General features: G+C 42.3%; 1 protein-coding gene across 1 annotated transcript; it reads left to right on the top strand.

Moving 5' to 3' along the window:
- The first annotated feature begins 33,929 nt into the window (after positions 1-33,929).
- On the top strand, positions 33,930-140,367 carry LOC147911889 (NHS-like protein 2). The gene is made up of 4 exons (XM_087426428.1): positions 33,930-33,934; positions 38,785-39,206; positions 130,703-130,771; positions 140,342-140,367. Exons 1-4 carry the CDS (start codon positions 33,930-33,932, stop codon positions 140,365-140,367), a joined length of 522 nt encoding a protein of 173 aa, XP_087282554.1.
- The last annotated feature ends 3,764 nt before the right edge of the window (positions 140,368-144,131 follow it).

Below are 144,131 nucleotides of genomic sequence, written 5' to 3'. Positions count from 1 at the left end.
CGCAGAAGGGGTTTGCCAGCCTCTATTCCACAACGAGACTTAGGACCCCATAGGAAAATGGGCACAGGCGGCCCGCCGTCAACCATCAGGGGCCGGCATACTGTTTCCGTAAAGAGAGCAAATGTCGTATTTAAGGCTGCACGGTCTCTGTCGCACCTGCTAGATTACGATCCGTGATCAAATGGGGCTGTGTTGTGTGCTCTGGGGACTCTATTGGCAAGCTGGTTTGATGGGCAGGCTGGGGTTTGTCCCCGTCCCTCAGCCCCTTCTCCACTCCGAGTCAGTTCAAACAAGGGGGAATCCCAATGGATAGTGCTCACCCCAAAAGACACTCACCATCACTGGTCCTAGAGATGTGAAATAAATACACAAATCTTTTTTCACCCGCCCAGTTTGCAACTATCCAAGAGCTTCACCATTCCAAGGGTGGAAGACGTCATGAGCAAACCCCTGCTTTTGACCACTGCTGGGAATTCTGCCATTTGTTTATAGTTTCAAAAAACAAACCTTTATTGAATGTTCACCACGTGCTAGGTACTGTTCTAAGACCTGGGACTATATCAGTCAACAAGACAAAGTTCCTGCTCTAAAGGAGGTTACATTTTTGTCATAGGCTTATCAGCAGTATTTTCCAAATCTTCAAATATGTTCATTCCTTTGTTCTTGGAGATTGCTTTCTGAGATCCTGCTCCAACCTTATTGGTTGCTTAAGGGTGCTGCATTGATCTAGAACATTCCTTTTCCAAGACTGTAAGTGGGATCTTCTTTTTATGGAACACACTTTCTTCAGTTTACTACAATGTTTTTGATGAGACACATCTTCCAGGAACTTTCTGAGAAGAGGTATATGGGAGATGATTTCTTTTGAAACTTTGCATGAGCAGTTTGTCTTTATCTAAGACTTAATCGATAACTTGATATATAATTTCAGGCTGGAAATTTTCACTAAGGATTTTAAAGGCATTGATCCACTGTTTTTTACCTTTCAATGTCACTTTTGAGAAATCTGGCATTATTTTGAATGCTATTATGTTTCCAAGTCTTTTATATGTGACCTATTAAAAGTTTTTTTAATATATTTGAAATTATTGTAGTAAAATGATCTTTTTTTGCTTTTCAGTACCATGAATTCTAACACACGGATAAATTCATGTAACCATCACCACAGTCAGGATACAAAACAATTTCATTACCCCCCAAATCTCCCTCATTCTGCCCCTTTGTAGTCAAACTACCTCCCCCATCTGAACCTCTGAGAACCAGTGATCTCTTTCCCTTCCCTATAGTTTTACCTTTTCCAGAATATTATACAAACGTACTCATACAGTATGTAACTTTTTAAGACTGGCTTCTTTCATTTAGCATAATGCATTTGTGATTCATCCAAGTTGTGTATATATCAATTGTACCTTCATTTTTATTTCTAAGTAATGTTCTAATGCATGGATGTAGCAGAGCTTGTTTATTCATTTATCTATTGAAGGGCATCTTGATTGCTTTCAGTTTTTAGTGATTATAAATAGGATTGCTATGAACATTCTTGCATTCATGTATTTTTTTAAACATAAGTTTTCATTTATCTAGAGCAAGCACCCAGGAATTGGATTGTTGGGTCTTATGGTAATTGTATGTTCACCTTTATAAGAAATTGGCAAACTGTTTTCCAGAGTGACTGTACCATTCTGCATTCCCTCTATCAGTGTATGAGTGCACCATTTCCTTCAGATTTTCAGTAGCACTTGGTATTGTCAGTGTTTTCTTTCAGCTATTCTAATTGGTGTGTAGTGGTATCTCATTGTGGTTTTTGTGTTTGTATGTGTGTGAGGAAGATCAGCCCTGAGCTAACATCTGTGGTAATCGTCCTCTTTTTTGCTGAGGAAGACCGGCTCTGAGCTAACATCTATTGCCAATCCTCCTCCTTTTTTTCCCCCCGAAGCCCTAGTAGATAGTTGTATGTCATAGTTGCACATCCTTCTAGTTGCTGTATGTGGGACGTGGCCTCAGCATGGCCAGAGTAGCGGTGTGTCGGTGTGCACCCGGGCTCCGAACCCAGGCCACCAGTATCAGAGCGTGCGCACTTAACCACTAAGCCACGGGGCCAGCTCCACATTGTGGTTTTAATTTGCCTTTTCCTAATGGCTGATGATGTTGAACATCTTTTCATGTGCGTATTTGCCATCCTTAGATCCTCTTTGGTGAAGCGTCTGTTTAAGTTCTTTGCCCATTTTTCCATTGAGCTGTTCATTTTCTTATTTTTGTGTTTTGAGATTTTTTGTATATTCTGTATATTCTGCATCTTATTTGGATGTGTAATTTACAAATATTTCCTTACAATATATATTTGTCTTTTTATTCTCTGAACAGGGTCTTTCTCAGAATAAAAGTTTTTAATTTTGATGAAATCAATTTAACACTTTTTTTCCTTATGATTTCTTATAGTTCATGCTTTTGGTGTTGTCTAAAGCTTCTTCATCTATTTCCAGGTCATGAAGACTTTCTCCTACGTTTTCTTCTAAACGTAATATAGCTTTATATTTTACATTTAGATATATGACATATTTTGACTTAAGTTTTATATCAGGTGTGAGTTATAAGTTCAAATTATTATTATTATTTTTGCATATGGATACCTAAATGTTGCAGTGCCATTTTTGAAAAGACTATGCCTTATCCAAGGTATTTCTTTTTCACATATGTCAAAAATCAGTTGGCAGTACTATTTCTGGAATCTCTCTTCTGTTCTACTGATTTATATGTCTACGTCTTCACTAATATCACATTGTCTTAATTATTGTAGCTTTATAGTATGTTTTAAAAGCATGTAGTGTGATTCCTCCAATTATGTTCTTTTAAAAATTGTTTTAGTGATTCTAGTTACTTTGCCTTTCTATATAAATTTTAGAATCATCTTGTCTATATCTACAAAAAATCTTGCTGCTATTTTAATTGTATTATATTAAATCTATAGATTAGTTTGAGAAGAATTGATATCTTTACTTTGTTGGTTATGCCAATCCATTAGCATGGTATGTCTCTCCATTTTAATTAGGTCTTCTTGGATATCTTTCATCAGCATTTTGTGGTTCTCAGAATGTAGATCTTATATATAATTTGTTAGATTTGTCCCTAAATATTTCATGTTTTGGAAATATTGTAAATTATATTCATTTTTAAATTTTTGTTTTCCACTTGTACATTTATTGTATGTGGAAGTACAATTGATTTTTGTGTATTGATGCTGTATCCTGTGATCTTACTGAACTCATTTTTTGTTATAGAATTTTTTATAGATTTCATAGGATTTTCTATGTAGATAATCATGTTGCCTATGAATACAGACACTTTTATTTCTTCCTTTTCTATTAGAATGCCTTTTTAAAATTTTTTTTGAATTATTACACTAGCTAGGATTTCTAGTGTAATGTTGAATAGGAGTGGTAAGTATGGGCGTCCTTGCCTTGTTCTAGTTCTTAGGGGGAAAGCATTCAGTTTTTCACTATTAAGTATGATATTAGCTGTAGGTTTTTTGTAGATGCCCTTTATCAGATTGAGGAAGTTCTTTTCTATTCATAGTTTGCTGAGAGTTTTTATCTTGAGTGGATGCCAAAGGCTTTTTCTTCATCAATTGTCATGATAATGTGATTTTTCTTTTATAAACAGTTAATATAATGGATTTAATTGATTATTTTACAAATATTGAGCAAGCCTTGCATTGCTGGGATAAATTACACTTATTTGAGATATATTTTTCTTTATATACATTGTTGGATTTGATTTGCTAATATTTTGTTGAGGATTTTTGTGTCTATGCTGATGAGAGTTATTAGTCTGTAGTTTCTTGCTTGCTTCTTTTTTTATTGTCTTTGCTTGGTTTTGGTATCAGGGTAATGCTGGCCTCATAATAGGAGATGGGAACTGTTCTCTCCTGTTCTATTTTTGGGAGGATATTTTATAAAATTTATTTTAATTCTTTAAATGTATGGTAAAATTCACCAGTAAAACCATCTGGGCCTGTGGTTTTCTTTTTTTGGAAGGTATTTAACTATGAATTCAAGTTCTTTATAGGAGTATTCATGTTATCTATTTGATATTTGATGAGTTTTAGTAAGGTGAGATTTTCAAGATGATCTATTTCTTCTAAGTTGTTGAATTTATGTGCATTGAGTTATCTGTAGTACCGTATTTTTTTCCTATTTGATCAATATCAGTATATTTTCTGTATTCCTGGGATTTGGAAATATCCCAGTAAGGTGATTTTTTTGTGATGTGTATTTTGCTGTGTACTTAGTATATTCTTTCAGTCTCAAGATTTTGTGTGCTTCAATTCCAGGAAATTTTCTTGTCTACTTAGTCAATTCAAGCTGCTATAACAGAATGCCATAGACTGGGTGGCTTATAAATGAAACAAATTTATTTCTCACTGCTCTGGAGGCTAGAAAGTCCGAGATCAAGGCACCAGCAGATTTGGTATCTGGTGAGGGCCCACTTCTTGGTTCATAGACATCTTCTCACTGGGTCCTCACATGGCAGAAGAGGCAAGGGAGCTCACTGGGGTCTCTTTTATAAGGGCACTAATCCCATCCACAAGGGTTCCATCTTCATGACCTAATAACCTCCCAAAAGCCCCACCTCCAAATACTATCACATTGTGGATTAGGTTTTAACCTATGAATTTGGGAGGACACAAACATTCAGTGTATAGCATTGTCTTAATTTTTTCTCCCCAGCATTTTATTTTTTCTCTCCTTTTATAACTAGCTTTTCCATGCTGGAAAACCTTCCACATTTCACAGAGCCAAGAATACCATTCCTAGAGCTGCAGACTGGATTTTCTGGATTGATCATGAAATTTTCTTATCTTTTCTCGTCTATTATCCATCTCACTGTCCCCTTTCCATTGCTTCTGTGTTATTTCTGCAACTTTAGTTTTCAACCTTTCATTTGAAGTTTTTTGCTTTTTTGTTTTTAATCTCCATCCTCCTATTTTAGTTTCTAAAAGCTCTTTTTTTTTTTAGGAAGATTGGCCCTGAGCTAACATCCATCACCAATCTTCCTCTTTTTTTTTTTTTTGCTTGAGGAAGATTGTCCCTGAGCTAACATTTGTGTCAATCTTCCTCCACTTTGCGTGTGGGATGCCACCACAGCGTGGCCCAATGAGTGGTGTGTAGGTCCACACCCAGGACCCAAACCCGGGACACCAAGGCGGAGTGCATGAACCTAACCACTACACCACTGGGCCAGCCTCTCTACAAGCTCTTTTTATTCTATGTTTCTCTTTTAGAGCATGAATGCAGTATCTTCTCTCATTTCTCTCGGACATTAATTAGAGGTCTTGAGGTTTATGGTTTTTTTTAAAAAAAATGTTTTTCTGTTCCCCATATTCCCCGTGTTCCCTGTATCCATTTCCTCTGGATTCTGATTTTCTGTTCGTTTTGTTCTCTCTCATATTGGAGACCTTATTCAAATACCATAGGATCCCTGGAAGTCCATTAATATTACATTTTGAAACACTAAAATGCTGCCTGGAATCTGCATTTGTGTAAACAGTGTTTGATCACACACTCTTCCACCACACACTGCTAGTGATTTCAAATTTGGAGTACTCTTTTTTCTTTCTTTTATTTTTTAAACTTTTTATTGTGAAAAGTAATGTGCATAAGATGATCACCCAACTCAATGAATGATCATAAAGCAAACACCATTGTAACCACCACATAAATCAAGAAATAGAACATTGCCAGTACTTAGATGCTTCCTCTATGTCCCTTCTCAATCAGTTCACCTTCCCCTTTACCCCAAAGTAACAACTATCTTAACTTTTATGGTAATCACTTCCTTTTCTTTCTTTAGAGTCTTACCACCAGTAAGGAGCGTTCTTAAACATTAGAGCAATTTTTTCTCTTTTTTTTAACTTTACATACATGGAATCTTACTGTATATGTGATTGTGGGTCTGGTTGTGTGGTAGACAGAATGATGGCCCCTTAGATATTTCCACTTTCTAATCTGTGAAACTTGTGACAATGTTTGGTCACATGGCAAAGGTGAATTGAGGTAGCACATGGAATTAAGGTTGTTAATCAGCTGACTTTAAGATAGGGAGATTATTTGGGATTATCTGGGTGGGCCCAGTGTAATCACAAGTGTCCTTAAAAGTGGAAGAAGGAGGCAGAAGAGGGAGAACCAGAGAGATGGCAGCATGAGAAGGACTCAGTACATTTTTGACTTTGAAGATGGAGGAAGGGGGCTACAAGCCAAGGGATGCAGGCAGCCTCTAGAAGCTGGAAGTCAAGGAAATGTATTCTTCCGTAGAGCTTCCAGAAGGAACAAAACCCTGCCATCACCTTGATTTCAGCCCACTGAGACCTGTGTTGGACTTCTGATATCCAGAACTATAAAGCAATAAATTTGTACTAAGCTACTTAGTTTGTGGTAATTTGTTATGGCAGCAATAGGAAACTAATGCAAGTTGCTTTTTCTCAGCATTATATTTTTGAGATTTGTCCATGTTGTGATTGGTAGCTATAGTTTATTCACTTTCATTGCTCTACAGCAGAGGTAGGCAAACTATGGCCCACAGACCAAATCTGACCTGACGTCAGTTTTTCTATGGTCTTTGAATTAAGGACGATTTTTCCATTTTTAAGTGGTTTGAAAAAATTACAAGAAGATTAATATTTTGTGAAATACACATTTCAGTGTCCATAAATAAAGTTTTATTGAAACAAAATCACCCTCATTTGCTAATATATCATCTATGGATGCATTCATGCTACAATGGCAGAATTGAGTAGTTGCAACACAGACAATATGGCTTGAAAAGTCTAAATTATTTACTACCCTTTATGTAAAAAGGTAGCTGACCCTTGCTCAGTAGCCATGCTGTCCGATAATATTTTCTGTGATGACAGAAATGTTCTGTTTCTGTATTGTACAATCGGTAGCCACTAATGACATGAGGCTATCGAATACTTGAAATGTAGCTAATGTTACTGAGGAACTGGATTTTTAAACTTTGTTTTAATTAATTTAAATTTAAGGAGCCACATGTAGCTAGTGGCCACTGTTTTGGATACTGCAGCTCTAAAGTGTTCCATTGTATGAATATGCCATAATTTATTTACCCATTTTACTGTTGATGGGCATTTGGGTTGTTTCCAGTTTGTAAGTATTATGAATAAGCCTCTTATAACTCTTCTTGCATATGTCTTTGATTCCACACATCTGTGACCTTTTGTATATATGACTTTCTGAATATACCACAAACAGCATGTGAGAATTCCACTACTTCCACATCCTCACCAACTAGGCAGTGTCAGTATTTTTCATTTTAGCCATTCTGGTGGACATGTAGCTGTATCACATTGGAGTTTACCGTTGCATTTTCTGGTTCCTAATGAGGTTGAGAACTTTCTCATATATTAATTGTTTCAGTGCTAGGACCTAGAACACTTTAATTCCATGAACCATCCCTCCTGACTTGCATGTTATTGTTGTGCATTTTAACTTTCATCATATATTTAAACCCCACAAGACATTATTATTATTATCATCAGTAGTCTTTTTTTATTTCTCTCCTCCTCCCTTTATTTATCTTTTTCATTCCTTCCTGAATCTATGACTTCCCATCTAGAATCATTTTCCTTATGCCTCAAGAAAAACCTCTAGTATTTCTTTTAGTGATGGTTTACTTATGGTGAATTCTCTCAGGTTTTGTCTGTCTGAAAATGCCTTCTCAACTTAATTCTCTAAGGATATTTTTGCTGAGTATAGAATTGTAGATTGGCATTCATTGTTTTTTACCACTTGAGGATATTATTCCACTTTCTTCTGGCTTTTATTGTTTTTGTTGAGAAGTCAGCTATTTTACTATTTCTCCTTTGAAGTTAATCTTTTTTCCTCTGGATTTTTTTTTAATTAAAGAGTTTTAAAATCTGTTAAAATATACATAACATAAAATTTACTATCTTAGCCATTTTTAAGTGTACAGTTTGGTAGTGTTAAGTACATTCATATTGTTGTGCAACCAATCTCCAGAACTCTTTTCATCTTGCAAAACTGAAACTTTATACCTATTAAACCTTCCCCCTAAGCTCCTAGCAACCGCCCTTCTTCTTTCTGTCTCTATGAATGTGGCTATTCTAGGCACTACATAGTGTAATTATGCAGTATTTGTCTTTTTTAACTGACTTATTTCACTTAAGATAATGTCCTCAAGATTTACCCATGTTATAGCATGTGTCAGAATTTCCCTCCTTTTTAAGGCTGAATAATATTCCACTGTATAGATATAAAACATTTTCTTTATCTATTCATCCATCAATGGACACTTGGGTTGCTTCCAACTTTTGGCTATTGTAAATAGTGCTGCTATGAACATAGTTGTACAAATACCTCTTTAAGACCCTGCTCTCAATTCTTTTGAATATATACCCAGAAGTGGAATTGCCAGATCATATAGTAATTCTCTGTTTAATATTTTGATGAACTACCGTACTGTTTCTCTGGATGTTTTTAGGATTTTCTCTTTTCTTTTTGTTTTTAGCAGTTTCACTATAATGTGTCTAGATTTGTTTTTCTTTTAATTTATATTGCTAGAGGCTCATAGGGATTCTAGAATCTATGTCTGGATATCTTTTATCAATTTTAGAAATTTATTTCTACAACCACTGCTTCTGCTCCATCCTTTCTCCTTCTGGGAATCCAATTACACATATGTTAGACTTTCACACTGTATCTCTTTGTCTTTTACCCTTTCTTTTGTGTTTTTTATATTTATGTCTCTCTGAGATTCATTCTGGATATTATTCTAACCTATCATTGAGTTTACTAATTCTCTCTTCTGCTGTATTTGATCTGTTATTACATTTATCCACTGAGTTCTTAACTTTATAAATTGTAATTTTTAGTTATAGATTTTCCATTTGGTTCTTTTACCATAGTTTCCAGTTCTCTGACAATATTCTCAAGCTTCTCATTTATTTCTTGAATATATTAACATATAAAATATTTTTACATTTAATGGAATGGAACTACGTTTATGATACAGCGTTGAATGAAAAAAAGTGGGTTACAAAACCTTATATGTAACACACAGCTAACATCATACTCATGGTGAAATCTCAGAAGCTTTCCCCCTAAGATCAAGAACAAGATAAGAATGCCCATTTTCACCACTGCTATTTAACATTGTATTGTAAATTCGATCCAGGGCAATTAGGTGGAAGAATAAATAAAAAACATACAAATTGGAAAAGAAGTAAAACTAACTCTATTCCCAGATTATGTGGTCCTACATAAAGAAATCCCAAAGAATCTGCAAAACAACAAAGATGCAAGGTTCAAGATCAACACTCAAAAATAAGTTGTGTGTCATATATACCAGCAATGAAAAATCCAAAAGAGAAATTAAGGAAACAATTCCATTTACAATAGCACCCAATAGAATAAAATATCTAGGAATAAATTTAACCAAGGAGGTTAAAGACTTAAACACTGAAAACTACAAAACATTCCTGAAATAAACTAACTATGACTCAAACAAATGGAAATACATCCCATGTTCATGGCTTGGAAGACAATATTGTTAAGATGCCAACACTACCCAAAGCAATCTACAGATTGAATGCAATCTCTATCAAAATTCCAATGACATTTTTTGCAGAAATGGAAAAGTCAATCCTCAAATTAATATGGAATTGCAAGGGACTCCAAATAGCCAAAACAATCTTAGGAAAAGGAATAAAGTTGGAAGACTCACGCTTCTGATTTCAAAACTTACTACAAACCTCTAGTAATTAAAGCAATGTAGTCCTGGCATAAGGATAGACATATAGACAAATGGAATAGAATTGAGAGCCCAGATATAAACCAACACACATCTATGGCCAATTAATTTTCAACAAGGGTGTGAAGACCATTCACCAGGGAAAGAAGACTCTGTTTAACAAAGAGTGATGGGAAAACTGGATATTCAAATGCAAAAGAATGAAGTTTGACCCCTACCTCACACCATATACAGAAACTAACTCAAAATGGATCAAAGACCTAAATATAAGTACTAAAACCACAAAAATCTTAGAAGAAAACATAGCAGTCAGTCTTAATGACCTTAGATTTGACAATGCATAGAATACATGGGCAACAGAGAGTGATGTCAGCATCATGGCGAAGTGAAGCCTTCCTTTAGACTTTTCCCCTAAGATACAATGAAAAGGGCATTCATAAACCAACAGAGGACATTCGGACAACACAATAGACATCTGAGAGACCCACGCAGCCATATGTCTGAAGGTGGAGGTGCTGGACCCTCTGGGAGGAAGTGGAAGGAGGTAAGGATGTCTCCTTTCCCTCCCTGGCAGCAACCTAGGGTGCAGGACTGTGTACAGCACTTAGAGGCGAGGGGGGAGGGGCAGCTATCCACGGGAATGCCTTCACTCTCAGAGTTGCCTTCCAGCCATGGGAAAGCTCCACACAGAGGAGGCCAAGAAATTGTGGGGGTGTCTTCATCAAGCCAGCACCCCAAGAAAGCAGACAGCAAGGGAAGAGTGAGACTGACCCCAGGATCACACACAAAAAACAAAGAGCCCCTCCCCCTGCCTGGCACACCAGCTCAGCTGGTTGGCCAGAGCAAGGGACCCCCGCCAGAGTGCATGCACATATGTTCGTAAAGCAGCAGTGCAGGGCAATTGCAGATGGGCCCTGTCAGCATAGATTCCAAAGGACAGGCACAGATGCCAGAGATTGCAGTGGGCTCAGAATATACAGCTCCTGCCACCCCCAGTGGTGGAAGGTGGAATCTGTGACCAGGTATGTCCACTAAGTGAAGGCACAAATCCACCCCATCAAATAGTATGAAGAGGTATATCAATATTCCAAACCAGAAGGAAAATGACAAGCACCCAGAAATCAATCCTGAAGGCATAGAAATTTACAATCTAAATAACAGAGAATTCAAAATAGCTACCGTAAAAATGACTCAATGAGTTACAAGTAAATTCAGAAAGACAGTACAATGAGATCAGGAACAAAATTAATGAACAGAGGGATTTCTTCACAAAAGAGATTGAAACTATAAAGAAAAACCAATCAGAAATGTTGCAGATGAAAAACACAATGAATGAGATAAAGAAAAATCTGGAGTCCTTGAATAACAGAGTTGATATTATGGAGGACAGAATTAGCAACTTGGAGGACAGAAATATAGAAATGCTTCAGATGGAGCAGGAGAGAGAACTAAGACTAAAAAGAAATGAAGAAATTCTCTGAGAAATATCCGACTCAATTAGGAAATGCAACATAAGGATTATAGGTATTCCAGAAGGAGAAGAGAGGGAGAAAGGAGCAGAAAGCTTGTTCAAAGAAATAATAGCTAAGAACTTCCCAGATCTGGGGGAGGAGCTGGAATTACAAGTGAAAGAAGCTAATAGAACTCCTAATTACATCAGTGTAAAAAGACCTTCTCTAAGGCATATATTAGGAAAACTGGCAAAAATCAATGACAAAGAAAAAATATTAAGGGTAGCAAGGCAGAAGAAAATAACTTGCAAAGGAACCTCTATCAGGCTTTCAGTGGATTTCTCAGCAGAAAACTTATAGATGAGGAGCGAGGGGAATGATATGTTCAAAATTCTGAAAGACAAAAACTTTCAGCCAAGAATACTTTATCCAGTGAAAATATCCTTCAGATATGATGGAGAAATAAAAATTTTCCCAGATAAAAGCTGAGGGAGTTCATTGCCACAAGACTCCCCCTGCAAGAAATAATCAAGAAGGCTCTCATACCTGAAAAAAAAAAGAAAGAGTGTAAAAGGATTGAACAAGAAGATAAATGGGCAGACAAAGTCAGAAAATTGCAGCTCTCTATCAGAACAGGTTAGCAAACACTTAATTATAACATTAAAGATAAATGGAAGGAAAAAGGAAAATAATTATGATCTTGTCATTTTAACCACAAACTCACAACACAAAATGGAATAAGTTGTGACAACAATAATTTGGAAGGGGAAGAGGAAAGGCATGGAAATTGCTTGGACTAAGGAAATAAGAGGCTATCAGAAAATGGCCTATCTCATCGATGAGATCTTTTATGCAAACCTCACGGTAACCACTAAACAAAAAATCAGAACAAAGACACAAATGATAAATAAAGAGAAAACAAAAAACCATCATAGAGAACTACCAAACTGAATTGGCAGTCTGAAATACACAGGACGACAAACAAGGGAAATACAGAACAATGGGAAAACAAATGATGAAATGGCAGCATTAAGGCCTCACATATCAATAATCACTCTAAATGTAAATGGATTGAATTCTTCAATCAAAAGACACAGAGTGGCTGGATGGATTAAAAAACAAGACCCAACAATATGCTGCCTCCAGGAAACACATCTCAGCTTTAAAGACAACACAGGCTTGGAGTGAAGGAATGGAAGATGATACTCCAAGTTAATGGCAAACAAAAGAAAGCAGGTGTTGCCATACTTATATCAGACAAAGCAGACTTCAAGATAAAAAAGACAATGAGTGACAAAGAGGGGCAGTTTACAATGATAAAAGGGACGCTCCACCAAGAGGACATAACACTTATAAATATATATGCAACCAACACAGGAGCACCACAGTACATAAAGCAATTATTAACAAACCTAAAGGGAGAAATTGACAGCAACACAATAATAGTAGGGGACCTCAACACCCCATTTACTTCAATGGATAGTTCATCCAGACAGAAAGTCAAAAAGGAAATAGTGGAATTAAATGAAAAACTAGACCAGATGGATTTAATAGATATATATATAAAACACTCCATCCAAAAACAGCAGAATTCACATTCTTCTCAAATGCACATGAAACATTCTCAAAGATAGACCATGTGTTGGGAAACAAGGCAAGCCTCACTAAATTTAAGAAGACCGAAATCATATCAAGCATCTTTTCTGACCATAATGCTATGAAACTAGAAATCAACTACAAGAAAAAAGCTGTGAAAGCCACAAATATGTGAAGACTAAACAACATGCTACTGAACAACCAGTGGATCATTGAAGAAATTAAAGGAGAAATCAAAAAATATCTGGAGACAAATGAAAATGAAAATACAACATACCAACTCTTATGGGATGCAGCAAAAGCAGTTCTAAGAGGGAAATTCATAGCAATACAGGCCCAGCTATACAAACAAGAAAAATCTCAAATAAGCAATCTTAAACTACACATAGGGCTGGCCCCATGGATTAGCGGTTAAGCGCGTGCGCTCTGATACTGGCAGCCCGGGTTCAGATCTGGGTGCATGCCGATGCACCGCTTGTCCGGTCATGGTGAGGCAGCATCCCACCTACAGCAACTAGAGGGATATGCAACTATGACGTACAATTATCTATTGGGGCTTGGGGGAGAAAAGGGGGGGAAAAAAGGAGGAGGACTGGCAGTAGATGTTAGCTCAGGGCCAGTCTTCCTCAGCAAAAAGAGGAGGATTGGCATGGATGTTAGCTCAGAGCCGATCTTCCTCACACACATACAAAAAAAAAACTACACATAAAACAACTAGAAAAAGAAGAACAAATGAAGCCCAAAGTCAGCAGAAGGAGGGAAATAATAAAAATTAGAGCATAAATAAATGAAATTGAAGTCAAAGAAACAGTAGAAAGGATCAATGAAACTAAGAGCTGTTTCTTTGAGAAGATAAACAAAATTGACAAAATCTTAGCCAGACTCACTAAGAAAAAAAGAGAGAAGGCTCAAATAAATAAAATTAGAAATGAAAAAGGAGAAATTACAATGGAAACCACAGAAATACAAAGGATTATAAGAGAATACTATGAAAAACTATATGCAACAAATGGATAACCTAGAAAAAATGGATAAATTCTTAGAATCATACAACCTCCCAAAAGTTAATCAAAAAGAAGTAGAGAATCTAAATAGACCGATTATCATGTTCTCATGTTCACTACCCAAATATTAATTACAATCCATCGCCACACACATGTGCCTAATTATCCCTTTTGCCCTCCTCCCTCCCCCCTTCCCCTCTGGTAACCACCAATCCAATCTCTGTCTCTATGTGTTTGTTTGTTGTTGTTATTATCTACTACTTAATGAGTGAGATCATACAGTATTTGACCTTCTCTCTCTGACTTATTTCACTTTGCATAATACCCTCAATGTCCGTCCATGTTGTCATGATGTAATCCATGCAGAAATAGAAGTATAATGATGTACACCTGAAATTTATACAATGTTATAAACCAATGTTACTGCAATAAACAAAAAATTAATTAATTAATTAATTAAATAGACCAATCACAAGTAAAGAGATTGAGACAGTAATCAAAAACCTCCCAAAAAATAAAAGTTCAGGACGAGATAGCTTCTCTGGAGAATTCTACCAAACATTCAAAGAAGATTTAATACCTATCTTTATTAAACTATTCCAAAAAATTGAAGAAGACAGAACACTTCCTGACACATTTTATGAGGCCAACATCACCCTGATCCCAAAGCCAGACAAAGGCAACACAAAAATGGAAAATTATAGGCCAATATCACTGGTGAACATTGATGCAAAAATCTTGAACATAATATTGGCACACCGAATACAGCAATATACTAAAAGTATCATATACCATGATCAAATGGGTTTTATACCAGGGATGCAGGGATTGTTCAACATCCTCAAATCAATCAACGTGAGACACCACATTAACAAAATGAGGAATAAAAACCACACGATCATCTCAATACATGAAGAGAAAGCATCTGACAAGATCCAACATCTATTTATGATAAAATCTCTCAATAAAATGGGCATAGATGGAAAGTACCTCAACATAATAAAGGCCATATATGACAAACCCACAGCCAAAATCATACTCAACAGTGAAAAACTGAAAGCTATACCTCTGAGAACAGGAACAAGACAAGGATGCCCACTCTTGCCACTTTTATTCAACATAGTACTGGAGGTTTTGGCCAGAGCAATTAGGCAAGAAAAAGAAATAAAAAGGGTATCCAAACTGGCAACGAAGAAGTGAAACTCACTGTTCACAGATGACATGAATTTAGATATAGAAAACCCTAAAGAGTCCATCGGAAAACTATTAGAATTAATCAGTAAAGTCGCAGGGTACAAAATCAACTTACAAAAATCAGTTGCATTTCTATATTCTAATAACAAACTAGCAGAAATAGAACTCAAGAATACAATCCCATTTAGAATCGCAACAAAAAGAATAAAATATCTAGGAATAAATTTAACGAAGGAGGTATAAGACTTAGACACTGAAAACTATAAGACATTATTGAAAGAAATTGATGATGTTATAAAGAAATGGAAAGATAATCCATCCCATGGATTGGAAGAATAAACATAGTTAAAATGTCCATATTACTTAAAGCAATCTACAGATTCAATGCAATCCCAATCAGAATCCCAATGACATTGCTCATGGAAATAGAACAAAGAATTCTAAAATCATATGGGGCAACAAAAGACCCAGAATAGCTGAAGCAATCCAGAGAAAAAAGAACAAAGCTGCAGGCATCACAATCCCTGACTTCAAAATATACTACAAAGCTATAGTAATCAAAACAGCATGGTACTGGTACAAAAACAGACATACAGATCAATAGAACAGAATTGAAAGCCCAGAAAAAAAACCACATTTCTATGGACAGCTAATCTTCAACAAAGGAGCTAAGAACATACAATGGAGAAAGGAAAGTCTCTTCAATAAATGGTGCTGGGAAAACTGGACAGCCACATGCAAAAGAATGAAAGTAGACCATTATCTTGCCCCATACACAAAAATTAACTCAAAGTGGATTAAAGACTTAAATGTAAGACCTGAAACCATAAAAATCCAAGAAGAAAATATAGGCAGTACACTCTTTGACATCAGTCTTAGAAGTATCTTTTCAAATACCATGTCTACTCAGGCAAGGGAAACAAACAGAAAAATAAACAAATGGGACTTCATCAGACTAAAGAGTTTCTGCAAGGTGAAGGAAGCAAAGAACAAAATGAAAAGACAACCCACCAACTGGGAGAGAATATTTTCAAATCATATATCCAACAAGGGCTTAATCTCCAAAATATATAAAGAACTCACACAACTCAACAACAAAAAAAAACAAACAACCAGATCAAAAAATGGGCTGAGGATGTGAACAGACATTTTTCCAAAGAAGATATACAAATCACCAATAGGAACATGTAAAGATATTCAACATCACTAATCATCAGGGGAATGCAAATCAAAACTACACTGAGATATCACCTTACACCCGTTAGAATGGCTATAATCACCAAGACAAAAAACAACAAATGTTGGAGAGGATGTGGAGAGAAGGGAATCCTCATACACTACTGGTGAGAATGCAAACTGGTGCAGCCAGTACGGAAAACAGTATGGAGATTTCTGAAAAAATTAAAAATAGAAATACCATGTGACCCAGCTATCCCACTACAGGGTATTTATCCAAAGAACTTGAAATCAGCAATCCAAAGAAACCTATGCACCCCTATGTTCATTGCAGTTATTCACGATAGCCAAGACACAAAAGCAATCCAAGTGTCCTTCTATGGATGAATGGATAAAGAAGATGTGGTATATATATACAATGGAATACTAGTCAGCCATAAAGAAGGCAAAATTGTCTCATTTGCAACAACATGGATGGACCTTGAGGGTATTATATTAAGTGAAATAAGCCAGACAGAGAAAAACAAACACCACATGATTTCACTCATATGTGGAAGGTAAACTAACACATGGCCAAAAGAACCGATTATTGGTTACCAGAGGGGAAGGGTGTTGGGGGGTGGGCATAAGGGGTAAAAGGGCACATTTATATGGTGACTGACAAATAATAATGCACAACTGAAACTTTACAATGTTATAAACTATTATTAACTCGATAAAACAAGTATGACTACTCAGAGGACAGAAATAGAATGAATAATTTCCAAATCACTAGAGGGGATAAAATAGGAAATAAAGAAAATCTGACTAATTCAGTAGAAGGTTGAAAAGAAGGTAAAAAGGACGCAATGAGAAAAAATCATGGGGACAGAAAACACAATAAAAGAAGGTGATGGAAATATATCCAAATATGTCCATAAATGCAATAAATATAAACTGATTAAACTCACCACTTGAAAGACATAGACGCTCAGATTGGATGCATAGACGCAAGAAACAAACAAAATCCATTTCTATGTTCTTTTTGAGGACACACATCTAAAACAGAATGCTGCATTATCAACAAATAAATTGCAAGGAAAGAAGACAAAAAGGAAAGAGATGGATGGGAACCTATGGACTAAAAGAGACATAAAGATATATCAATCTATTATGTGTATGGATCTTATTTGGATCCTGGTTCAAACTGTAGAAAAAAAATATGACATTTTTTATATCACTGGAAATTTAAACACCAATGGGATATTTGACGATATTATGGAAGTATTATTAAGTTTTTAACCATGAGTCCTTATCTTTTGGGGATATAAACTGATCTATGTATGGTTAAATTATATGATGTCTGAAATTTTCTTCAAAATAATACTAAAAGAAATGAAACAAGATCAGTCATAAATTGATAAATGTTGACATGGATGATGGGTACATGGGGATTCATTGTATTATTTTCTCTACTTTTATATGTGTTTGAAATTTCCCATAATAAAATGTTAAAAAACAAAAAGAAAAAATATATGGGAAACAAAAGAAAAAATAAATTGGACTTCATCAAAATTAAAAGTTTTGTACATCAAAGGATATTATTAAGAAAGTGAAAAGATAACCTACAGAATGGGATAAAATATTTGCAGATCTTATATTCGATAAGAGTTTAATATCCAGAGTATGTAAAGAGCACCTACAACTCAACAGTAAAAAGACAAACAACCCTTATTAAAAATAGGCAAAGCATTTGAAAAGACACTACTCCAAAGAAGATATACAAATGGCCAGTAAGAACAAGAAAACATCATTAGTCATTAGGTAAATGCAAATCAAAACCACAATGAGATACCACTTCACACCTACCAGGATGGATATAATAGAAAAAAAGAACAGAAAATAACAAGTGTTGGCAAGGATGTTGTACATTGTTTGTGGGAATGTAAAATGGTGCAGCTGCTGTGAAAAACAGTCTAGTATTTCCTTAAATGGTTAAACACAGAGTTGCCACATGATGCAGCAATTCTACTCCTAGGTATATACCCAAAAGAAGTGAAAAAATGTATCAGATACTTTTACACCAATGTTCATTGCAGGATTATTCACAATAGCCAAAAGGTGGGAACAACCCATTAACAGATGAATGATAAACACAATGTTATATATAATATAATGGAATATTATTCAGCCAATAAAATGAATGAAGTTCTGTTACACACTACAACATGAATAAAGCTTGAAAACATTATGCTAAGTGACACAAGAGGACAAATGTTGTTTGACTCCACTTATCTGAAATGTCTAGAGTTGGCAAAGTCATATAGACAGAAAGTAAATTAGATGTACCTGGGACTTGGGAAAGGTAGAAATGGAGAGTTATTGCTTAATGATTACAGGGTTTTGTTTTAGATGATAAAGAAGTTTTGGGGGCTGGCCCCGTGGCTTAGCGGTTAAGTGAGCACTCTCCGCTGCTGGTAGCCGGGGTTCGGATCCTGGGCACGCACCGACGCACCACTTCTTTGGCCATGCTGAGGCCGCGTCCCACGTGCAGCAACTGGAAGGATGTGCAACTATGACATACAACTATCTACTGGGGCTTTGGGGAAAACAAAAAAAAGGAGGAGGAGGATTGGCAATAGATGTTATCTCAGAGCCAGTCTTCCTCAGCAAAAAGAGGAGGATTAGCACGGATGTTAGCTCAGGGCTGATCTTCCTCACAAAAAAAAAAGTTTTGGAAACAGATAGTGGTGATGGTTGTACAATATTTTGGATGTAATTAATTCCACTGAATTATACACTTAAAATCATTAAAATCACAAATATTGTGCTACATATATTTTACTATAATAAAAATAATTCCAAAAAATGGTCAATCAACCCAAAAGAAAAGAGAAAAAGAGGGAAAAAGAAACAAAGAAAAGACATAACAAATTGAAATCAGCTAGCAAGTTGATGGATTTTATTTCAAACATCAATAATCATGTTAAATGTGAGTGATCTAAACACACCAGTTAAAAGACAGAGATAGTCAGATTGGATTAAAAAAACAAGACCCAGCTATATGGTCTATAAGAAACCCATTTTAAATATAAATAAATTAATTAAAAGTAAAATGGGAGAAAGATATACCATTCAGATATTATCAAAAGAAATCTGGACTAGCTATATTAATTTCAGACAAAGCCAAGTTCAGAGCAATGAATATTTTCAAGGATAAAAAGGGACATTGCATAATAATAATGGTATCAATTTTCAAGAAGATATAAACATCTAAATGTATATGCACTTAACAAGAGAGCTTCAAAATACGTGAGGCAAAAATTCACAGAACTCAAAGGAGAAATAGACAAATCCACAATTATAGTTGGAGAATCCAGCATTCCTCTCTCAATAATTGATAGAACAAGTAAGCAGAAAATTAGTAAGGATATAGATAACATGAAGAACACTATTAATCAACTTGACTCAATTAACACTTATAGAACTCTCCACTCAACAACAGCACAATACAAATCTTAAGTGCACATGGAATAATCATGACGTTAGGCCATATTCTGGGCCATAAACAACACTTGACAAATTTAAAATAGTAGACATCATACAAATCAGACCACATTGGAGTTAAACTAAAAATCACTGCCAGAAAGATATCTGGAAAACCCCAAAATTTTTGGAATTTAAAAAGTATACTTCTAAATAATCCAGAGGTCAAAGGAAGTTCTCAAGTGAAATTAAATATTTTTAATTAAATAAAAATGAAAATATCAAATGAAACACACACATTGAAATTTGTGGGATGTAGCAAAAGCAGTGCTTAGCAGGAAATTTATGGTATTAAATATTATATTAGAAAAGAAGGTCTCAAATCATTAATTGAGAGCACATGCAGAGGAATTAATGTAATGATTGACCATGAAATTTAAGCTGGATAGGGAAGGAAGTGAGGACATGAAGGGAAGTGGGAGTAGTAGATTTAATGAGTGGAGCCAAAGTATTGTTAGGGTGGGAGAACAATAAGGAATGAGTGAGAAAGAAGAAAGTGTTAGTTGAAAAGTGGAATGCTTCAAATTGAAAAAAGAGAGGAATAGCAATTTTTAGTAATGATAAGGTCAATGGTATGGCCATGTGGGTTAGTGGCTAAAGTAGGGTGGAGAACAAGATATTTGGGGGAGAGAAGGTCAAGGAACTGAGAGGCCAGGCTATTAGAAAGATTATCTATGTAAATACTTAAATATCAAGAATTTTGACAGGAATAGTGCTGGAAAGAGTGACAAGTACTAAAATCTTCAAGAAATAAAGGTGAGTGACCTGGGGTCAGTGGTTGACTTCCCTGAGGACAGATAGTGGGTGATATAATCTGATGACATGAGATTCAAAGTTAGGGGTTGTTACTGAGGAGGGAGGGAGAATGTTTTGGAAGTGACAATGAGAAGGACACCTCCCCACCTCCACGCCTTGTGGTGCTAGAGGTGTGGGAAAGAAGACAGCACCATTTAAGAGGGTTTCAGGGAGAGTAAAGACTTTAGAGGAGAGTTTAATTTAATTTTAATTAAGGAAGAAGATGAAGGGAATATACAGAGAAGCAGTTACGGATATAGGGGAATTTGGTGATGACTGTCCACAAATTCCATGAAGCATAGTGGAAGGATTTCAGAAGTTGGGAGAGGAGGGATATGAAGTCATAAAAGCGATATACAGAGATGTCTGAGTACAGTCAAAGAGAGGGATGACTTGGGAGTCTTAAGGTGACTAACATAAACAGAAAAAAGCCATGATGAGATTATTCATGGTGGTTTCAAGACAAATAGTAATAATGAGGCCCTGGGGAGTGAGAGCTGGTGGTCTGTATCAGTCATGGTTCAGACAGATAAGCAGAACCAATGGGATATATATATATCATTGGCTTATGTGATTGTGAGATATATGTATATATACATATAATTGTTTTATGTGATCGGCTAAGAAAGTTCAAAATCTATAGGGCAGGCTGTCAAAAAGGGAAGATTGCAGGCAGGCTCAAACCCATGGGCACTTGCCAAAACTCTTGTCTACAGGCAGGCAGGAAAAGAAGATCATAAGCAGGATGGAACGCTATTGTCATATGGGTCAAAGGTATGGTCCACAGGTGGAAATTCTTCTCTCTCAGGGAAATCTCAGCCCTGCTTTTATGGCCTTCCAATGGATTCAGTCAGGTGCACCCAGATAATCCAGGATAAAACCCCTTACTTAAAGTCAACTTATTATGGACTTTAATCAAATCTACAAAATACCTTCAAATAAACACTTAACATTAGTGCTTGATAGAATAACTGGAAACTGTAGCCTAGCAAGGATGGCACATAAAACTGACCAACAAAGTCCACTCCTTGTCAATTTGGTACCCATAAACCATACTTAAACCATACTTAATCTTCCAATATACAATAACAAAGTCATACTTCTACCTATAATGATATGACTATCCTATGTACAACTGAAAACATACTATCCCTTTCCCCAGAAGAGGATGCAAAGTCTTTAGGTGATTTTTATTTTTCTCATTTGATATCCTTTAACTTAAATACTATAATATGTAACACAAGATTAACTATTATTAATACAGTTTATGTTAGATGATAAGGAAATAAGAGAGAGGAAAAAACCAAAAACATTTGGTAAATATATATGCAAGCACATTTGTAACGAAATTAGGAAGAAATATTTATAACTATTACAGTCCTCATTTCTGCACTGGTCATGTGGTCATAGCTGGTAATTACAGCTACATTTTTATTCTACCTATTTCGTATTCCCTTTGCCCTCAGCAAGCACCTCATCTGTTTGTGGTTCTTTTCCTAGTTGGGTGACTCAAACCTTCATTCCTGAAACGTCTGGACCACTAGCAGTCCTGCCAGAATTGGGTTTTTGTACTTTTTCTTTGACTTTAATCACAGGGCATGGGAGTACTAAGTACTTCAAATTGAGAAAAGAAAGGAATAGCAGTTTTTGGTAATGATAAGGTCAATGGTATGGTCAGGTGAGGTAGTGGCTAAAGTAGAGTAGAGATCCTAAGGAATCTCCTGTGTTCCAGACATAATCTTCCTTATCCCCATTGTGCAGTGGCAACCCATTTTCCCTTGGGTAATCATGATCAATCACCCCAGCCAGTTCAGTAACCCCCTTCTTTGCCTGTTGGTTCAGAGACATGAGGAGCCCAAAGTGGCCAGGTGGCAGTCTTAACTTCCAGTTCAATGAAATCATTGTTGTGTCTCCTGGTGGAAGCATTCCTCCTTTTGGAATGAAGAACTCTAAGGTCACAGGGACGGGAAGTAAAAATTTTGCTAGTGGCTCACTAGGGGTAATGGTGAGTAAAGCCATTCCCATTTCCACCTCTTGATTCCTGGGCCTGTGAATCCTGGCCATGGGTGAAATAGCACCATATATTGGATGCTAATTCAGAGCATATACAGCATCCTGGAGAACCTTTCCCAGCCCTGCAAGGTATTGTTGCCTGCTGGCACTGTAACTGGGTCTTCAAAATGCTGTTCCACCATTCTGTCAAGCCAGTTGCTTCAGAATGACAGGGAAGTGGTGAGACCAGGGAATTCCATGAGCATGGGCCCATGGACACACTTCAGTTCTGTGAAGTGAGTTCCTTGATCAGAAGCAATGCTGTGTGGAATACTGTGCTGGTGGATAAGGCATTCTGTAAGTCTATGGATGGTAATTTTGGCAGAAGCATTGCATACAGGGAAGGCAAATCCACATCCAGAAGAGTATGTATATATTCCAGTAAGAACAAAACCTGCCCCTTCCTTGATAGAAGTGACGCAATGTGATTAACCTGCCACTAGGTAGCTGGCTAATCACTCTGGGGAATGGTGCCCTATAAGGGATTCAGTGTTGGTCTCTGTTCCTGGCAGTTGGGGACTCAGTGGTTTATGTTGCTAAGCCCATGCATAACCTTCATCCCTGCCACCATGGCGACTTTGTTCCTGAGCCCATTGAGTAATGACAGGAATAGCTGGAGAAAGAGGCTAACTGGTATCCATAGAACAGGTCATCATAGCCACTTAATTATTAAATCCTCCTTTGCTGAGGTCATCCTTTGATGAGAATTCACATGGAACACAGATATCTTCACATTCTTTGCTCATTCAGTGAGTTCTAGCCACATACCTCTTCCCCAGATCCCCTTGTCACCAATTTTCTAATCAAGTTCCTTCCAAGTTCCTGATCATCCAGCCAAACCATTGGCCACAGCCCGTGAATTTGTATAGACTCTTACCTCTGGCCTTTTCTACTTTCCAAGCAAAATGAATATCCAGATATACTGTTCAAAGTTCTGTCTACTGGGAGGATTTCCCTTTACCACTGTCCTTCATGGATCTCCCAGAAAGAGGCTGTAGTGCTGCACCACATTCTGATGCCTCTTATTGTACAGAACCATCTGTAAACTAGGCCCAAGTTTTTTCTTCCTCATTCAGCTGGTTGTAGGTAACTCCCAATGAGACCATAGGTGTGGGCTGAGAGAGAGAAGGTAATGTAGAAAGAGTAGGGGCCATGGGCATTTGAGCCTCTTCCTCATACAACTTGAACTTTCAGGTACTCATATATATCACTTCTGATCTCAAACCCAATCTCATATATTTCACTTCCATTTGACAATGGAGTGCTAACTGTGCAAACTTTATGGCTTTGTGGGTCAGACAAGACCCAGTTCATGATGGGCAGCTCAAGCTACATGGTAACATGATGGCCCATGGTTAAACATTCAGGCTCTACTAAGGCCCAGTAGCAAGCCAAAAACTATTTTTCAAAACGAGAGCAGTTATCTGCAGAGGATGATAAGACTTTGTTCCCAAATTCTAAAGATCTGCACTGCGATTCACTTACAGGGGCCTGCCAAAGTTTCCAAGCAGCATCTCTTTCTACCACTGACACTTGACACACCATCAGATCTGCTGGAGCATATGGCCCAAGTGGCATGGCAGCCTGGACCTGTTGCAGGGCCTTCTCTTATTCTGGGTGTCACTCAAAACTAGCAGTGTTTTGGGCCACTTGATAAATGAACTGGAGTAGCACATCCAAAATCCACTTGAATTTTATTCCTCTTTTGATGGTAGTAGAGGCCAGATGCAATAACTTATCCTTTACCTTAGAAGAGACGTCTTGACATCCCCCAACCATGGACCCTTGGAAACTTCACTGAGGTGGAAGGCCTCTGAATGTTTGCGGGATTTATTTCCCATCTTCTGCTTCACAAATGTCTTACTAATTTGTTTAGAGTAGTTGCTACTTCCTGCTCACCAGGTCTAGTCAGGATAGTGTCATAAATGTTAGAGACCAGCAGGATATCCTCTGGAAGGGAAAAGCAATAAAGTCTCTTGTGGACATAGGGCTGGAGTGTTCATTTACCCCTGAGGTAAGACAGTGAAGGTGTATTGCTGGCCTTGCCAGCTTAAAGCAAACTCCTTCTGGTGGTCTTTACTAACAGGCATAGAGGAAAAAAACATTTACCAGAGCAACAGCTGCATACCAGGTACCAGGGGAGGTGGTAATTTGCTCAAGGAACAAAACCACATTTGGAAAAGCAGCTGCAATTGGAGTCACTACCTGATTAATTTTACTGTCATTCTCTAAGATCTAATTGTCTTTTGCGCAGGCCAAATAGGCGAGTTGAATGGGGATCTATTGGGAATTACCACCCCTAAATCTTTCACATTCTTCATGGTGGCATTAATCTCTGCAATTCTTCCAGGAATACAGTATTGCTTTTGGTTTACTCTTTTTGTAGATATACTGGCTTTTTGCAGTTATACTGGCTTCCACTTGGCCTTTTCTACCATAATAACCCTCATTCTGAAGGTCAGGAAACTAATGTGTAGATTCTTCCAGCTTTGGAATATGTCCACTCTAAGCATGCATTCTGAAAATGGAGTGGGTTTGGGAGCCGGGGGGCCCACTGTGAGATGGTCTTGATCTGAAACTCCGTTAACCACCCGACCTCCACCAGCCCCTAGTCTGACCCCTAGTCTACCATCACTGGAGAACCATAGTGATATTTTGGGTCACCAGGAATTAGTGTCAGTTCAGAGTTAGTATGCAGTAATTCCCCCAAAGTCTGATTATTTCCCTTTGTCCAATGCACAGTCATAGGTTTCTTACTAGAAACCTTCGAAATTCTTTGAAGAATTCTGGAACACACTCTTCACTCCTGCCTATAGTAATATGGAGGCTGGAGGAGGAACTGATTTACTCTTGAACTCTGCCAATGATGAGTTGATTAAGTAAAGTGTAGTGTTAGATTATATGTGTCAAGAACTGTGCAGGGTCTGAGATTTTACCTTACTTGCATGCTAACAAGTTAGCCTGCCATAGTTTCATAGACACTAGCAGAAGACATGAGACTCCTAGGTTACAGACAAAGAACTTTATTATAGTAATAGGAGTAGCCAGAGTATTAGCATTTTTTATGCTGGTTCCCTGAGCACCACATCCCATAGAGCAATGCAAAGAAGTCCATGTGTCACCTGCACATGCAGTAGGTAGCACTAGAGGAGAGGAACCCTAAGCTTAGGGAATCTGAATCTTTTATAATAGACAGGAAGTATGATTTCCCTTTATTCCAGAGAAAGACATTATCTTTATTATGCTGGACCATAAGTACACTGGATCTAGATACTTTCTGTATCCTCCAAGGCTGTTCACTATACAAATATCCTTTAAAAAGATAATCTGGAACAAAGGCAGTCAGTGCCTCTGCTTGTAAGATAAGCAGAAACACGAGAGAACCATGGAGAATTGTCTCCCAATAAGAAGGCTAGAACAGAAACTTGGATTGGGAGGTGAAGCTATTAGAGAGCCAGGGAAGAATCAGGATAGTAGCCCTGTGAAAGTGAAGGTAGAACTGAGTTTCAAGAAGGTGGGTGTGGTCATCATTGTCAAATGCTACTGAGAGGTGGCATATGATAAAGATGGAGAATAGGTTATTGAATTGGTTAACTGGTGACTGTTTTAGGCCAAGCCCTCTGAGAAACAGATATCAAGACAGTATTAGACATGTGAGAAATTTATTAGGGAAAATTCCCATGACAGAAAATGTGGAGGGAACTGGAGGTGGCTGGGAGGGCCATCAGTCCATGATTCTGGTCAATTCTCAGGAATTCTCGAGTTGTCAGGGAATCCTCAGCCAAAGTTGGCCATCACAGGGGTCTCATGTCTCCCAGGAATAGACCTGCCTTAGTATCCCTGCTGCACTTGGTCATTGACCCTTCCTCCTTCCTAACAGAACCTCACTTTGTACCAGTATCCACCTCACACCTAGCTCCAAGTGCCAATTAAAATATGTCAATTAGTGCATTCCCCTGGTGACAGATAATCATTTGGGGGTGGGCACCTGTGCAATGAAAATGAAGGGAAAGAATTCCATGGTTAGGGAGTGCTTTTCTTATTCTCTTACTCTGGATGTAAATAAAGAAGCCTATTGCCCCAACTCCTAAATGGCATCTAGCCTGGGCATAAAGCCAATATGCTGAGGATGGCAGAGCAGAGAAATAGAGAAAACCTGGTTTTTGGATGTTGTCATCAAGCATCTGACTTAACCACACTTAGTGCCTGTCCTTTATCTGGATTTCTTGTTTTATGAGATAATGAATATCATTATTGTTTAAGTGATTATGAGTTGGGTCTTTTATTGCTTACAGACAAAATATCCTAGGATACACAAGGCCAAGGCCAAGACCAACTTTGCTAGTGTTTCTTGAACGGGTTACTTAAACTCTCTGTGCCTCAGTTTCCTTATCCATAACAGGGAAAAGGCCAATATTCAGTTGGCTTTGATAGTGACTATAAATGAAATTTATTTCCTTTTGGAATAAGAAATGCTTTAGCTGTAGTTCAGTGATGGACAATATTTTGTTGTCTGGAATGAATGATCTTGCAATTGCATATAGTGATGTGATGCCATTTTTAATGTAAATATGGAAACTCATCTGGGATGTTTGGAGATTGTTCTCTAGGTAACTTTAGGAACTAGGCTTAGTAAGAAGTTGAGCAAATGTCCATTTTGATTGCTTGAGGTGATGATTCTGGGCTAGAGAGTTAGCAATAGCAGATTCCTACTTATTTAAGATACAGCTAAGATGATTGGGAAGTGGAACAACCCATACGAAAAGAAGCAAATGAGGGCTGGCACTGTTTATTGCCACAAGTTTGTATCCCAGTTTAATCCAATAAATTGCTTCCTCATTTATTGGCTGAGAAAAGGCTTGATAAAGAAGTTGAGATACCTGAATGTCAGGAAGCCTTTGATAAATTAAAAGCAATTTGGTAAGAGACAAGATTTAGACTATTCCTGATTATAATAAATTCTTTGTAACTACAGAAACTTTGAAGCAAGGACTTGAGGTTATATTGACCCAAGATGGAGAAGGGAGAAAAATATGTCCCTTCCAGACGTCAACATCATGGTGGAGTGAGTTGTTCCCTTAGTCTCTCTTCTTTAAGTTACAACTAAATGGACATTCACTAACCAGCAGAGGATTCCCTGCACAGAACAACAGGACTTCTGAGAGATCCACATAGCTATAGATCTGCAGGTGGGTAGACTGGATGCCTGGGAGGCAGTGGAACTAGGTGAGTACAACCCTCCACCCGCTGCTGGCAGTGAGCCAGGTCGTGGATCCTCACACAGCAGCCGGCATGAGTGTAAGAGGAGGCTAGGACTGCCTGGCCTGCATGAATGCTTTCAGAGTTGCAGCCTGGGAGCAGGAGCACCAGCCATGCCATGGTGGCCCAGCCAGTGGAAATGCTCTACAGTGAGTGGCAGAACCTCAGCCCCCATGAAGGTGCCCGCTCACTCAGAAGGCGCCACCACCCGAGGGCACAGCAGCTCATGGGACCCACCAAGTGGTGGCTCAGGCCCCACATAGGTGCCCCTCCCACCTAGCACACAGAAGCTCAGCCAGTCCTCTGCCAAGCACAGAGGCCCTGCCTATGGTGCCTGACCCAGCTGCCCAGTGCAGAGGCCCTGCCCACGAGAGTGAAACCTGCAGAGCAGCTGTGGTGAGCCCGCACAAATACAGAGTATCCCTATCTGCACAACTTCCAGCAGATGGGGTGGGATAAGAAAACACAGCTCCAGCCCCACCCCCATGGTGGCAGGTGGAATCTGTGACCTGATACTACCACAAATGAACCAGCAAAGGATCAATTCAGAAACACCATGAAGAACTACAGTAACACTTCAGAGAAGAAGGAAATGACTCACAGAAATTTACAAACTAAATGACAGAGAATTCAAAATAGTTGTCATAAAGAAACTCAATGAGTTACAAGAAAACTCAGAAAGACGGTTCAATGAGCTCAGGAATAAAATTAATAAGCAGAAGGAATACTTCACCAAAGAGACTGAAACTCTAAAAAAAAACAGAAGTTCTGGGTATGAAGAACACAATTAATGAGATAAAGAATAATCTAGAAACCATAAAAAATAGAGCTGATGTTATGGAGGACAGAATTGGTGAATTAGAGGACAGAAATATAGAAATGCTATAGGTAGAGGAGGAGAGAAAATGAAGATTTAAAAAAAATGAAGAAATTCTTTGAGAAATATCCAACTCAATTAGGAAAAGCAATATAAGGATTATAGGTATTCAGAGGGAGAAGAGAGGGAGAAAGGCACAAAGAGCTTGTTGAAAGAAATAATAGCTGAGAACTTCCCAAGCCTGAGGAAGGAACTGGACTTACAAGTACATGAAGCCAGTAGAACTCCTATTACATCAATGCAAAAAGACCTTCTCAAAAGCATATAATATTAAAACTGGCAAAAGTCAGTGACAAAGAAAAAATATTAAGGGCAGCAAGAGAGAAGAAAATAACCTACAAAGGAACCCCCATCAGGCTTTCAGTGGATTTCTCAGCAGACACTTTACAGGCTAGGAGAGAATGGAATGATATAGTCAAAATACTGAAAGACGAAAACTTTCAGCCAAGAATACTCTATCCAGTGAAACTATCCTTCAGATACAATGGAGAAATAAAAGCTTTCCCAGATAAACAAAAGCTGAGGGAGTTCATCACCACTAGACATCCCTTACAAGAAATGATGACGGAAGCCCTCCTACCTGAAACAAAAAGGCAAACGTTTACAAAGCTTTGAGCAAGGAGATAAATAGACAGATAAAATTAGAAAATTGCAGCTCTCTATCAGAACAGGTGAGCAAACACTTAATTATACCATAAAAGACAAAGGGAAGGAAATCATAAAAAGTAACTATAAACACTTCAATTTAGTCACAAACTCACAACAGAAAAAAGAATAATTTGTGACAACAATAACTCAGAAGGGGAAGAGGAAAGGGATGGCACCTGCTTAGGCTAATAGAGATAAGAGGCTATCAGAAAATGGACTATCTCATCTATGAGATCTTTTATACAAACCTCATGGTAACCACTAAACAAAGAATCAGAATAGAGCCACAAATCATAAATAAAAAGAAAACTATCACGGAAAACCACCAAACTGAAATGGCAGTCTGAAATATAAGGAAAGAGAAACAATGGTAATATAGAACAATTGGAAAACAAGAGATAAAATGGTAGTATTAAGCCGTCGTATATCAATAATCATTATAAATGTAAACTGATTGAACTCTCCAATCAAAAGACATAGAGTGGCTGGATGGATTAAAAAACAAGACCCAACAATATGCTGTCTCGAGGAAACATAGCTCAGGTTTAAAGACAAACATAGGCTCAGAGTGAAGGGATGGAAGATGATACTCCAAGCAAATGGCAAGCAAACGAAAAGAGGTGTTGCCATACTTATATCAGACAAAGCAGACTTCAAGATAAAAAAGACAATGAGAGACAAAGAGGGGCAGTATATAATGACAAAAGGGACATTCCACCGAAAGGAAATAACACTTATGAATATATATACACCTAACACAGTAGTACCAAAGTATATAAAGCAGCTACTAAAAGACCTAAAGGGAGAAATTGACAGCAACACAATAATAGTAGGGGACCTCAACACCCCATTTACATCAATGGATAGTTCATCCAGACAGAAAGTCAACAAGGAAACAGTGGCCTTAAATGAAACACTAGACCAGATGGACTTAATAAATATATATAGAACATTCCATCCAAAGACAGCAGAATACACATTCTTCGCAAGTGGACATGGATCATTCTCAAAGATAGACCATAAGTTGGGAAACAAGGCAAGCCTCACTAAATTTAAGAAGACTGAAATCATATCAAGCATCTTTTTTGACCACAATGCTATGAAACTAGAAATCAACCACAAGAAAAAAGCTGTGAAAGCCACAAATATGTGGAGACTAAACAGCATGTTACTGAACAACCACTGGATCAAGGAAGAAATCAAAAAATACCTGGACACAAATGAAAATGAAAATACAACATACCAACTCTTATGGGATGCAGCAAAAGCAGTTCTAAGAGGGAAATTTATAGCAATACCAGCCCAGCTTAACAAACAAGAAAAATATCAAGTAAGTAATCTTACACTACACCTGAAAGAAGTAGAAAAAGAAGAACAAAGCCCAAAGTCAGCAGAAGGAGGGAAATAATAAAAATTAGAGTATAAATAAATGAAATTGAAACCAAAGAAACAGTAGAAAGGATCAATGAAACTAAGAGCTGTTTCTTTGAGAAGATAAACAAAATTGACAAAATCTTAGCCAGACTCACTAAGAAAAAAGAGAGAAGGCTCCAATAAATAAAATTAGAAATGAAAGAGGAGAAACTACAATGGATACCACAGAAATACAAAGGATTATAAGAGAATACTATGAAAAACTATATGCCAACAAATGGATAACCTAGAAGAAATGGATAAATTCTTAGAATCATACATCCTCCCAAAACTGAATCAAGAAGAAATAGAGAATCTGAATAACAAGTTAAGAGTTTGAGACAGTAATCAAAAACCTCCCAAAAAACAAAAGTCCAGGACGAGATGGCTTCTCTGGAGAACTCTACCAATCAAAGAAAATTTAACACCTATCCTTCTCAAACTAGTCCAAAAAATTGAAGAAGATGGATCATTTCCTGACACATGTTATGAGGCCAACATCACGCTGATCCCAAAGCCAGACAAAGGCAACACAAAGAAGGAAAATTATAGGCCAATATTGCTGATGAACATTGATGCAAAAATCTTCAACAAAATATTGGCACACCAAATACAGAAATACATTAAAAGGATCATACACCGTGATCAGGTGGGATTTATATCAGGAAGCAGGGATGGTTAAACATCTGCAAACCACTCAATGTGATACATCACATTAACAAAATGAGAAATAAAAATCAAATGATCATCTCAATATATGCAGAGAAAGCATTTGACAAGATCCAACATCCATTTATGATAAAATCTCTCAATAAAATGGATATAGATGGAAAGTACCTCAACATAATAAAGGCCATATATGACAAACCCACAGCCAACATCATACTTAATGGCGAGAAACTGAAAGCCATCCCTCTGAGAACAGGAACAAGACAAGGGTGCCCACTCTCACCACTCCTATTCAACATAGTACTGGGGGTTTTGGCCAGAGCAATTAGGCAAGAAAAATAAATAAAAGGTATCCAAATTGGAAAGGAAAAAGAGAAACTCTTGCTGTTTGCACACGACATGATTCTATGTATAGAAAACCCTAAAGAATCCAGCAGAAAACTATTAGAATTAATCAACAACTATAGCAAAGTTGCAGGGTACAAAATCAACTTACAAAAATCAGTTGCATTTCTATACTCTAATAACAAACTAGCAGAAAGAGAAGTCAGGAATACAATCCCATTTACAATCGCAACAAAGAGAATAAAATATCTTGGAATAAATTTAACCAAGGAGGTGTAAGACCTATACACTGAAAACTATAAGACATTATTGAAAGAAATTGAAGAAAACATAAAGAAATGAACAGATAAACCACGCTCATGGATTGGAAGAATAAACATAGTTAAAATGTCCATGTTACCTAAAGCAACCTACAGATCCAATGCAATCCCAATCAGAATCTCAGTGACATTCTAAGCAGAAATAGAACAAAGAATCCTAAAATTTATATGGAACAACAAAAGACTCCGAATAGCCAAAGCAATCCTGAGAAAAAAGAACAAAGCTGTAGGCATTACAATCCCTGACTTCAAAAAATACTACGAAGCTACAGTAATCAAAACAGATACACAGATCAACAGAACAGAATTGAAAACCCAGAAATAAAACCACACATCTATGGACAACTAATCTTCGACAAAGGAGCTAAGAACATACAATGGAGAAAGGAAAATCTCTTCAATAAGTGGTGCTGGGAAAACTGGACAGCCACATGCAAAAGAATGAAAGTAGACAAAAATTAACTCAAAATGGATTAAAGACTTGAATGTAAGAACTGAAACCTTAAAACTCCTTGAAGAAAATATAGGCAGCACATCCTTTGACATTGGTCTTAGCAGTATATTTTCAAATACATGTCTACTCAGGCAAGGGAAACAAAATAAAATAAACAATTGGGACTACATAAGACTAAAAAGCTTCTTCAAGGCAAAGGAAACCATGAGCAAAATGAAAGGACAAACCACCAACTGTGAGAAAATATTTGCAAATCACATATCTGAGAAGGGGTTAATTGCCAAAATATATAAAGAACTCCTACAACTCAACAACAAAAAACAAACAACCTGATCAAAAAATGGGCCAAGGATATGAACAGACATTTTTCCAAAGAAGATATACAGATGGCCAATAGGTACATGAAGAGATGCTCAACATCACTAATTATTAGGGAAATGCAAATCAAAAACTACAATGAGATACCACCTTAACCTGTCACAATGGCTATAATTACCAAGACAAAAAATAACAAATGTTGGAGAGGATGTGGAGAAAAGGGAACACTCATACACTGCTGGTGGGAATGCAAACTGGTGCAGCCACTATGGAAAGAAGTATGGAGATTCCTCAAAAAATTAAAAATAGAAATACCATACAATCTAGCAACCCCCTACTGGGTATTTATCCAAAGAACATTAAACCAACAGAGATCTATGCGTCCCTATGTTCGTTGCAGCGTTATTCACAATAGCAAAGATGTGGAAGCAACCCAAGTACCCATCAACTGATGAATGGATAAAGAAGATATGTTATATATATATAATGGAATACTACTCAGCCACGAAAAAGACAAAATCGTGCCATTTGCAACAACATGGATGGACCTTGAGGGCACTATTTTAAGCAAAATAAGCCAGATAGAGAAAGACAAACGCCATATGATATCACTCATATATGGAAGATGTCAAACACGTGGATAAAGAGAACAGATTACTGGTTACCAGAGGGGAAGAGGGCTGGGGAGTGGGTGAAAGGGGTAAAGGGGCACATATATATGGTGATGGATAAAAATTAGACTGTTGGTGGTGAGCACAATGCAGTCTATATAAAAACTGATATATAATAATGTACACCTGAAACCACATAATGTTATAAACCAATATGACCTCAATAAAATAATTGGAAAAAAAAAGAAGTCCCTTCCTTTTTGTAATCAGGAAACTATTGTCTATACTGCTAATAACATTGCTTGAGTGTCTTTATGTGCCAAGCACAGTGCTAAGCACTTTACGTACATTACTCATGTTCTCCTCAAAACAATCCTACAAGGTAAGTGTTATCCCCATTTTTAGGGGTGATATTCAAAAATATTTAACAATCAGTATGGCGTAGGCCCTGATCAATCAGAATGGACACCTATGGACAATCAGTACAGCCATTGTCATGCACATCAATTGAATATTGGCCTTGTCCATTTTATAGATGAGGAAACTGAGGCACAGAGAGTCTAAGTAACTTGCCCAAGACACACAGCCAGCAATGGAGCTGGGGATTTGAACTTAGATCAGTGGATCTTCAAAGCCTGTGTTTGGCTATTACCACTACGCTGTGCTGCATAACTTCCTACTACAGAGGGAAGGCTGACCACATGTCTAACTATACTTGAGTGCTTGATAAAGCTGAAATGTTAGCTATTGAGGTTCAGTATTTTTCCCTAATTAATTCAAGGCCCTGACCTGTATAACAAGTCCTAATTTAATGTAGAGAGATGGACATGGTTATTACCTAATCCAGCCTTAACATCAAACACATAGAAGACATGTCGTCATGTGGTGGACATAGCCCTTGCTGGGGAGATTAAGGACTTTTACTTACTGCTTTAGGATTTTGTGGGGAGATAGGAGTTTACAGGGGAGGGGTGGTGGTTGTTAGGTCAAAAGTAGGATAGTCAGGGAGTTGCCCAATATAATTTCTCTTGAGTAAAGCAAGCATATTAAAATAAAATTACCCATTGAATGCAACAACATTTGAATGTTCCTAATTATAGTCTCATCCTAATAAGGTAGAAAGTAAGTGAGGGAAACATGATGGAGGGGTGGGGGACAGGAGACTGGTGGTGAGGGAGGAATCCACATATGACATGAGGATGGGGGACTGAAAAAGAATCTGTTCACATTCTGCTGAAATCTCCCGTAGTTTCTTTCAAACTATTGCCAAGTCTTTTCTCGCAGTTTCAGCCTGGACTCAGAGTCAGGGCCAAAGTTCAAACAACATCAAAGTTTATTTTTGAAATAAAGATTTATTTCCTCATGGAATTCTTGAAGGGTTTGCCCTGCGCCTGTGTGAAGCATTGAGTCTGGGCTGAAAGGAATTTATTTTAGGACCTTGAGCCATCTTCGGCTTACACACCTATTGCCCTGGAAGGTGATTGATAGCTGTGTAAGTTTCCAGTCCACCCCTGGAGGCCCAGCTCTGGGGAGCACCCCTCCCCACTCATAAGCCTCGCTACCTCAAGGGCAGAAATGCACTCTCCTCTCAAATCTGGTAGCACTGCTCTGCTCCCACTCTTTTCAGAGTATGGCATTGATTAGCATGAGTTTTGTTTGCATTGTTGATTGAATCCTGGGCTCTATTCTGATTGGAAAGCCAAGAGCCGCTAGTTGGCTTTCTTTGGGCTACTTTCTTTGGGCCTAAGGAGAGATAGTTTACTTGGGTTCTTAACTGCAGAGCCAAGCATTAATACCAAAAAGAGTAAATGACATTTTTAAAAAGTCAGCCTAGTATTTGCCAATTCTTGTTAATTTCTCTTGGTACAGACACTTAGAACCAGGGAATGACAGAATGTTAGAGTTGGGATTGAGGAGCAGCCTTTTCATCCCCCTACTGGCTATATATTTTTTTCATTCATAAGGAAAGCCTCTTTATTGAGTCTCATGGCAAGAGGGTGTGGGGTGGAATGTATATTCTTACAACTTAGAACAATTGATTGACTATGGAGGAATGTCAAGGAGAAAACTGGTATTGTTGCCTAGCTGCCAAGATGCTACTATTTGGGTATATTTGAGAGGTAGCAACATGGGGGCAGCTTTCTTGTTTCTCATCCTGAAATAAGACTGAGGGCTGTACTGGGAAGCTGGGTAGGTAGCATGAGGTTTGCTCATAAATTTTCATTTTGCGGCTGTGCAAATTGCCAGCTTGGAGGAAGATAAATGGCATATCCTATGTTACTTATTTATCCTTTCAAATTCAGTTTTTATTGAAATTCTAGGTTCTTAGCAGCAGTTAGGCAGGACAGGAGGTGGGAAGGAAAGCAGGGGCCTTGCTGTTCATGAGTGGTCAACTCTCCTGTTTCCCTTCCAACTCTCTGGCCACTCTTTCTTAGTCTCCACTTCCAGGCCAGACCCATATCTGATTCCACAGGTGGGCCCCAGCTTAGGCTCAGATTGCAATTCTGAGCACAGTGACAGATGAACTGCTACAGCCCTGGAGTCTGGGAGTTGGTGAGTGGGTAGGAAGCACTCAGTATTTTCAGGTCTAGCTTAGTTGTTAAGGGCCTCTCCTTTCTCCCCTTTGCACCTTCCCTCTCTCTCCTGAATGTGTAGTACGAAGGTTTATAGGCAAATCAAAGCAAATGTTTAATTCATGGAGCACTTTCTGGCTACTTGACCCTGGAGATGTGGGCGCAGGTAGGGCATAGCAGCCTTGCCCTCCACATTTGCCTCTTCCCACTGCTTCCAGATGAAAAGTTCTCAAGCATCTCCTTCCTTGCATCAGCCAGTGTTCTGCTCCAGAATCCACAGTGACTCTCTATTGACTCGTGGGTCAGGTTAAATCCGTTAGTAAGGCTCTTCAAATCAGGGTCTGCCTATAATTAAGCTTCATTCATCCATTCATCAACATACGTTTTCTGAGTACCTACTGCGTGCCAGTCGCTGGGTTTGGCACTGGGCATACAGCAGTGTGCAAGACAGACCTGGTTCCCCCCCATCATGGAGCTAACAGTCTAGTGAGACAATATTATTACTATTAAACAAAGATGATTATGTAGATGCTGTGCTGGAGGGTGACGTGGGAGCACAGGACAGAACCCTTCACTTTAGCCTCACCAGATAGCTTGGCTGGAGTATGGCACTTCTAGAACCCCAACTCTCCCTCCAAAGACCAGAGCCAGGCCCCTGTGCTTCTTCCCCAGAGTCTCTCTACATCCAGGCCTGCCTCTCACTCAAGGTCTCACCTTTCCTGTTGGGAAGAGACTGGACATAAGAAGGAAGGTGAAAACTTATATTCCCTTGACGTCTTCCACAGCACATGCAGTTCTGCTCTGGTCCTGGGAAGGGAGGAGGGGCTCTGTTCTGAGGTGGCCCCATTGCAAGTCCTTGATGTTTCCTTGACGAAAGCCAGGGCCAGCACATTGAAGAGGCTGGAGTGAGTGGAGTCGGCTGGGGGGGGAGGGCGCGGGGCCAATGCTGATTTGCTTGGAGTTGAGCTTGTTATTATAGAGCCCTGAAAGATTCATCAGCTTCAGGAATCGGAGTAGTGAGGGCAGATCAGACATTAGGCCAGTCTAGGCCTGCCGCCCTCAGGCAGCAAAGCTCTGCCCACACAGTCTCCTTCAATCTGCTCGTACCTCATTCTTTTTCTCCCAAACAGAGATCAGTCTAAACAGCCCATAGGTCAAGGAAAAGTATCCCTCAAGAGTCCAGCCAAGTCTCTACTTCCTGCCAGTCACTCTCTTGGCTCAGGGTTGAGTTTGCCAAATAGAGAATTTCAGGTCCTCATTCCGCAACTGGATTTTACAGATCAGAAAATGGGTTGTCTTTTGCCCATTTGTTTATTATTTTAATTAGAACCCAACTTTTCTAGTATCCATATTCCAATTTACTGAACAAGAGACAGCTATTTACTAAAAAGGATCATCAGATTACTCTTAACCAGTTGTAGAACCTTCTTGAATTGCTTAAAGGACAATTCTCTAAAGGAATAAATGATAACAGGCCACACTCAGGATCATTAGTGCAGACACATGTACTCTGTTCAAGGTGTTTTACTAATAGATTATAAGGGATTATAAGGATTGGAACATTCTAGGAGGAAAGATGAGAAGAGAATTACCAGAAAGAAGAAATGGAACCACACCAAAGTCAAAGAAGTGGGTTAGAGGAGAATCAGATGGGAGCTCAGTGTGTTGAAAATAAGTGTTCCAAGTGGAAACTCTCCAAGTGCACAGGGATATACACTCAGGCACTCTGGTTTTCTGAGGACGCCAGTGTCCCCCTCTCTTCTACCTTCTAGAATGGAAAGAAATCAGGACGCGACCACAGGGTTTACCAGTGCTGAAAGCACATCCCAGCTCCTGTACCACCTCCTCAGTGGGCATCCCTGGAGCCCAGTGCAGCCAGAGATGGAGCCCAGCTCAGCCGGCAGGCCCCGCCAGGAGGAGGTGGCTCTAGGCTCTCTTTTTGCATAAAGTATGGAGCAATGTCCTTCTATCCGAACTGAATCTTTTGCTCCAGAGAATGGATTTGTTTTCATTCATTCATTCCAGAGCCTTTACAGCAGTCCAGGCACTGTGGCACTCCCCAGAGACACTGCCCTCCTGAGCAGTAGAGTAAGATATTTGGTTCTTTCCCCCTCGTTTCCAAGTTCCTGGGCGCTAGACGGCTGTACTCACAGCCTAGTCTAACCCGTGCGTGGCACCGAGTAGATGTTTGGGGAAGGCAAGTTAGATGAATGAAGTCAAACTATTTGCTCAGTCTCAGCTGGTTACTCGCTGGTGTTGGCGCGGATGCGCTTTAATTTTTATTATTTATGAAGAAAAAGTTTAAGTTAAGAAAAACAAGACAGAAAACTTTATCAGTACTGGGACTCGAGCTCCGCAGGACGACGCTGGCACGCATACGGTACCGAATACCACACACACACCGCACTCACGCAGACATTCCTTCTTTCACGCTCCAGCTCTCTCTTTTCACTCCTACTTCCCTTTCCCTCCTCTCCAGGATCAAGCGTTTATCTGCGAATCTCTGACCGCAAAAAGAAAAAAAAAGAGGTGTGTGGGGGATCCCGAAGTAGCAGAGGGAGGGAAGAGGAGGTGGAGAAAGGCGGGGAGGAGGAGGAGGAGGAGCCCAGCGAACCAGAGTCAGAGGCACTGGTGGCTCCGGCGAGTGTGCAGCCCCGGGGGGAGCCGGCGCTCCAGGCTGGGAACCCGTCAGCCCGCCCACCCGCCCGGCGTCTTCAGGCGCCCGCCCGCTCGCCGGCCCGCGCCCAGGGGCCTGCTACACCCGGAGCTGGGGCCGCCGTTCAGGGGCGTTCGGGCTGGGGACACCGCTCTAGGCGAGCCGGCCGCGCTTTCAGGCTGGTCCCCCGCGCCCGCGCCCGGGATGCCGTTCTACAGGCACACGGTAGTGCCCCAGCGCCTGTGCCCGCACAACCCGCCGCAGCCGCTGACTGAGCTCCGCGACCTAAGCCACCTGGCCGCGCTCAGCCTGCTCCGGCAGCTCGCCGACCTCTGTGGCCACTCGCTGGCTCTGCTCGAGGACCTCGAGGGGCACCTGCTGGCCCTGGGGCGCCGCACCGACAGCTTGTTCCGGCGCACCGTTCGCCTCCGCCGCCGCCTTCCCTGCCGGCTGCTCGGTCCGGAGGATGACGAGGAAGAGCTAGGTAAACCGCGCCGGGGAGGCTCGCGCCCCGCGTCTACCCAGCCTCTGGGGGCGCCAGTAGGCGTCCGGCTCTGCGACCACCCCCTCTGCCATCCTCCCCGCCCCTCTTCTCCATTCCCCTCCGGGAGTGAGGGGTTCTCGTTTCCCTTCCTCCCACCCGCCGCTCTCCCGCTGGAACTTCCTGCTCCTGGACCCGGCCGCACCGTCTTGAGTGGCCCTGTGACCTCGGGGCTCCCTGCCGCGGAATTGGCGGCCGCCTCCTGGGGATCTTGGGGTGGAAAATGGGGGGACTCACAGGATCCCTGGGAGCCACTGGGTCCGGGACAGCTTCGGCGCCGCCCCCAGGCCCGAGGCGTTCCCATCTTCGCGGCGTCGGGAACCAAATGGCCGCGCCGCTGGCGTCATTGCTCCAGTCTAGGAGCTCGGCCACTTCGGAAAGCGCGCCCGAGCTGCCGGCCACCTACGCGGTCGCAGGAGCCTGGCGGCGGTGCTTACTGGCTTTAAACCTGTGCAGCTTCGCGCTGGAATGTGATCGCGACTCGCACTGAGACGAGTGTCTGAGCGCCCTGTCTCCTGCTTCTCCCCGCAAGTTCGGGCCGCTGCACCAGGAGTGGCCAGAGGGGCGTGCGGGGAAAGAGAGACTGCCCTGGCTTCGCTGACCCCCTACCCCTAGGGTCCTGCTGCACAGATTTGCTCGAGAGTACCAGTTAAAGCAGCTGTCATTAGTTTCGTGATTCCTTTAGGGATCAGCCATGACCAAGAAAGCCAGTGGTGCCCTGGCTGAGCACGCAGGACCCGTGAGAGAGTAGGAGGGCAATGCTAGCCCCCGGGTCCTTTACTATTTTGGACCCCAACACTTTGAATGGAGAATCCCCTCTCCATGGAAATGCAGTGATCTCTTACAATGTGGGACTTTTGCTGAAAGCAAGGAGACTGAATGTGCTGGAAATGCTGACCAAAGCTAGGGCATGCGGGGTACCAGGGCCAATTGGCACCACCAGAAAGTTAGGGGAGAGAAGGAGCAGTGTGGCCGGAAAGTGTCAGATGCAGGCAGAAGATGGCTACTGGCTCACTTTTGAGCACAAGGCTCTAACTGCCTTGGGAAAGAATTGCCTGGGTCAGCCCCTCTCCATTGCAGACCCCAGCTCACCACCACCCCTTCCAGTTAGACAAGAGTCAGAGGCCCTGGCACCCCTCTTCAAAAAGGTCTCTGACCTCTGAGGTAGATGGTGGAGGTCACTGGTAGAGAAAAATGAACTGGATCCTGTGGGAAAAGGAAGGTGGGAAACACAGATGACTGCCAGATGAATGTAGACATGGAACCAGGAATCTCTGCATGGCAGGGGACCAGGAAAGCTGGAGCCTTAGGTCTGGTTAGTTCTCAGTTAACAAAGAGGGTAAGAAGGTCATTGTTGACATTGTTGATTTTTTTTTTTTTTTTTTTGCTGGGGTCCCACTGACTACCAAGGATGAGCCTAGGAGAAATTTGATCAGTCAGCTTAGGGAGTAGTTTTCAAAATCCGCACACAGTTTGCAGAGAGCCACCTACTGGGGTCAGCAGGGTAAGTTAAGGACAGGGAGGAGGCTCTGCTTTTCCAACTTGTATTTTTCTGTCCACTGGAGATCCCTTTCCACGTGAGGGAAGGCACAGCATCACCAAGTTGCCTTGGGACCTAACCCTTTCCAGTGATCTGCTGGATTAGAAAAAGATGGCTTTATGCAATGGATGTCTATTAAAGGAAGGGAGCGATTCTTAGGATAAATTGCATTGGTTTGACTTCTTTGAAGTTTGCAAAAGCTGGGAGAGTGGCCATCTCTTATCTTTGGTGTGGTCACTTGCCTTTGAGGATGTTACGTGTCTCTCGGCTCAGAGGCACTGAGGGCCCTGCTGCATAAATGGAACACAGCTACCTTAATTTGGCAAAAAGGCCTGGCTTTTCATTTTCTGATCTAATGCCCTACCCTAGACTCCCCTTGAGATTCCCACTGCACACTTTTCTCTTCAGGTGTTTTGATTGCGTAGCACTTAAATTGGGCCTTCTCTGCAATGGTCTGAGCATAAGTGCCAAATGCAAAGAGAGTTGGGGAGCATAATCAGTGTGTCGCTTGGGCATAAGCTTCAAAAAGATGTTCAACAGGCTGTATATTATATTTTGACCCCCAATAAGTAGCCTTTTTTTCTTTTTACCACTGTCAGGTCTTGCCATTTTTTCCCTGTGCCTTTTCCTCCTAGCACTCCTACTCTTTTACTGACCATTTTGCTGGTGGTCAGTGCTCGCAGTCAGCATTTTACCCTATATATCCTCCATCTGGCTGGATTTCCCCCAAATTCTTCCTCTAGCTCTTTCTTTGACCATGGGGACAGGAAAGACCTGGGAAGAAGGGAGGAAGGTTTGGAAGCAACATGGCCAGAGTGAATGACACCTGACAGGCCAGCAGCTTGTAGCCTCCCTGCAGGGACAGCTTGGCTGCCATCTATGAACTGAGTAACAGACTGAGTAACAGCACGTCAGACTGGCCCATAGCCTTCAGGCTTGCGGAGATCAGACTACAGGCTGGGCTGGGGCCCTGGGAGGCATCAGGTGGAGGATAGGGGGAGGAGGAGAAGAAGGAGAGAGGAGGAGAAAGTTGATGCTAAAGGAGTCCAGGGTCCTCATCTACAAATCAGGGGTCATGCCCCCACCATCTTCAAGGTTACAAGGGTGGGACTGGCAACACCCTCTCCTCCACTGAAGGCTGTTCTTTGGTAACTTGAATCCTTTTGAGACTGCCTCAGAAGCTCTTGTAACTGGTATGGGGTGGGGGATAAGGATTGGAAGGAGAGGGTGTGCTACAGGACTGCACCAGGCTCCTCTGGTTGTGGATCTGTGGCTGTTGCCACACTGTTGGCATGGCCCTGCCTATAACTTGAGTTTTTCCTTGCATCTGGCTTTGAATGTGGTCTGTTTTATTGCATTTGTGTCTTGTACTCTGTGCTCTTCATCTCAAAAATGGCATGGTCAAAGCCAGTGGGAAATAGCTCCATGCCTGCCGCCACATGCTGAGTCAACCCAAGCTTTCCGATTCCTCCCTTGGAGATCTATTTAATGTTGTAGGTACTTTGATAATAATTACAAAAGCAATCAGGCCATTGGCCTAGGGGTATAATATCTCCTGTGCAAGCAAGGAAGTCACTGAAGCACTAGACATCTCTAGGTATGTTTAATAACACTGGGGAGCTATCATGTTACACTAGCCTGGGAACTTGCTGTGAGGAAAATGCTCTATTTCTTCTTGCAATTATTTTGGTTTGAACACAGCCAGTTGGGTGGATGGTAGAAACTCCCTCTTCATCTTTATGTAAAATTCCTGCCTCTTGATTTTCCAACTTTGTGGCAACTCTGGCTTCAAATCAGAAAGAACAGCTGGTTTATTTATGTTTAAATCATAATTCCAGTGTGAGGGGAGACTGTTGCAAATCTATACGGAGATGAAAAAATGAAAACAGCACCTCTAGACTGCAACCAGTTTACCATTAGATGAACTGTTGTAGACCCTGAATGTGACCATCATTGCTACTGAGGAGGGATATGGCTTGCTTGAGTCAGATGGAGCAGGGGGAACTTTGTGGACTTGGAACAGGCACTCTGTCAGGCTCACTTTGTCTCTGTCCTACCTATCATCCCCAGAGACCCTTGGGACACTGGCTTGACAGAATGGAGAGGGGGAGCAAGCCCATTTTCTTTTAAATACCGTGAAATTCCTGGTCTGCTTCACGGTATTTCCATGTGTTGAAAACATCGTCCCTGGAAATTTGGACACCAAAATGTCCACTAGAATTTCCTCCACTTCAGAAACACAAAATTTAATCTTCTCCCTTTTTAGACACTTGAACAGCTAAAGTGATAAAAACGTCAGGATGATGGAATAGTAGAGTAATAGGAGAAGATTCAAGTTATGGCTCTTGGGCTCAACTTTGACCCTTACGAAGTAGATTAGGTGTTAGGAGGAAAGTGGTGAATTTGCATCATCTGTCCCTGTACTTCTCTGGCTTGGGTAGAGTTGGTTTATACTATGTGGCACCAAAAATTCGGTCATTAACCATTATGGGCATCATAACACTTGACTACTGACGCCCATAAAAGGGAAGGGACTTGTCCAAAGGCACCCAGCTGGATCAAGACCTTCAGTAGCCCTAAATGCTGAAAAGAGTACAGTGCCTCTCCCTCTCCATATGTAATTCCAAATGAAAGCAATACTAAACCTTCAAATAAAATGCTATTTTTTGAAATTACTCAGAGCTCCACATGTATGTTGTAATTAAAATGACTTCTTCTTAGATTTTTTCATTCTCTCTTTTGTTCTCCTGTTGTTGGTGGCCTAAGTGTGTACTTAATCTACCTATTGGAGAATGTGGCAGTGGCTGGGTCACACAGCAGGTCAGTGGCAGGAAGCCTTGATCTGGAAGCCAGGCCTTCTGACGTCCAAGTCAGTGCTCTGTCCTCTGCAGTGATGCTAAGTTCAAAGTCAGTTGTTCACTGAGAGTCACTGCCCTGGCATTTTTTCTAGCTGGAACTTGTCCAAGATGAGGAATGACTCCTGCTACCTTTGGGAACTGAGGGATGCTCTAAAGAACAGGCCCCCTATGGTTTCTGCAGTTGGGACTTAGGGGGTGAGCTGGAGGTAGAGAGGAGGAAGGAGGTAAACCTTGCATTATGTAGAGAATAAATGTGAGGCACCAGGTTCCCTTTTTAATACAAAACATAGTCTCTAAGCTTTGAGTGAGAAATAGCTTTGGAAAAAAGAATCTTCAGGTGGAAAAGGTTGGCTGGGCTGGTGACCCTGGCACTGTCCTCTGAAGGTCACCTTTCCATTGGGGTCTTTCACTCATAATCCTTCTGTCATCTTTATTCCTGATATTCTCCCTTATAGCTTTTAATCCAATTGTAGACACTCATCACACACACCCACATCCATACTATTTTTTGTTACTATAGCAGAGCCTGGTTGGCATTTCCAAAGGCGCTTTTATTAAAAACCAAGGGGAATGAGAAAGTAAAAATTTTTGCCAAAAATGTATTTAGCATACACATTTCCAAAGTATGAATTCATTATTTTTCAAAGCTTAAGTAGCTTAACAGGCTTACTAGCTTTGCTGCTCTATATACCCTTTCTGAGCTCCTCAAATCACCTTTTACTCAAATCATTACTTTCTAGCCTTAAAGAGAAGGCACAACTTTGCCTGGACCCCATCTCCTTCCCCCCACCCCCTTATGCTGGATGCTAGAGACCCAGAGGTAAATAAGACCCAGTTTCTCCCTTCAAAGAGCTCCTAGTGTGCAGGGGTAGGGGACACTTTGCTTCCCACCACATTGGCACATGGTACCTGGGCATCAGGTCTTCTCCTTCTCTAGATGGGGGAGAGCTGATAACAAGAACCAAGATCCCAGTTCACACCCCAGAGGATTTTCCGTTCAGTCTGGTTTGGAGTCCAAGGATGGAATTTGGACTTTTAGAATCCCCTATGGCAGAAACAAAAATAAAAACCAAACAATAACAGAATGGTACTGTGAATTCAGCAATGCTTTTACATGAATTTGTAGATTTAACATTGATAACCTTATCTTCACACATAGGCAGAGTAGTGCTTATTCAGTAGATGGACAATGCTTGGCGGATCTGCAAACTCAGGGACTTCTTGTGATAACTCCATGGCCTTCTAGAGTCTTCTACCCTCAGTTGGGAACCACTGGCCTAATAACCTTCCTGGTTCAAGCTATCAGCTCTTCCCTGCTCCACAGAATTCCATGATTTCACTCAGATAAGCCCTCACTGAAGTTTTCAAGTTAGAGTGCACAGGATGGCAATATCTTATAGGACAAGGCTACATTAATAATGCCACAAACAGGAGGTGTGTTGACTAAGTGTTGGCACAAGTAGGCTTACAACAAGGTGCTTTGTGTGTGAGGCAGTGAGTCTGATTGCGCACAAGACCACTAGGCAACAGTCTTTTAACTTGGGAGGTGTGAACAATTGGACAGCTCTCTGTCCCTCCCTCCTCCCCGCCTTCCCTCCCTCCCTCTCTTTCTAAAATTTAAGCTGCTCAACAGAACATAAACACCTTGAGGGCCAAGATCTTTATCTGTTTTTACTGCTGATATCCAGCCCCTAATATAGTGCTTGGCACCTAATAGGCATTTAATAAATACTTATTAAGTTCAAGTCCTCCCTTCTTTCCAGCCATCACTCATTTATTGAGCACCTGACTCTGGGCCCAGCCCTGTGCTAATTTCTGGGGATATATAGCCAAGCTAGAATGCAGCTGACAGTCCAACGGGGAGAATATTGAATCATCTTACTGCTGTGGAGGCAAGCCTGGGAGTCAAGGGAAGGCAGATCAGGTGCACCTGACTCAGCCTGGAGGCTTGGAAAAGCTTCCAGGAGGATGTGATGTCTAAGTTCTAAAGGATGATATGGAGCTGGCCAGTTGAAGAAGGAGGGGGAGGGAATTCCTGGCTCAGGAAGTAGCCTGTGGAAGATTTTCTTGATCTACATTCAAGTTTTCATTATCCTTGGGCAGATGAGACCTGGGCGACCTTGGCCTCTCCCTGCTTTGCAGAGCCAGGTCCTGGGCCCCCCTAAGAAGTCCAGGCCAGGAGTGGCTCCAAGCCACAGTGAGAAAGAAAGGGAGAGAAAGCAAGAGTCTACCTGCCTGATGCCCTGGCTGTGTGTATCCAGTTGCACTCCAAAGCTAAATATATTATTCATGTCCCTGCTTTTTTGTGAGTGGGGACATTTGAGGTTTGACTGTATCTTTTATTTTATTTTTTCTTTCTAAATAGCATAGATTCTAAAGAATGTTTTGTAATTCATCTAGAGGAAAATCAGAAAAATATTGCTTTCTTTGGAAAATGGACTCAAAGAGGAGATGAGTTTAAAAAATGATTCAGCTGTTTTTATTTTAACTGAAATCATTTGCTTCTGAGAACAGTGTAATTAACTGCTTGGCAATTTACAGTCTGATTCCCAGTTTCTGCAAAATAGCCAAACTCGTATTATCCTCCCCAACTAGCAGGCCCTGAGGGATATGAGGTCTCCTTCATCAACAGGACTCAGGCTCGCTCTGCTCTTGCAGGAGACCATGTATCCCAGGTGTTAGCAATTCTGGCAGTGTTCTTATACATTCTTATCCCCCTTGACCCAGGCATTTCACTTCCAGGACCTTATGCTAAATGAATAATCAGATATTGTGGGAAAAATGTTCGAGGATACTCACTGCATCTTTTGGTTATTTATCTTAATCAAAAAATGAAAATAACTTAAACATTCAATAATAGAGGCATGGCTATATAAATTTTGACAGGTCTATATGATAGAATACTATACAGCTAAGAAAAATCCTGCTTGAAACAAATATGTAAGGAAACGTGGAAGTGCCCAAAATAATGCTAAGTGAGAAACCAGGCTATAAAATTGCATGTACAATATAATCCAAAATCACACACATATAAAAAAGAAACTGGAGGGGTATGTACCAAAATGTTAACAATGGTTATCTCAGAGTGATCACAATGATAACAAAGATAAGAAAGGTTATCTTTATGGGATTATGGCAGTGATTGTTCTTTTTTTCTTATACTTTTTTGTATTTTTTAAATTTCCTAAATGAACATGTATTACTTTTAATAAATAGAAAACACCCAATGAATGACAAGTTAAGGAAGAGAATCTTGAGATTTGGAAGCAGAAGCTATGGGTTTAAGTCTCACTTGCCCAGCACTTATTAGCTGACTCTGGTGTCTCTGAGCCACAGTCCCTCATCTGTAAGAGGGAGTTAATGCTACCCAGATCAGAGGGTTGTTGTGAGGATCCAAAATAATGTATGTAAAATGCCTGGTGCACACATCATGATCACGCACACAGTCACTAAATACTAACTAAGAAGATGAAATTCCATGAAGCCTTTTGAAATCCCTGGATGGGGGTACTGTCAAGATGAAATTATAATAAGAATGTTTCCTAGACAGCTCCCAACTGCAGCCATTCTATCCTTTTCCAGAATATATAAAGAATGCCTGTGTGCCCATGGAGGAGCAGCATCTAGCTTTTGAGGCTGTCAGCACATCCCTCTCAACCTGAGGATTTTCCTTTCCTTTGACTCCTCCCTTCATTCTCCCCCACTGACATCTGTTCACTGCCTCACCACGCCAACGGAGGGGGAAAACATTCTTTGGAACTGAAGCCGAGGCACCACCGAGAGTCCTGGCAGCTATGAGATGTTTATTGTCACAGAGAATATGTGGTGCTGGCTGACCACAGGACCTGTCAGGCTGGGATGCCAAGGAGGGGCTTTAATGAAGCAGCAGACGACGGATACAGGCCACACAGCTAGGCAGCATCCCCTGCCTTTGGGCAGAGCTCTTGTCCAAGTGTTCTGCTGGCTCTGTTTACCTATTTCCTAGGGATGTCCACATGGCTCCTGGTTTGGCTCACCAGTTTTACAGACCCAGCTTGGTTTATGTGTGAAGAAACACCTTCTCACAAAACTTATGGGGCCTAAGGTTCTTTGAGGGATGTATTTGGCAATTTGCCTAAGGGTCCAACAGGCCTAACTCTTACCAGCATGGGTATGGAGCGAGTAAGCCCTGATCTCACAACCAGGCAACCTCAAGGTCATGAGCACACTTGGTAGTGTCTACAACATACCTAAACCACCAGGCAATTCAGTCATCTCTCTGGGTAGAATCCTTCACACTGCTTGTCTGATTGCATTTTTCGTTTTTTAGTTACAGCCAAAAATATCGACCGTGGCTGCAAATCTGAATTACTCAGAGACCTTAAAAAAGTTACTAATGCTGTGTCCCCACCCCACCCCAATAAAACTAGAATTTCTAGGGGATAAGGCCCAGGAACCAGGATTTTTAAAAGATCCCCCGGTGATTCTAGTGTGTAGCCTGGGTTGAGAACCACTGTTACAGTATAGGTGGTTAAAGCTGGAAGAGACCAGTCCAAAGTTTCCCAAATTTATTTGACCACACAATCCTTGAAAAATTATAATATATTTGTGGATAATGAGCATAAACTACAGTGTAGGCTTAGATTAAAGTAAATGACCAAAAAATGATATCACAGATGAATTAATTATAAATAGTAATAATACCAAGTTAGATAATATACTTTTTAACTTTATAAGAGGACAAAGGAAATTAGAAAAATGAAGCCATTTTTATTTTATTAACAAAAAGAACAAATATATGTTAAGGTAAAGCATATTTTATTTTACATTTTTTGGTTATAGCATGTCATCAAAAACCACTAACATTTTAAACAAGAACAATATTTTTATTTTCTTATGTTATAGCCACTTAATATCACACATGACATTCCTGGGTTGAATCCCTACATCAGGTCAACCTCAACTTACTTCTCTTTGCAAGAGAATATAAAGATTCCACTATGCAGAGGGTTGTTGGAGTGCAGGGAGGAAGAAAGAAACTTCCACTTTGTAATATTTAGTGTTCCAAATTAGGCTGTGCCAGAAATCACAAATAGAAGTTGAAATGGTTGCCTCTGAATCAGCATCTAGATTGGACTCCTGCTTTCTCACTTTCTCTGACATGGCACACCATCTCATGCAGGTAGATTATTGTGTTAATAATAGTGCATAATAGTGAGAACAACTGTATAGATGTGTTTAGCATTTTTAAACCTATATCAACTTCAACAAATGCAATTTAGAAGAAAAAGTATTTATCTTATTTTTTTTCCCTTTCATGATCCCAATAGAAATAGATTTTCGGAATGTGGAACTAGGCCAACAGCTGCCAGGGAAAGGAAGAGGACTGTTTCAGTGGCATCTCCGGGGTCAGTGGCTGCACTGACTTCCAGTTCAGAGCCTCTCCTGTGGCTATTTTGGGGTCTTGAGACATTCACTTAGATGACCCTATCAGCAGCCCCTGAGAAATGCTGGGACAAAAGGGACAAGGGAGAGGGGAAAACTATGGGGGCACTTTTAGTATTCCCCCCACTGCTGTGATCAGAGGAGAGAGATGCTAAAGGCACCCCTATAGTTTGCCTCCTGAACAATAACTGATGCCGAGGATGACAAGCAAGGCACCAAGAAGAGGCAGCAGCATCTTTAGAGGAATCAGTTTAAGAAGACTGAGAAGTGTGCTTTCAGGATGAGTTCTACTTAAAACGGTGAAAATTAAAGAAAAGATTCAGTACTAAAAAGTGGGGAAGAGTCCAGCTCCCAGGAAACGTTGCTGTTAAGAGAGACTCATGTCTTGAGGATTCTGGATAGCTGTCTCACTGTGTTCCGATTTCTAGCCTGTATTACCTCTTGGAATAATGAGTTACATAAGTTTACTCCCCATTGTGAAACAGCACAGTGAAAGCTTTTTTCCCATAATTCCAAGTTAATGAAAGTGGTAGATTTAGGAAACAAATGTTATTGACTTGCACGGAGGTTTTACATTTTGTTCCTATAGTTTCAAAACTATCTGATGCACATGAGGAGGGGGTGGTGAGGGAGAGGGAAGAGACAGTGAAGGTGGGGACTTTCTCCATTCCAGTAAACATGTATTGAACTCCTGTTAGATGCCAGTGGGAGCTGCTAGCATATTTGGCAAATAGGTGTGTCCCCTCCAGGTAGAGGGATGGCAAAAAGTGTGCCTCTGGAGGGACCAGTGAGGAAAACCCACCCCTTTGGGTGGAACCTTTAGACAAAGGCACATTCTCTGAGCATAGCACTTTGGAAAAGTCACTTGTTCTGGTCATAACTATTAAAAAACAGAGCATCCTCTGGGTGGACCAGTTTTAAAAAGTCATCCTCTCTGGGCATAATAATTAAATGAAGATGCCCCTTCCTCCATGTGTAGTCAGACAGGGCACTGGGCTTGGCTGAATTTTGTCCCCAACTTGAGACTCCTTGGCAGGATGCCCTTGTAGAAATACAACTTGCACAACAGTATAGGCGGTCCCATAGTGCCTGGCGCCGGGCCAGGCACCAGGCATACAGATATATGTAAGAGCTAGACCTTGTTCTTGAGAAATTTATAGAACTCCCCCTCCTAACCCCCACCCTCTTTAATTCAACCCATCTGCTGCCAGCTCCACCCATGCTGCATCCCTCCTGGCAGAGATTCTCTTTATGGTGACAAAACGTCTACCCTCCAGATGCACAGGCTGCTGTCTGCTGTTGGAGGGGGATGTGCTGTTTCAGGCTAAATATCTACTTTCTTCAATGAACAACTAGAGCTAATTGTTCATTGTGATGGCTCGTTGCTTATGGGTTCTAGACGGGAAAATATGGACATCACTTCACACTTCAGTATCTGTTTGAAAACTTTGTTGTGTTCTGTTTAAATGTGCTTTTAAATGGTGAGTTTGGGCATAGCTGAGATATTTTTCCCCTTTAATTTTCATGTTCTTAATAAAGGAAAGTAGTTGATCTCTAATCTGGTGGTTTAGAGCTGACTTCAAGGGCAAATTCCTACCTAGCTCATTGTACTAAGACTGGGCCAGGCCTTGTGCCAGGTATTGGTAATGCTGAATTGATAAGACTTACCTTTTGCTCTTGAGTCTTAACATTTGGGAAGACAGTCTTGAGTTTTAACAGTTGGGAAGACAGTATGGAAGGAGACAATCTCACTGCAGACTGCTAGGTCCTATGTGAAAAGCATAGAGCACACAGTCAGGGACGGCTTCCATAGCCTTTTCCTCTCTCGTCTTCCTGAAAACTCCTATTCATTCATCAAGACTCCCACTTGGACATTCCCTCCTCTTTACAGCCTTCTCTGACTCCGTTTGCTGTGTTCCTCCAGGCGGCCCAGCTTGGGAGGAGATAGTGGAGGCAGAGACTTCCAAATGTGTGTTGACACTTCTTGAATTCATTTTTATTTCCTTTCCTTTACCATCTCTTGAAAGTAACATGATCCTCTTCTTTGAAACTTGGAAGAACAGCGTGGCCATTCCTGGGCCTAGGATCAACTGGAAGCCAGAAGTTAGCATTCTCTCTCTAGAAGAGTTAAAGCCTGTATTAACAGTTGTTATGGAGATTTGGAAACAGGATAGAACTACTGCAGCCCTCAGATCCTCATAAGTTTAGATGAATTTGAAGGGTTTCCTCCCCCCCGAGGGAAATCAGAGTTACATTAGGTGGTTGTGGACTAGTGACAGGCTTTTAGAGGTAGAAAGAAGCCCTGGTTATGAGCCTGGCCTACTTTGCTTATTTTGCCCCAAGTATAAGCCCAGTTCCAGTATTTGCTAATGGGGGTAATTTCAGTGCTGAGCCTCTGTTTTCTATTTGTTGGGAGGATCAAATGAAATCCTGTATGGCAAAAGGCTTTGTAAATAAAACATCACCCCCCAAATGTTATGTATTATTATCCTTGAGAACAAGGACAGTGACTGATTCATCCCTCTTTCCCCAGCATCTAGTTTGGAAGTAGGCATACTGCAAATGTTTGTTGAATGACTAAGTGGCCTAGTAGGAGATAGGTGTTTGTATTTCTTTAAACTTTTCCATAGTATCTAATAAATCTGCTATACTAGTTAATGCATACCCTTAGGTATTTAGTCATTTCTGCCATTACCAACACTCTGAAGCTTGCAAAACCCAAGAGATGGTTTATTGACTTCTGGATATTTTTGCTGGTAATCAGGATACACTGCTGCCAAGTTGACAGTGGTGCCTGGGCTATGACCTTTGTCTTAAGAGCTCAGATCTCCCACCAGACTCCTCAAGGGTAGGGGCTATATCCTATCCATGTTTGTGTTCCCCCAGTGCCCTGGTATGCAGTAAGTGCTCAATACATATTTGCTGACCAACAGGGAGAGGTAGTAGCATGTTTTTGCACTTCTATTTGGCCAGCCAAATCAACTCCAGATATCAGAAAGTGACAAATGTCACAGCTAGATTGCCCCACCTTACTTTTGCACTGAGGTGACCCCCCTTTTTTAAAATTAAAGAAACTTTGGACAAAAAAGCCATGGCTTTTGTTATTATTTTTAAGAGCTTACTGTGTTCCTGGCAATATGTGAATCACTAACTCATTTATTCCTCACAACAATTCCATGATATAGTTACCATTATGATCCCCATTTTCTTGATAAGGAAACAGGCTCAGAGAAGAGTAAATAATTTGATTAAGAGTTGTGGAATAAGTTGGGGATCCAGAATTTGAACCTCCATGCACGTTCTCAATCACAATGAATGGGGAACTGAAAGCGAGGAGCAGGGAAGGAATCTGTTTCTACCACCATCAGAAGGAGCCTAAGTTGGGGTGGGATCAGATGGAGGGCTTTCTATTGGGACCTGGGAGATTCAGCAGGACTGTATCTGGTGGGACTAAAAAGAGAATTAAAATTTCTTGGGTAGAGCCAGAGAGAGAAAACAGGAAAATTGAATTTTTCTCTGTGAAGTTAGCTAGCATTTTGCATGTCTTTCTAATTTATGAAGCACTTTTACGTATGTTATTTCATGTGGTCCTTGTGACAGCCCTGTGAATTTTTGTATTACTCCTATTTGTAATACAAATATTACTATTTGAAAAATGAAAAAAAAAAAAAAAAGAGATTATAACTGACTTTCCCATGATGGCAAGTGGGAAGGTTATGAAGACCAAGAAACCATTCATTCATTTACTCAATAAATATTTATTGAGAACCTACTATGTACCATGCACTGTTTTAGGTGCTAGGGATACAGCAGTGAAGGAGACACAAAACTCTTTGTCCTCATGGAACTTATAAGATAAATAAACTATGATTTTTTTTTTCAATTACCCTCTGTCAAGTAATAGATATTGGTTTGGGTTTTCAACCTTGGCTGTGTTTTAGAATCATCTGGCATACTTTGAAAAAACAATGATGCCTGGGCCCCACTCCAGACCAATTAAATCAGAATCTCTGGGAGTGAATCCCAGGCATTGGTGTGTGTGTGTCTGTGCGTGTGTGTGTTAAACCTGCTCCAGAAGGTTTTAGTGTACAGTCAAGCTTGAGAAGCATTGGTTTTGAGCAGTGGTTCTCAACCTTGGCTGCTCATTAGAATCACCTTGGGAACTTAAAAATGTATATACTAATGTCTGGGCTTCACCTCTGAGATGAATTAAATTAGAATCCCAGTGGTTGTGTCCAGATATTTGTATTTTTAAATGTGCTTCCTCAAATGGTGCCACTGAGTTCAGGGTGAGGGATTTGCATGAAGCACTTGAGACAAAGAACAACTTGGTCCTATGGTTTCAGACAATACGCCTCACCTCTCAAGCATATGGACCCTTTGTCTTTCATTCTTGCAACAAATATTTATTGGACACCTGCTCTATCCCTGGCGAGTCCCTTCCCTTTCTTGGGTCCTGATTCCTCCCTCTATATAGTGACAGACATGGACATCTCTAAGGCTTATTGCAGCTCAGCCTATAATTTTACAAGGGAGATTGGGCTAGGAATGTTAATGACTCAGAGGACCCACTCTTGGAGACCCAGGTTAAATTGTATGTCCTCTTGACAGTAGTGTATGTTGCATTTGAGATATAAAATTCATGAAAATCCAAAAACGTGAGGGCAAGTCTTTTTCTCACTTTAAGCAATCTGTCCACAAGGAGCAGATGGACTCTGCTTCCTTTGTCTCATTCACCATCTTGCTGACCACCAGGTGGGCAACATAGATGGGCATACAAGGGCAGGACCAGAGAAGAGGACTCAATGGGGTTAGACTGTGAAAGTCAACCGGAGGGAAGAGGAAACAAAAATGTGTGCCTTGCAGCTCAAAAGCACCTGGGGGCAGCAGAAAGCGAGCTATAGAGGAAGGCAGCCTACTGCTTTCCCTAGTTCTCTTTGTACCTATAATTGGTCTGCACTGGCGGAGGAAAGATGATAATGCTAGCTGTTGAGAGGTAGCATAGTTAGCATAGTGGTTAAGTGCATGGACCCTGAGACCACTCTCCCTGGGTTTGAATCCTGACTCTGCCATTTGCTTTCTTCATGACCCTGGACAAGTAGCCTGACATCTCTTTGCCTTAGTTTCCCTATCTGTAAATTGGGGATCATTGTAATAATACCTACTTCATAGGCATATCATGAAGATTACAAGCTTTGCATACAGTAAATATTTTTACACAAAAATTACAAGTAATGATTTTGAGTAAGTGTCCAGCACTCCACTTGTATTTCCTCCCTAATCTTTACTTTACACAAAGTAGGCACTGTTTTCCCAGTTTTATAGATGAAGAAATCATGGCACAGAGATGTTTTCATTTGCGGAAAATGACCTAGTGAGTAAGGCACAGAGCCAGGCTTTGACCCCAGAAGGATTGATTCCTTAGTGCCCACTCAACCACTGAGTATGGACTATACTGAGTAATGACACAAGCCACTATCTTCATCTTGATGCCCACTGATAAAGGGACTGAGTTGGGCCCTGGGAATGCTGAAAAGGATGAAACCTGGGTCCTGCCTAGAGGAGTTTACACTGTAGTTAGAGAAAGCAGACATATGTATAAGAATATTGCAATAAAAGGTGCATCATGGGGGCTGGCCCCGTGGCCAAGTGGCTAAAGTTCTGCGTGCTCCACTTCGGTGGCCCAGGTTCGCAGGTTCAGATCCTGGGTGCAGACCTGCACCACTCGTTAAGCCATACTGTGGTGGCGACCTACATGCAAAGGTGGAGGAGGATTGGCACAAATGTTAGTTCAGGGCTAATCTTCCTCAAGCAAAAAGAAAAAAAAAGAGGAAGATTGGCAATGGATATTAACTCAGGGCGAGTCTTCCTCAGGAAAAAAAAATGTGTCATGCCTTGTGCCAAGTAAGTTCAGAGAGTAGCCAGTGACAGCTTTGTCATGATGTCTGGCTTTGTATTGGGTCATTTACAGACATGAGGGAGGGTGTTCTGGACAGAGGGAGCTGTAGGAGCAAAGGCAATGGGTTAAGGCTGTGGATGGCATTTTTGGGGTTGGGGAAAGTACCTTTACCCCTCTACCATATTGTAGGGAATCCTTGGGAGTCCCCTCAAACTCAGTGCCAAGGTCAGGGGGTGCCTAATGCTACTGGGCCTCTTTCTGGGGATGTCATGGAAGCAGATAGTGCAGAAGCGCAAAGTCAGGCTGTCATAGCTAGACAGGCCATAAGAAGACCATCCAGTCCAAACCCTTCACAGCACAGATGGGGAAGCTGAGGCCCAGAAAGGTGAAAGGATCAGCCCCAGCAAGCCAGCAGCAAACTGTGGTATGCTTTGTCAGGCCAATATTTCTGCCATGCAGTGATGCATAAGAGATCCTGGGTCATTTACAGGAGATATCATTCAGTAGCACCCAAGTCTACTCCTCTAGTATGCAGAAGTCATCTTCAGAACTTGCTTCCAAGTTTTTCTGCTTCATTTAACTTCCTGTACTGTCATAGATTAGGACTTGAACACAAGGCTTGGCACACCTACCATGGAGGCAACTCACGGCGAGTTGAGAGGAAGACATGGGAGGGACCTAATGTGAGAGTCACCCCCTAGGATGTTGGAGTTCTTAATCTTTTTCAGAACATTGTTTTTAATTGCATTAGATAAAATAGACTTACAAAGGGAAACAACTGTACTGAAATACAGTTATCAAAATATTTTTTAAAAATTGTGATATGGTAACAAATGTGCTTCTTTGCTAACACATTTTAAATTACAAGATCTAACAGTGGGTCTAATAATTACTGTAATTTTGAATGAGTGTAAGTGAAATTTCAAGATGCCTGCAACAACTGCCATATGATTTGCAAATCTCTGTGATGTCTGTTACTGATAAAGTTACAGGTACTGCTGACACTTCTGTGGTTTGCTGCCTACACTCTTCATTTCCATTACAGGTTAGTGGAAATAAAGAGGTAAATTTTTTCATAGGCCTCCTGAACTCTCTTCATCTAACTCTTGGGGATCTGTGGACCCCAGGTTAAGAATCCCTGCCGTATGGCAAAGTAGATGCTGGAGAACCAACCCAATGTGGGATCTTAATCCTGGAATTGACTCAGAAGAGGGACTTGATTGGCCCTGAAACTGCATTCAAGATTGTACATGTGTGTGGCACATGTGTGGGTGGTTGTTATTAGTGCTAATCCCCAAATAGTTCTGGCTCTCCTCCTTCTAAGTACATGACAGGACTGCTCCTCCTCACCTGCTTGCAGTTTGGTGTGGCCATGTGACTTGCTTGGGCCAGTGAAATATGTCACTCTCCTGCTCCAAAGCCTCTTGTGGCTCCTCATCATACTCAGAATAGATTCCACATTCCTTACCATGATCTGCAAGGCTATCTGTCCTGCCAACCTGTCTGACCTCAGCTCCTGCCACTTTTACCCTGGCCTGCTTCAGCTGCGCTAGCCTTATTTCTGTTCCTCGCCAAGCTCATTCATGCCTCAGGATCCTTGCACAAGCTGTTCCTTCTGGCTGGAACACTCAACCCCCAAATCTTAGTATGACCGTCTTATTCTTGACTTTCAGAACTCACCTTTCATGTTAACACCTTTTTAAAACAGCAGCTTTATTGAGACATAATTCACATACCATACAATTCCCCCATTTAAAGTGTACAATTCAGTGGCTTTTAGTATATTCATGGAGTTGTACACCTACCACTACAATCAATTTTAGAACATTTTCATTACCCCAAAAGGAAACCCTGCTCCCCTTAGCTGTCACCTCCCAATTCCCCATCCCCCCAACCAGCCCCTGGTAACCACTAATTTACTTTCTGTTTCTATAGATTTGCCTATTCTGGACATTTCATATAAATGGAATCATACAATATGTGGCCTTTTGTGTCTTGCTTCTTTCACTTAGCATGATGTTTTCAAGGCTCATCTGTATTGTAGCATGTACCAGTGCTTCATTCTATTGTATGGCTATATCACAGTTTGTTTATCCACTCACACATTGAAGGACATTTGGGTTGTTTCTATCTTTTGGCTATTACAAATAATGTTGCTATGAACGTTCATGCTCAACAATTTACATAAACATGTGTTTTCATTTCTCTTGGGTATAAACCTAGGAGTAGAATTGCTGGGTCATATGGTAACTCTATGTTTAGCCTTTTGAAGAACTACTAGACTGTTTTTCACAGAGGAGGCACCATTTTACATTCCCACTAGCACTGTCTGAGGGTTCCAGTGTCTCTACATCCTTGTTATTTTCCATGTTTTTTTATTGTAGCCGTCCTAGTGGGTGTAAAGTGATATCTGATTGTGGTTTTGATTTGCATTTCTCTAATGACTAATGATGTTGAGGTTCTTTTCATGTGCTTAGTGGCCATTGTATATCTTTTTGGAAGAACGTCTATTCAAGTCTTTTACCCATTTTTGAATTGGATTGTTTGTTATTTTGTTGTAGAGTTATAGTTCTTTATGTATTTTGGATAATCCCTTGTCAGACACACAATTCGTAAATATTTTCTCCCATCCTGTGGGTTGCTTTTTCATTTTCTTGATAGTGTCCTTTGATGCACAAAAGTTTTAAATTTTGATGACTTCCAGTTTATCTGTTTTTTATTTGGTTGCTCATCCTTTTGGTGTCATTTATAAGAAACCATTGTCTAATCCAAAGACACTCAGATTTACATCTATGTTTCCTTCTAAAGGTTTTATAGTTGAGTTCTTACATTTAGGTCTTTGATCCATTTTGAGTTATTTTTTGTATATTGTGTGAGGTAATGGTCCAATTTCATTCTTTGGCATGTGGATATTCAGTTGTCTCAGCATCTTTTGTTGAAGAGATTATTCTTTCCCCATTGAGTGGTATTGGTACCCTTGTCAAAAATCAATTGACCATAGATGTATGGATTTATTTCTGAACTCTCAATTCTATTCCATTGATCTGTATGTGTGTCCTTATGCCAGCACAACACTGTTTTGATTACTATACCTTTGTAGTAAGTTCTGAAATTGGGAAATGTTATTCCTCCAACTTTGTTTTTCATTTTCAAGATTGTTTTGGCTATTCTGAGTCCCTTGGATTTCCACATGAATTTTAATATCAGTTTGTCCATTTCTGCAACACTGATTTATTTTTATACACCTCTTTATTATTTATCAAGGATAGCCACATTATTTATTCATTCAACAAATATTGATCAAGCACCTACCATGTACCAGGTACTGTGTCAGGTGCTTAGGGACACCATGGTGAGCAAAGATAGCCATTGCTCTTGCCTTCAGGAAGCTAAGAATCTAGTGGGAGAGGCAGACATTAATCAAATTATCACCAAAATAAATTTAAAATGAGTAATAGAAAGAATTAACCTAGTATCGGGAGATCAAAGAAGCCTTTCCTGGAGGAGTCAACAATTAAGAAGGTGCCTAGAGCTGGAGGGGGTTTGGGAAGAGTATTCTGGGCAGTGAGAACACCACATGCAAAGGCTCTATGGCAGGAGGTAGCACAGTGCATTCAAGGAACAGCAAGGAGGCGGGTGTGGTGAAAGACAAGGGAACAAGAGAAAGAACAGCACTAAATGAGGGAGAGCTGCGTGAGGGTGACCAATCCCATGGGGCCTTGTGGACTATGGAAGAAGTCCTAAGATTTTATCCTAAGAACAACAGGAAGCCACTGAAGCAGAGAAGTAACGTGATCTGATTTTGATTTCAAAACACTCACTCTGGCTGCCGTGCAGAGAATGGACTGGAGGGGGATGGGCAAGAGCAGAGCCAGTTAGGAGAGTATTACTATACTCTGAGAGAGAAATGACATTGACTTTGACGAGGGTGATGATGGAAACTCTGGAGGGGAAGTGGACAGATTCACAGATGCAAAAGAAATTGAGGAGGTTTTAGAGACAGCCTTCAGTTAGGGAGGTGACAGGGTTTCTGGCATAGGTGACAATGTTGGGGGGATAGTTTTCACCAAGATAAAGAACACTGGACTGTGGGCAGATTCGAGGAGGGGGGAGTCAGTGTTATGGTGTTTGAGGTGCCTTGCAGACGTCATTAAGTTATTTGATCCTCACTACAAATCATCCCTCTAAGGAAGGTATAAAACTCTTGTCCTCAGTTTGAAGATGAGGAAGCTAAGTACCGGAGAGGTTATCATGACTTGCCCAGTGATAGGCAGCCAGTAAATGGCAAAGCCAGACCAGAATCTTATTATTCTAAGAACAACCCGCATGCTCTTTCTTTTCTATGACACCACAGCTGACTCTCTAGAAAGGTCCGTCAAAAATAGTTTCAAATAATCAGAGAAAATCAATGCTAAGACTTCTCCCCCACACACCAAGTGTTTCCCAAACCTCAAAGCCTACACTCCCAGGGAAGCCTTAGCCTCCTTTCTACAAACTTTCATCTGCACACAGAGCTGCACTGCCTCTCCTCCCAGTGAGGGTCACCTTGTCCAAAAGGCTTCCTGTTTCTCTGCTGTCATATACTGGTCCCAGAGGTGTCCAGTGTACTCTGTGGTTATAGACAAGGGTCACCTGTCAGTGGTCAATATATGGAAAGCTGAAATGCTGACACATTGAGCCAGAAGATGGATGACTGAAAAATTAACAATGGATGACAAGTCAAGTGTACTCAGTTTTTTTTCATGTTAAGTGGAGGAGTGTGAGAAGAAGGAATTGAACCGGTAGGTGGCAGGAAATGGGGCAGAATGAGAAACTAGGGGAAAGTAAAATAAATACATAAATTCAAGGAGTAGGAGGAAGAGAAAATAAAGCAGTTAAAGGCATAGGTTGGGGAGGAGTCATCCTATTTTCAAATAAGGGCTCTGACATTTACTAGCTGTATGATCTTAGACAAGTTACATAATATCTCTAAGTGAAGATAAAATAGTATTAACTTTATGGGGTTTATGTAAGGATTATGGAGAGAGTGTGCATGTAACGTACTTGTCACGGTGCCTGTCACGTGAAAAGCACTAAATAACTGTCAGCTGTTACTCTGATCGTACAAGCCCCTTCTCATTTCTCCTGCCTCTGCTCCCAGGTAGGTTCACTGGGGCCAGCTTGGTTCCCCATACCAGCCACTGAGCCAATCCTGGCTGAGGCAGGAAATATCCCATCAGCTTCAGCAGACCCAGGAGCTGGAGAACCTGTGACAACAGCTGTGGTCTGGCATCGGTCCCTGAGTCTTCTTGCTACCAATATGATCTGAAATCAAGCACCTCAAGGAGCAACTCTTAGAGATCCATGTTGCCTCTAAGTTGTTTCCTCTTCCCCTCCTCTCCTTCCCCCTACCCTCACCCTCCGCCATGTTGATTCCTACTCCCAAATTCTATGCAGTCTCCTTGCTTTGTACTCTAGTTCTCCTCAAAGACCAAAGTCCTGTCCTCTATCCTGGTCTAAGTACACAGATTGCTTGACGGCTGATCAGTCTGCCTGCTTGACTTACTTCATCAATGTTATGCCCCTGCCTGAGGTGTACATAACAGGCCTGTTCAGGGTACCCTCTGAGCATTGTGCCTCACTTAGCCAGCTCCCCTCTCCCTAGAACAGTGGTTAAGAGAATCCTTTGGGGTCCCGGATTTCTTTAAGAATCAACTGAAGCCATAATGCCTGCCTCAGAAATATGCATGAGTTCAATGTATCAGTCAGGATAGACTAACATGCTGCAGTAACAGATGGTATCAAATGCTCACTTGGGGGAACTGTCCAAGGTGGATCCAGGGGAGAGGGCTCTGTTCATATAGTCACTCAGTGATCCAGGCTGGTGGAGGTTCCACTGTGAACACATGCTTCCATAATCGCTGTGACAGGAAAAAGGGCATATGATCTGATTTATCTTTTTAAAAGATCCCCCTGACTGCTATAGAGAATGGACTGTGGGGCAGCAAAAGTGGAAGCAGGGAGACCATTGAGGAGGCTTCATTCAGGTCAGAGGTGATGATGACTTGAACCACACTGATGGCAGTGGAGGTGGGGAGAAATGGAGGGATTTGGAATATATTTTGGAGGAAAGCAGACAAGATTTTCTGATAGATTGTATGTGGAGAGTAAGGAGAATAAGAGAGTCGAGGATGACTGCTGGGTTTTGGGCTTGAACATGTGGGTGGGTGGTGTCCATCCTCAACTGACATTGAAACCACAGAATCCTTGGATTTGTCAAGACATGCCTCAGTGACAACTGAAAGGAGCCTCAGTTTGGGGTTCTTTTAGGGTACCCCTCCAGCTGTGTTGTAAAGACTGAACTGGCAGGATGTTTTTTGTTTTTCAGGAGAGCTCTTTGATAGTGGACGCACATGCCTACACACACATGCACACTCACATGTTCACAAACACACACCACCGTGGCAGTTCTTTCTGGACCTCCCACAGCAGTAGTCTGTGGGTCCTTCAGGGTCTCTAACATGTCCTTGTCAATATTTTTGTTTCTGATAGGAATGAACGTTTTGCTAATGATTTTTAGTTAAAAAACAATTACAACAGCTGCACCCTCTCGGGGACTCCTCCTAGGTAGTAGCCTTCTTCTATTTTGCTCCTGGGAGGAAGTCAGCAGCAACGAGTGACCTAGGTGGTCTGAAGGACATTTTACCCTGTCAAAGTAATCTCTAGCCTTGGGAAATGTGAAAACCGTAGCGGCAGCACATTTATTAAACCAAATGTACACGGTCCAAAGTAGCAGTCTGTGGCTAACAATAATTGCTAACTCAATGCACAGCCTGTTGCCTGGGCAGCTCATTAGAGGGGGAGGGAGTTGTGGAAAACTGGAAATAAAATGAATGAGTCTTGGCCACTGACTGGTTCCAGGCAGAGTCAGTTCTCACTGAGGTACACTTCATAGCTCAGTGTTTCCAGGGCCTCGGGGAGGGAATTTTCAGCAGTGGTGCAAACAGGTACTAATGGGCTCAATTCAGATGCTGATTGCCACACTTTTTGTCAGAAAAGGCCAACAAGGCAATCTTTCAGGCTGTGTACTTGAGGCTAAGTGAAACAAAAGGAGGGCCTGAGGCAGGGAGGGGTGAGCCTTAGCCTTACAGCCTCGACTGGGAAGCAGCCTCTTTGCTGAGAAAAGCCTAGGGGATTTGTGAGAGGCCAGAGGATTCTCATAAGTGGGAACTAGGGTTCTGCAGAGGGGAGTGAGTCTCCTTCCTGCCTGGGAAAAGGAAAAATGTGTGAGGGTACCTCTCTTCCTTCCCACCACCATTGTCTGTGTCCCTCCTAAAAAGCCACGTGTCACTACAAGTGTTTTAAAGAGGTTAAGGTATTGTGGTTACATACAGCGTGTATGAGGTAGGCATCATTCCCCCATTTTACAGAGGGGAAAAATGGAGACAGAGGAAGAAAAACAGAGAGAGGAGGTGATTTGCCTGAGGCCACATAGCTACTGACTGGCTGAGCTGGGATTTGAATCCACTTGTCAAGCTCTTGGGCTTGATTACACAATGCTTCCTTCTGGCCACCATGAGAGGCATGCTGTGCTCCCAAAGCCTAGAGATGGGAGTAGGAGGCCTGGCTCCCTCCCTGCTCTGTGACCACCTGTCAGTCAACCTGGAGCCTAGGTGACCTTCAGGGTTCTTTCCACCCCTGGGAACCAACAGCTATCTGAATCCCCGGACCTGTTTCCTATCCAGAAACTTAAGTAGTGGATTAGCAGATGATCTCTAAGGGGCCTGCCAGCCTTGACATTCTATAGACCTGGAAGGAGCAAAGAGCCCAATAGTTTTCAGTGTGTGATCCTTTGAGCCTTAGGGAATCCCACAGAGATGTTTAAGGGGCCACTGTGAGCAGTTCTGGTCCTGTCTTATATATTGGAGATCTACAGGTGATTTTGCTTGCAAAAAGGTGTCGCTTCTAAAAGCAAATAAAAATAAGCAAAATAAAAATTTTAAAGCCCCTGAACTAGACAGTGAATGAGAGACAAGTTTGAACAAAGGTGTCTACTCATAGTGATAGTGGTGATGGTGGTATGTGTCTGTGTAGTGGAGGGAGTTTGGAAAGGTGAAAGGAAAAAGAGGAAAGTAAAAACAATAGAAAAAAATACGTTTAGAGTTTTGGTACAAGTAAGTTGCTATTTTGAAAAGAGGAGAAACTAGAGACGTAAAAGGGAAATAACAGCTATTGAGGGCCTGCTGAGTCCCAGTGGTCTTCTGTCTGTGGTCTCACTCTTACAATGCATATGGCAACTCCTTGAGTTCTACGTATTATTATTCCTATTTTAAAGATGAAAACACTGAGGCTCAGAGAGACAAAATGACTCATCCAGGATCACATAGCAAGTAAATTATGTTACTGGGATTCAGACTCAGCTCTGACCTCAAAACCCATACCCTCTCCTGTTAGGTGCTCCCTCCCTAGAAGAGAGTCCAGGGGTTACAGGTGGATGGGCACCAAGGACACACAGCACCTTTGTTTGGTAACAAGCAGAGACCTGGAGAACTTGTAGAGAACCAGGAAGCAGAACTCATGTTCGTAGTGATTATGAGACTTGAGAGAGGGGAATGTAGCCAGGGATGGAGGACGAGGGGAAGAGAAATCAGCAGTTTCACAGGACCAGAGGGTCAGAGCTAGGCCAGGAAAGGCCTTCACTTGAGTCTGGACAAAAGGATTTAGAACCTCTTAGGACTTGTGTCCTTGACTGGATCAGTTTAGACTCTTGGGCTGTGCTGTGTATTTTGGAATTGCTGGTTGCATCCCAAGATCATCGTACTTGTGCTAAAGTATTTTATCCTCAGTTATCAATTTAATAATATAACAAACATGCATGAACCCACCCCTCAAACCATGATCTAGAACATTGCTAATAACTTATATCTACCAATGTGCTAAGTATTTTTTGAGGTCGTTTTGATAAATAATTGTCTTTCTTTGCAGTGCTGTGATTGTGGTTTCCCTTTCCTGATAATGACAAACCCCAAAGGGAAGATTTAGCTTATGTACCAGCCAAGAAGAGCTAGGTTGTGCTGTGGTAGCAGACAACCCAGGAATCTTAGTGGCTTTTAACAACAAAGGTTTATTCCTTGCTTTTGCTACATGTCTATGATGGGTTAGCTGGGGGCTCTGCTCCTTGTCTCCTTACCTCAAAACCCAGGTGGTCAGAGAAGCCACCATCTCAAAATTTGCTGGTTACCATGGCAAAGGGAAAGAGAGCTCTGTAGGGCCTCACACCGGCACTGAAATGTTTTAGCCTAGAAGTGACATATTTTACTTCTGTGCCATTGGCACAGTCAAATGGTCCCACTCAACCATAATGGGCCACAAGTGCTATCTTATGGTGTACCCAAAAGGCACAGAGTTGGGAATACTTGGAGAGCAGTGCAAGTGACCATCACAGTCCACTTGCCCACGGTGATATAACATGTGGACATGACCTGCTTCTATCTGAGAAAGTTCTGGAAGAAGGGGATTGTATGAGCAGGGTTGAGGAAGCCCACCTGAGTTGCACCCATGCCTGTTTTCCTTTAGATGATATTGTTAAGGCAACCTGCCCCATACTGCACCCATTTCCCAGCCAGACCCCCTTTCTCCTTGGAAGTTTCCATTCTACTCTACCCGTTTCCATCTGTTTGTGTTTCACGGGCTCAAAGCCCAACAGGATATTTGACCATAGAGTCTGACTGACATCTCACATGAGGTCTCACTTTGGCTTCTTCTCCTCCAACACATGATTTCTCAGATAATCAAGGAGCTGCTACTACCTCCTCTGGAGCAGCACTTGAGTTGACAGTGGTGGGACTGGATTTTGTGCACAGTAGTGAGAGGAGGAGAGATGGGCTTGGTGAGTCATCGTTGTTATTTCCGTTGCATTCCCATCGATCTCACAAGGCTATTAAAAGAGTCAGTAACTAAGACATAGCTAGACTCTAGTTCTAAAAGCCAAGTTATAACTGAAATTCATAATGAAAAGCAAGTCCAGGAAGTAGAGCGAGGGGAGGACACTGGCTCTTGGCCCTACTTCTGGGAAGGAAGGTCTGGCCTGATAGCCTAGGAAACGTGTCCTTGGCCTCTGAGCACAGGACCTGTGTCAGGCAGCTGGCCCCAGCTCTTGGCCCCCTGAGGTGCTTCCACAGACCTCTGAATGTGGCCTGGAGAAAGGAGAGGGAAGAGAGAGCGCTTTGGCATGGTTTATACATGCATGGCACTCACCAAACTGTGCCAGGCTTAGATGGGGTTCAGAGGTGAGCAAGATAGATAATATCCCTGGCCTCATGGAACGTATAGTCTAGTGGGGGAAGAAAATGATTAAACAAATAATATAGGGCGCAAGATGTGCTCTGACAAGGATGAGTACATGGTAATAAAGAAATGGCACCTGAGCTAGATTTGGGGAGTTAAGGTAGGCTTCCTAGAGGAGTAGTCCCTCATCTAAATAGAGAAGTAAAGGATAAGTAGATGTTAGCCAGGTGAAGGCAGGTGGGAAGGAAGAAAGTTACAGAAAGTTAGGAGATGGAGGGGAGTGGGAAAATGTGAGCCTAGAGAGGCAGGCAGAGAGTAGATCATGAAGGACCATGGATGCCATGTGGAGGGGCTGGGACATTATCCTGAGGGCAGTGGGGAGCTATGGAATGGTTTGCCATTTGGATCAGACTTACCTTTCAGAAACATCACTGTGGAAACAGCATGGAAGATGGGTTGGGAAGGGGTGACATTGGAGGCTGGGAGTCCAGGTGAGAGGTGGTAGTGACCTGGTTAAAATAGTTGTAATGGGGCTGGAGAGAAATGAATGGATCTGAGGCATATTTAGAAGGTATACAGATAATCTGAGTAGAGAGATGTGGGCAGTAAAGGAAAGTCAGGAGTCAAGGATGATGCCTAGGTTTCTGGCCTAGACAACTGGATAGCAGTGATAGAAATATAGTGTGATGGTTAATAGCAGTGGCTCTGAAGCCAAATTGTCTGGGTTTGAATCCAGATCTGCCACTGATTAGCTGTGTGACCTTGGACAAGTTCCTTAACCTTTCTGTGCTTCAGTTTCCTTACCTGTAAAATGAGGGTATTAATATTACCTTCTTTATAATGATTAAGTCAAATAATACATAAAGTGCTTTGAACCATGTCTGGAGCATGAGAAGTGTTCAATAAATGTTAGCTATTATTATAGGCAACAAGGAAGGGAAATAGGCTTCACAGGAATAATGATGAGTTCAGTTCCGGGCATGCCACCTTTAGGATGTCTGTGGGACACTCAAGTGGAAATTGGCTGTATGAGTCTGTGGCTCAGGAGACATTTGGGCTAGAAATATATATTTGAGAGTCATCAGCTTATAGATATTGAAACCTTGGGAAATTGTGTAAGGATAATTCGTAGAGAGGAAAAGAAGGCCTAAGAGCAAGACCTGAGAAGCCTAAACATTTGTGCGTTGGACAGAGGTAAAAGAGCCCAATGAGGAAGCCGAGCAGCAGCTAGAGAGGCAGGAGAAAAGTCAGGGGATGGCACAGCATCACAGAAGCCAAGATGAGAGAATGTTTCAAGATGGAGGCAGAGACCGATGGTGGCAATGCTTCAGAGAGAGGCTGATATAAGAGAAGATCTGAGAAACAACAATGGGAGAGATTGTTGGTGACAATAGTTTCAGAGGAGTGGTAGAACTGGATGTCAAACTATACTGCATTGAAAAGTGGGAATAAGGAAATGGAGATAGCAAGTGTAGACAGCTCTTTCTAGAAGTTTATCTGTGAAAGGGAAGTGAGAGCAGATGACTGAGGGTTATGGGGGAAGGGAGGGCATACTTCAAGGCTGATGGGGAGGATGCTGACAGTAGAGAGAGAGCGAGAGATGGGAGATACAGGTGAGAGAGGGAATAATTGAGGCTTGAGCTCCCTGAGATGGCGAGAGGAGATGGAATGCAGAGCAAAGGAGAGGAGGTCAGTCTCAGGCAGGAGGAGCCACGAGAGGAAAGGAGGAAAGTATGAATGTGGTGAGTGAGCTTGTAGATTTCCTTGTGGAATGTTACTGCCCAAAGGCTTCTCTTTTTCTGTGAAATTGAGTGAGGGAGATGTGGCAAGACTAGAAGTTTGTGGATGATAGTGGAGGCCATGGTGTTCAGAGAGCCACTGGAGAGCATGGAAGAGAGACCCCAACAGGGACTCAAAGAAGGGTTGCCCGGCCATACTGAAGGCCCAGTGGAGGTAGAGGCCATAAATTTATAGTGCTTCCCATCTGCAAGTTTGGAGTGTTTTCTCCAAGCAGTGTTTAGCAGTCCTGGGGTAGGAGCAGAAAGCGTAGCTATTTGTCTTGATTTAAGACTTGGGGATTTGCAAGATGGGTATGGTGGATGGACAATGGTGTCAGAAATGTGAGATATTGGCAAGTGAATAGTTAAAATGATTGACTTGTAGTTCTCCTGCTCTTTGATTCAGAAGCTCCCGTTCCTGCTGCCACCAATAATTACCCTCCACTCTGTTTCATAGCTTCTGCTTCACTCAAGGCTTTTATACTGACTCATGGCTTCTGCCTCCTGTATGTGTGTGTGTGTCTGCTTCTGCCCCCATTACTGACTGAGGACCCTCTCCATGTCTCATGTTCCGATTCCACAGGAGAGACTGTCTGAGTGATTCCGTTAGTCGTTATCTTCCATGTTTGGCAGATAGCTCAGGCCACCTCTAGGCTGCTGGCCAACCTATGGGTTTTCTGTCCTGAGTCAGGGAACTATGTCTGGTCTAGCCAGCTGGATCTAATGTCAACATTCTTCAGAAGGTGTTGTGGGAAAGACAAACAGAATGGTTAAGAATTTGGGCTCTGGAACGAGATGCCTAGGCTTAAATCCAGGCTGTTCCACTTGAGCAATTTACTTCACCTCTCTGATCCCCAGTTTCCTCATTTCTTAAATGTTTTTGATAGGAGTTACTTGTCTCATAAGGTCTTTGTGAGAATGAAATAAGATAATATATGAAAAGCGCTTAGCACAGTACTTGACGCGTAGTTATTTCCCTGTAAATGTTACCTATTATTATTATTATTGCTATTATGATTATTTTACTATGAAAGCAGGCACTTAGGACCTAATAGACTTGGACAAGACATTAGGGGAGGCAGGACTTGAACCCCACCACAACTGAATGAACACAGTCTTCTTTCCTTCACGCCAACTCTTTGCCATTTCCTGGTCTTCTGACCTTCCCTCAGGGAATGTCTGTCACCCTGTGGTCTCTAAAGGCCCAAAGCCTTTGGACTCCCGAGTCTGCCAGGGGTTGAGGACCGAGCTGCCGGATCTGCTCATCGTCAGCTGGGGAGGAATCCTGGCAGCGTGACCTCTCCAGTGCAGTCCTTGGTTTCTATGAGTCACGCTTCTCTTATGTTAAGCCCAGCTCAGATTTGGAAGGGGGGTAGAGGAATGGGGTGGGAGGGAGAAAAAGGAGGAGAAAGGCAGCAACTTAGCCTCTTTACGAGTTTGTTGGTTAGCTCAAGTTATAGGAATTTTTCCTTAGAGCCCTAGTGAGGGGATTTGAGGCTCCACTGTGACCAGACTGCTATGGAGGGGACCTTTCACCTGGTTCGTGCAGTCCAAGATGCCTGGTTTGTGAGCACCACCTCCCTAGGCACCCTGACAGTCAGGACATCTCCTCTCCCTCTCTCTCTCCCCTACAGCTTGACCCAGATGGGTAAAGATTTTTTTTTCCCAGAAAAGAATGCAAATTGCTGATGTAGGGGAAAGGAATGGATTCAAGAGGCCACTTGCTCAGAGATTGGGCTCCTAGAAATGCCCCACCCCCATGAAACAGGTCCCTGGTGACTTATGTCTGAGCTGGTGTTTTCCCAAGGATGGTAGGCAAGCCACTGGTGGCACATGAAATAATTTCAGGTGGTATATGGCTGAACGTTTTTTAACTTCAATAGTCGTGAATTTATTTTAACATGTTTTAGAAAAAATATTACCACATAAAAATTCGTGGTTTCAAGGGTATTATTGCTTAGAACCATGCTGAGGTTTTAAAAAATGAAGTTTATTTAAAGAAAAATGTTAAGTAGATAGTAGTGTAGGTGTTCAGTATGTGGCAAAAGTCATGAAGGTAGCATACAGATGATTGAGGTTCAGGAAACATTGGTCTTAACCAAATCACAATACCTTTTCTGCTGCCTCTTCTGTCCCCACACCCAGATTTGGGGCTTCTGCTTTTGGAATTGTCTAGTAGACATATTAATCTGCCAGTCAACTGTCATCTCAACATATTGAAGCCAAAAGCGTCATCTCCTTTTCTTGACTTCATGGTCTCTGTTGAGGGCTCTTGTTCTCTCTCTCTCTCTCTCTCTCTCTCTCTCTCCCTCCATCTCTCTCTCTCTCTCTCTCTCTCTCTCTCTCTCTCTCTCTCTCTCGCTCTCTCTCTCTCTCTCTCTCGCTCTCGCTCTCTCTCTCCCCGCTCCCCCCTCTGGCTTTCCCTCTCCCTCTCCCTCTCTCCTTTCTCTCCTGGCTAGTGGGATCACTGATCAAGTCTTGTTAATTCTTGCTTCAGAATATCTCTTGCACTGCATCCCTTTAAACTGTCATCACCCATTTGAGTGTCACAGCCTCAGTCTACACCTCAGTCTACACCTCACCATCAAATTAGTCTTCCACCAGCATAACTTTCACCATGAATTTCTCCTGGATTGGTTCTCCACTGAGTATCAGATCATGACCAAACTCCTGAATGAGCAATTCTCAGTCCTCGGAGTATGGCCTCAGCCTAAAATCTGCCCATATCTCCCATTTCCTTTCTAGGACCCATCTAGGTCTTTACTGTTCCTCAGATACACTGTGCTTGCTTCTAACTCTAGCTCTTTCCTATATACCTTGACTAAAATAGTTTCCTCAGTCCTTTCCATTTGACACTTAGTTATATTTCATATAGTGCTATTTGTGTTGTGTGTGTGTGTGTGTGTGTGTATCTCCCTAAATAGACTCAGCTTGCTGAGGTAAAGGAGTGTGTTTTCCATTTCTTTTGTAACCTCATTGGTGCTTAGCAAAGTGCTAGGCACATTGTAGGTATAGTTGGGTATGCTTTGGGCTGCAGGTAACAGGAAACTCAACCTATAATGGCTTAAACAAATAGAGGTTTATTTTTTTCACATAACAAAATGTTTAAAGGCAAGTGATTACCTGTTCTACCATCCATAGTGAATTGGCTTTCACCCTCATACTTGTTGCCTCATGGTCACAAGATGACTGCTGCATCTCTAGATATCACATCTGCATTCCAGCAGAAAGAAGAGGAAGGAGGCCTTCTCCTCAGGGGACTTTATCCTGTTATTTGGGAAAGGGAGACTTTCCCAGAAGATTGCCCCTTACATCTCATTAGCCAGAACTGTGTCCTGTGCTCACTCTTAGACCAATAACTGGTTTAGACCAATTATAATTCAAGCCCGGGACTTGAGCTGGCAAAGATCCTTTCGTATCAGGGAAAGGATCTTTGCCAGCTACCTGAACAAACTGAAGTTCTGTTAGCAAGCAAGAAGGTGAGGGGAATGACTGTTAGGTAGACAACTAGCAGTGTCTACCGAAGAACTCAATAAAGACTGGTTTAGAGAACAAGTAGCCTGCTCTTGTTTTGAGTCAGGTTCTGAGATGTAGAGGGTCTGAGACCAAGAGGTTTCCAGAAAGAGCCATCTTCTGTGTGCCCACACAACTGCACTTAAGTGTCCCTGACTCTCTCAGCTCTGCTTCCCTCTGCTTAAAGGAAGAGTCTGGGCAAAGTGTGGTGCTGTCCCATCTAGTTACTGCTAGGTGAGTAGTTTCTCCCTGTGGCTCTACTTCAAGGACTGAGGGTGGGAGGAGTGAGTAGATAGGCTTCTCCATGGAAGACATCATTCCTGCCTTTGAATATTTGATGTTCATATATGTTTTATGAAGTAGTTCTGAAATTGAATTTGCATCCAGAAAAAAAATCCAGAAAAGGAAATTTCCAAAAGCAAATTGTACAAACTGCTATTTATTATAGCAACAAATAGAAACAACCCAAGCAGCCAATTATATGGATTTGGTTAAGCAGACTGTAAGTTTTAGTACATTTGGCTGTAATATGGTCGTCAAATTTGACAACTTCATGAACTCTGCTGGTACAAGAAAATAATTGTATGGAATAATGTTAAGTGAAAAAGACAGAGCAAAATAATAGGTACATATTGACTGTGTAAAATGTACATGCAACATGTATCAGAAGACAATTTTCCAATTTTAGGTCAAAGAAGAATTGGGCAACCAATATGTATTTATTGAAATTGAATGCTGACTCGGAGATAGTTGGGGGTCATCAATTGGAGGTTCTGGTTCAGCTGAAATTTAGAGGGGGGAGATGGAACATCCAACACTGTTCCCTTCTTTCACCCTGAAGACAGAAAGGTTAAGATGGAGCTTGAACTAGAACTTGGGTCTTTTCTCTGCTATACAGAGCAGACTACAGTCAGAATTTGGAGAGAGATACTCGGCCTCTGCCTGTCCACCTCATTGCAGAGAAAACCCCTTTCTTCTCTCTCACAGCCGACAAAGCATTTTGATGGAAGACTCCACTCCCATTCCAGAACAATGTGCATCACTATGTGGAGACCCAGTGTGAGTTTCTTCCCGAGGTTTCTTGGTACAGGCTGTATGCCCCACCCCATCATCCAACATTTACACTGTAAATATCTGGATGGAGTGAAAAGAAAAGCCAGACCTCCAGCCTGGGGCTGGTCTGCTGGTGGCTGAGCCAAGGGTGTGTTGTTGTAACAGAAGATAGTTCTCTCCCAAGAGTTTACTGAAGGGGATTATTTTTGCTGCATCAGGTTTTCCAGTTTTATTCAAGAGATTGAAGACAGGAGGGAAGCAGGATGGGTGTGTATATGGGATGGCAAGGAGGAGAGACTTGTTTTTCTCTCTTTTCCTGACCAGTTGCTACCTAACGATAGCTGCCGTTTATTGAGTGCTTACTCTGTGTCGTGTGCTTTACACACGTTATCTTATTTAATCATCACGACAGCTTGGCAAAGTATTATCCTCTCATTTTACAGTTGGGGAAACAGGATCAGAGAGAACTTACCCAAGGTCACTTACCTAGGGAATGGTGAAGTCAGGATTGACTCAACAAAAATTTATGGACCCACCTACTCTATGACAAGCCTTGTGCTGGGCGCTGGACATGCAGCTGTGAAGAAGAGCTTATCGCTGGCTTCAACAACTTGTAGCCATGGGGGTGTCTGTTACAGACAAGTAAGCACGTAGGGACAGTACAGGGTGGCACATGTTGTGATGGGGAAGAAACTGATGCTATCGGAGCAGAGGGGAGGGGCACCCATCACAGCCAGGAGCAGGAGGTGGGGAGTCAGCCTAAGCTTTCCAGAGGAAGTGATGGCTGGGCTGGATCTGGAGGAGGAGCAAGAGTCAGCTGAGTGAAGACCATGGCAGGAAAAAAGTGATCCAAATAGGGGGCATAGCATTGCAAAGGGCCAGAATCAAGCGAGAGCACAGTGCTTTGAGAAGCTACTGAGAGCGGTTGAGTATGGCTGGAGCAGGCTGAGAGATGCGACTGAAGAGGTAAGCAGGAGGTACGTGGTGAAGTACCCTGGGAGCCACGGGAAGGAGATTGGATTTCACTTGAGGCGTGATGAGGAGCCAGGGGAAGGCTTTGAGGAGGGGAGTGATGCTATCTTATTGGCACTCTCTTTGGCTCAATCTGGCCACTGTGTGGAGAATGGGTTGTAAGGGAACAAGAGTGGAAGTGGGGATATCACAATGGTGACTTGGCTCAGGGTGGTAGAACCAAGGGAGACAGATTTGAGGTTTGTGTTTCAGGTAGAGCTAACAGCACTTTCTGATGGATTCGAGATAGGAGGAGAAAAGGAGGGAGGAATTAAGTCAGGTCAACTGGCCTCCAAAGACCTCAGCTTTCCTGCTCTGCCAAAGGAGGCTGAAGTTGAGGGCTTCCTGCAGCCAGATTTGAGATCTAGAGCATTGGAACTCGCTAGAAAACAAATGCATTCTTGCTCGCAATTGAGCCAATGGGACAGGACAATTTGTTTATTTATTTAAGTGAACACCTTATACATCTATACACCTTATCATGTGCCCAGCACTAAGTGCTTTACAAATATTTACTTATTTAATTCTCATAACAACCTTTTTTTTTGGTGAGGCAGATTAGCCCTGACCTAACATCTCTTGCCAATCTTCCTCTTTTTTTCTGAGGAAGATTGGCCCTCGACTAACATCTGTGCCCATCTTCCTCTACTTTATATGTGGGACACCTGCCACAGCATGGCTTGATGAGCGGTGCATAGGTCCATGCCCAGGATCCGAACCCATGAACCCTGGGCCACTGAAGCAGAGTATGCAAACTTAAACACTACACCACTGGGCTGGCACCTCTCATAACAACCTTTTTTATTATCTCAGTTTTCCAGAGGTGGAAACTGGGGCACAGAGAGATAAGTAACTTGATCAAGGCCACACAGCTAGTAAGTGGTGGAGCTGGGATTCAAACTCAGGTAGTCTCACTCCAAAGTTCTATGCTGCCTCGTCTATGAAGTCACTCATTCATTCACTCATTCATTCATGCATTCAACATGTAATTACTGAGGGTATAATATGTACCAGGAACTAGAGGTAGAGTGATCCACAAAACCAGACCCATTCTCTACCCTCATGGAGCTCACAGTTAGGTGGAGAAGGCAGATATTAGCCAGATAATCACATAGACAAATGTATACATTATAGGGGAGCCTATAATAGGGGATTTGACCAGTCAGGGAGGTCAGAGAAAGCTTCTCTGAGGAAGTGATGGTTGAGGCAAAATATGAAGAATGAATAGGAGTTAATTAGGCAAAGAAGGAAAGGAATAAAGTTCCAGACAGAAGAAATAGCATGTGCAAAGACCCTATGGTGGGAGGGAACATGGTGTATTTGAGGAACCAAAAGAATGCCAGTGTGGCTGGAGGAGTGAAGGGAGCATGTGTGAGGTGGGCCTAAAGCCCTCACACAGGCAAGGCCTGTAAGCCACCTTTGGTTTTGCCCTTCAATGTTTTTAAGCAGGGTATGCCATGTTCACATCTGCATTTTGAACCAATCCCTCCAATCACTCTGGCTTCAGTGTGGAGATTGGTTTGGAGGAGGCCAGGATGAAAGCCAGGAGACCAGTCAAGGGGCCATTGCTACAGTCCAGGGGAGAGATCTGGAGTGGTGACTTGGACTTGGGTGGTAGCTTTGAGGCTGTGGAAAGATTCAAGAGCTATCGAGGAAGGAAAATCAACAGAATCTGGTGATGAATTGAGTGTGAGGTTTAAAGAGACAGAGAAAGAGATGTCAAGAAAGGCTTCTAGGGTTCTGTCTTGCACATCCAGGTAGATGGATGGTGGCTATATTCTGGAGAACCCAGAAGAGGACTGGGTTTTGTGGGGAAAGATCATGCATTCAGTTTTGAGCATGTTAATTTTGAGGTGCCATTGAAACATACAACAGTAGGGGTAAAGTAAACAGCAGGCTATTCAGATGTATGGACCCAGAGTTTAGAGGAGAGGACTGGATGGATTCAGTGGTGTTCTGGAGCCAGCTGTTACTGACGCCTAAAAGCCTATTGTTTAAATATTGAGGAATGTTGCAAACTGGGTATCAAACCATTGGTTACTTCAAATTGGTTATGATGAAAGTGTTTATAGTAAGGAAGGAAGCTGGCAAAGGCTACAAATTGGTGACCCCTCCCCCATCCCATCCCAGCCGGTTTATTGGAACACCAGTGGCTGAAGACCACATTTGGGAGTGCTCAGCTGTGGTTGTGAATGAGATCATTGAGGGAGGCTGTACAGAGTGTGAGGCCTAGGACCAACCTTGGTGAATGCCAAGAGTTAGGTAGAAAAAGATGAGCTCACAACAGAGACTGAAAAGGAGCAGTCATCTGGCTTCACATTCACATCTGTCTTGTCCTTCCCAGCTCTATTACTGCTGCCTTGGTTGAAGCCCATATTGTTTCACATCTGGACTATTCAAATAATCTTCACAACTTATCCATTTCTCAAGTCTTTCTCAAAAGTCGCTTACAGCTTTTCTGCTAATGGGATAACTGTGTAGGTAAAATAATCTGACTGGAGCAGAGAGCTTATAGAAGATTGTGGATTTTAAAGCATTCACTCTCATTCTACCACTTGCTACCTGTGTGACCTTGGACAAGTTTCCTGGTCTCTTGGAACCTCAGTTTCCTCATCTGTAAAATGGGGCTGATACTACCTCCTGCCCCAGAGTTGTGAGACTCCATGGAAACTGCATGTGTGATAAAGGACCTAGCACAGGGCCTGACTCACCATCGGCCTTTCTTTTCTGTTTGCATTGTCAGTGGAGAGGTTGCCAAGGATTTTCCCATATGGTAGCTGGTCTCTATAGGACTGCTCACTGGAGACTCGAGGACTCAGCAAACCTCCATCCTTGGCCTCAGACCCTTCACCTGGGCATCCAACCTCCCTCACTTCCTTTGTTTCCTGCTGGCAAAACTGAACAATGGCCCCTTCATCTGCTCTCTCCCACCCCATGCTCAGCCTTCTCACACACCCGGAGTGAAGAATTCCTGCCCCTGGCCAGCCCACCAGACCCTTCCCTCTCCTCACTTGAGCTGGTCCTTGACTCTTGGCTCCTCCAAGAAACTTTTTTGGGCCATGCACCTCCCTTCCTAACCTCATCCCTCAGATGCACTTACTCTTAGCTCCCAGAAACAGACCAAAAGGACTGGTATGAACTGTATCAAATGTTAAGGGATACAATTAAAGAAGACTCCAGCACTTTTTTTTGTGCTCTAAAGCAGGCTGCACTGAGGCTGGGAGGCATGGGTGCTTGTCGGCAGCAGGGCTGTTTTCCACATCACTCTCTGATGCTTTGAAGAAGGAAAGGAAGGAAGTTAGAAAACTAATATTTATTGCATGCCTATTGGATGCCTGGCCTCATGCTAGGGGCCTTCATAAGTTGTGTCATTCCTTGTCACAACAACCTTGAGTGGTGGTGATGTTATTCAAGTTCCTTGTAGTGTTCCTGCTTCCCTCTGAGCTCTGTGAGAATTTGGGACAGTCTTCAACTTTGCATATGATAGAACACGGGGTCTGTACTCAATAAATGCTTGTGAAATTGATTTGCAGACACCATTTTGTTAAGGCAGTGTGGCCTAGGAGAACAAGGATTTGGGGTCTTCACTACCTGTGTGGCTTTAGGCAAGCGGTTTCGTTTTTCTGAGCCTCAGTTTCCTCATGTGTAAGATGGAAATAATGATACCTCTCTGGCAGGGGGTTGTGAGCGTGTCCAGGTGGCTTGGTGAACTTCAACGTGCAAATGTGGGGGAGGTGCTCGTATGTACTCCAAGACAAGCTTTTATTTGTCTAATTGCTATCTAGGCCTGTAGTTCCTAAATGCAAATTGGTGCTCATCCTTCACAAAGTTTTCACTCTTCTGAGTTAGAAATGAGAAAAATGATGATGTAGTTTTTCATAAAGCCCAATGTGTTCAGTTTTTAAAATTCTGAAATTATCATTCCAACTTTTTGATGTTAAAGCATCCTCTTGGTTATGAAATTTTGGTTATAGTAAATGGCAGTTTTTTAAAAAATGCCTTTACTTGATCAAATAAAACGTTAGCACTGCTTTGTCACAGCCCCCTGTGATAGAGGTAGTACAGGCTGTGGAGAGAGAGGACTCTGGGCTGGACTTTGCCGAGAAGGGCTTTGGAGTAGGCTTCCTGGAGGAGAGGAGGTCTGAAAAGAGTTAGGAAGGATGGAGTACACTAGGTGATAAAGGGTGGGAAAGACACAGGCTAGAGATCTGGGCCAGAATGGGCCCAAACAAGCTCTAGAAACCTGCACAGTCTGGGCATCACCCAGCAGTTTAGCACCTCTGATCTCCCTGGCTGGAGGTGTTGGGGTAAAGGAGTGAGTCGCTTTGTCCCAGACTCGCCTGGCTCACAGATAGGGATGAAAAATTCCAGGCCACTGCCTTAGGCAGTAACTGAACTCCCCCACCGGAACCCAAAGGGAGCTGCTCCTTGCAGTCTGCTCAGACAATCCCTGCCACACTCCTCATCAAATCCCCAATTTGCCTTCTGATTTGGCCTACTCTCCACCCCGTTTGCTGCTTCGGGAAAGCAGGAGTCACTCAGCTTTGCAGGTGGGAAGGCCAAGATCCCACAGCCGGAACACACAGGCTCATTGTAAACTCAAAATCCCCTCTCCCCCTTCCACATGCCAAGCCACACACAGGGAGTGGTGGTGGTGGGGGGTGCTGGTTCTTTATTCCAGGATGCCACATGGCAGGGCTGGGGGTGGGGATGGGGCAGCACACTTCCCCAGGTCCTGCTGTGTGACCTCTGGCCTCTCCAGATCACACCATAGCCTGCAGGCCAGCAGCAGGAGGCCCCAGGCAGCTGGGAGGGCCAGGGCAGTCTGCAGGGGCAGAGAATGTGGCCATCTGAGCATGCACTTTTGCATTCCAAGTGGTGGGTCTGGATTATCCATTTCTTGGATTTCTCCAGACCTCTGCTCCATCCGTCAGAGCATTTTTTCCCCCTGGAATCCTTTGACCAGTAGGTGCAGCCACTAGTTTGTCCAGCCAGGGGCATATGCCAGGTGCCTTCCAGCTGCCCAGCAGGCCCAGACAAGAGGCAAAGGATAGCTTCCAGAGGAAGAGGAAGCCCGTGGGGGCAGGCAAGAAGGCGAGGCTAAGGGGCTGCAGCAACAGCAGTTCCCAATGCCCAGCCCTTCCCAACCTGGCCAACAGTACTCAGCATTCCCAGTTCCCTGTTCAGGGCAGGTTGCCGTGGTATTTTGCCTGCTGGTGCAGTGGGACTGGAAAAAAAAGCAGAGGAGTCAGTGAGCCTGAGGGTGGAGGATTGGGGGAGGGGTTTAAAAACTGGAGGAGAGTTGGACCTTTTGCCTCAGTTCCATTTGGAGTTTGAGTCAGCAGCAGGATGACTGCTACAGGGAGAATTCTTTGTACCCTTCTGCCCCCAGGGATTCCTGCCACTATAAATGCCCAGCAGTGGCACATGCCTTACAGGCTTCCTAAGGGCCTGGGTGAGCATCTTTGCCATGGGTCTTCTCCCACTTGTGACGTGGTGGGTCTTTCTTGTGGCTTGGAAGCTCTCCCCATCCCTGTGGCCTGGCTTGCACAACTCTGTTTATCATTCTCACACTGAGCCAAGAAGCCATTTCTTCAGGGTGGGCATCAGCTACACCCTACTGATTTCTAGTATATCCTGACATTGAGCATCACAGCTGTGATGGGGAGAGGGGTTAATGCTCATTTCAATGGCAGCATTAGAGTTGAGTCCAAACTCCTGGGCTTGGTATTCCAAGACTTCGACAACTAATCTTTTCCAATGCTCAATGTTCCATTGACACGTATTTGGCCCCCAAACTGAATATATATATATTTCCAAATACCTGTACACATGGCATCATGTTGAAAAAATATAGACATAGTGGATAAAATGTTTTCAGTTTCCATTTATGTGTTTGACATCTCATAGACACAGGTATGGTGTCAAATTTCATTTGCAAGTTGACAATTTCCAACTCTGTGTGTCTAAATATATTTGAATGATCAATATTTGATATAGTAATTGGTGTCTCTGTAACACATGTCCAAGTCTTCCCTGCGCTGACAGGCTATGTAAACTAATTTGTTCTCATTAAGATTTTAGACATAAAGCTAACATAAAGCTTTGCTGTGAGAAATAGGTTGAGGGAAGTCAGTCTGAGATATCGTAAATTATGAGCATAAGAAGAGGAGCTTATTTCTCAAGAAGAAAAAACAAAATAAAAGTCACAGGCGCAATCTGCCTATCTCTAAAAGCCCAACTTAAAGACCACCTGCTCTACGCGTTCACTTCAGCCTCTTCCAGCTGGAGAGCATTTCTCCCTCCTATCTGTTCCACAGTGCCTACTTGGATTTGTTCTAGGGCCTCTGGTGTCTTCTCCCTTGGGTTATAGTTGGTAGTGTATTTGGCTGTTTTCCTTACAAGTCTGTGAGTTCCCTGAAAGCGTGTTTCATCTCTGGTTCCTTCTGGACACCACCAGCCTTTAGCACAGGGCCTGCACTTAAATAGTCACTCACGGAATAACTGATGGAGATGGATGGCTTCCCTTCTTGTTCGGGTTTGATTGGATTAAGGTGGGCTGCAGGAAGCCCCAGAGTTTCTCTCTGGGGAGAACAAGTACTTGTCTTCAAGTAGCACCCTCAGTGTCTCCCTGCTGCCTAGCAACCCTTCCTCTCCCCTCCCCATGCTTGGTCCTCCTGGCTCACTATTTCCTTGTTTCTCCTTTCCTTGCCTCTTTCCCTGTCTAGTGCAATATGGCCTGCCTCCTGCAGACACCCAGAGGGGCCCCTCACTTTCTTCCTTGCTTCAGATCCCCTTTCCAATGAGCACCTGGAGTAGTACATCCCCCCCACTGCCCCAATGTCTCTCTGGGTTATGAGCAGGGGTGAGAGCTTTATGGGGCTGGGATCACTCCATGTCCTTTCTCTTCATTGGCCTTTAGTACTGAGCAGGTACATTTGTGTGTGTGTGTGTGATAAAATATACGAAACATAAAATTTACCATTTTAATCATTTTTAAGTGTACAGTTCAGTGGCATTAAGTACGTTCACATTGTCGTGCATCTGTCTCCAGAACATTTTCATCTTCCAGAACTGAAACTCTATACCCATTAAACAGTAACACCTCATTTCCTCCTCTCCCCAGCCCCTTATAAACCAGTATTTTACTTTATGACTCTAGGAATTTGACTATTCTAGGTACCTCATGTAAGTGGAATCATGTAATATTTGTCCTTTTGTGTCTTACTTATTTCACTTAGCATAATGTCTTCAAGGTTCATTCATATTGTAGCCTGTGTCAGAATTTCCTTCCTTTTAAAGGCTGAATAATATTCCATTGAGGTATTGTGGTATCCACTGCCACATTTTGTTTATCCATCAATGGACATTTGGGTTGCTCCAACCTCTTGGCTATTGTGAATAATGCTACTATGAACATGGGTGTACAAATATCTGCTCAAGTCCTTGCTTTCCATTCTTTTGGGTATTTTTTGAGGAACCACCATACTGTTTTCCACAGTGGCTGCACCATTTTACATTTCCACCAGCAATGCACCACAAGGGTTCCAGTTTCTCCATGTCTTCACCAACATTTGTTATTTTTGCCTTTTTTTGTAATAGCCATCCTAACGGGTGCAAAAAGGTACCTCATTGTGGTTTTGAATTACATTTCCCTAATGACTAATGATATTGAGCATCTTTTTATGTGCTGAGGAGGTAAGTTTCTAGCCTGCCTATGAGGCTGTGCATTTAGCCTTGTTTTCCAGGTGCTCTTGGAAGTCAGAAATGCCCATTATTTTGTAGATTAGAATTACCTTGACTTAAAGAAGTCTTTGTTATACAATCAGTTACCTCTGAACTCTCCGCACACTTTGAAGGCTGCAACCCCACAGCCAGCCAGTCCTGTAGCCTTTCTCTACTTTCTGCCCATGCTTGTAGACCTGGCCCTCCCAAAGCTCTAGGATTTCTTTGATTCTCTTTCTCTCATCTTTGACCCATATAGTCCCACCCGTCTGTGACAGCCAGCCAGCCATCCTGGAGAGGAGAAGACTCAGGGAATGGAGAAGAAGAGAAATGGCAGGTGGTGGCAGAATTGTTTGAACCCATTTTCTGGTAAAAGGACTAGATAAATCTGCTCCTCCTTCCATGCAAAAAAAACTGTTTTTGTTTGTCTATCAAGCAGTTCTATGCCTTCTTAGAAACCTGCCTGTTCTCCATTAGTATAAGATGAAGAATAGAAAATGGATCTATGAGGGGGTAACTATCAAAATGCCCAAATTTGTCACTAAAAATGTCATCCAGGAATTTCCTTTGCTATTTGATCTCTGAATGAGTGTAAAGAGCTGGTGACCCTCATGGAAAACAAAAGTAAGAACAAAAAAGAAGCCCCTCCAAGTTCTTAGCAGGCAAGAGTTATAGTAAGAGGGTTTCCAGGTGGAAAAGGGATGCAGTTCTTCAGTTTTCATCTTCTTCTTGGAGTCCCCTCACTGACTCCACTGCCCACACTACCCCAGGTGGCCTGGGGCGTGCTGTTTGTTAACTCATCTAGGGACCAGACCCACATCCTTCTCTTTGGGCTCCTGAGACATCTGGCATTCTCTACAGGAAATTTATAAAATAATATAGGAGGGAAAGGAAGAAATCATTGCAAAAAATGCAATTAGCAACATATTAAATACACACATTTTCTGAGTGCAGGTTTTGGATCCAACAGTGAATGTAGTCTGAACTACCAAGAGCCAGAGCATCATGGCTACTCCCTCACCTGCCTGCCTTCTGGCCTAGCTCCCTGCCTGTCCCCAGGGGGTGGGTGCCATATAACTTTCCATAATCTGGGAGGAGATTCCAGGTCAAGACCCAAAGAGATCATGTTCCAAACCAGCTGTTCATCAGAGCCCTCTCACTCCAAACTGGTTTCCCCTCTGGGCAGGAGCTTTGCGGGAGGTCTCTCTCAGTGCAGGCTTCATCTTTGAGGCAGTGATCTTGTTCTCTAAAATCAGCTTCCCAAAGTGGGCCTGTGTTCTCTGGGGACTGGGGTACATCTCATGCTTTTAGATGGGACATGGAGGAATATTTTCATTTTAATAGCAACGCATTTCTTTGTATGGTTTCCTTTAATTTAAGTCATACGGTGGTGGTTTTTCATTTACATGAGTAATACAGAGTTTCTTTAAGTGAAAGAGTGAGAAATTTAAAGGAAAATATTAATTAAATAATAGTTCAGATGGTATGTGGGTATGATAAAAGTCGGGAAAGTGGCCCATAGGTGACTGGAGATTGGGACACACTGCCTTAGAGTGACCTGCCTCTCTAAGAAGAGCCCTATAAGCAGACAGTTGCCAGGAGGGCTATGTGACAGGAATTACTAGCATTTGATTCTGGGGGCCTTCCCATTTCTGGATCTCCGGTAAGAGCAAGGAAAGCCTAGAATAGGTTTACTGATCTATTAGATCTACTAACAGACTCCTCTGTGAACACAGATAACTGGGCCATTGACTATGTTTTATTTCCTCATTAGCTTCTTCTAATGCTTTCTTTGCTGAAATTCAAGGCAGAAATATGGGTAAGTAAACCTCGGATTACTCTGCTTTGGCAGAATCTCTTTCACTCAGTAGTTTACCTCCCATCCCCACGTGGACCCTCCAGAAAGAAGATTTTTCAAATCTTTTCTCCTTTTACTCCACACTATCGCAGCCCTTATCCTCCCAAACCTTTACATGGGATGCATTCATAAACATTGTTTGGCCTAAAGATAGCTACACTAGGCTCGTCTACTTCTGCTTGTGAGATGACTCCTTGTTCCCTTGTGTTGTGGGCATTCCCTGGCAGCCATTCTAGGTGCAGTGGGAAGGAACTGAGGAAGCTAGCATTTATTGAATCCCTACTGGGAGCCAGGCACTGCACTAGGCCTCCATCTGCTTGAGCTCTTCGAACTCTCCCATCAACCCAGCAGGTATCATTTGATACTTGAGGAAACTGAGGCTCAGAGAAGCTCAATAACTTGCCCCAGGTTCCCTGACTCACATACACTTTCCACTGCCTCTACGGGGCCTGCCCTTTCCTGCCCAGTGTGTGCTACTGCTGCTGCTTGGATGACTAGCAAAAGGTCTCAACACCAGGGCTTTCTCTTTTTCCTGCAACAACAATGAGCTGGAGGGGAAAACATTGATTAAAGTTGAATTTGTCCTAGTGGGAAACTGGCCAGAGCATCTCTGGAGAGCCTCAGGCCAGACGGGCTGGCTGTCAGGATGTGGCCTGGAGCCTGATTTCCCTTCCTGGCCCTCCCTTTATCTTCCTACCCTCTTTCATTGCCTTCTGCTCCCTGACCCTGCTGCCCCCTCCATGAGAGCTGAAAAGCAAGCTGCTCAGAAGGAAATGGCTTTTGTTATTTAACCTTGATTAAGTGTCTCCATGTGCCTTCTCTGGAGATCTACTCATGGCTGAAGGAGGGAGACTGGGGTCACCTTAATGTTGTCTGTTTGTTTTGTTGGGGGCCTAAAAGCAAAGCAAAGGCAGCTCCTTAATACATCACTGGGTTTGTCCCCACCTCCCTTTCAAGAACTACTTCTAACCCTATTCTTTTTTTATTGAGATATAATTGACATATAACATTATATTAGTTTCAGACGTACAACGTAATGATTCAATATTTGTATATATTGCAAAATGATCACTACCATAAGCCTAGTTAACATCCATCCTTATTCTTATAAAATGTAGGTGATAAATATACAGACCCTTAGCCTGGCATTTAAAGCTACCAACAAATGGCTCCCAAGCAGCCTTTCCAGTCTTGCGATCCACAGCTTCCTTACACAATCCTCATTTTCCTGCTGACCAAAATACTCACCATGGCCCAAAGACTCCTGGCTTTCTGGCCTCCTTGCTCCTCCTGCCTCTGCCTCTCCTATTAAGCAGATTCATGGAGTATTAAGAGGGTTAGGTTCTGAAACCCTGGGTTGAATGTCATACCTACCAGGCTCATCCTCTGTGAGCTTCAGTTTACTTCTCTCTAAAATGAGGTTAATGATACAGCCCACCTACCTTTTAAAATGGCTGTGATGATGAGACAGAATGATATGAAAAGCCCTTTGTGAAATGCAAAACACCATCAAATGCCATTTCTTATTGTTAAGGGACAATGACCTATCCTTTAGGGATCAGCTCTATGGTACCTCTCCCATGAACGCTCCCACGGTGCCCTGGGTGAAAGCGAGCACTCCCTCTTTTTGCAATGCTTGGAGATCCTTCATGGTATGCATCACTTTTTGCCCAGCATGAGAGTTGTGTGCAAGACTGAGAGTTTATGTGGAGGGCAAAGAAGTGGCTTAGGCATCTTTGTTTCCCACAGCCCAGCCTTGAACATAGTAAATTCTCAAAAAGCATTTGTTGAACTGGGGAGGAAAAAAAGAAAAAGCCAATTCTGTGACTTGGAAGCTAATCTTAGGTACCACATATGGGTCTGCTCTGGGAGCTGTGAGGGGAGGGAAAATGACGGGGTGGGAGTGGGATGGCTATAGAGGGAGATGATGGAAATATTTCGAATGACTTAAACAGTTTCATAGACTCTTACACTTCTTGAGTTTTCATTCAATTCAGGCTGCAGGTTTCCTGTGAATTCTTAGGGAGAAAGAAGTCAGGAATGTTAGTCCTGCACCTGTTCCTGGCTTACTCCAGAGTACCACAGGGTGAGGCAAAGAGCAGGACACAGCCTGAAGACCTTGCCTGGTAGGCCCCACACTCTGCAACAGCTGCGCGGCAGAGAGGAGCCTCAGGGCCCTGGGAGGTCCAGATATGACAACTTCGAAGAAAGCTGCTTGTGGTGCCTCCGTGAAATGGGATGGAAGGAATGCTGATCTCGAACAACCAAGCTACTTCAAGGCCATGTTAGCAATACTGAGGCCCTGCTAAGCTCTTCCTCAGCTCAACATTTGTATCCCTCCATGCTTTTTTACAATGTTATTGAGTACATTTGACTTCCAATAAATTACACATATTTAAAATGCACAGGCTGACACGTTTTGATATATGTATGCACCTGTAAAATCATTGCCACAATCAAGATAATGAACATTTCCTTCGTCCTCCAAAGTTTCCTCCTATTGGTCACCTTTAATCTTTCTTCACACCTTAAGCTGAGGGAAAGAACATGGGTTTATTGGTGATAGGCTCTTCTTAGATTAGAAAACTTTTAGGAGCAGTAGCCTTGGATTTTGGGTACTGGGGCCAGCAGAGCCTCCGAAGTCAGTTCTTCATGAAAGTCAGCTTTTGTGGTGCTTGTAATAGGGGCATTCCTCTGGCACTGTATGGTTTAGGTGGCCTGAGGCAGACCTTACCCTCTCTGGGCCTCAGTTTTTCCATCAATTGGTTGGTCAAGAAGATCTCTAAGATTCCTGTCAGCCTGGATGATGGAACCTTTCTGACAACTTTTGCTAAACAGCAACTTTTTTAAAAGAAGTGTAATCCATCTTCCTTGTTTTCTCATGCCCTAAATTACATTCTGGCAGGATCCTGGCTGATGACCAGAGTGCTGCAGGGTTCTGAGTGAATTATTAACCCCATTTTACAAATTCAGAAAGGAGAGATCTGCCCACAGTTAATAAATAGCTGAGCTGGGATGAAAATCCAGCCCTGACTCCTAATCTAGTGCTCTGGGCACTGCCCACCACTCCATTCAAAGATAATATTCCCAAGAATGCAGGCTTGGTTCTCCCCATGTTGCTTGGACGAGTAAGTGTCCTTGCATCTAACAGATAGTCCTGCTTTCCTCCTGGCTCAATCAGGGAGCCTTAGCTTACCTCCGCAGGCCTCTGGTGGGGCTAAGAGGACAATAGAGTGTGCTCCCCTGCCCTCCTACACCACCAAATCAGGCCACAGAATAGAAGCCTTCCATTTTCTTAGACTGGAGCTTTCCAGAAAGCAGAAACTCTCTGGGCATATAATTCATTGTATGTAGTCTCCTGGGACCACACGCAGGCAAATGTTCAGTAACTCCCAGTGGTGGGAGCACAGGGTCAGCGGGAAAGGGTGGAGATCTTGGCATTAGGAGGGAACTCTGGCACTCTGTGCCTCATGGGCTGCCCTAGGGGTATAACCCTCTAAGGGGACCTGGTGTGGGCTGGAGTTGAAGCAGCGCTGGGCTAAGCTGTACACAGTTATTTTGGAGCAAGCACATGCTCCCAACAGGTGCATCTTTTGTAGCTTCCCTGAGGAAGGGAGGAGGGTCAGTTCCTTCCCCTCTTTTTAGAGACCCCTCTGCCTGCCTGCTGCACCCCAGGGTAAGGTAGGAAAACAGTGCCTTGGAGACAAGTCTCAGCTAAGGGGAATTTGAGGTGATAGCAGGGTTTCAAGCAGGCCCAGAGTGTCTGCTTCCTGAGTACTCAGCAAGTACCCAGAGTAGATGGTCTGTAAATATTTGTTGACTGAATGAATGAACTCTTACTCAATGTCAGGCACTGTGGGGTGTACAGAGATGAACTGGCCCCAGTTCCTGACTAGAGTAGAGAAGGAGGGATAACACAAACACATAAATAACCATTACACACGACAGAATGTGATAAATGCATTAGGAGAAGAACAATGAAGAGATGGAGAGGAGGGAGGCTCACATCTGGCAGTGGCAGGGAAAGGGGCTCCAGAGAAAACTTCCTGCTTGACATGACATTCTAGTTGATCTTGAATAGGGACTAGGGTTTCTATAGTGGATCATGAATGTTTATGTGGTGGGGGTGGAGAGCTAGGGTAGGCTGCATTCCAGGCCCCAGAAGCAGACGTAGGGCCAGAAAGCTCCCTGAGGATGTCCCCAGAGAGCACAGAGAACTGCAAATCACTGATAATCCCAGAGCTTCAGTGTAGCTGATTTTCCCATCATGCCTTGGTCTGAGCCCCAAGTAGCCAAATGGACTTAGCTGGGACCCTTGGTGCCTCATGGACTGTCTAGCCCAAACCAGAAGTGATGGCCAATCCTGGTGGCCTGGTAGTAGTTTCCTCACGAAAGTCTTCCTTCCCAGTTCATCATGTTGCTAGAAACAATAAAAGTCCCTGACTCTGGGAGAAGGCAACGCAAGGAACAACAGTTACTGGCTAGCTTCATCCATCATTCATGAGACTGAGATAGGCAATTGCTGGGCAATGGGGCTGAGTGGGGGCAGGGGGAGGGCTTATTATTTTGTATGGGATTGTTCATTGGGCTGTCCCCAAACTACACAGTGAGGAGTTGGATAGCAACATTCCTGGTTGTACTATCCATAGGCATGAGCCTGGAAATATAATCCAGCCCTTTCTCTGCTCTCTGCCTCTTTCTCTGCTTCCTAATTTCTATCCAAAGGAAGTTAGTTGCTATTAACTGGTAAACTGAATGGTTTCACTTGACATGGGACAGGATGTTGGGTTCAATTCAGCAGACACTTTCAAATATATTATCTCATTGAATCTTCAAAACAACTTTAGAAGTAGGAATTGTTATTTTCACTTTGCAGAGAGGAAACTGAGTTACATGACCTGCCAAGGGCACACAACTAGGAAGGTGAAATTTGAGCCCAGGTCTCCTAACTTCAGACTCTCTCAGATGGAGAGTCTGAAGGCTGGAAGTTACAAATTAATTACAAAATACCAAAATCCAGGGACTGGACAAAGGAGAAGAAGGGGGAAACGCAAGAGTTAGGCATCCACCAGAGCAGAGTTTGCCTCCATGGGGGATAAGTTGATCAAAGACAGAAAAGAAAACTCAGGGCTTCAATTCCAGAATGGAGGAGCCTAGAAGGCATCAAAGGATTGGGAAGAGGGTGGAGATGGAGCCCCCGCCCATCTGGGCTCTCACCTGCCTACCATGCTACAGTCACGCAGCCATAGCTCTGTTCACCTCCTTAAGACTGAGAAGTTGGACAAGGGTGGCCCCCAGAGAGGGGCCACTTACCCTAAGCAAACTTAATCCACAAATATTTGTTGCCTGTACAAGTATAAGAGTCAGGGCTAGTATGCTTCTGAAATATATTTATACCAAAAGTGTACCTGGTTTTAATTAAAGTATTTCTTAACAGCTTTATTGAGATGTGATTTATATGCCATAAAGTTCTCCCATTTAAAGTGTACAATTCGAAGATTTTTACTATATTTAAACAGTTGTGCAACCATCACCACAGTCAATTTTAAAACATTTTCATTACCCCCAAAATAAACATTGTACCCTTTTAGCCATCACTCCCAATCCCTCACCCTCCCCTACTCCTCCATTCTCCAGTACTAGGCAATGATTAATCAACTGTCTGCCTCTATGGATTTGCCTATTCTGGACATTTCAAATAAATGATACTATACAATATGTCTTCTTTTTTAAATGGTTTCTTTTACTTAGCATAAGGTTTTTGAGATTCATCCATGTTGTAGGATGTGTCAGTATTTCATTCATTTATTTTTGCAGAAAGATATTCAATTGTATGGATGTTACACATTTGTTTATCCATTCATCAGTTGACAGACCTTTGAATTGGCAAGTTTTTGTGTGGATATATCTTGTCAGTTCTCTTGGATCCTAGGAGTGGAATTTCTGGGTCATATGGTAACTCTATCTTTAACCTTTTGAGGATCTGCCAAATTGTTTTCCAAAGTGGCTGCACCATTTCTCCACATCCTTATCAACACTTGTTATTGAGTGTCGTTTTGATTATAACCATTCCAGTGGATGTGAAGTGGCATCTCATTGTACTTTTGATTTGCATGTCCCTAATGAGTCATGATGTTAAGCATCTTTTCATGTGTTTGTTGGCTATTTGTATATTTTCTTTGGAGGAATGTCTATTCAGATCCTTTGCCCATTTATAATTGAGTGATTTGTCTTTTTATTGTTGAATTCTAATTGTTTTTTATATATTCTGAATATTAGACCCTTATCAGATATATGATTTGCAAATATTTCCCCCCATTCTGTGAGTTGTCCTTTCACTCTCTTGATAGTGTCTTTTGATGCACAAAAGCTTTTAATTTTTATGAAGTATAATTTATCTATTATTTCTTTCGTTGCTTATGTTTTTGGTATCATATCTAAGAACCCATTGCCAAATCCATGGTCAAAAAGATTTACCCTATGTTTTCTTCTAAGAACTTTATAATTTTAGCTCTTATATTTTGGTCTTTGATTCATTTTGAGTTAAATTTTGTATATGGTGTGAGGTAGGAGTCCAACTTTATTCTTTTGCATGTGACTATCCAGTTGTTCCAGCATCATTTGTTGAAAAGACTATTCTTTTCCCATTGGCTGATGCTGGCACCTTTGTCGAAAATCAGTTGTCCATAGACATATAGGTTTATTACTAGACTCTCAATTCTATTCCATTTGACTATATGTCTGTCTTTATACCAGTACCATATGGTTTTGATTATGGTAGCTTTCTAGCATGGTTAGAAATCCAAAAGTGTGAGCCCTCCAATTTTTCTGTTCTTTGTCAAGAGTGATTTGGCTATTTGGGGTCCCCTGGAAGTCCATATGAGTTTTAGAATTAGCTCTTCCATTTATGCAAAAAAGGCCATTGGGGCTTTGATAGGGATTGCACTGAATTTGTAGATCACATTTGGTACTATTCACATCTTAATATTAAGTTTTTCAATCCATGAACACAGAATATGTTTCTATATATTTAGGCTTCTTTAATTTCTTTCATCAGCGTTTTGTAATTTTCAGTGTATAAATTTTGCACCTCCTTGGTTAAATTTATTCCTAAATATTTTATTCTTTTTGATGTTATGCATTTTGATAAATGAAATCATTTTCTTAGTTTTGTTTTTGGATTGTTCATTGCTAATATATAGAAATACAACTGATTTTGGTATGTTGACCTTGTATCCTGCAACTTTGCTGCATTCATTTGTTAGCTCTAATAGTTTTTTTGGTGAGTTTTTTAGGATTTTTTATATATAAGATCATGTCATCTGCAAATAGAAATAGTTTTACTTCTTCCTTTCCTATTTCAATAAATTTTTCTTTTTCTTTCTTTTTGCCTGTATGCTCTAGCTAGAATTTCCAGTACAACTTTGAATAGAAGTGGCAAGACAGGACATCCTTGTCTTGTTCATGATCTAAGGGGGAAAGCTTTCAGTCTTTTACCACTGAGTATGATGTTAGCTGTGGGTTTTTCACATATGCCGCTTATCATGTTTTCAAAGTTCCCTTTTATTCCTCGTTTGTTGAGTGTTTTTATGATTAAAAGGTATTGAATTTTGTCAGAGGTTTTTTCTGCATTATTTGAGATGATCTTTTTTCTTCATTCTGTTAATGTAGTGTTTTATAATGATTGGGATTTTCATATGTGGAACCACTGTCACATTCCTGGAATAAATCTCACTTGGTCATGGTATATAATTCTTTCAATATGCTGCTGGATTTGGTTTGCTAGTATTTTCTTGAGGATTTTTGCATCTGTATATGGGATATTGGTCTGTAGTTTTCTTTTCTTGTGATGTGTTTGGCTTTGGAATCAGGCTAATGTTGGCCTTGTAGAATGAGTTAAGAAGTGTTCGGGCCGGCTCCGTGGCTTAGCAGTTAAGTGCGCATCCTCCGCTGCTGGCGGCCTGGGTTCGGATCCCGGGCGTGCACCAATGCACCACTTCTCCGGCCATGCTGAGGCCGCGTCCCACATGCATCAACTAGAAGGCTGTGCAGCTGTGACATACAACTATCTACTGGGGCTTTGGGGAAAAAATAAATAAATAAAATTAAAAAAAAAAAAAGAAGTGTTCGCTCCTCTTTAATATTTTGAAGAGTTTGAGAAGGATTGGTGTTAATTCTTCCTTAGATGTTTAATGGAATTCACCAGTGTAACCATCTGGTCCTGTACTTTTCTTTATTGCGTTTTGATTACTGATTCAATATCTTTACTTGTTATAAGTCTATTCAGATTTTCTATTTCTTCCTGAGTCAGTTTTGGTAGTTTGTGTGTTTCTAGGAATTTGCCCATTACATATAGGTTATCTAATTTTCTAGTGTACAATTGTTCATAGTATTCTCTTATAATGACTTTTAGATAAAGCACCAATGGCATGACCCCTACGATGCCCACAGACATCTCGATTTTGTCCTATGTTATCTTCTGGGAGTTTTAGAGTTTTATGTTTTACATTTAGGTCTATGATTCATTTTGAGTTAATTTTTGTGAAAGGCATAAGGTCTATGTCTAGATTCATTGCTTTGCGTGTGGATGCCCAGTTGTTCCAGCGTCATTTGTTGAAAAGACTGTCATCGCTCCATTGTATTGCTTTGCTCCTTTGCCAAAGATCAGTTGACTATATTTATGTGGATCTGTTTCTGGGCTCTCTAATCAGTTTCATTGATCTATTTGTCTGTTCTTTCACCAATACCACACTGTCTTGATTACCATAACTTTATAGTAAGTCTTCAAGTAGGTTAATGTCAGTCCTTCAACTTTGTTCTTCCCCTTCAATATTGTGTTCGCTATTCTGAGTGTTTTGCCTCTCCATATAAACTTTAGAATCAATTTGTTGATATTCATAAATTAACTTGCTGGGATTTTGACTGGAATTGCATTGAATCTGTACATCAAATTGGGAGGAACTAACATCTTGACAATATTGAGTCTTCCTATCTATGAACATGGAATGTCTCTCCATTTATTTAGTTCTTCTTTGATTTCGTTCATCAGAGTTTTATAGTTTTCCTCATATAGATCTTGTACATATGTCATTAGATTTATACCTAAGTATTTCATTTTTGGGGGTGCTAATGTAAAAGATATTGTGTTTTTAATTTCACATTTCACTTGTACATTGCTAGCATATAGAAAAGCAATTGACTTTTGTATATTAGCCTTGTATTCTGCAACCTTGCTATAATCATTTATTAGTTGCAGGAGTTTTTTTTTTTTTGAGGAAGATTAGCCCTGAGCTAACATCTGTTGCCAATCCTCCTCTTTTTGCTGAGGAAGACTGGCCCTAGGCTAACATCCATGCCCATCTTCCTCCACTTTATATGGGATGCCGCCACAGCATGGCTTGACGAGTGGTGCGTTGGTGCACACCCAGGATCCGAACCCCAGGCCACTGCAGTGGAGCACGTGCACTTAACTGCTACGCCACCGGGCTGGCCGCAATTGCAGGAGTTTTTTTGTGGAGTCTTTCAGATTTTCTACCTAGACAATCATGTCATCTGTGAACAAAGACAGATTAATTAATTTAATTTATTTATATTATTTAATTTATTTCCTTCTCAATCTGTATACCTTTTATTTCCTTTTCTTGTCTTATTACATTAGCTAAAACTTCCAGTATAATGTTGAAAAGGGTGGTGAGAGGGTACATCCTTGCCTTGTTCCTGGTCTTATTATTAAAGCTTTGAATTTTTCACCTTTAAGTATGATGATGTTAGCTTTTTGTAGATGTTCTTTATCAAATTAAGGATGTTCTCTTCTATACCTAGTTTGCTGAGAGTGTTTATCATGAATGGGTGTTGGATTTTGTCAAATGCTTTTCTGCATCTATTGATATGATCATGTAATTTTTCTTCATTGACCTATTCATGTGATGGGTAACATTAATCGATTTTCAAATGTTGAACCAGCTTTGCATACCTGTGATAAATCCACTTGGTTGTGGTCTATAATTCTTTTTGTACATTGTTGGATTCAATTTGCCAATATTTTGTTGAGAATTTTTACATCTATGTTCATGAGACATATTGGTCTGTAGTTTTCTTTTCTTATAATGTCTTTGTCTGGTTTTGGTATTAAGGTAATGCTGGCCTCATAGAATGAGTTAATGAGTATTTCCTCTCATTCTATCTTCTGAAAGAGATTGTAGAGAATTGGTATAATTTCTTCCTTAAATGTTTGATAGAACTCACCCATCTGGGCTTGATACTTTCTGTTTTGGAAAGCTATTAATTATTGATCCAATTTTTTAAATAGATATAGGCCTACTCAGATTGTCTATTTCTTCTTGTATGAGTTATGGCAGATTGCATGTTTCAAGGAATTGGTCCCTTTCATCTAGGTTATCAAATTTGTGAGCATAGAGTTGTCCGTAGCATTTCTTTATTATCTTTTTGATGCCCATGGGATCTGTAATGATGTCACCTTTCCTTTCTGATATTAGTAATTTGTGTCTTCATTCTTTATTTCTTAGCTTGGCTGGAGGCTTATCAATTTTATTGATCTTTTCAAAGAATCAGCTTTTGGTTTTGTTAATTTTCTCTACTGATTTCTTGTTTTCAATTTCATTGATTTCTCCTCTAATTTTTATTATTTCTTTTCTTCTGCTTACTTTGGATATAATTTGCTCTTCTTTTTCTAGTTTCCTAAAGTGGAAGCTTAGATTATTGATTTTAGATCTTTTTTCTTTTCTAATATAGGCATTCAATGCTATAAATTTCCCTATAAGCACTGATTTTGCTGCATCCCACAAATTTTAATAAGTTGTGTTTTCATTTTCATTCAGTTTGAAATATTTTTAAATTTCTCTTGAGATTTCTTCCTTGACCCATTTGTTATTTAGAAGTGTGTTGTTTAATCTCCAAGTATTTTGGGATTTTCCAGCAATCTTTCTGTTATTGATTTCTAGTTTAATTTCACAGTGGTCTGAGAGTAGACATTGTATGATTTCTATTCTTTTAAACTTAAAGTGTGTTTTATGGCCCAGAATGTGGTCTACCTTGGTGAATGTTCCATGTGAACTTGATAAGAATGTGTAATCTGCTGTAGTTGGATGAAGCAGTCTGTAGTCTATAGATGTCAGTTATACCCAGTTTGATTGATGGTGCTGTTGAATTCAACTATGTCCTTACTGATTTTCTGCCTGCTGGATCTGTCCATTTCTGGTAGAGGGATGTTGAAGTCCCTAACTATAAGAGTGGATTCATCTATTTTTCCTTGCAGTTCTATCAGTTTTTGCCTCATGTATTGTTGATACTCTGTTGTTAGGTGCATACACATTAAGGAGTACATTTTCTTGGACAGTTGACCCTTTTATCACTTTGTAATGCTCCTCTTTATCCCTGATAACTTTCCTTGCTCTGAAGTCTGCTCTGTTTGAGCTACTCACACTTTCACACTTTTTTTAAATTAGTGTTAGCGTGGTGTGTCTTTCTCCATCTCTTTACTTTTAATCTATATGTGTCTTTATATTTAAAGTGGGTTTCTTGTAGACAACATATAGTTGGGTCTTGTTTTTGATCCATTCTGACAATCTTTGTCTTTTAATTGGTGTATTTAGACCATTGATGTTAAAAGTGATTATTGATATAGTTGGAGTAATAGCTACCATATTTGTTACTGTTTTCTATTTGTTGCCCTTGTTCCTTGTTCCTATTTTTGTCTTCCACTCTTTTCCTGCCTTTTGTGGTTTTAATTGAGCATTTTATATGATTCCATTTTCTCACCTTTCCTAGCATATCAATTATACTTCTTTTTTTTTGCTTGTTAAGTGGTTGCCCTAGAGTTTGCAGTAGACATTTGCAACTAATCCAAATCCACTTTCAAGTAACACTATACCACTTCATGGGTAATGCAAGTACCTTATAATAACAAAATATTTCTAATTCCTCCCTTCTGTCCCTGTATCATTGCTGTCATTCATTTCACTTATACATGAGTATACATAAATATACATATACATATGAGCATACACAATTGAATAAATTGTTGCTATTGTTATTTTGAACAAACTGCTATCTGTTAGATAAATTAAGAATAAGAAAAATACAAGTTTTTATTTTACTTTCACTTCACATTCTCTGATGCTCTTCCTTTCTTTATGTAGACCTAAGTTTCTGACGTATATTATTTTCCTTCTGCCTGAAGAACTTCTTTTAACATTTCTTGCAAGGAAGGTCTACTGGCAAGAAATTCCCTCAAGTTTTGTTTTTCTGAGAAAGTCTTTCTTTCTCCATCTTTGAACGATAATTTCACAGGGCACAGAATTCTAATTTAGTAGCTTTTTTCTCTCAACACTTTAAATATTTCACTTCACTCTCTTCTTCCTTGCATGGTTTCTGAGAAGTCAGATGTAATTCTTATCTTTGCTCCTCTAAAGATGAGGTGTTTTTTTCCTCTGGCTTCTTTCAAGATTTTTTCTCTGTCTTTGATTTTCTGCAGTTTGAATATGATATGCCTAGGTGTAGGTTTTTTGGAGCATTTATCCTGCTTGGTGTTTTCTTAGCTTCCCGGATTTGTGGTTTGGTGTCTAACATTTATTTGGGGGAAATTCTCAGGCATTATTGCTTCAAATATTGCTTCTGTTCCTTTCTATCTTTCTGCTCCTTTTGGTATTCCCATTATGTGTATGTTTCACCTTTTGTATCTGTCCCACAGTGCTTGGATATTCTGTTCTTGTTGGTTGTTTTCAATCTTTTTTCTCTTTGCTTTTCAGTTTTGGAAGTTTCTATTGATATATCTTCAAGCTCAGAGATTCTTTCCTCAGCCCTATCCAGTCTACTAATGAGAACATCAAGAGCAGTCTTCATTTTTGTTACAATGTTTTTGATCTCTAGCATTTCTATTTGGTTCTTTCTTAGAATTTCCAACTCTCTGCTTGCATTATCCATCTGTTCTTGCATGTTGTCTACTTTTTCCATTAGAACTCTTATCATACCAATCATAGTTGTTTTAAATTCGTAGTCTGATAATTCCAACATCCCTGCCACATCTGGGTCTGGTTCTGATGCTTGCTCTTTCCCTTCAATCTGTGTTTTTGACCTTTTAGTATACCCTGCAATTTTTTGTTGGAAAGTGGACATGATGTATTGGGTAAAAGGAACTGTGGTAAATAGGCCTTTAGTAAGGTAGTGGTAAGGTGTGGAGGGAGAGGAAGTGTTCTATAGTCCTATAATTAGGTCTCAGTCTTTTGGTGAATTTGTGCCTCTGTACTGTGAAGTTCTTCGAGAATTGACCCCTTCATCATTATGCATCTGGAGTTGGGTATTTCCCTTCCCCCATGTGGATAGCGAGAGGGGGCTGTAGTAGGGTATTTCCCTTCCCCCAGGTGGGTTAGGCTTTGATAAAACCCCAGCAGGTTAGACTCTGTTAAAAGAGTTTCTCGTGAGGGCAGACCTTGTTAAAAAAAAAAAAAAAACAGAATGGTCTAGCATATTTCAAAATGGTTCCACTTCTCCTCCCCCTACTGGAAGCACTGGGGGATGTTTCTCTGATCTTCACTGTGAGAACATGGTAAAGGTCCTGGAGGTAAAACTCACAAAAGTGTGCAGCTCTCCCTATCACTGAGTCCCCCTGGAATTTTTAACTCTCAGACTTGTCCACAGCAAGCCTCCAACAATTCATCAATTGCAGTTCAGATTTTCCTATCGTGGTACTGGTTTCTGCTTTTGTAAGTTGTGACTCTGTCTCTGCTTGTCTGTCTCTCTAATTTTTGGGGCAGCAGTTTGCCCTGTGACCTCACTTTTCTGATGGATCTAAGAAGAGTTTATTTTCAGCTCGTTCATCTTTTTACTTGTTGTTAGAATAGAGTGGCAACTGCTAAGCTCCTTGCATGCCAGATTGGAAGACAGAAGTCAATGATTGGTTTTTTTAAAAATGTTTTTCACCAGTTTTGCTGGGACTGTGTTCATAGAGAACCTCACACTGTCATCCTGGAAGTTGAAACTGCTACTTCATTTTTTTTTATTGCCAAGTAATGTTTCAATCTATAGATGTACCACATTTTATTAATCCATTTACCAGTTGATGGACACTTGGGTTGTTTCCACTTTTTGGACATTATAAATACTGCTGCTATGAATATTTATGTAAGGTGGGCTATTTTTACCTTTTCTTGGTAGTATCCCTTGAAGTACAAAGTTTTTCAATTTCAATGTAGTTCAGCTTGTCAATCTTCTCATCTTTTACTTGTAGTTTTTAGTGTCATATGTAAGAGAAAATAGCTTAACCCAATATCCTGAAGATATACTTCTGTGTTTTATTCTAAGAGTTTTATAGTTTTAGCTTTCACATTTAGTCTATAATCTTAGAGTTAGTTTTTTGTGTATGCTGTCAGATAGGTGTCCAACTTTATTTTTTTGCATGTGGCTATCCAGTTGTCCAAGCACCACTTGTTGAAAAGAAAACTCTCTTTCCCCATTGAATTATCTTGGCATTTTTCTCAAAAATCAATTGACCATAAATTTTGGGCTTATTTATGATTTTTCAGTTCTACTCAATTGATCTATGTTTCTATTCTTGTGCTAGTACCACACTGTAATGATTATTGTAGGTTTGTGGTAAGTTTTGATATTGGGAAGTGTGACTCTTTCAACTTTGCTGTTCTTTTCAAGAATGTTTTGGCTATTCTGGGTCCTTTTCATTCCCATATGGATTATAGGATCAGCTTGTCAATTTCTTCAAAAAAAAGACAGCTGGGGTTTTCAGAGGGATTGCATTGAATCTGCTGATTAATTTGGGGAGTATTACCATCTTAACAATATTAAGTCTTCGGGGGCCAGCCCAGTGGCATAGCGGTTAAGTTCGCACACTCCACTTCCGCAGCCCAGGGTTCGCAGGTTTGGATCCCGGGCGCGGACCTATGCACCGCTTATCAAGCCATGCTGTGACAGCGTCCCATAAAAAGTAGAGGAAGATGGGCACGGATGTTAGCCCAGGGCCAATCTTCCTCAGCAAAAAAGAGGAAGATGGGCACAGATGTTAGCCCAGGGCCAATCTTCCTCAGCAAAAAAGAGGAGGATTGGCAACAAATGTTAGCTCAGGGCGTGTCTTCCTCAAAAAAAAAAATTAAGTCTTCTGATATGTGAACATGGATGTTTTCTCATTTATTTATCTTTTCTTTGATTTCATTCAACAGATTTTATAGTTTTCAGAGTATTAATTTTTTACTTCTTTTAAGGTTATTCCCAAGTATTTTATTCTTTTTAATGCTCTTGTAAATGGAATTGTTTTCTTAATTTCATTTTCATATTGTTCATGCTGTCATATAGAAATACAATAGATTTTTGTATCTTGATCTTGTATCAACTGGGTCAGTGGTGAATAGGCTGCTCTTTCTGTTTCTGAACCGGTAGCCTCATGATCCACATGGCCAATTTTATGTCTGTTGTACAAGCCTGAGAGTGGACTTTTTCCTCTGAAATCTAGTATTAGTAGCTCTACCAGATATTGAAATCTATTATAAATATATTTAAATGTACTATAAAACAATTTTGTTCTGGTACATGTATGGACCTTCAGAACAATGGAAAAGAAAAGAGAGTCTCAAAACAGACCCCAATCCATGGGAAGATTTAGTAGATGAAGTGACATTTCAGAGCTGTATGGGGTGGTTATTTAATAAATAATGATGGATCAACTGGTTACCCATTTGAAAAAATAAGTTAAATCCCAATTTACATCAAAATAAATCCCAGATGGTTCAGGGATTGAAATGTTAAAAATTAAAAATATGAAAGTATTAGAAGTATCCATGGGAGAATTTACTTGTATAATCTCAGTGGGGAAGTAGACTTTCTAGGAAAAACATAAAGCCCATAAAACTTAAAGAGAAAAAGAGTAGTCATTTGACAACATACAATTTAAAACTTTCTGCAAGACAAAATATGCCATAAATAATGCCAAAAGGCAAATGATAAAATAAAGATGGAGAGGGGGCCTTTTGCAACATAACAAATATGGACTAGCATATATACAACAACAAAAGGCTGATTTATTTAGCAAATTAAGAATTCTAATAAATCAAAGGCCAACAAGCCAAGAAAGGAAAAGAGGAGCAAAGTTCAAAGAAAAAGAGAGGAAAAGAAACATCTGAAAAGATTCTTAACCTTTCTCATAGGTAAATGCAAATTTAAACAATAAAGTATCAAATTAACCACCATCAAGAGCTTTGATAGATTGGTGTTGATGAGATGGGGGGAAGCAGTGCTCAAATGTGCTGTCAGTAGGCATGTAAATCACTACAGCTTCTCTCTTTTGAGGATTATTTAGCAATAGCTGTCAAAATGACAAATGTACGTAACGTTTGAGCTAACAATTCCATTTCTAGGAATACATGGTATAGAAATAACACATATGCCTAAAAATATTCATTGCAATATTGTTTGGAATAGTAAAACACAAGGAAACTAGATGGAATATAGATGTGCTGATATGGAAATATCAATATGATATGTCTCTTTATCTATGTGTAGAAATTTTTGGAGATAATCAAGAAAAGGTGGTTGCCCCTGATATGAAATTGGGCATCTATAGAAAGAAGACAAATGTATTTTGATCTTGTATCCTACAACCTTGTTGAATTTGTTTATTAGTTCTAGTAGATTTTTAGTGGTTTCCTGAGGATTTTCTACATACAAAATCATGTCATCTGCAAATAGAGATCATTTTACTTCTTCCTTTCCAATCTGGATGCCCTTTATTTCTTTTTTTTTTCCTTTCTTTTCTTTCCTCCCTCCCTCTCCCCCACCTTCCTTCCTTTTTTTTATCTTTGCCTAATTGCCTGGCTAGAACCCCCCTTACAATGTTGAGTAGAAGTGGTGAGAACAGACATCCTTCCTTATCTTAGAGGAAAAGCTTTCAGTTGTTTACCGTTAAGTGTGGTTTTTTCATAGAAACCCTTTATCTGGTTGAGGAAGTTTCCTTCTATTCCTAGTATGCTGAATGTTTTTTTTTTTTATCATAATAGAGTGTTGGATTTTGTCAAAGTTTCTTCTGAATCTATGGAAATGATAATATCGTTTTTGTACTTTAAGGATTTTTAGTTGATTTTCAGATGTTAAACCAACTTTAAATTCCTGGGATAAATCCTACATGTTCATGATGTATCATTCTTTCTATATGTTACTGGATGGGTCTGCTCATATTTTGTTGACTTTTATATCTATATTCATAAGGGATATTGGTCTGTAGTTTTCTTTTCTTGTGATGTCCTTTTCTGGCTTTGATAACAGGATAAAGATGGCCTCAAAGAATGAGTCTGGAAGTGTTTGTTCCTCTATTTTCTGTAAGAGTGTGTGAAGGATTGGTGTTAATTGTTCTTTAAATGTTTTGTAGAATTCATCAGTGAAGCCATCTGGGTTAGGACTTTTTTTGTGGGAAGTTTTAAAATTATTAATTCAATTTCTTGTTATAAGTCTATTCAGATTTTCTTCTTGAGTCACTTTCAGAACTTGTTCTTTCTAGGAATTTGTCTATTTAATCTAAGTTATCTAATTTGTTGCCATACAGTTGTTCATAGTATTCTTTTATTTTCCTTTTTTTTTTTTTTTTGGTGAGGAAGACCAGCCCTGAGCTATCATCCGATGCCAATCCTCCTCTTTTTTCCTGAGGAAGACTGGCCCTGGGCTAACATCCATGCCCATCTTCCTCCACTTCATATGGGACACCACCACAGCATGGCTTAACAAGCAGTGCATATGTGCGCACCCGGGATCCGAACCGGCGAACCCCATGCCACCACAGTAGAGTGCGTGCACTCAACCGCTTCTGCCACCCGGCCAGCCCCTATTTTCCTTTTTATTTATGTAAGAGCAGTAGTGATAAATCTTCTCTATTTTTCTCTTTTTCTTTCTCAGTCTAACTAAAGGTTTGTCAATTTTGTTGATTTTTTTCAAATAAACAACTTTTGAATTTGTTAATTTCTCTATTGTTTTTCTATTCTCTACTTCATGTGTTTCCTCTCCAGTCTTTAATATGTCCTTCCTTCTGCTTGCTGTCAGTTTAATTTGCTTTTCTTTCTCTAAGAGGTTTCTTAAGCCATTTTTGCTTCTTTGTTCCACTGTTCCTCTTTTACTCCCTTCTTTTGCATTCAATAAATCTTTTCTAGTGTAACATTTTAATTCCATTAATGATTTTTGAACTATGTTTTTGAGAGTTTTTTTAGTGGTTGTCCTAAGGCCTACAATACACATCCTTTTTTTTAAATTGAGGTCATATTGCCTTATAATATTGTGTAAATTTCAGGTGTACATCATTATATTTCAGTTTCTGTATAGACTGCATTGTGTTTACCACCAATAGTGTAGTTTTTATCCATCACGTACATGTGTGCCCCTTCATCCCTTTTACCCTCCCCCCACCCCTACAATATATATCTTATCAGAATCTACTTCAGATTTACACTAAGTTAATTTCATTGAGATATAGGACCGTCATTTTTACATAGCTCCTTTCCCTCTCTGATTTTTTGTGCTATTATTATTATATATATTATATCCATATATGTTACAAATGCAACAATGCCTGGTTACAATTATTGCTTTATTTAATCTTATGTCTTTTAAAGAACCTCATAAAAGAAAGGAGAGCACAAATATATTTATAGAGTTTTTAAAATATTAACTTTCTTAATTACCATTGCTGCCTCTCCTCATTTCTTCCCCTGTGGATCTGAGGTAACATCTGGTGTCATTTCGTTACTCCATTACAGCTTTTTCCCAGCCACCTCCTTTATACTGGTGTTGTCAGATATATTACATTTCTATATGTCATAAGACAAACAATATCATTTTATAGCTGTTTATGAAATTATTTTTAAATCATTAAATACAAGAAAGAAAAAGAAATATGTGATTATATTGTCCTTTGTCATTACCTACGTAATTACCTTTACTGAAGTTCTTTGGTTATTTGTGTGAATTCGAATTGCTGCCTGGTGTCACTTCCTTTCAGCCTGTAAAACTTCCTTTGATATTTTTGTAAGGCAGGTATGATAGCAATGGATTCTCTTAGTCTTTGTTTTGCCTTCCTTTTTGAAATACTTATGTTGGAGTTTAGAGGTTGACAGTTTTTTTCTTTCAGCACTTTGAATATGGCATCCCACTCCCTTCCGGCCTCCGTTGTTTCCAATGAGAAGTTAGCTGTTAATCTTATTGGGATTTCCTTGTACGTGATGAGTTGTTTCTCTCTTCCTGCTTTCAAGATTTTCTCTTTACTTTTCAATATTTCTGTATTTCAACAACAATGATATGTCTGAGTGTGGACCTCTTTGTCTTTATCCCATTTGGAGTTCATCGAGCTTCTTGAATGTATATATAAATGCTTTTCATCAAATTTAGATTGTTTTCAACAAGTATGTCCTTGAATATTTTGTCTGGTTTTTTCTCTGCCACCTCTCCTTCTGGTACTCCCGTTATGTATATGTTGGTGCACTTAATGGTGTCCCACATTTCTCTGATGCTCTGTTTATTTTCCTTCTCCTCCTCCTCTTCCTTCTTCTTCTTCTTCTTTTTGTTGTTCTTCAGATGGCAAAATCTCTATTGATCTATCTTTACAGTTGGATGTGTGTGTGTGGCTTGGAAACTGCTTTCACTGTTCAGGGAATTTACAATTTTGCCCCACATTCACCAAGAAAGTAGTAGCTTAGAAATTCTCTCTCCAGTCATTCCTGAGAGAGCACAGTGTTCCAGACCACTAGGGATGGGTGTGATTTAATTTTAAGCCTGGCTTCGTAGAGTGGCCCCTGTGTCAGAGTAGCTTATTGCTCAATCAGTACTTGGTCAAAGGTTGTGCTTAAGTCCCTTGAGCCAGTAAGACTTCTGCTCTTTGCTGCTTGATCTGTGTGTGACTTGGGGAGTGTTTTCAAGTCTGTCCCACATTCTTCTCTGATTGCTCCTGAAGTGGGTACAGCCTAGTGCATGTGCACAGCCTTCTAGATCCATAGGGATGAGTGTGATCCCACAAGGGGGTCTTCTTGGCTGTCTCTTTCCCTGGTAACCTTCTGGCTAGTCTGCCATTTTTCTCATTGCCACTACCCTCTTGATTTCTTGCCACCAACATCACCACTGTTTTTGACAGTGCCCTTAGGCACCAACTCTTCCATGCTCTGTTGTAAATAGTTCTCTTAAGGCAGAGCTGTGGAGCTCTCCATCCTTATGATCTGCCTTCACCTCTGGGCCACTGCACTGAAGCTGGAAGTGGAGACAGTGCCCACCTCCCCTGGAGTGATACTTGCTGCTCTGTGAGTGGGCACTGGGGAGAAGATGGTAGTCCCTTGTCTTCTCAGCTTGCTTCTTTTAGCATGGAACCTCCATCCTGTGAGTGAGGTGGGGTAGGATGATTGAGGGCCCAGTATTCTCGGCCTGCTGAGCCTGAGGTAGAGCTTCTTCCACCCTAGGAGTTGGGGCTGGGTGGGAGAGGAAAGCCTAGTCCTCTTGGCCACTCTCACCCAGAATAGAGCTTCTGCAATATTGAGCTAGAGGAGATGAGAGATGCTCCTGGGGTAAAACTATAGCTCCTAGACTGGGAGCTAGAGGGAAAGGAAGCCCTGTTTTCTTGGCTACACTTGTCCAGAGCAGTGCTTCTATAACATGGGGCTGGGGGGAGGGGGGCAGAATTGGAGTAGGTCGTGGCTCAAATGCCACAGACTCTCACTGTTCTTACCAAGATTTAGTAAATTTTCTTCAATAAATGTTTTTCTACTTGCTGTATGCCCTGAGGACAATCTCCAGAGACTTTAATTGTTGTTTTGTTTTTTAAAATAATTTTCACCCATGAAATGGTTGTTTCACTGGCGAGTAACACCAGCTTCCCATACAGCCATTCTGTAAGTCCTACACTCTTAAAATTTTCCCAGTGGAAAAAAAATTTGAGTGAGGGCTTCTTCTCCACATGTTATCTCTACTAGAACTCAGTTAATCCCATACCCAAGATTTTATTCAGGGGGAAAGAAAGCATACAGAAAGGTGAAATGGGGTTACAATGTAAGAAATTTCAAAAATAAACCCAATAAGTAGTTTGAGGTTTATCACCTAAGTGCTGATGTTTTGCAGAGTAGCTGTTCTCTGGAATCAGGCATTAATCAGAAGGGGAAACAGCAGTAATTATGTGTAAAACATTCTGATCCCTGGAGTAGCAGAAATAATCTCATCCCTAGGAACTACTTGTGGTTATGTAGGGCCTACTCTGCTGCTGATACAGCTAAGGTTTTGAAATTTCATTTTAATTTTTTATAGGAAAACTATCTTCACTAAATATTGGCAGGAACACAAAATAGTCCCTCATTTGGTCTCTAGAAACATACAGGCTGAGTCCAAAAATGCAGAAAAGCAGAATGTGACTTTTAACTGCTTTAGTGACCCTTTCCATGCTGACTGTAGGTGAAAGATTATTTCTCTTCTCTCTCTGCCTTGCTTTCTCCCTCTGTGGCATAGAATTCTGAACACTAGCCTGGCTGGGAAACTCTTACCTCTGTGGAAAGTGTGATAAGGCTGTACCACTAGGAGAGATGTCTTCTTCTAAATTGACACCCTCTTTCCAATTGTGTCTCTTCTTGGCCTACTCATGCTAACCACTTTATCAAGGGAATGGTGAGTTTCAAAGAAGTGCAAGACCCAAAAGAGAAGAGGCAACCATAGCAGCTCTCACTTCTCTTCCCCCTTGTTCAGCCTGTGTGTGTCTTGCTTCTGGGCAACCACTACTCCTTTGTGCCCAAATCTGGCGACCTCATACCCTGGCTTCAGGGCCACAGGGCAGGAAAGGCAGATGCCAACTTATCTGTTCCCTGGAGACCTCATTTGCCTTTGCAAAGGAAGCTCAGGAACACTGAGGGATGACTACTTTGAGACCATGACCACTGTAATGCCCTGGCCTGTCAGTTTCTTATTTTTCTGAACTCCTCTAATTTACTCTCTCCATCATTCATGGACAAATTTTTATCAAGATATCTGACTCTTTAATTCTCTGTTCTGAGCACAACTTCTCTCCTCCCACAGCTTCCCAGAACATCTGCAGTATGGCCTCTTAGCTTTTGCCAGAACCTTTGGATTTTAGATATTGCCTCCCCCATTCCTGGCTTTCTCTCTCTCTCTTTCACCCTCCCTCTCTCTCCATCAGTAATGCCTTCAATTGCTTCTCTAAAAATCCTGGACCCAATGATGCTCTCATCCCCCTTGACCTTTGTCTCTTCTTGTCATGCCAATTGTCATCTCAAGGCTCACTCCCTGCCCCCTTCCCTTCACTGCTTTCTCTCCTTCTCTTGGTCCTGAGCTTTATTTACAGAGACAGTGTTTCTGTTCTCTCCCAAACTAACTCCTCCCTACATCACCATTCCTCCCACCCTCTGGGTTTGCAGCCTAACAAAATTTAGGGCTTAGGGGCTCCAGGGCCCCATTGGCCAGCCAGGTAAGGTGAAGGGGAGAAGCAGGCCCCAGAGAGTTTGGGAGCATGCCCCTCTGTCTCAAGAGGGAAGCTGTTGCTGGGCTCCAGCCCACTGGTGTCCTATGGGAATGTGATCCCAGTGCTTCCAGATCCTCTGCTTCATTAAGAAATCCAGATATTAATGGAAACTGTCCTGCTTTTAAATGTTGACAACCATTCTTTTTTTTTTTTTCCAAGAACATGGAGGTACAAAAAACTCCCCCACGTTTCTGGGCTACATTTAACCCCCCTAACTCAGTTGCCTAGTTCTAGAAGACTGTCTGCTCAGGATCTGTACCGCTGCTTCCATTTCACTGGCCTTCTCACTTGGTTGACTATAATGGCTTCCTAAATGGCCTCTGCTTTCTGCTCTTCCCTCCAGTCTACTGTGTACAACTGTGCTTGATTTAGTTACCTCAAAATAACCGAGCCTTATGGTTAAAGGAGTGGGCTCTGGGATCCAGCTGTATAGATTTAGTCCTAGGTCTGCCATTTATAAGCTATGTGATCTTGGGCAAGTGAGTTCATCTTTCTGAGTCTCTGTTTCCACATCTGCAAAATAGGAAAAATAGTAGTACCTACTCATAGGCCTCTTGTGAGGATTTAGTAAAGAACCATGCCTAAGCTGGAATAACTACTCAGTAAATGTTAATCACGATTGTGCCATTCCTTATGTGAAGACCTTCAAAGGCTCCACTGCCTCTCAAATACAGTTTAGCCCCTGTGTCAAAGGCATTCAAGACCCTCTTGCTCTGGTCTCAGCCCTCCATACCTCTTCCTGTACATACTTCAGCCACACTGGACTTCTTGTCATTCCCCAAATATGTTTTCCTGTCTTATTCATTTTCCTCCCTCCCCTGAAGTGCCTGGGATGGTGTAGGGACTCAGTATGTGCATGACATTGGAGGAGGAGTTGGCGAAGTAACTGCCATGATTATCCTTATTTCACAGAGGAGAAAACTGAGCAAAGTGACCTGCCCAAGGCCTCCCAGCCTGGAAGTGGAGGAATCAGGATTTGAATCCAGATCTGTTTACCCTAAAGCCTGTTGTCTTTCCACTATATTGTAGAGAGGGAAAGACACACAGAGGCAGGAAGACAAAGGAGAGACTTGAGATTAGTTTTTCCCTCTGGAAAATCATAGGACATCTTTTTTTCTCTATAGTTAACCAATAGAAAAGGGTGATACAACTGTGTGACAATGGTATCAGGGTAGGTTGGGGCCAGGATATGCTGGTGCTTGTGAAAACTGCTGAAGTCAACACAAGGGACTTTCAAAAGTAGGTTTAAAACAAGTTATAAAATGAGAAAGGGATTGGCTGGCTGAGGACAACAAGATAATGCTATGATCTGGCTCCTTTTGTAGCAGGTGTGGTTAAGCCCTCCCTTATAGGCTTTGGTAAGATCAGTTTAGCATAGCTGTTAGGTGCCCCAGATGGTGAGACGGACTGCCTGGGTTTGAATCTCAGTTTTGCCACTTATAATCTGTGTAACCTTGGAAAAGTTATGTTTCATCTTCTCATCTGTAAAATGAGGGATAATAATAGTACCAGCCTCAAAGGATTTTTGTGATTATTAAATTAAAAATTCCATGAAAACTCTCAACATTGCCTCACACGCAGTAAGTTCTTTTATAAACCTTAGCTAGTATTTGTCCTTCCAGAATATGTGTGCCCGTACTAGGTGGCATTGGAAACTTTTAGGTTAACTGATCTCTCTTTCTTGACCTGTTCCAAGAACTAAAACCAGTCCTAATCATGGCACCACCTTTTACTGGTAAACCTTTAAAAACTTTTCCAAGTGCTCTAGACACCTCACTATGAGGGTGGTGGAAAGTTTTTGAAATCTTAATATAACTTTCTAGAAGGCGGTGACTGTGCTTCTTTCTCCCACCTCCCTTATTTACATATTACTTGTATTTGTACATTCTGGTAGTATAAGTGCACAGAGTCGGGAGCCAGGTGGCCTAGGTTCAGATTCCAGCTTTGCCACTTACCCTTTGTGTGACCATGGGCAAATTACCTACCTCTTTGCCTCAATTTTCTCATATGTAAAATAGAATTAATGATAGTATCTATATGATAGGGTTATTGTAAGGATTCAATGAGGTAATACATGTAAGTTCTTGGCACAGTACCTGGTACATAAGAAGCCTTAATTTAAGTAGCTATTATTATTACTATTAGAAAATAAACTAAGAAATCGTTAGGCATCTCTTAAACTTTTCTTTTAAGTTTTCCTTTACTAGCCATTTCTCAAGTGCACATGCATTCTCAGCCCCTGATTAGAGTGCTCTCCTTTACAAGAGAACCTTGGACTGGTATCAGATCCCTCCCTTGGCCCTGCCAGCCCCTGCCCTTGGGTGCTTTATACCCAACCCTAGCTATGGGGCCCTCATTTGGTACCAGGACTCTGCTCAGAACAGCTTCTCAGGTAATCCCTGTGGATTGCCAGGCCCAGCAAACCACTATAGGCCTGGGGCTAGAAGGGTTTCCAAGCTAGACATTTTACTCAGTTGTGGAGGAGTGGAACAGCACCCCTATATCAGACCAGAAGCTGTTGGTGCATTCAGTGCTCAATGCTGAGGTTATAGCTCATCTTCCTTCTAGGTTGCTCCTGGCCCTGGCATCTTTTAGCCTACCCTGGAAGCACATCCTGTGCAACATCAGCTGTTGTCAACAACCTGTGCATATCTAGTCATTCAACCAACATATCTCAAGCACTTATTACATGCCAGATTTTGTGTGTGTGTGTGTGTGTGTGCATGTAAGGACAAGTTGAGAGGAATGGGGCAGTGAACAGAATGACGACTACTTCTGCATCCTGGTGCAGCACTATGAGTCTACGCTTTAGAAAAAGACGGGCCTGATACAAATCCTGGCTCTGCCTCTTGCCAATTGTGCAATGTGGGACAAGTTAATCTGTCTCACTTTGATCAACTGTAAAGTGAGAATAGTACAAAGGTCTACCTTGAAGAGTTGCTGTAAAAATAAGAGGTAGCATGTGTGAGTACTTAGTAGAGACCTAATCAATGACATTTGTAATTATTATGAGTCACAATTTTGCCTAGACCCAGTTCTCAATGAAGGTGCGCCCCTTAGAAATAAAAAGGAAGGAAGATCCTTGCAAAAAAATGAAGTTGGACCTCTAACCTCACACCACATACAAAAATTATCTCAAAATGGATCAAAGACCTAGATGTAAGAGCTAAAACTGTAAAACTCTTAGAAGAAAGTATAGGTGTAAACCTTCATGACCTTGGATTAGGCAATGGTTTCTTAGATATGATATCAAAGGCACAAGCGGCAAAAGAAAAAACAGATAAAGTGAACTTTTTCAAAAGTGAAAAATTTTTGCATTTCAAAGGACACCATCAAGAAGTGAAGAGACAACCCACAGAATGGGAGAAAATTTTTATTAATCGTATATCTAATAAGGGACTTGTATCCAGAATATATAAAGAACTCTTGCAACTCAATAGCAAGAGGATAAATAACCCAGTTTAAAAATGGGCAAAGGATCTGAATAGACAGTTCTCCAAAGAAGATACAAATGGCCAACAAGCACATTAAAAGATGCTCAACATCATTAGCCATGAGGAAATGCAAATCAAAACCACAATAAGTTGCTACCTCACACCTAATAGGATGGCTATAATCAAAAATATGGAAAATAACAAGTGTTTGTGGGGATGTGGAGCAATTGGAACCCTCATACACTACTAGTGGGAATGTAAAATGGTGCACTTTGGAAAACAATCTGGCAGTTCTTCAAAAGCTTAAATATATGACCCAAGTTACCATGTGACCCAACAATTCCACTTCTAGGTTTATACCCAAGAGAAATGGAAACATATGTCCACACAAAAGCTTGTACAATGTTCATAGGAGCATTATTCATAATAGCCAACAGATGGAAACAACCCAAATGTCCTTCAGTGTATGAGGGATAAACAAATATGGTACATCCAGATCCATATGATAGAATATTATTCAGCCATAAAAAGGATTGAAGTATTGGGGCTGGCCCGGTGGCGTAGCAGTTAAGTTTGCACGTTCCACTTCAGCTGCCCAGGGTTCGCCGGTTTGGATCCTGGGCCTGGACCTACTCACTGCTCATCAAGCCATGCTGAGGCGGCATCCCATATAGAAGAGCTGCAACTCTACAACTATGGAACACAACTATGTATTGGTGCTTTGGGGAGAAAAAGGAAAAAAGAGGAAGATTGGCAACAGATGTCAGCTCAGGGCCAATCTTCCTCAAAAAATAAAAGGATTGAAGTATTGATATATGCTACAACATGAATAAACCTTGGAAACAATATGCTAAGTGAAAGAAGCAAGACACAAAATCCTACATTTTGTGTGGTTCCATAGGCAAATCCATAGCTACAGAAAACAGATCAGTGTTTGCTGGGGGATATGGGGGAGGAGAAATAGGGAACTAATGGGTATGGGATTTTTTTGGGGGCGATGATGAAAATGTTCTAAAATTGACTATAATGATGGATACGTAACTCTGTGAACATACTAAAAGCCATTGAATTGTCTGCTTTAATTGGTTGAATTGTATGGTATGTGAATTATATCTCAATAAAACTGTTTAAGAAAAAAAGTAGAAGGAGAAAAGAAATATCCAGAGCCACCATGGCAGACTTGACAAAGAGAAAAGGGGTTATCAGAGATCATCAGGAGGTGTGTCTGTGTGGGTATGTATTCCCTGGTTGTGTACATGTGTGTGCATGTGCTCACATGCAGGTTTCAGAGTATTCTGGTCCTGGCCTAGCCCCAGGCAAAACTGTCACATAGGCAAAATTTTCCCTGGCGCTTTTCTAATTCTCCCTCTGCCTAAAGGTGAAAAAGGTTTAACTTACTCTCCCTTGAAGTGGTCTTTGCATCTCTAGAGGGCACTACAGCTGTGTACAGATTAAGCATCAATTGATTCATTCTGGATGAATGAATTTTGAAGAGAAGAGCCTCCAGGCAGAAGTTTCAAGCAGTGAGATGGAGAGTGAGGGGCTCCTTCTGAGCTGGAAGTCAGCATAGATCTTACCACCTACTACTCCTTGAGGGCAGGGCTGCAGAAAGGTAGAGTTGCGTAGCCATATGTGCCATATCCTGGCACATCAGGATGCTATCTGTGGTCAGCTAGTGTGAACTGTTCTTCATACAGGGGACTCAGGCAGGACTGGTAGACCCTTCCTACTGGAAAAAAATGTGTTCGGTAGAAGGCTTCTCAAGTTGGCCTGTGCCCCATGCCACTCAGACTGCAATCTCTGCTCCCTTGCTAGGGAGCTTCTTTGAACAACTGGCCTAGTCAAGTTTCCCCCCTTTTTTAAGGTTTTGGTCTGCCTCAAATGATGGCTATGCACAGCATGCAAGGAAGGGGGCTAAAGCTGGAGCACCTGATGCTGTGGCAGCCATGGTGCTGTGGGCCATTCCTTACGGTGGTGGACAGAGTGCTACCCCAGACTTCTTATATTATTCCTGGCTGGGATTTTGTGATCAAAGTGGAAAATGCCCATGGAAAGAAACAACAGTACCCTGCAGGAACCCCTCACCCCTTGTCCGCCTTCTGGGAGGCAACCAATTTTAGTTCTTCCTGTATTTACCCTCATTTCTCTAAATAAAGCATTTCTACTATTATTCCTTCATTTACCAATTTGGGGAAATTATCTATTGACTTCCTGCTAAGCTAGTTGAGGATTTATCACCATTATGCAGCTATATCACCATTTTTATTTTATTTGTTAATCTAGTAATTTATGCAATATACAAACACTTTTATGTTTTTGTTCCATCAATCATCGGCTGCATCTTTTGAATCCCCACTTGGTAAGATGAGGTGTTGGTACCCGTTCCCTTCCCCTCGGTTCTCCTCCCCACCCACCCCTCTTACCAGGTGGTATTTTGGTACAGCCCCTGGTCCTTATTGAAAAAGACCTCGTCTTCAAAAGCAGAAGATATTAAAGATTAAACTAACTTTTATTGAGCATTTACTACATGCCAGGAACTGTGCATGCATCATCACTTCTAATCCTCATAGTAACCCTGAAAGGGAAGTATCATAATTGCGATTTTACACGAGTAGGAGGCCAAGCTGAGATTTAAACCAAAGTTTGACTCCAAAGCCGCTGTTCTTTTTCCAGAGCCCCATGCATCCTTCAGCTTCAGTTTCATCTGCAGCTTTTCAAGTCCCCTTCCTGTGGCTGAGGCTTGGCCTGGAAGTCTTCATCTATTTTTGGAACCCCACAGTTGTTCTGGCTTGTTCACTAATGCTGAACCCTCTTCCCAGAGGGAAAAGAAAAGGGTGACTTGAGAGGGAACAGAAGGCAAATGGACCATTCCTGTGGGGTGTGTGAGGCGAGTGGATCGTCTGGATGGGCTTGATGGTTCAGTTGCATGCCTGGCAGGCCTCTCTCTCCCTGGTGGCCCAGGCCTTAGACGCCAGCATAGAAGACCCAGGTAGGCCCTGAGATGACACAGGAACTTATTTTACAGCATCACCAGGGCTCTCCCAGTCAGCATGCTGCCTTTGAAATGAGAAGCAAATACAGAATTTTGAAGGGCGTAGCTGACTCAGACCATTGCTCTGGCATTGCGGTCATAGACACATGTGGGAAATTCCCAAATTGACTTTCCCACAGAGCTGTTTTGGAGTGGGGGACAGAAAGAGACCGGGGGTGGAGAATGTATTTTAGTTATTTATTTGATTAGTATTTGTTAAATCATTGGACCGTTTCAACCAGAGGCACTGAGTGGGATTTCCCCAGGGGTCACTTCCAGGCATATGGAAGAGTCGAGAGGTCAAGAGGCCCTGGCTCAATTTTCCATACTAAGGAAGGAGAGGCTACAATAACATAAAACAGACAATCCAGATTCTTCCTATTGATCTTGAGGCTGCTGTCATAGAGAAACATTTGGACATCCCCACCCATCCACTCTCCCCCAACCCAAGTCCCCTGGTTTCTTCCTCTCTGTTGGCATTCCAGCCATCCACCCCATCTTGGAGTCACCTTAATTCTTCCCTCTTCTTGCCTCTTGCCAACCATCTCCTTCACCCCAGGCCCTCACATACACACACACTCACACACACACTCACATACACATGCACACTCCTCTAGAAGCCCCACCCTATTGATTTGCAGTTTCTTACACATTCATCCTTCCCCCCCTCTTCTTAGTGACCCCCAACCTCATTACCTCAGGCCTAGACCATTGGTTTTTTCAGCCACTCTCTGTGCCTCGAGTTACACCTCCCACCCCACTGGCCTGGCTGTGCTCCATCTTGTCACCACTGCTGGATGAATCTTCCTACAGAACAGCTTTCTGAGATCTGCTCAGACTTTCCCAAGGCTTCTTTGCTGCTTACAGCATAAAATCCAAATGCTTTGGCTTGGTATTCAAGGTCCCATGCTCCCTGCTCTCAACCTTGATTTCCAGGCTTAGTTCTTGCCGCTTCCCTACTAGACTAAAAACTTCTTGAAGGTGGAGAACACGTCTGCTTTGCTTCTGCAGCCCTGACAGCACAGGAGGATGCCTAGGACATTGCGGGGGTCAGGACTTGTTTGCTGAAGGAATGAAGGAGTGAATGAGATGAAGATATCACAGGACTCATTTTGCCAAATAGTTGTGCAGGGGCCTCTGTCACTGACTAGTTGGGTGACCTTGGATAAGTCCTTTCCTCTCTCTGGGCTTCTCTTCTCCAATGGCAATCCCCAACTTACAGATCTTAGGCCCTAAGGGCCTGCAGACATGCTTTGTTGGTTAGCACATTAAAATGATTGTAAATGCCTTTTTGTAAGGCATGCTTCCTCTAGTTCCCTACCCCTCCCCCATTTTCTTACACCTCCCCTCCTCTCTCATTTTCATTAGCTGCTTGGTGCCTAAAGGCATTTGTGACCCTTGGATTAGGTGGTGTTTATGCACCTTTCAACTCTGGCAAGGCAGGGATTCTCTATTTGACGTGCTTTGAAATAAAAATTGCAAGTGCTTTGCTTAAGTGGTTTCCAATGTCATCTAATATACAGCAGCCCAGGCCAGATGCTCTGTCCTCCCAAAACAGGCCACCAAAGAACAGTGGTATGTGCCCTTAGTATTTCTGACTTTGGCAGTCAGCTGCAGAGGGAGATGTTATTCCATTAAAAGTGATTGTCTGCACATAGCCCAGCACAAGAGGGGCCCATTTATAGTCTAAAAAGGACCAAGCACAGCATGCCCATTGGCAGCCAGCTGGGTATACACATGGGGCATTGGTTGTAGGCACAAAGTGTGAATTTAGCCCAAGTTGCCTGGTAGAATCCTTTCCAGGACAAAGTGCTGAATGCAGAGTGTGTGCAAGCAAGCAGTGCTCTCGCTCTCTGCCTGGCTCTCAGTGGCCCAGTCTGCATTGAGACTCCATAGAGAAGCGTGGGGTGGCCAGGGAAGGTCAGAGATGGCATTCTTACCACTGCGTTCCTTTGCATTAGCCAGTCCCAAGGGCCACATGAGCTGCAAATCTGCCTGGCCACAGGTTGGCAAGGCCCGGCTCACAGAGATGCTAGACAAACACAGCAGCTGCTGGAAGGCGCTTGCCCAGCCCAGGCAGCACTTGAGCCCCACACATTTGCGCAGCATCTGGGTGAAAGGTACTGAGAGCTGGGCAGAGGGCCGGTGCGGGTGTACGTGCCCATTGCTGGGCACAGTCACTGGATAAAAGTGGAACTGCTGATGGCCTGTGGCACCAAACAGCTGCAGTGGCTTGGGGGTACCTATAGCCTGGCTGCCCCCAAACTCAATATGGAGGGCATAGAGGGGCTATTCAGTTAGGGGACACACATGGTGAATCCACCCCATATGTAGCAGTTGTAGGCATCTGGGATGGGGACGGGGAGGATGAGGGAGGCAGAGAGGAGAAGACAGTGTTTCTGACTAAGCTGTTTCATGTGTCTAGAACAATTCTAGGGAACTTCCTGGGGTAAAAGGGATTGCCCCTGTGTGGTTTTGCCTCCCTGTTTCTGCCCTTTCCTGCTCGACAGCTTGTGAACTCAGGGAGACGAATCCCTAGTACAGTTTGTCAAAGCCGCATAGAATGGAGAAGGTAAACTTTCCAAAGAAACTTCATGGAACACATTTCAAAGCCCTAGAGAAACAGTTTTAGATTTTTTTCGTGTTGGTGGTTTCCTTTGCGTGACTGCAACCAACTCGCATCAGCAAGGGTTGGATGAGACACGACTCTCGTGTCTGCCAGGGGAAGTGGGTACACCTGCTTATGGAAGTGGAAGACAGCACAGCCGCTGGAGGGCGCTAGAGGCTGGCTGATCAGGGCTCAGCTGTGGCCAGGACCAAAGACCGTGCACAGACGGGGATGTGATGTGGTGGGTGGTGTGATTGTGGGTGTGCTGTTATGTACATGTTTGTGACATCACTGGGGGACCTGGCTGTAGCTGTCATGTGTGCATTCATTGCATGCAGGTTGAAACCAGGATGTTCTGGCAGTGACAGGAGCAAGCATGGGAGATGAGGCTTGAGAGCCCCAGTGTCAACTAGACGGGCATGGAGTGAAGCGCTCTCACCTTCGTTTCTACATAGCCAGCTGGGCCTGTGGCTGGCAGCACTTGATGGTGTTGGAGGGCTTCCATGCCTTCTCTAATTGGCCTGCGGTGTTTCAGCTGGAGGCCATGGAAGTCCATGCATTGAGTTGTGCCATTTCTGGCACACGCAGCTACCCCCAGTGCCCTAGAAGCCCAGCTCTCTCTGCACAGCAGGTCAAGGAGATAAGGCCGGGCACTTGGTTGCAGACCCATACCTGTGCCTCATGTTCAGCCAAGAGCCTTATCATCATCACACAGTGAGGCTTCTTGCTGAAATACAATCTCCTACTGAGATGGGAGCCACTGGGGGCATTCTGAGGTTGCTGTTCTCTATCTACCTTTTGAGTAATTGGGGGTCAGGGCAAGCCAAGCTCTGGTCTGGGCTCTGCAGCAGCTTCCTATGCACTGCCCAACCCCTGTATCTCCTCCTACCATTGTGAGGACAGGTCTTGCATACCTAGGAGGGTTTGAGGTAGAAATGATGGTCCTGTGGTTGGCAGGCATTTGGATCTTCATCCCCTTGCCTACCTACCAGTTGGCTAGGCCTGGCATGGCCATGGGGCTTACACGGCATGGGGGCTCTGTCTGAATGAACCAAGTTTGTTCTCCCCCTAGCAGTAGGAATTTTGGCCAGTGAGCAGGCACTGGGGTTCCCTGACCAGGGGAGGCAAACTCATTTGCATGCAGGGCCACATTCCTCACCCTACCCTTGGCAGGTAACATAAGGGTGAGTGTTGGCCAAATGAAGGACAACTTGTGTTGTGACCAAACATAACGCCTGTCTCTGCACATTACTTTTGAAAACAGTGTGCAGGCCAAAAAAAATGGCCAGGCCAAAAGCATCTGCAAGCCATATTCAGCCTCCTGGCTGCCAGTTTGTGACCAATGTGAGAAGCAAAGTTTAGTTGCGCGTCACGGAGTACTCTTTTTGCCTGATGAAATCTTTCCTGATCTTCCAAACCCAGCTTAAATGGCATCTCTGTGACACTTTCTCTGACCCTCCTCCTTAGGCCAAATGAATACTTCTCTCTTTGATCCCTTGGTATCTCTATTGTAGCATATTAGACCATTCATTCATTCAATAAATTTTTATTGAATACTTCAGCAAGGGCTGTGCTGGGGTTACAGAGATGAAGCGATAAGAATCAATCCCTGCCTTCGAGGAGCAACTAGTCTAATGAGGGGAGAGACGGAAGAGCAGACAGTGACTCTTAAATGTGTAAAGGCTCAGAGCTCCCTGCGGTAGGCTCCCTCTGGATATGTGTAAAAGCTGAGGAAGGCAGGCTTCAGTGAGAGGAGACGGCTTGGCCATGTACTGGAGGAAGGAAACAAGTAAGCCAAGCTGAGGAGGGGGCAGGCCTTTCCTGGCCCAGGGAAGCCCCTGAGCAGAGCCTTGGAGTTCTGCCTGGGCCCTGGTAAGTAGCTATGTGACTGGTGTGAAAGGAATGGAGGGCTGGGAGTGGCAGGAAATGAGGTGGATCATTTAGGGCCTCACAGGCCATGTTCCATATCTTGGCCTTTATTCCGGAGGCTGTGGGAGCCAGCTGAGGGCTTGGAGCAGGGGCATGACAGGTCTGACTTCGGCTTTGGAAGGCCTACACTGGAGCCTGCCTGTGTTAGGTGGACAGAAGGGGCAAGAGACTGATGACAGGGAGGCCAGCCGAGGAGCTGTATCCCTAGCACCTGGGCTCACTCCGTACTTGCGGAACGAGTGAGCAAGTGACTGAGGTAGGATAGGATGTATAGAGCTGCTGCTGTTGCTGCTGCTGTTCCTGGGAACTCTGCTCCCTCTGCGGCTTTCACAGGCATGCACTTGGGTGTCTCATAGGCACCTCAAACTTACCACGTTCATAGCCAAACTCCTGACCGTTCTCCCCAACCTGCTGCTCCTGCAGATTTCCGCATCTCAGCTAATGGCATCCCCAACTTTCCAATTGCTCAGGACCCAAACCTCAAAGTCATTCTTGACTCCTCTCTTTCTCTCATATTCCACATCCTCTCTATTAGCATATCATGTTGTTTCCACCTTCATAATATCCAGAATTGTTACCGCCGTCATGGTCTATGCCGCCATCATCTCTCACCTGGATATTTGCAACAGCCCCCTACCAGGTCTCCCTGTTATATAAAATGATTATGCCTTGGATCCTCTACAGTCTACTCTCAACACAGCAGCCAGAGTGATCCTGACGAAACGTAAGGCAGCTCATGTCCTGCCTCTGCTCAAAATCCTCTAATGGATCTCTATGTCAGACTAAAAGCCAAAGTCCTTGCAATGGCCCATGAGGCCCTGGATGATCTCTTCCCCCATGACGTGTCTGACCTCATGGTCTACCACTGTCCCCCTCACTTACTCTGCTCCAGCCACACTTGCCTCCTTGCTGTTCCCCAAACAGCTTTAGGATCTTTGCATTTGCTGTTCTCTCTGCCTGGAAATGTTTTCCTCTAAATATCTACGTGACTCACTCCCTCACTTCATTCAGATCTCGGCTCAATGTCACCTTCTTAATGAAGCCTTCTTTGACTATCCTATTATAAGACAGGCACCCAAACTCTGCTGGTCCCCTGAGACCCTCCATTATTTCATTTTTCTCCAAACCAGACATTGCCTTCCAACTTACTACAATTTTACTTGTTTATTTTATTTATTATCTGTCTCCCTCCACCAGAAAGTAAGCTTCACGAGGACAGGAATTTTTGCCTGTTTTTGCCTCTGCTGTATTCTGAGTGCCTGGCATATAGTAGGCCCTCAATAAGGACTTATTGAATAAACAGGTGGACTGTGGGGATCAGTGAGGTTGTCCTGGGCCATCTCTGGGCCATATGACCTGGGATTCTCAGGAGCAGATTGTATAGGGGAAGCAGAGAACCCACTGTATCATAGGAGTTGGCAGGTCTAGTCAGGTGACCTGGGGCAAGTCCCTTCCACTCACTGATCCTCAGTTTGCTCATTTATGAAGTGAGGGATCTGATGCAATGATCTCTGAGGGGCAAAGTGAGGGTCTGGCCAACTGGGCTTGCCACTCAGGCCCCATGGTAATGAGGGCAGAGGTCCTCACCCTTGCCATTCCCTTTTCCTTTCTTGACCTCTTCCAATGTGCCATCTTATTATTTTTTTTTTATTGATGTTTTAATGGTTTCTAACATTGTGAAATTTTGGGTTGTAGATTTTTGTTTGTCCATCACCATATATATGACTCCCTTCACCCCTTGTGCCCACCCCCCACCCCCACTGCCCCTGGTAACCACAGTCCAGTTTTCTCTGTCCATGTGTTGGTTTATATTCCACATATGAGTGAGATCATACAGTGTTTGTCTTTCTCTTTCTGGCTTATTTCACTTAACATAATACACTCCAGGCCCATCCATGTTGTTGCAAATGGGACGATTTTGTCTTTTTTTAGTGCCATCTTATTTTTAACTCACATCTATAAAAACACAACGTTATAGCTGTTCAAATAATGATGTGGGGAGAGGTGTGGCTGCCTGTCAGCTGCATTCAACCAAACCAGCTATGCTTCCTGAAGTGTGCCTGGCTCTGGCCCAAAGGCCTGGTGCAGGGCAGAAGTCTGGCAAAAACTAGTGATGGGATGATGTCCCACCCTACTTTCCAGAGCAAAAACTTCTACCACACCTACCACTCAGCTAGGCCCATCTCTGGAGCAATCCCATCCCCTCTCCTAGACCAAATTCTTCTACCTAGTCTAGTTGGAGCCTAGTGTTTTTTCAAGCATTTATCACTTAAAATTTTAATTCTCACAATAACAATGTGAAGCAGGCATTCTTAGACCCATTTTTCAGAGGAGAACACTGAGTCTTGGAGAGGTTAAGACATGTGCCCAAGGTCCCGCACAACCTCTCCTCCTTCTGCAGGAATCACTTGGAAATCTGCTGACCAAGGTCTAGGAGACTTGTCTGTGTGGTTGGAGCTATGAGAGAGGCAGAAGGGGGGATGCTTCATTCTTCCTTCTGCTCCATCTAGGCCACAGGTGGAGCCCAAGGGGTGGAAAACAGGCCAGCCCAGATGGAAATCATCATTCTCCCGCTGGCTTCCTGAGGGCTGAGCAGAAGGGAGGTGCCTTCCCCGCCTAACCCTGCCAGGAATCTGGGTGTCCTGGGAGACTGAGACCAGTGAGCGATGGGGGCGGTGTGTGCGGGGTACTCCATGTGATAAACTATTTTCCTTTCTCATTCCAAAGATCAGAGAGCACTGGTGAGCTGTTCTTTGTTCCAGTGGAAACAGAAACTAGAAAAGCCCAGTGGGGGTTGGCCTTTGTCCTCTTGGGCTAGGAGGCTGAATGGGAGGACTACAGCAAGGGGGGTGGGTCAAGGACCCCATAAGTGCAACAAATCAGTAGAAGGGGGACCAGGACAGGACTCTAGCCAAAAAAAATAAATACATAAAGACAAAGAGATAAGTACATGCTGAAGGGGAGGCCTTGTAGCCCCCTTCATGAAGCCTTACTCCCCATAGTCTGCTAAGTCTGGCAGTCTCCAACAAGGGACCAAGGGGACCCCAGAGACACAGCACAGCTAGTGCTCTCCTGGCCCAAGAAATGCCAAAGGCACCTCTGGGACCACTGCTTTCCATGCATCCTCTGAGCCCTTTGGCCTAGTCTTTTTCCTGCCTCTACAACATACCATGCTCCCACCAAGAGTAATAGGAACTCAAACTTGTCAGAGTCATTCCAAGTTTGCCAAGCACTCCCCCATAGAATAGCTCTTCAGGAGGCAGGGGAGCCTGTTGGTTAAGAACAGACAGGCTCAGGGTCCAGACTGCCTGGCTTTGCCATTCCATAGCTGGGTGATCTTGGGCAAGCTACTCAGCCTCTATGCCTCAGTTTCCTCATCTGTAAAATGAGAATAATCAGTGTCTACATCTTAAGGTTGTTTCCAGATTAAATAAGCTAATATTTCAGCTCCCTAAAAGCAGAGATTTTTGGCTTTTATTCACTGCTATATCCCTAATGCCTACAGAGTGCCTGGCACTTAGTAGCGACTCAACAAATATTTATTGAATATATACAAAATGCTTAGAATGGGACCTGGCACTCAGTACACACAACAAATGTTAGTTGTTGTTGCTATCTTTCATATTCTCACAACAGTTCTAAGAAGAGCACTATGAATTTCATGCACATCAATTTTCTTCTTCCATGTAAGGTTCAAGTTCTGAGTCAAGGCACCAAAGGTAGGCAACAGATTTAAAACTGAAGGAGACAGTTTGGGCCACAGAGGGTTAGGAATGCAGCCCTCAGATCTGAGTAATAGCATCCATCCACCCATTCATTCTTTCACTCATCTATTCCACAAATATTTCACAAATACCCCAATGTGCCAGGCCCTGAGCTGGCAGCTGGGGATATACTAATGACAAGACAGATAAGGATTCTACATCTGAGGAGCTGAGATTCTAGTGGAAGGAGACAGGCAAAAGCAAGTAAAAACAAATAATTTTGAATAGTAGTAAACGCTATGAAGAAAATAAAGCAGTGTAAAGGGAGTGGCTGGGGTATGTATGTAGGAAGTGACATAGGAGCTTTTCTGGGGGTCTTGGTCTCAGGACAAGGGCCCCTGCCTTGAGTTGGTCCCCAATACCTTGTCAACACTACCTCATCATGCAAGGATTTATAAGCCATCTGCCCAAGGCAGGGGTCAGTTGCTAAGTGTAGCTCCCAGGGGTCTGTACATGGGGGTCTGGATGTGAGGGGCTGGAGAGAGAGGAACCGTGAACATGCAGTACCTGCATAGGAAGGTTCTGACATCAGTTGTCCCCTGGCAAAAGCTGTTGGTTGCACTAGGTGAAATGATGGTAGTGGCCTGAGAGCTTCCCCCGACGTCCTTCTGCACTCCTAGGGAGGAGGTGTCTGGCTAGTGCTTTCCTGCTCCATGCTCGTTCATGGTGCCACCTTCACACATGCAAACACCGCCTCATATTAAAGACAGCCAGGCACCATCACGTGCCGTCACAACCCTTGTCACACTGAGCGCCCTTATTCATTACATGTTTGGGCATCTCCAGAGTGTAATACAGAACTGACGCCTAATAAATGCTTATCGAATGAAAGAATAAATGGGTGCCTGTTTTTCCTTCTGCTTCCTCAACTGACTAGTCATTCCCACTCACGCATCAAGACAATTCAGACATCATCTTATCTCCTTATGTCCCACCTGGGGAGCTCTTGCTCCTCCTTACTTCCTCTGTGAAGCCTTCCTTGACCTCCCTAGGTAGGGTTGGTGCCTCCCGCCTCTGAGTGCTCTAGCACATTCTATTTCCCCTATCATAGCACTGATCGCTCTAGGGGTATTGTCTGCTACTGGTCTGTCACATCCTCTAACCTATAATTTTCTCAGTGACCAGGGCTGTTGTGTCAGCCCAGCACTAGCCCCTAGAGGGTGCTCAATAAATATTTGTAGAAGTAATGGAAAAAAACAGTAAATTGTTTGTCAGTTTTGCTTAGAGCATCCTAGGTAGTGGTGTGCTGGGGCTGGCTTATTGTGGCTGGTAAGAGCCAATTGTTAAATATTTAGGAAATTTGTGAGCCAATTGTTAACACAGCCATTGTTAAAAATTAAATTATATGAGGAAACAGAAGGTAAGCCGAAATTGAGGGACATTCTACCAAATACGTGACCAACTAAATAAAATATGGGATCCTGGATTGGATCCTAGAACAGAAAAAGGACTTTAGTGGAAAAACTAGTTAAATCCAAATAAATTTTGTACTTTAGTTAATAATGTTGTACCACGGTTAATTTCTCAGTTTTGATAAATGTTTTATAATTATGTAAGAGGTCAACATAAGGGGAAGTCGGGTGAAGGATATAGAGGAACTCTCTGTTCTGCTTTTGCAACTCTTCTCTAAGTCTAAAATTATCTCAAAATAAAAAATTAACTGTTAAAAATATTAAATTATATTAAAAACAAAAATCATAAGTACTAAGAATTCACCACTTCCTAATTATTTTACTATGATCTGTGCTCTTGAGCTGATTCACATCTATTGCCTCTGAATGGTGTGCTGAGCATCTTTTCCCACTCCGGGTTTGGTGATGTCACCTAGGTAGCTTGAAATAGGCCACAGTGGGAGTACTTACCTCGTGGAAATCTGAGAATGCTACAAATCAGGGTTTGGATTCTTGTTTTGTTCGTTGTGCTCTAGACTTAAGGAAGTAATGGAGATAATGTTAATAATGTACGGTGAACTTAAAAGTGTGTTGTGCCCATAGCTGTTACTTTGTGAAGAGCACACAAAAAGTGAGGAAATATGCTTCCAGTGCATGGAAACTATTATCTAATTCAGCAAAGAAGTTGTTCCAATTATTGATGAATTTGTCAAGTTCCAACACTTCTTCATTGTTGCACTTTCTTCTTATCATTAGCATAAATGAAATTATCAACCACCATCCATGCAGGAGCTACACTTGCTCTTCTATTGCAACTGTAGGTTGGCTATGGATATAAGAGTTCAACAAAATTGATGAAAGCATTATATGAAAATTGATTGACTATATGGAATTTGCAATACATAATCTTATATATTTCATTATTATTCATAAATTGTGTTTCATATTCTTATATAAGTAAATTTATATATACATATGTATATATATGCCTGCATTTTTTTTTGAGAGCCCATTGTTAAACATCTACCAGAGCACCACTGGTCCTACGTGTTAATTACTATTTCATCAAATGCGTTGATGGAAAGAAAAAAACATTGCTGGATACCTTCTCTGTGCCAGGCTGTGCTGTCTCTTTATGTTCATCATCTCAGTTGCTCTTCACCTCAACTCTGTGAAGTAAGTATTATGGACACCACTTATGAGGATGAGATGAGGATATTGAGGCTCAGAGAGGTTAAGTGACTAGACTAAGGCCAAGTAATTGGTATGTAGTGGAGCCAGGATTAAATCCTACATCTGTCTGAGTCCAAAGCTAGTTGTATGAGTTTTCTATTGCTGCTGTAACAAATTACCACAAACTTAGTGGCTTAAAGCAACACAGATGTATTATCTTACAGTTCTGGAGGTCAGAAGTCTGAAAAGGGTCTCACTGGACTAAAATCAAGGTGTTGGCAGGAATACATTCCTTCTGGAGGTTCTAGGGGAGAATCTGTTTCCTTGCCTTTTACAGTTTCTGGACACCACCTGCATTCCTTGGCTTTTGTCCCCTTCCTCCATCTTCAAAACCAGCAATGGCTGGTCGAGTCTTTCTCACATCCTATCTCTCTGACCTTGCTTCTGTCATCACATCTCCTTCTCTAACTCTGCCTCCCCTGCCTTCCTCTTTTACTTTATAAGGACCCTTGTGATTACATTGGGCCCACACAGAAAGTTCAGGAGAATGTCCCCATCTCAGGGTCAGTTGATTAGCAACCTTAATTCCATCTGCAAACCTTATTTCTGAACTTGCCATTTAACCTAACATACAAGTTCTGGGGATTTAGGATGTGGACATCTTTGGGAGAGCCATAATTCCACCTACCACACTTGTGCTTTTTCCATGACCCTTAACCAACTTGCCTCTTGTTTTGGTGGTTACATAATCCAATGCAAAGCCGACATTATTTTTCCCTGACACCTGCACGCCACATGTCCTCATGCTCTCCACTTTGGGGTAAGATGCCTTCTTTCCTTCAGTCACTCTCCCAGTCTGCCAGAGAGCCCTGTGGGAGAATGGTTTCTAATCCCTGGGGCTTTTAATTCTGGACATATATTTTACCTTTGCTCTTACTAAGGTGTTTTTAAAATAGTTTCCAGGATTTTTGTGGATTGCTGGCTTTTTCAAAGCTCCTGTTCATTTTTTCCTTTCACAGTGCTTGTATGGGGCCAGAGCCCCCATTTCCTACGTGGTAGGTCTCATTGTACTGTGGTTTACCCATTGTCACCTTCTGGACCTGTTTCTAGTCACCAGCCAGGATCGTGCATTAGTTTTTTGCTCTTCTCACAGAGTTTTACATTGCTGTATTCTAGAAAAGTCCCTGGACTTAACTAAAATATCCTTTTCTCATGCCTGTTGCTGAGGCATCTCTCTGTCTGTGTTTAATATTGCTCTCTGACTGGCTTTTCAGAATCAGACTCTCTAAGTAGTAATTCCTCATCTTCCCTTGTTTCCTCCATGCTGAGATCCTGATTCCGGTCACGAGAAACCTCCTCCACTGAGACCAACTGATGGCCAGAAGTTGCCCCTCCCCCCAGGAAGCCTTCGTAACAGCCAGACGCACCTCTTTGCTGCCTCTGAGCTCTGACTACAACCTTCCTGTTTCCCCTTCTATCCTTACCAAAAGCTCTTTGCCCTTCTCTTCTGCTTATCAGATTCATACCCACACTTTGGGGCCCAGTCTGAATCCTACCACCTTGAGGAAAACTTTCCAGATCATTCCAGCCCAAGAGACTCATGTCCTCCTCTAAGCACCTCCAGAACTTAGTGTCAGTAACACTTATTTTGACACTTTATCATCTACCATTATGGAGAGGTCACAAGATGGTGGCTGGTGGCCCGAATAATGCCCACAGATATGTTTTGTGTGGTTTGTTTCTTTTTTAAATTATTTGTTAACAGGTAACAATTAGTAATCTTTTCCTACAATCTGGATTTCTGGCTTCTTTGAAAAACAGAAAAGTCTAGTAATACTGGCTCTGTATTCCCACAGGACAATAGTTAGCTGAATTAGGGTGGTAGCTTCCCCTTTAGATGGAGCATGTTCTCTCCAGCTCACCACAGTCCCCACCACTCCAGCCTCCTTCACTCATTTATAGTACTTGCCTGGGTCCTAAAGGCATTCTGAAATTCTGAAATATTCCATGCTTGCCTAAATGTCCAGCTATATTACAGTCTCTTGGAGGAAAGAAACTTTATTTTGAATTTATTTTGTTTCTCCCTTCTGCTCTGTACATAGTAGATGCTTGATAAATATTGAAAGAATAAAGAATTTCCTGAAAGAGTGGTCATCCTCTAGATGATTCTAGAATGTGTAAAAATTTACTTTTACTACAAGATGAATCTTTATAAATGTAACATTTGTCGAGAAAGTACCATGTTCCTGACTCAGTGTTAGATGGCTCAGAACAACAGAGGAGGAAACTGATGCTCAGAGAACCTGTATAGTAGGGCTGGGGCTGTAGATCTGGTAGTTTCTGGAGTAAGGGCCAGCGCCTTAGTTCAATGAGGAAGCTTTCCTAAGCATCAGTGCTGGAAGCAGACAGGAGCTGCCCCTGGGGCTCTCCGGTGACGTTTGTCCACAAAATCTTAGAGTTGTTTTCTTTGGATAGAGATTGGGCATTTATGAAATGTCATTTCTGTGCTAGGCATTTATTGAATAACTCTGCACTTATTCATGGACTATCAGGAATTCTGGGCAGCCTACTGAAAGGATGAGGGAACTATAGATAGATGAGCCTAATTGTTGACGGGATTTGGAGCCCATTTGGTGAGTCACGTACACTTGAGAGAAGCGTCTGCTGACTGCCTTGTCCATATGTGCACAGAGATTGTGCCATTCCCTCATGCTGTCACTGGTGGTACTGACGTGTGGTGTGGGATGGGAAAACATGGAGAAATTATGCGTGTTTAATTGGGCAGCAGCAAGCAGAAAGGAATGTGAGAATACTGAAGACTCCCACTGGGGCAGAAATCTGGTGTCAAGTGTTGCCGAACAGCTGCAGGAAAATTTGTCTGGACCCTTGGATGCAGAGGTGGGTTTGCCAGACTTTGGTTCTGAGTAACTTTGAGGGCAAAGAGGTTGTACAGGAAGCAGATATGATGCATCTAGAAGCTTGACTCTGGAGTCTTTGTCTGCCTTCTTTGCCACCCTGTCCTCTCTAGCCACCACCAGTTCCAGCCATGGCTAGGAGAGGAGGGAGGTGGGAAGGCCTCAGCCCCAGGACCACGAGGTTCCTCCAGGCCTGATGTGTTCACAGGCCCTGCTTGGGGCCACCAAAATGCTCAGGTTCACCTGGGTGGGCTGAACCTCGGGGAAGGAGGAAGTTCCTGGGACAGTCCTAAAGGAGGCAAGACAGGTCAGGGTGGGGGTGGGGAAGGCAGGGCAGACACTCAGCTAAGGGCACATATAGGTGCTTTTATCCTTCAGACTCTATAGGAAGCATGGAATCGGAGCCTTGAAATCACCTAGAACTGAGTTCAAGCCCCTCCTCTATTCCTGCAAGTGTGGCCTTAAGCAAGTCACTTAATCTCTCCAAGCCTGAGTTTACTTCTCTCTGTGTGTGAGGAGTCATGGGGCGATATTTGTCTGGGGCCTGACCCATATTTCAAGAGATGGGAGCTGTGAGCTCTATAATAATGCAACTGAGCAATCAACTATCACATCGGTCACTATTTATTGTAGGCTTACTATGGGCTAGACACTATGCTAAGTCATTTAAAGTCATTATCTCTTTAATCCTTAAAAGAAGATAGAGAAATTGAGTTACAGAGAGTGAGAGTGACTCATGGAAGGTCATCCAGCTGGTAAATGACAGAACCAGCACATGCTCCATGCAGAGCAGTTCCAGAGCCAAACTTCTAACCAGAACCACCTGCCAAGTATTAGCCCCACTTCACATATGATAAAACTTGAAGTTTAGGAGGCACTTGCATCAGAGATAGAGCTTGGGGCTTTAGACTTCTGGCTCTGCTATTTAATATGCTGTGTGACCTTGGGGAAGTTACTCAACGTCTCCAAGCTTCAGTTTCCTGATTTGGAAAATGTCCGAGTCCAAAGCCTCTGGCAGCCTATACAGTGAGAAGTAGTATCCTGTGAGAGAAGGCAGAGGGGAGGAGCTCAGACTCTCCCGGAGACAGAGAATGAGAAGACATGGGTGTGACTGTGGCTTTATGAAGTAGAGGCGAGTCTGGAACGGAAACTTGCCAGAGTGAATATGCCTGGCTCGCACTACCCATTTAGCAGCTGGCCCGAGAGAGCCCAGATGGCCCAGGTGGGCAGGAGTATGGCCAGGCTCAGTCGGCACACCCACACAGTGAGCGGCTGTTGCCACCTAGGGGACAGGCAGTGACCAGGAGCCCAGGCTGCGGCTGTGGCTGTGGCTGCAGCTAAGCAGTACTGCACATTCCCCATCTCCTGCTGGTTTCCGGAGTGGAAAAGGGTGGCCAAGCCTTGCTCCGGGAGTGGGGAGGAGAGTGAGGAAAAGGAGCCGAGTGCTGCCTCTGGTTTGGGAGTTATAAATAAATCCATCTGGAAGTGTTTGGGGCTGTGGGAGCCTGAGGCCAGCCCCTGCAATTCAGGCCATGTGGCACATATTTCCATTCACACTAGACTCCCACCCCGCCCCCGCCAGTCCCAGGAGACTGTCTGATTGGCCCTCTCCGCTCTGGCCCCAAGCTGGGCAGGAACCTCTCAGGCCACAACTCTGCTTCTAGTCCCCGCCCCAACCCTCCTCTCCTCCCAGCCCACCTCCAGCAAGATCATGTCTGAGAAAGTGCTTTGAAAAGTTTCACGTGCTATTCAAGTGTTGATTGAATGAATGAATGAATTTTCCATTCAGCATTTAACTAGTAGTACGTTTACCTTGCTAGGAAGGGGCCCTGTGGTAGTTATGGAAGGTGTGGCATTCTTGACTTTTAGCCTCCATCTCGGGATCATCTTTACCCTACCTAGCTAGGGCGGGCCGAGGTACAAAGCCACTGCCCAAGTCTTGTTCATCTTTCTAGCCTCAGCACCAAGGGTAGTGGTCAGTAGGTGTTGGTTACATGAAGGAGTCAGTCAATTTATTAATTTAGCAAACACTTACTGCACACCCTTGTGTTCTGTGCACTTTGCCACGTGCTGGGAACAAAGTAGAAAACAAAACAGACAGAGTCCCTGCCCTCACTGAGCTCGTCGTCACAGTGTTTCTCAATGAGTGTACTCTTGGCACTCGGGTTGAGATCATTCTTTGCAGTGTGGGAAGAGCCTGTGCATTGCAGGATGGTTAACATCCTGATTCCTGGCCCTAAGTGCTACTAGTACCCTGGAGTCATTGCAGCAACAAGAAAGGCCTCTACATATTTCCAAATTTTTCCAGGGCCCAGGAGGACCTACCCCTGGCTGAGGGCCACCACTGAGGAACTTGACAGTGAGTGGGTGAAGGAAGGCCATCCCCAAGGTGTGAACAGGCTGAGTCCTCTAAGTCCACATATAAATTGGTGGTTTAGAACTGGGAAATCATGTTTGCCCTAGAAAGGTGTAAAATGATCCTTCAGTCCCTGAGTCAGGCCCCAGAAGCCCATAACGTAGCTGAGGTGCACAGTTCTCATGAGCTGGGTTAGGGCTGAGGCACAGGCACCACAATGGCAGTTTTGAACAAGCTCATGTGATGGTTACCTGAGAATGTCCAGAGAGAAGCCAGAAGCTGGTCCCAGGGGCAGATGAGAGGTCAGATCTCAAGACATGGATTTGGGGTAAATACACATTGAGGTGGAAGTTGAGGCCCAAGATCCATTAAGATTGTCAAGGGAGAAGGTACTGGAGAAAGGTGAAGAATGAATCCAGGATAAAGGCCAGAGATAGAGAAGTAGGCCCCAGAGGTATCTCTTCTCTGCCACTTCATTTCCATTCCCACGATCAACACTCTAGTTCTGGGCCTCACTTTGTGCCAAGACCATTGCAGCAGCCTCCTAACTGGCCTCTGTTCTTCTTCTGGTCTCTCTGCCTTCCAGAATTATCTTCTTAAAACACAGCTTTCCTCATGTCCCTTGCCAACATTCACCAGATCTGATCTCCTCATCCTTGTACTCTAACTCCCTGCAGTCCAGCTTCCCATCAACCTGGCACACCCTTGGTGAGCTGGCTCCAGATTCTCCTTCCAAGGCTTATTGTTGCTCATCTCCTAGAGCTTACCATCTGGCTACATAAAACCCCAAACACACACTACCGTTCCCTCCTCCATGCCCCCTCCTCCCCTGGGATGCCCTTTGACCCTCTCTCCATTTGGAAAAATACACTGAGGCTTCAAGGCTCAGTTCAAGTCTCCTCTTTTTTGTAAAGCTTTCCCTGGCCCCTCAGAGGCGAGCAGGCACTTTCCCACCTCTGCACCCCCCTCTTCAGCTCTTCATATACACCAGGGAGCTGTCTGTCTCTCCCACTAGAGTAGGAGTTCTCTGACGGCAGTAGCCATGTCTTGTTTTGCTTTGTAATCCAAACCTGTGAATGAACAGGAAAGTGGGCTTGGGGATGGGCTAGTATGACAGGGCAAGGAGGAAGTGGAATGGTTCCCCCTAAGCCTGACCATGGGTCCACTTGAGCCACTTTTAACTACTCTCTCCCCTCAAGCACTGTCTTTGAGTGAGGGTTCATGAAAGAGCTAGGAAAGAGAAGGGGAAAGATGGAGAGCCGATGCAAGGGACAGGCAGAGGGAGCAGTATGGAGCAGAGAGGAGAGGCTGAGAGGATGAGAGAGGAGAGAAGGAAGCAAAGGTCTGCATCAGCAGCTTGCATACATAAGGGATTGAAATAACCTGGAATGGAATAAGAAAAGATTTGGGATTCTGGAAGTGAAAGCAGCTGCTTAGGCAAGTCAGCTGAATGTACAGTTAATTAATAGGCATTAGTGCCCTTTGGTGCCAAGCTGTGCATGGAAACATGTCCTGCTGGGATCAAATGCCAGCTACCCAGGACGCCCATTTAGTAAAGAGCAGAAAACAGCATTGGCATGAAAGAGCTGGAGAATTCCTCAGAGAGCTCTTCTTAAGGTTCACCAGGGGCCACTGGAACCTCATAGTTGCCCCACACAACTGGCCTGGCTCTTGCCAAAGAAAAGTGGGCATGAGAAGAAAACCAACATGTAGTGAGAGGCTAGTATCCTGGAAGCCATGCCAGGTACGTTTTACACATGTGAGCTCATTTGATCCTTAATGCAACACTGTGAGGTAGGTATTGTCCCTATTTTACAGAATAGAAAATTGAAGTCCTGGGAGGGTTAAGAATCTTACCCAAGGGCACACAGCTTGAAAGCGTTGGATCCAAGATTCCAGTGCAGGTCATCCCCTCCTTGGTTGGCAGCAATTTGCTCCCTGGTCTTGCTGACTTTGGCTGTGGGGCTGATCTCTTTGGATTGATTTCTTTGAACATAAACAAAATACCATCAGTTTTTCCTGGCTCTGAAATGAGCCCTCAGAATCATGTGCTGTTCTCCACTTTCCAGCTGGGTGCCTTTGCTGGGGGTTCACGAATATAAAGCAACAGCCCTTATCCCAAGAATCAACGGTGTGCCCCCAAAAATGCCAGGGTGCTTTTGTTCCCAGAATATATTTCAGGCTGGGGCTTTCAGTGTATGGGGCCAAGTTTTCTATTTTCTCTTCCCTTCCAATGATCTGTCTATGGTTGATGGTTGCCTGCTTTCCCAGGCAAATTTTAAAATCCTTATCAAAATCATGGGATCTGAGATGTTGCCCACACTGTGTTCTGACTGCCCCTGGAACCCATCCCTCTCTGCTCAGTGGTTGATGGAGGGGATCTGTCTGCTGCCAGCCTGTGAGTGATGGTGAGCAGAGGACGGAAGGTATGGACAGGGCAGGTGTGGATAGTGTTTCCCAGAATTCTGGTGTGACATGGTTAGGCCAGCTCATGGAGGAGCCAATGGAGGTAGAGTGGCTGGAGCCAATTAGGGGGCAAAATGGCACCCAGCGTGACTCTCACAGAGTTGTGGCTTTAGGGCGGGGTTGGTTGGCTAGAAAATCCATGATGATAGTTTTCTGGAGTTGTTCTGGAGTCAGATATAGTCTGGGGAACTTTGGGGCTTGGCCTTTGGCCTAGAATTGTGTGTCTCACACAAGTGGTAGAGTATTAGGATTATCATGCTGAAATCTTATTGAATAACAACAGAATTTTCAGTGATACACAATGACAAGCAGCGTAACAAGTCTCTGGTCTTGGGTTTGGGCTTTTTCTCTGGTCATTTTAGTGAATAGGATTCTTCTGCACCCCCTTCAAAATCTATTATGAATCTGACCACTGCTCACCACCTCCATTGCTACCACTCTAATCTAAGCCACCATCCTCTCTTGCCTGTCACCAGTCTCCTAAAGTGATGCTGTTAAAACATAGTCTGAGTATGTCAGTCTTTTGTTCCACATCCTCCAATTGCTCCCCATCTCACTCATGTTAAAAGCCAAAGTCTTTCCGGTAGCCTGCAAAGCCCTCATAATCTGGCCTCCCTTACCTCCTTGACACTATCTCCTACAAATCCCTCCATCACGTCCTCCATTCCAGCCACACTAGTCTGATCATTCTTTAAGCTTTCCAGGCACATTTGTGCTTTGTACTTGCTTTTCCTTCTGCCTGGAATGCTTTTCCCCAGTGTATCAGTCAGGATCCTGGGAGATAGTGGTTGTGGGAACTGGGGAAGTGTTGCTGTATGGAGAGGGCCACCTAACAGGAGCTGAGCTCTTTGGTAAAGGGATGCATCCAACCCATGATGAACCTGCACAGAGAGAGCTGATGAAAAATCTCACTTTCTTTTTCCTTCTGATCTCCTTACAGGTGCCTCCCATTGGTCACACCTGACCCGAAGCCAGAGGACAAGGGAACCTCTTGATGCAGTCCATACAGGTCAGCCTACCAGGGCACAAAGCTGGATGGAGAAGGGTGGACAAGATCTGGAGGGGCAAATGGAAAATATCCAGAACCACTGGATAGCTTTGTAGCTGGCTCCCTCATTTCCTTCAGATCTCTACCGAAATGTTACCTTCTCACTGAGGCCTTCTCTGACCACCATTTCTAAAATTTCAACTCCCAGCACCCAACACCTTATATCTCCCTTCCATGCTATGTTTTTTTTTTAATTTTATTTTTTTTATTTTTTCCCCCAAAGCCCCAGCAGATAGTTGTATGTCATAGCTGCACATCCTTCTAGTTGCTGTATGTGGGACGCGGCCTCAGCATGGCCAGAGAAGCGGTGCGTCAGTGCACGCCTGGGATCTGAACCCGGGCCGCCAGCAGCGGAGCGCGCGCACTTAACCGCTAAGCCACGGGGCCGGCCCATGCTATGTTTTTTAATAGCACTTGATACCATCTAACATATAACTTGTTTATTTATCTTGCCTATTGTCTGCTTCCCCACTAAAATGGGAGCTCCATGAGGGCAGGGACTTTGTTTTATTCACTGCTATTATCAAAGCCTAGAATAATACCTGGCACATAGTAAGTGCTCAATAAATATATGGTGAATGAATGAATGAATGCACTCTCAGGGGCCACCCTAGAGTGAGTCTGCTCTCAGCCAGGCATAGCTGAGTGTAGGCATCTGATTGTTATTCATGCCTGCTGCTCTCAGTTTCCTCCAAAAAGGCTCAACTCCTGTCATGTTTTCAGGTCAAGAGGGTGGGGAGACCTATGCTGCCCCCAGAGTTGAAACTTGCGTAACAGTTTGTTGACTTGAACCTTATGGAAACTGTTGTTGCATTGATTAGCATGGGCTGAGCTTTGTGTGTTTTATAAGTTGTCAGCAGCAGTGGGTAGATTCATGGTCATGGGGACATTGGCCCTTCCAGGTGGTAATTTCATACCTCAAAGGTAGTGCGAGTGAGCCTGTTTCCAAATTAGGTAGGCTCCAGAGCCACTTCCTTGAGGATCAAGGGCAGGGGGCATAAGCTGGGCCCTCTGGCCACAGGGATGGTGACACAGGGATAGGTCAGATCAGGACAAGCAAAAGAGGTTTGAATTTCTAGAACACTATAGCTGTGTCCAGGATAATGTTTTTACTATACAAGTACCATATGAATATATTCTCATTGTGAAAAAAATCAAACAATCCAGCTACAGTTAAAATCCTCTTCCCTCCCCAACCCTGCTCCCCAGAGTAACCACTGTTATCAGGGTAGAGTGCCTTCTTCCAAATCTTTTTCTATGCATACAAAGTTTGGTTGTGTGTGGGTATTTAAAAATAAGTGGTATTTCACCATATATACTGATCTGTAACTTGCTTTTTTCACTGAGCAATATCTCTTGGAAGCTTTGCCATGTTAGGACACGTGGATCTAGCTCATTCTTTTTTTTTTTTATTGCAGTAACATTGATTTATAACATTTTATAAATTTCAGGTGTACATCATTATACTTCTATTTCTGCAGATTCCATCATGTTCACCACCCAAATACTAATTACAACCCATTACCACACACATGTGCCGAATTATCCCCTTCGCCCACCTCCCTCTCCCCTTCCCCTCTGGTAACCACCAATCCAATCTCTGTCTCTACGTGTTTGTTTGTTGTTGTTTTTATCTTCTACTTATGAGTGTGCATAAAGATACGTGCACCCCTGTGTTCATTGCAGCATTATTCACAATAGCCAAGACTTGGAAGCAACCTAAGTGCCCATCAAGGGACGAATGGATGAAGAAGATGTGGTATATATACACAAAGGAATACTACTCAGCCATAAGAAATGATGAAATCCAGCCATTTGTGACAACATAGATGGACATTGAGGGTATTATGCAAAGTGAAATAAATCAGAGGGAGAAGGTCAAATACCGTATGATCTCATTCTTTTTTAATTAAGCTTTTTATTTTGAGATAATTGTAGACTTACATACAGTTTGAAAAATAATAGAGAGATCCCATATACCCTTCACCCAGCTTCCCTCACTAGCAACCTCTTGCAAACCCTAGTACACTATCACAAGCAGGATAGTGACATTGAGAGAGTCAAGATACAGAACAGTTCCATCACCACAAGGATCCTTCAAGTTGCCCTTTCATAGCTACACCTGCTTTCCTCCCACCCCCACCCTCCCTTAACCTCTGGCAACTACTAACCTGTTCTCCATTCTAAAATTAGGTCATTTCAATAACGTTATGTAAATAGAGTCATACAGTATAAACCTTTAGGGATTGTTTGTTTACTTCAGCCAGCATAATTCTCTGGAGAGTCATCCAGGTTGTTGTGTGTATCAACAGTCTGTTCCTTTTTATTGCTGAGTAGTGTTCCATGGCTTGGATGTACCCCAGATAGTTTATCCATTCACCCGTTGATGGACATCTGGATTGTTTCCAGTTTTGGGCTGTTATAAATAAGGCTGCTATGAACAATCACGTAACAGGTTTTTATGTGGACTGAAGTTTTCATTTCTCTGGAATAAATGTCCAAGAGTGCAATTGCTGGGTCTATGGTAGTAGCAAGTTTAGCTTTTAAAGTAACTTGCCAAACTATTGTCCAGAAAGGCCATACCATTTTACCTTCCTACCAGCAACGTATGAGGGAATCCAGTTTCTTGGCCTCTTTACCAGCATTTGGTGTGGTCACTATTTTTTTTTATTTTAGCCATTCTGATAGGTGTGTAGTGATATCTTATTGTGGTTTTAATTTGCATTAAAATAGCAAGTGACTAAACATCTTCTCATGTGCTTATTTGTCATCCATATATCTTTTTCAGTGAATTGTCTATTCATGTCATGTTTTGATTGTCAAGTATAAGATCTAGCTCTAGATTCCAAACATTTTCCTTTTTCTAAAAATTTTATAGTTTTACATTTTACATTTAAATTTACAATGCATTTTTTCCAGATTTATTGAGATATACTTGACATATAGTGTTGTGTAAGTTTAAGGTGTACGACATGATGATTCGATAAACATATGTATTGCAAAATGATCACCACAATAACGTTAGCTTGTAATGCATTTTAAGTTGATTTTTTGTATAAAGTATGAGACAGGTTGTATTAATTCCAAGACTGCCATAACAAATTGCCATAAACTTGGTAGCTTAAAACAACAGAAATTTATTCTTCCATGGTTCTGGAGGCCAGAAGCCTGAAATCAAGGCATCAGCAGGGCCATGCTCCTTCTGGAGGCTCTAGGAAGGGATCCTTCCTTACCTCTTCCAGCTTCTGGTGGCTGTCGGCAGTCCTTGGCTTCCTTATCTTGTGGCCACATCACTACAATATCTGCCTCCATCTTCCCATCACCTTCTCTTCTGTGTGTGTCTTCTCCTCTGGGTGTCTATCTCATAAGGATATTTGTCATTGGATTTAGGGTCCACTTGAATAATCCAGAATAATCTCCTCATCTCAAAATCCTTGACTTAATTATATCTGCAAAGACCTGTTTTCCAAATAAAGTAACATTCGCAGGTTCTGGAGATAAGGACATGGACATATCTTTTGGGGGGCTACCATTCAACTCACTACACAGGTCAAGGTTCATTTTTTGCCTATGTCAGCTGCTCTAGGACCACTTGAAAGGCTATCTTTCTTCCATTGAATTGCTTTTGCACCTTTGTTGAAAATCAGTTGGGCATATTTGTGTGGGTCTATTTCTGGGTTCTCTACTCTGCTCCATTGCCTATCTATCCCTCCACAGGACCATACAGTCTTGATTATTGTAGCTACATAATAAATTTTGAAATTGGGTAGAGTGATTCCTCCCACTTTATTCTTCCTTTTCAAAATTGTTTTAGCTACTCCATTTCATTTGCCTTTCCATATATATTTTAGAATAAGCTTGTCTATGTCTGAAATATCCTTCAAGAATTTTGATAGGAAATGCAATAAACCTGTATATAAATTGGGGGAGAATTGACATCTTTACTATGCTGAGTCTTCTAATCCATGAATGTGGTATATTTCTCAATTTAGGTCTTCTTTGAATTCTTTCATCAGCATTTTGTAGTTTTGAGCATACAAGTCCTATACACGTTTTGTTACATTTAAGTATTTCATTTTGAGCAAATGTTATTGTATTTTTAATTTTGGTGTCCATTTGTTCATTGCTAGTATATAGAAATACAATTTATTTGTGTATGCTTATCTTGTATCATGCAACCTTGCTGAACTCACTTATTAGTTCTGGGAATTGTTTTGTGGTTCCTTGGGACATGACACCATTATGTCATCTCCAAAAATGGACAGTTTTATTTCTTCCTTTTCAATTTGTATGCCTTTCATTTCCTTTCCTTGCCTGACTGTACTGGCTAGAACTTTCAGCATTATGTTGAATTAGAGTATTGAGGGCAGACATCCTTGCCTTGTTCCCAATCTGAGGAGGAAAGCATTCAGTCCTTCAACATTAAGTTTAGTGTTAGCTAAAAGTTATTTGTAGATGCTCTTTTTCAAGTTGAAGAAATTCCTTTCTTTTCCTATCTCTGAGAGGTTTGTTTTTTTTTTTTATCATTAAGGGTGTTGGATTTTGTAAAGTGCTTTTCCTGCATTGATTGATATGATTGTGTGATTGTTCTTCTTTAGTCTGTTAATATGGTGGATTACATTGATTTATTTTCAGATATTGAAACTGTCTTGCACTCCTGGAATAGACCCCACTTGATAATGGTGTATAATTCTTCTTACATATTACTGAATTCTATTTGCTATGTTGTGTTGAGGAGTTTTGCTTCTATATTCTTGAAGGATATTGGTCTGTAGTTTTCTTTTTTTGTGTGTGACTGTCATTTGGTTTTGGCATCAAGATAAGACTAGCTTCATTTTGGGAAGCATTTTCTCTTGTATTTTCCGGAACAGATTGTGTAGAATTGGTGCTAATTCTTTAAATATTTCGCATAATTCTCCAGTGAAACCACGGTACCTGGAGATTTCTTTTTCGGGAGTTTTTAAATTATGAATTCAATTTTCTTAATAGTTATAGGGCCATTCAAATCATCTATTTTCTACTGATTGAGTTTTGGGAGTTTGTGTTTTTCAAGGAATTGGTTAGTTTCATCAAAATTCCCAAAGTGTGTAGAGTTGTTCTTAGTATTCCTTGATTATTCTTTTGATGTCTGAAGGGTCTGTAGTGATATTCATTTCATTCCTGATATTAGTAACTTGTTTTCTCTTTTTTTTTCTTTGTAAGTCTTGCTAGAGTTTGTCAATTTTACTGATTTTTTCAAAGAACCAGCTGTTTATTTCATTGATTTTTTTCTAATTGTTTTCCTGTTTTCAATTTAATTGATTTCTGCTCTTATTTTAATTTCCTTTCTTCTGTTTGCTTTGGCTTTATTTTGCTCTTCTTTTTCTAGTTTCTTAAGGTAGGAACTTAGGTTATTGACTTGAGACCTTTTCTCTTTTCTAGTGTAAGCATTTGATGCTATAAATTTCCCTTTAAACACTGCTTTAGTTGCATCCCACAAATTTTGCTATGTTGTATTTTCATTTTCATCCGGTTCAATGTATTTTTTAAATTTCTTTTGAGATTTCATCTTTGACCCAAGGATTATTTAGAAGTGTGCCATTTGGTTTTCAAGTGCTTAGATATTTTCCTGTTGTCTTTCTGTTATTATTGATTTCTAGTTTGATTCCATTGTGGTCTCAGAATACATTCCACTTTATTTCAATTGTTTTTTAATTTGTTGAGGTTTGTTTTATGGCACAGGATAGGGCCTAACATAGTCTGTTCCATGGGCACTTGAAAAGAATGTGTATTCCTCTGTTGTTGGAGTGTTCTGTAAATGTCAAATTAGATCCTGTTGGTTGAGGGTGTTGTTGAGTTCTTCTATATCCTTGCTGATTCTCTGTCTAGTGGGGCTATCCCAGCTCCCCACTCAGCCCTCTCTGACATCACTCCAATAGGGAGGTTTGGGGCACCTGGTTTCAGCTTAACAAGGGTGGAAGTCTACATTTTCAACCCTTCCTTTGCAGGTAGGGTTGGGGATGGGGCCACATTTTTTTCCCTGGGGTATTTGGCTGGAGTAGAGCAGTTATTGTCTAAAATTTTCTGTCTTGCTAGTCTACCTCCTTTTCTGGTCCTTTGGTTAGAGAAACAGGCTTTTTGTTTTTGTTTCTGTCTGCACTCATTGGTGTTTCCAGGTTGCAAGCTTTTTGAGCTACAACTCTGGGATATATGAGGCAAAACAGAAATCCAGGGAACTTACCACCATGTCATTCCTCGAGTCCTGAGGTCTCTTACTGGTGTACCTTCTTCTCTCCACCTTTCAGAGTATTTTTGTGCTTGTTTTATTTATAATGTTCAGGGGTTTTAGTTGTACTTAGTTTTTAGTTTTACTTAGTGGTAGGAATAGGGAAAAGTATACCTACTCCATCTTCCCAGAAGCAGAAGTCCTAACTTGTTCTTTTAAAATGTTACATAATTTTGCAGAGTATGTCTTTTATCAGAGTTTAACTATTTATCTATTTGATGAACTGAGGTTGTTTCTAAATTTTGATGGCTGATATTTCAATAAGCATCCATTCAATAAACATTTGTGTACATGTGCAAGAGTTTCTTTAGGATAAACACTGAGAAGTGGAGTTGCTGGATAATAGAGGATGTGCATTTTACATACTAATAAATGTCGCCAAATTCCTACTCATATTGGCTATACTCCACCAGCACTGTACGAGATTAGTAGTTTTGTTCACTTGCCTACCAACACTTGATATACTCAAACTTTTATTTACCAACATGATAGATGAAAGATGGTATCTGATGGTTGTTTCCATTTGCCTTTCCGTGATTACTAGAGGTTGAGCATTTTTTCAAATATCTATTGGCTATTTGTAACTCTCCTTTTGAATTGACTGACCATATACTTTGCTATATTTCTTTTGAGTTGTTTGCCTTTTTTATTGATTTATAGAAATTCTCTCTATATATATCAATTTTTTTCTCTAACATACATATCGCAAATAATATATTTCTCCCAGTTTATCATGTGTGTTTTAACTTTATTGATGGTGTCTTCTGTCTAAGAAATTTTTTTGATGTAGATTTATATTTATCAATCATTCCTTCGTGGATTTTGTATTGTGTATGTGTGTTGTTTAGAAAGGATTTCTCTACACCAAAGTCACAAATATATACATCTGCATATTTCTCATTCTGGCCATAGGTATGTTTTATTTTTTGTATTTAGTTGTTTGAGCTATCTGGAATGTGTGTGTGTGTGTGTGTGTGTGTTTGTCTAGTATGAGGTAAGGACATAATTGAGTTTTTTCTAGATGGAAAGGCAATTGTTCCAACACTATTGAATAGTCCATTCTTTCACCACTGGCTTGTAAATGCCACTTATGTTATTTAGTTAATATCTTTACATAAGTTGCTTTGGGAGCTCTCTGTTCTCTCTCACTCATTTGCTTGTCTATTTCTGTTCCAGTACCACACCCTATTAATTATTATAGATTTGATACCTTGTATAATAAATCATCCTTCATTGTCCTTTTTCCCCCCAAATTGTTTTAGCTCTTCTTGTACATATCCTCTTTCATATGAATGTTCAAATCAGTTTGTCAGGTTCTATGAAAAATTCCTGTAGAGATTTGATTGGGATGGCAATGAGTTTATAGATTAAGTTAAGGAGAATTGACATCTTTTCTCCTTTTCTCCACACAACTTTTCCTCCTACACGAAGAACACTGGGGCCCACAGGAAAGATGTTTAGGAGCTAAAGAACCCCCACAAGCCCCCCTCCACACACATGCACATGTTTGTTTCTATTTGTGAAAGCCTGCACTTCAGGCTCCCAGGGTAGATATTTATTAGAAATATGGGTTCTGGGCACTAGGTCTGTTGTTCAGTGGCACTCCCAAAGTGGGGGCAACTCCTTTTCCTGGTCAGAAAAAAAAAATAAAAAACTCCCAAAACTCTGGCTTGATAACATACTTTGTTGGACTTCAAGGAAGGGAGGAGTGGATGAAGTAGACAAGCAGCCCATGGCAACATTAGGAGACAGCGGGGTCATGATTTTCTATCCAGGAGAGCCCAGGATGATAGCAAGTATGAATGGTGAAGGATGAGAAGTACCAGGAATTGGGAGTGGCCCCCTATTCCATGCTGGTGTCTGTGGGTTGGAGTCCTGAGGAACTATGGAACCACCCATTCTCAGCAGGGTGCTCTCATTCATTAGGTCCATTTATGTAGGGTACATAGGGGAAGATGGGCTGGGTTGGTAGCTGGGCCTATTGGGCCTAATGTTCTGGATAGACCACAGAGTGGGTTTGGAAATGGATCTGCTACCTGTGGGTCACTGCTGACATAACACTCCTCAGTTCTGTGGAGTTTCTGTCTTGGTGGGTGGTGATGCCTAGATAATTTACCCTTGCATAAAAATGGCCCATTCTATCACAATAGAGCCATGCTCCTGCCCAGTGGCGTGTTCATTCAGTGTTCCTAGCTGGCAGCAGGTACTCACAGCCACTTGCACAGGTCTTGATGCCTGGCCTCAGGGTAGGGCTGCCTCGGGGCTGCCAGAGCAACTCAACCTACCGACTCAGGTGCTCCAGCAAACTACAGACCCAGAAGGATACTCAATAGCATGAGGAAGCCTTGGAGTTTAGCTGGAGCCCTCCAAACTTTTCCCAAGGAGGAAGCAGGGGCTGGTTTAGGGGTTCTTTGGCATGTGCAGATGCTGTCCAGGCAAGCAGCTCTGCCCTCACCTATGTTCCATCCAGCTGACAGGATGGACACTGCCCCCAAACATCTATACCCATCCCCCTCAGCCCCCCCCACACACACACACAAGGTCATGGTCTCCAAGGCAGGAGTGAGATCTGATCCACCAGCATCACTCCATGGATCTTAGCATCTAACAGGGACGACAGAACATCAATCTAATCAAGAAGGCAAAATCCATTGCAATAAATACCCTAGGAGAGGTACAAAGTGCTGTGTGGATTTTACTTACCCAACTTTTTAAAATCCAATCTATCATTAGATCTTTTCCCACCCCAATGTCTCTTGGGTCTGTACTTTTTTTTTCCCCCCCATTTTCATGACTCTGATTTAGACCCTTTTGAGCGCTACTGGACTACCTCAGATATCACTTCTCCGGTTTATTTTCCTTTGGTGCATCTTTCTAACTCAAAGCCCTGATGATGTCCTCTGCTCCATAATAAAACATCTTTACAGAACCAAGCCCAACACCCACCTGACTTTCTTCTTAAATGCCATTTATAGCTTTTCTTTTATTTCCAAAATGGTAAATGTTTAGTGCGTGACTTTCAAGGTCCCATATGACGTGGTTCAACCTTCCCTTCCTGTGTATGTGAGAGAGGTTTTGTGTGTGTGTGTGTGTGTGTGTGTGTGTGTCAGGGGTGGGGGGGGCGGCGGTTAGGAGGACGATGCAGCTTGATGCTTTGGAAAGCACACCTTGAATTCTGGAGTCAGAGATAACTGGTTAATCTAGTCCCTGCTCTGCTTCTTAGCTGCTTGACCCTGGCCCTCACTTCACTTTTCTCTCGCCCTCAGTTTCCCACTCTGTTAAGGCGGTGTAACAAAACGACCCATATTTGAGGTTAGTGGTGAAGACTCAGTGACAGTGGAGGTGAGCGGGGCTCCCAGCGCCAGAAGCTTCCACGGTGCGAGGGTTCAGTCAGGACGAGGCACGGGCTGGCGGAGCAAGTGCTGCCGGGTGGCTGCCGTCGGGGGCCGCCAAGGGGCTGCTTTTCGTGCTCAGAGCAACTCCGCGCGTCTTGGTGCGTCACCAGGCGCGTGCGAAGGCAGCGAGCCTGCGGATGAGTCACGGTTGCCGAGCACTTCCGGAACAGGAGGCTCCTTGGACGCCGCCCGGCCCCCGCCTGCGTTCCTCTCCTGCCCCGCAGAGAGGCTGAGCCAGCCCTGTGCCCGACAGAGGGCGCTGCAGTGCAGCCGCTCCAGCTGCCAAAGGCGGGAGCTACCTCTGGCTCAGAGGGAAAGATCTCGGGGCCCAGGGTTGGGGGTGGGTGGGGAAATGTCCCTGCAGTCCCAGTGGTGGTTTTGTTTTTAACACAGAAATGAAATGTACCTCAAAATGATCAGTCCATGTGCAGAGTGATGGGGCCAGCAGGGCCCTACTGGAGAGTGCCTCTTCTTGCTCCAAGCTTTTTAGCAGGGATGTTGGAAGCTAGCGACTTCCCCACTCTTCCCAGAGAGGGTCCCTGAGAGAGTGGAGCGCCCCTTTCCAAAACAGATCTGCGTAGGGGACCCAGTCCTTGATCTTCTCCCCTCTGACCTTTCCCACCTGAGGTGATGGAGGTTACAAAGATTTGGGCTGACTGCAATGGAGGGCGAAAGAAAGGGCTCTAGCTATCAGGGGACCAGGGTGTCAGTGCCAGCACCATCTCGAGGTTGCTTTGTGACCTTGGCCATTTCATTATTTATTCATTCAGAAAACATTCACTGTGTCCACAAGGCTCTGACTGTAGGGGGAAGGGAGGAGGCCAAAGCTGGGAACAACTAACCTCAACCTTAAAATAATTTATACCTCACACAGGGCCCCACAGATAGGTGATCCCTAAAGATTTGCTGAATGAATAAATGCTATGATTTAATCACTACACACGAGGGCAGGGATTTTTCGTCACTGATGCATCCTAGATGCCTAGAACTGTGCCTGACGCACAGTAGAGGCTCAGTAATTTGTCAAATGAATGATCAAGGAGTGCATTAAGTGTTTTGTGAGCACAGAGGAGAGCACCTAACCCACAAGAGTATGTGATGTTTGAACCAAGTCTTGAGGAAGAGTGGGGATTAGCTAGGCACACAGGGCAGAGGGGCGGGTGATACAGGCAGAGAGAAGAGCCTGTGCCAAGGTTCAGAGCCCTCAGTGTCCTCACCTCTCTGGGCCTCAATGTCCTCCTGTAAGAAGAAAAGGGTGTAGGGTTAGCCCTGTGATCTCTCAGATTCCTCTAGTTCTAAGATTCTCTGATTCTAGAAATGAATCCACTTGCCCAGGTTAGGGCCCGACCAGTGCTGGCCATCTTTGCAGTCCAAGAGATTCAGGTTTTGACTTTTGACTCAGCCCATCTTCAGAATAAAGTTTTGGTGATCTTAGGCACCCTTTTTCCATCCCCTTGCTCTGTCTTTCACCTTGGAAATCCCTCTTGAATCCCCATATAATAAATTATCCACACCACAGAAGTCAGCACGCACTTCTATATTGCCACAATTTTTCTTTGTATTAATTTGGTTTTTGAAAAAAAGCCTTTGTTAAATACAGATTTTTAAACTAACACAGGTTAATTGTGGGAAAAACATACAAGTGCAAAGAAGAAAATAAAAACCACCCATACTTTCACTACCTGATGTAGTTCCTCAAAGATTTGTTAGCCTAGCGAAAGCATGAGCTGGGGGCAGTTCTCTCTTACCCTCCATTAGTTGTGTTTCTGATGGGAAGATATGTTGGCTGGGACCCCGATTCTTTAGCCAGCTGCAGACCATCATGCTAAGTCCTCAAAAAACATACTGCTCAGAGGATGTTTTATTCTGAGACAGGGCTCTGGGCCCAAACCATCATGTGGCCTCTTTGTCCTGCTGGAGTTGGGCTAGAGTTAGGCTAGATTATGTGGGGGCCACCAGGCCTCCTTTGGTCCAGACCAGAGACAGCACTGAGCAGCTCTCTGGGGTCCTGGGGAGGGGCTGCTTGGGAACTTACTTCCCTACCTGCCTGAAGGGGACCCCACAAATAAACCCATATGCTAGCTTATTTGGTTTCCATTGGTCCCTCCCATTAAAAGCTCCATCCCTAGCATAGTGGCCCCTTTTTATGTCCTGGTTCCTTGATATTCAATGTGTGATCCATGGGCCAGCAGCATAGACAACAGGATCCTAGATGATGGTTTGTACATTAAACTTTTAGAAGCAAAGTGCAGATTCTATTTCAGAAGGTTTGAGGTGAAGCCTGAAATTCTTCATTTTCTAACAAGCTCCCAAGTAATAGTGATGCAGCTGGTCCATGGACCACACTTTGAGTAGCAAAGATCCAGAAGCCTCTTTTGCCCTCCCTTGTCCTCCCTGAAGGTGAAGGGGCAAGAGAGTCCTTGAGCATTCCCTGGGGGTTAGAATGTGTAGACACATGCACACACACACACACACACACACGCACACACAGAGTTGAGGGCTATGTCCTAGGTTGGTGAGTGAATACATGAGGTAGAAGAGTGAGAAGACTTAAAGCTACATTCCCACCACCTCAATGACTTGCCCATTTCAGTGGCGATATCATCAGCTTCTCAGTCACCAGATGGAATTGGTTTCTTAACCATTTTAGCCCTGGCTCTGTCTTTCCTTTGTCACTGCTTCTGTTCTCATTCAGGTACTTCTCATCTATCCCCTGCCTTCCTGTCTCTCGTCCCTTTCCCCTCCAGTTTACTGATAAGCCTCTGCAGCTACACACCAGGCCTTGAAGAAATTTTTCCAGAATCTGTCTTCTCCACTCTGAACCTGGTTTTACTACCTTGGTGTCTCTAGTTCCTGGAAACCATATCTGGTTTTCCCAGCTCCCCCCAGCCCTGTTATAGTCTGACACTTAGCTTGATGCCCATTTTGACCCGAGATGCTGCCTCCATGACCTGACCTGCCATGCCCTTGCACTCAACTGCTTCGGCATTCCAGCCTGCTTACAGTGCCCCTGGCCTCTGCTCAGCCTGCAGGGAAAGTCAAACATGGCTATGTGGTTCTCTATTTACATGTTTCTGTGACTCCTATATCTCATCTTCATAAGTAAACTCTAAGCTCCTGAAGGCCAGGACTGTCTGTGTCTTATTCCTCTCTTTATCCCTTGCAACACCAGCATCTTCTTTCCTTCATTCATTCATTTCTCAAAGACTGAATGTCCATTCTATGCCAGGCCTGATACCAGGTGCTAGGGCAGCAGAGAGGAGGCAGACACAGTCTAGTATATTCTAGGAGATTCAAGGCAACAGGGAAGTCCAACAACATGAGATTGGCAAACTGATTTTGGGCCCAGGCCAGTAGAAATATTTGTGAAAATGGTTGGTGAACAGGCAGGGCCTACCCATGCCTAGAACAGATAAGGAGGAAATTCGGGCTGGCAGATACAGGAGGCCTACCTTAGGGGCCTTGTGGAGAAGTGGGAGAAGGATATGGAGTATTGTCTGCTTTTTCCAAAATGAGCACATGGAAAGGGAAGTAGCAATTATGGTCCTGACAAAAACAATATTTCCAGTTGTTACCTGAAACAATAGGATTTAGGGGTGTAATTATGAGAGGTGGGTGATGTAATGGGAATAGCACTAAACTAAACTTCTTTCTAGAACTC

The sequence above is a fragment of the Ceratotherium simum genome, chromosome X, assembly GCF_057802395.1.
Source record: "Ceratotherium simum simum isolate JZ-2026a chromosome X, ASM5780239v1, whole genome shotgun sequence".
Taxonomy (NCBI): domain Eukaryota; kingdom Metazoa; phylum Chordata; class Mammalia; order Perissodactyla; family Rhinocerotidae; genus Ceratotherium; species Ceratotherium simum.
Note: the sequence above shows the minus strand (reverse complement) of the source record. Positions and strands in the feature narration are given on the sequence as shown.

Excerpts from the sequence above, each read along its gene's own strand:
- LOC147911889 (XM_087426428.1), top strand. Across the intron at positions 39,207-130,702 it reads GGATGACGAGGAAGAGCTAG|GTGCCTCCCATTGGTCACAC; the intron begins GTAAACCGCGCC and ends ATCTCCTTACAG. Across the intron at positions 130,772-140,341 it reads TCTTGATGCAGTCCATACAG|TTTCCCACTCTGTTAAGGCG; the intron begins GTCAGCCTACCA and ends TCTCGCCCTCAG.